Here is a 144,179-nt window from a genome sequence, read left to right on the forward strand (position 1 = left end):
TTAGTTTTAAGTAAAACTTCACTTGCCAGTGAAACTCTAAAAAGTTTATATTGGTGAACGATTGACTACGTATATGTTTTTTTAAAATATGATTTTAGTGTGAAATTAATTTTTGAAACTTTACTACTTCTGTCATTTACAAACATAGACTAAAAGCACTTTGACATTTGAAAATTGTCAGATTGTCTTATCCTGTTTTTAAGATAGATAAACACTACTTAGTTCATGATTCGAAGCTATATTTACAGCATTTACAGCATTGCACAGAAGGCTTTCTCTTCCTCAAACCAAAAAAGTTTTAAGTTTTAATAGATTTCAGAGTCTGAGGATATAAAGAGTATTGTGACAAATTGCTTTACTGTTCCCAGATCTTTACCCTTTCATGTCCCCAAGCCTTCTGCTACATCATCGTAGCAGAAGCATCTCCAACTACAGGGAGAAAGTATTTTGTGTCCTTGGTGATACTGGGCTTGACCACCTCACTTACGTAAGCCAATGGGATAAGGACAGAAGTAATTATTTCAGGCCTACACTTTGAACACATTGAAAGTTTCTGCTGATCCCCCCTGCATGACTTCCGCCACAGCTAACAAACTGGGCCAGGAAGCCAGGAAAGATGAGTCCTATGGAGTGGATCTGGAATTACCTGAAGCTTAGAATCAAACCCAGCTAAACATAACCCGTGTCTATCCATCGTAGCTGATCCACAGTTTAATGAGGTGAGAATAAATAATGACACTGAGTTAAGAAATGGTTCATTAAACAGCACTACTGCATCAATAACTTGCTGATACAAATATTTATTAACAATTACTATTATGTAATAATCAAGTCCAAAACTCTTACATCTACTGATTTCTGATTTTTTATTTTTTTATTTTACTCTTTCTACTCAATGTTAAATTTGAATACAGAATTTTCTGTTATTTTTTGGTAGCATGGACCAAATGCATTATATATCTCTCTTGTGAAGAATTGTAGCAGACTCACTGTCATTTAACAGTTCTCAAAACCTTGCTTGAGAGAAAATATTTATGGACATTTGGCTGTATGGTACGCCACTCATGTGTTGTTCTAGGTCTTCTAAAGCACATCCAAAGAGAAGTATATCAGTATCAAATGATAATATCCATCCAAAGACTTTGTATTACTCATTGTCAAGCAGGTAAAATTTCCAAAATATAATTAATTGACTGCTTCTATTGGGCATATATATAAAATACTGAACCTATGATAACTTCAGAATATGCATACTTTTAAAAAATAGAATATTTGTGAAAAATAATCATACCGGACCATAAAATAATACATAACAAACTAAAAAAAACTATTATCATACAGGTTATATTTATTCAACAAAATAGTATTATTTGGAATAAGTAACAAGAAAAGAAGCAGGAAAGCCCCATATAATTATTGACTTCCTTAATTCCAAATATATTAAGGGAGGAGGAATCCATTAAATGAAAATTAGCAAGTATTTAGTAACTACAATAAACAACAGTACACATCAAAACTTTGATGGTGCAGATGAACAATACTTAAATGGGGGCATTTTTGATGGCTTATATTCAAAAAGAAGAAATACTTAGCCTAACAAACTAAACATCTATCTCAAGAATATAAAAAACGAACAGCAAAATAAAACTGAAAAAAGTTATTGGGTAAGTAATAAAGATAGGAGAAATTAATAAAATGGAAAATATACTACAGAGAGCTACAGAGAGTGAATTTGTTCAAAAAGATCAATAAAATGATAAAATTCTGGAAAGTTTGAAAAAAAGCAAAGTTGCAACTGGTCAATAAAGTAAAAAGCACTTGGCTTTGGATGCCACGGATGCTAAAATGAAGTTTTATTGTGAATAACATTATGTCACTATATTTGAAAACTTGGAGAAATGGTCAAATTCATAGAAAAATATAACATACAGAATTTATTCCAGAAGAAATGCAATACCTGAACAAAATACATTGAAAAGGTACTTTTAAATCTCTCCCAAAAGAAATATCCAGGTTCAGATGGTCTTATCAATGAGTTGTAACCAAAATGAAAGAAATAAACTTCCAAGCTTACAAACTACCACAGGTTATATAAAAAGAAGTACACCTCAGCTTATTGTATAAGACTCGTAATTTAACCATCACAAAGACAGGAAGGAAAATAATAATTATTGGACAATCTCACTTGGAAATATAGATGCAAAGAGTCTAAACAAATCTAGGAAATCAAATGTAACACCCTTTAAATATGTGGAGTTTATACCAGGCATGCAGGGTCAACTTTAATATCAGAAAATCAGGAAGTATAATTCATAATCTTAATAAATCAGACAAAAATCAATGATATCAAAAGTGCATAAAAGCAATGGATAAAGATTAAAATTTATTCTTAGAAGTTTAGGAGTTTAAGGGGATGTTACTAACTTTGATGAAGATTAGCCATAAAATTTTTCCTTAATTAGGAAATGTTGAAACCATTTCTTTTCAGGTGAAGAGCAAGGAGCGAGTGGCCCACTAAGGTAGATAACTTCTGTTCAATAGTATTTAATGCACTTGTTATAACTAGAATTGTAGTTATATATAATATTTTCTTAAGATTAACAAAATTCTCTATATTTATGATCACTGATATTTTCTCTCATTTGTATTTTTATCTGCTTCTCTCATTGTTTTTGTCTTTCTCACTTTGATCCCTTCTTTATCATATTTCTTAGAATTTTGTCTGTTTTATTAGAATTCTTAAGAACTAACTTTTAAATTTATTAAGTTGTTTACTTATTTATTATATAGGTTTTCTGTATTATATTTCTTAATATTCCCTTGCATTTATTTTTATGTTTACAAATTTAAAACATTTTTAAAAAATTTTAACATTTGTCAAATTGGGTTTTGATAAGCATAATTATATGTAAAAGCAATAGAAGTCCTAGGGAAAAAATATATATAATTAGATACCACTTTTATGAAGTCCATAAACATTTAAAAATACATTGTTTAGACAAAGATATCTGTAAATTACAAATATTGGGTTTTTTTAAGATTTTATTTATTTATTCATGAGAGACACAGAGAGAGAGAGAGAGAGAGAGAGAGGCAGAGACACAAGCAGGCTCCATGCAGGGAGCCCGACGTGGGACTCGACACTGGGACTCCAGGATCACGCCCTGAACCAAAGGCAGACGCTCAACTGCTGAGCCACCCAGGCATCCCAACAAATACTGTTTTTAAAGATTAAAGAATTATACAAAATTCAAAACAGTATTGCAATCATCTCACTTTTCAGATTTTTTTTTTACTTTAGTCAAACATGTAATCAGTTTTATATATAAATTGCATATATTATCAAAATTAAGTATATGAAGTTAACTATATCTATTCAAATTTTAAAACTCGACTATCAGGCATTTATATTCTTAATTTATTCTCAATTTAACATACAAAAATTGTGTTGGAATAGTCTGTGAACATTATTTTTGTGTTTATTCCCATGTATCAGTGTTTACCTTACATTCTTTAAAAAAATATTTTATTTACCTATTTATTTGAGAGAGAGAGTGAGGGGAGGGGCAATGGGGAGAGGGAGAAAATCCCAAGCAGGCTCTAATTATAGCTATTTATTGGCAGTTAAATTTTAAAATATGTTTCTAAAGAAATTTGAAAAAAAAATTGGTTGATCTCAAGTGGATTTTCTTGGAGTGTGATTTTCAGTCACAAAGAGGATAAGGCAGGTAAGAGAGGAAGCAATCCGAGGAATAAAGATATGAGCTACTTACAGAGATCTCAGCAAGTCACACCAGCTTCTCTTAGAATATCAGATGCAACACTCCATCTTTTGTGTTTAACAAAATGAAACGATTTCATTAAGATGGCTAATATAAGCCACATAGGACACAGGCTGCAAAGTTTTTGGTTGCTTTATACTGTTCTGATCTATTCCCATTATGCACCAACCTATTAATTTATGGATAGGAGAGCAGGCTTACAGAGAGTTCAGGTCCAAGGTTGATCTCTTCAAAGGTCCTCATACATGACAAGAGGATGCAGTGCTGATTTCAAGTTACAACAGGCCAAGGCGATATGATTGAAACAAATGGCCTAAAGAAGTTTTCCAACTAAAATCTATCAAGTGATATTGAACACTTTCAGAATACAGTGCCTTTTTGGGTGCTGTCATTTTCATCGTATAGGGACAAAAATAAATTATAGCATTTTTTTTCAATCCCTGACTCTCTGTTCTGTACAAGCAGAAAGGTTTTCCAGCCTCTGAATATGGTAACTGTCACCTCTTGAAGCCAATTCCATTGATTGTTGATTCTGGATTCTTCTGTTTTCAAAGCTGATTTTTCTCTGAAAATTAGAGAATGAAAGCCAAGGGCAACAGGGGAGAAAAGAATGTGAAATTGGAGTGTGTAGATGTCAGGATTCTCAAAGGCCGTGGCCAACTGTATGTATGTAGGTAAAGTTTTGCCTGTTCTAAAAATCTTTCAGCAAGACTGACAGTGTTTGGAGATACACATGATTTAATAACTCTCGGATCCTGAGTCTATCGAAAGAAGTAAAATAGAAATCTTCCACTGTGATATTTATGCTTTCGGTGACCTAACTTTATGACAAAATTAAAGTCATAAAAATATATATAAAGTTAAATATAATTGGAACACCTGGGTGGAAAAATGTTTATAAATGGCATTACTGCCTTAACTCTAACAACATGAGCAGAACTACTATAATCATGTTCAGTGGTAATATGGAACCATATGTGGTGAAATAAAATACAGGACAAATATACAAATACATCTGCTGCTACAGATTTTCAGCCTTTTAACACTCGGAGATGTCTGTTTGGGGTCTGACTCTGACTATATCCTACTGTTTTATGTATTTTTCTGTAATTTTGTGAGATTAACAGGGCCAACTTACAGATATCTGCTAAATGTTAATTCTTTTCTCAACTTTTAGAGTGTTGGGACTGAAGCGCTCTTTTTTCTGAATGAGCAACCCTCAAAAGCAAACTATTTTGGCACTGTCTTAGGCACTTAGTTAATTGTTTTAAAGTCCTTTATTTCTCAGCCTTATGTCTGAGCTTCTTTATGGAAAATCCCATGTTTCTTTACATGTCTTACATTTTCTTTCTTCTTTCTTTCTTTCTTTCTTTCTTTCTTTCTTTCTTTCTTTCTTTCTTTCTTCTTTCTTTCTTTCTTTCTTTCTTTCTTTCTTTCTTTCTTTCTTCTTTCTGAATTTTAGATGATATAGCAACTCTAGATATAGATTCCTCCACTCTAGAGCTTATTATCATATAGTGACTTCACTGGACTAGTTCAGTGAACCCTATTTCCCCTGCAGCTTCTAATGTCATTTCTTTTTTTTTTTTCCTAATGTCATTCCTTAAAGAGCACCACCTTGGGTGCGTGAACAGATTTGTTGGCCAACAGGGATGAGGGATGGCTGCCATTTTGCCAGGCTCTTTTTGACTGTAGCTTTTTTTTTTTTTTTCTTTTTTTTAATTTTCCCATTAACTTTCTGGTCTTCTGTTTTAGGGAATCTATATGGTAACATCTACTAACTGGTGTCTTCTCTCTCTATTGTATTTGACAGTGCCCTGGGTTATCAGTTGCTCCATAGTCGAATGCAATTAGAGTTGACCCTTTTTGCAAATGCAGAGAACAGCCAGTTGCCAAACATTCCTCTGACTGGAGGGGCAGTTTTCTTACTCGTCTCTTTCCCTGATTCTCTCTCTTAAGTGTCTAGATGATCTACCATTATTTCTATTGTGATAATATGGAGCTACCAATCTCGCTTCATTACTCAATGGCAAAAAATGTGTCTTGTTTTCAACACAACATTTAATAAGCTTCTCCATGCTCTTTCCCAGTCAGACTTCATGCTGGGCAAGCTATGGACTTAACCTGTTTCTACAGTCTGCTTCTTTCTCTAGCCTGAGCCTCTGAGCCACTGCACTGAAGCTAGGGGCAGGGACAGCAGCCACCTCTCCCTGTGTAATACTATTTCTCTACAGTTTGAGGGATAGGAATGGTAGCATTGTTCTCCAGTTGGCCCTCCTAGCATAAAATTTGTGACCTATGAACAACCTGGGATGGGGCATTTGGGCCCAAATATTCTCAACTAGATGTACTTGGTTAGAGGTAGACATTCTCTGAATGGGGCTGGATGTTTCTGGTCCTTTCCCTCTCATCCATGCCCATCTAGAATAAAGCATGAGAGATGTCAGTGGCCTGTCTCTCTTGGGGTAACACCATAGTAATAGCCTGAAGGTTGGGGGGGAAGTCTTGTTTTCTTGACCACATGCATCCAGAATAGAGGTGCTATCCCATTTAGTTGGAGTAGAGAGGTGGGAATGGGAAAATTATTGTTCAAATGCCACAGATGCTAACTGTTCTTAATGAAAGTAGATTTTCTTGAGTAAATCTTTATCCATTTACTGTGTGCCCTTAAGATGGTGTTAAATGTTTCAAAATTTAAATTATTTCATTTGTAAAATACAAGTTTTCAAAAATAATTTTTACTATTTGTTTTGCTAGGGAAAAGATCCGTTGAGCATCTTACACTGTCATTCTGGATATCCACAACTTTTTCGTGACTAATTCTTTTCCATTTTGTGGCCATGATTCCATTTATATATGAGACACAGGACCAGTAGAGCAAACCTAAGGGTGATATGTGATGAGAAGAATGGTGGTAGTAGTAATCTCAAACCAGCTAAAATCTGTATTCTCAGAGTCCCTAATTGCCTCAGTCAAGCTTCCTGGAGAATCCAACATTTTAGCTTTGACTTAAGGTTCCCTACTGCTGGTCCCTAGGTAGGCACTCTTCTGACCAAAGAGGAAAATATTGCAGGCCAGCATTTCCTACCCAGACCTCTCTAAACCATAAACTGACTCAAACTCTCCAGGTCTCACGGATCTGCCAGAGATACAAAGATTTCTATCTCAGAAGGGTATGCGGTAGAAGGATGGGAATTGGGAAATGAGAGGTAGTATGAACACATTCAAGCTGCCATAATGCAGAACCTCTTTGAAGAGTCTGTCCCTTTTGGGCAAATGAATATTACCATCATTTATATAATTACAAATAAAATTAATATACAGACAAAAATCCAAAGGGAGTATAAAGAAGAGGAAATGTTCAGAAAATACCTGGCTCTAGATTTCTAAAGTGAATTTAGGATCAAATTTTTAACAGTAACTTTCCTATTTGCTTAATAGAAATTTACTATCTATTGTAGGTGATGAACTTCATACTCATTTACCCAGTGCACCTTCATTTTGAAACACAATTAGAGAAATGTGGATATAATTTAATCCCATGCTTAAAATAAGCCACATATGCAATAACGTACCAACCACAAGTTTATGAGCAAGATCCATCAATTTGCTAGACAATATGAAATCATTATATTAATATGATATTCATTTTCTAAAGTTGATACAATTCACCTATTTTCCTTCTTGTGACCAGTAATGTTATCATATTTCTCAATCTATAAGTACATCAATTTGTTATTCAAATAATTCTACTGCTATTGCCTGTCCTCTGAATGATTTATCTAAACAATATAATTCATTAAAAAAAATACATATATTTAAACTTTTTTTCAGTTGTTATCAATACATACAATAAGATGTTTTTTTGGTTTTTATTTTGTTCCAATTCCCTGATCAAATCATCTTTTTGCATAATACATTTCTTTCGATCTTCAGTTTAACATCAATTTTAATGCTTAATAACAAACAAAGCAAATAATTCTCTCTAGCTCTACTATAAATTTCATGTTATTTTGTGATTATTTCTGTGCTGCTGTGAAAATAAACAAAATATTCAGCAAAAATTAAAGTTTAAACAGTAAACTATATGAAACAATAATGAAAAAGCAATTTTGGAATAAAACTAAGTTATTTCAACATATTAATCTAAATAATTTATTTAAAATTTGAAAACCAGCAATAGCAAATTTCTTCAAATAAGACATTCTGGGATCCAGAATTATATTGCTGTTATAAATACATAGGAAACATCAAAGTAAATAAATTATCTAATTTGTTACCTATGTTTATGTGAGACAACTTTTTGTTACCCATGTTTATGTTTTAATTTTGATTAGGGTTGCCAAACATTTGAAATATTCACTAAAATATTAAGACTCATAAAATATATTTTTAAAGAAAACTGTTAGGTTGGTAAAAAAAAAATACTTGAAATATTTAAGTCATATATGGCTCCTTAATATTTACACATAAATATAAAGCCGAAAAGTAGATTGACTAGTAAAATCTCCAGGTTTTAAACACATGATCGTAGACACTAAACAAAAAATAAATTAAACTTCTGAATGTTACTAATTTGCATCATTGTCATACTTTTATGATAATGACTCAATCTCCTCGTTCTATCTCCGATGGCAGCTGTTGTTTGAGAGACTATTCCTACAGCTTCCTAAGTACCTGTGCTTTCCTGGCTCTAGAAGCTACTGCAGGTAGGGCTTAGAACAGGCCAGAATAGTTGGTGAGTTCACATCCTCAGAAATAACTTTCAAAAACTGAGGACACACCAGCTTCCTTGCTCCTTGGTGGGACAAATTTGAAGTGTGTTCTGCAAATAGAGTTTTAGGATTTTCCTATAAAGATTAAACTCAGTTGGACACCCTGATCATGAATGCCAACTCCTCTGACTTTCCCTCCCTTCCTGGACTCCACCTCCATTTCAGCTCTTTGGAATAATATCCATAATACACTCCTTATCTCTTATCTGAATTCTCATTAGGGTGCTTTGTGATGAGGTATAAGTGAAAAGAAAAGCATTGGCATGTACAGGGTCTAACACCTGAAAGACATGAAGGCCAATAGAGTTAAAATAATTGGAGATTCAGTTCTCTTTTTTAACTACTTTTTTTTTTAAGACAATATTCAATGGTCAGCTTCAGCCAGCATTTAAGTCAAAAGAGATCCATGGCAGCAATTAAAGATACATTATTTCCTGCTGCTGGTGTACAGATCGTACTGGAAATAAAATTGAAAATTTAATTGTAAGAGTGATAAAAATTACATAGAAAACACTCACCACCTAACAATCACTTATGCTAGAATCAAGGCCTGAATAGTGAGGTAATGAAGGACTGATGTCCTGAGGACTGGGATGGGGACATTTGAATGAATTCACTTGAATAGCTAAAACTCCCCCCAATTCCCGTAATACTTCCCGGCTGTCAGTAGCAACCCCTTCCCTTGCCAGTGGAGACTACCTCCCTGACACCACCACCACCACCACTACCACCACTACCAGCGGCTGGTTATTAAGGAAAGACAGCACCTGATATGAATGCCTCAAAAGATGATATTCGTCTGCATCAAGTGTGTCTTTTCTTTCTCAAATTTTATTTCCAGACCAGTTACTACGGTCAGTATTCAGCGTGGCCTAAATCAAGATCGCGGTACAAGGAGAAATAGATTTTTAACTCAAAAGAGCTGCTGAACCTGCAAATATCTATCAGCAGGAACCAAGAGCATATATAGGCATGTCTACTGAGGGTGCTGAACCAACACAGGCCAAATATAACATTAACATTTGGCAGGACACTTGAAGCTGATCCTAGTATGACGTTGCAATGGCTCATTTTAGTTCACAGAAGATGATACAACCGTAGCTAATAAGGTGGAGTTGGAACTGCCTTGTCAGAGTATTAAGAATGAGGCCAGAGAGCTCAAGAAGTGGGGATACCAAAGTGGGTTAACTATGTAAGACCAGGGAATCAACTGGGTCATAGTGTTCCTGGGTAACCCCAAAAACACTCTCTTCACTGAAGTGATATTGTATACTCTAGGTGAGTGGAATGTTGGTGTTTTTGAGATTCTCAGTAGGGCTATCTTCCAGAGTCTGCATACAACATGCTTCTGTGAACTGGCTCCTTTCTTTCCGTGGGGTAAGAGGGTTCTGGGGTATCAGAGGCCAAAGAGTGATACTTAGCAATCAGAAGCCAGACAGCAAGACCAGAAATGGCAAAGGGTTTTAAGACCTGAAGGGAACTTTGGCAATGGCTGATGTATGGTTGTTTTCCAGAGGCAAATTATATGGGCAGCCAATGAGGATATTTTCTGGCTTATAAAGATTTTGCTTATTTATTTGACAAAGTGAGAACAAGAAGGGGCAGTGGCAGGTAGAGAGAGAGGGAAAAGCAGGCTTCCCACCCAGCAGAGACCCCAACGCAGTGCTTGATCCCAGGACTCTGGGATCACGACCTGAGCCAAAGGCAGATGCACAACCAACTGAGCCACCCAGGTGCCCTATATTGTCACTTATCAAACCAGAATGTTTAACAGTGAGCTGAACAATGATATCAAGTGTTATAATGGAAAATCATTATTCCTCTCCATATTTTCATATCTAAACCTATCAACTGAAGTGGAAACCAGATGTCCCTGAACGGGGATCCAAAAATGCCAAGGGTAGGCTTAGCAAGAGAAACTCCAAGAAAATCTGAGCAATTTTTTAAATTGGACAAATTTTGGATATAATGGCAGTTGGGATGCCATAAAAAATACTCTGGACCACTTTATACCAAAGTAAAAAGGGAAGAAAATAATTTTGAATGTTAAAAGAACAAAGAGAAAGTCAGTGTATGACTGTGGAAGGCCTGGAATAAGATGAATAAGGTAGGGTTGAAATTATGCGGACCTCTTTACAGCAAGACAAAAAGGCTGGCTGATACTTAAACATGATCAGAAGGTCATCAGCAAATAAACAAATGACCTGAATTACATATCAAAATATTACTCAGGGTGCTGGAAATATTTTATGCTTTTGTAACAGGAAAGATCTTTTTAAGAGTTTTTTTTTTTTTTTTTAAAGCAATAATAATCTCTAAGTGAAGACAATAAAATACTGTCTTACTTTCTTTAGCTTCCATTATTTCACAATGCAGAGAAACTTAAAAACATATGATAGGAATCAGGGAACTCTAGGAAACTACCCAACCAACAAGAATTACTTATCCTTCTTATCAATGCATAAAAGCTGTGGTGAATGAAGTTCTACCTTTTTTTTTTCCCCAAAACTCTACTAACAAAGGTTTTAATTTTGTATTTGGGTGCAGCATTGCGGGAAGATATTTTAGCTGTATCTGTCAAAATAAAACCAAACTTTTCACTTATCAATTCCATCTTAATAAATACTCTCTAGAATTTTATTTCAGTTTTGGGTGTACTAGTTGGGATTCAAAAAGAAAAGCATAATTGCCGTAAGTGATAAAGAATGTAGGAATTATTATAGGAATTAGATTTTATAAAATTACGGGAGCTGAAAGACAGTGTGTGGAGCTGTTAGCTCTGAGTCCAGTATCAATCCTGATGTACTACAGATTGGTCTGAGCAACAGTCAGGAGAGCTGGCTAGAAGAAGAGCAAAGATTCATAATGTCGCCTGAAACATACTAAGACACACCGGGATCATCCATGAGGACAGCTGAAATCAGTTGGAATACAGAGTGAAAAACCAGAATCTGTGTCTATTGCCAACGTAACATGTAGTGATTAACCTCGAGAAGCAGCTGGCATCCTTTGCCACAGAGCTGCGAGCACACTTAGCTCAGGTTTGTAGAAGTTGAAGTAAGATGTCTGGTGGTAGCTGGTTGATCTAGATCAGCAAAAATATAAACAAGAGGTTAGGCATCTGACACTTGGCTCCTTGCTTCATTTTTACCTTCCAAGTCTTGCACAAGGAAAGGGGTTCTGCAAACACAGTTCCAGATTAGCTAAGTAGACTCAGAACAAACCAGTACAATGATCCTTTGCTTTTTTTTTTTTTTTTGGCGGGGGTTGGGAAGTGGAAGGTAGAAGAGAAGGAAATGGCTGATCCTTTTCCAATTCCCCTGACTACACTGTGATGTCTTCCACTTGAGATAGAGCCTCTATCCAAGCGAAGCCAATCAGATGTTCCCTACAGTCAGAGGAAATGACTCTTCAACACCGGGGGGAAAAGGGGGCTGTTGGGGATTTACTAGCCTTATCAAAGTTTTCTTTCGATATAGTCTTGTTCTAGTTCCTGCTCTGGAACTGCATTAATTGCTGCTTTTCCTCCAAGCAGCTGATTGACTTCATGAGTCTTCAATATACTTCTAATAAATTCCCTTCTACGTATGGGAAGCACAGTAGGTTCTACTGAGTGAAAATAAAAATCCTTGACAAATACAAGCCCACATGTGCACAATTAATATATATATATTAATTGCAGTATGGTTTATGATTAATAGTAGACAATATATATGCCTAACAATAGAATGGTAAAATAAATATACTACCATAAATTAGGAATATATTTTATTTATCTATTGGTACATTAGAGCAAACACAATGTCTATGTAAAACACAAAAACAAGAAAACAAGCATCTATTTCTCCCTAACATGTCTGAGTTTGCTCATATCAGATCTCTGTTTCAGACTGAGGACCTAGGGATTATAAGGGATTCACTTCAACTGTGGGTCTACTCCACGTGTCACACTGAGATCAAGTAGAAGAGGCAGTGGGTCCCTGAGGTATGCTCTTGACATCACAATGGCAATGACATATTGGAGTAAGCCCCACCACAAAAATGCTCTGCTTTTATCATATGTACTACTATCCCATCGGCCACAGCAAGTCACACAATCAAGACCACAGTCAAGAGACTGGAGAGTATGTTATAATCACCGTGAGGCCAGAGCAAGGATGGGGACCCAAAATTCTATTTGAGGAGAGTTAAGATTTGAGATCAATAATTCAGTCTACCACAGATTACAATGAAGTTTTTAAAATTATGAAGTATGTCTACACATCCTATCACAGAAAGATCTCAAAGGTGGGTAAAGTTGAAAAAACAAGGTTCAGAAATACACGAATAATATTTTATGGAAAATATGTATATATTTCCTTTCAGATCCAAATACAAATAAAAAAGGTATATGCAAAAAATGTGCATAGTTATATAAGGATGTCTATTGACCGTGATTATTATTACGTCTGCCAAGCGCACAGTTGCTTTGAGTGGGAGTTTCACTACATAGTTTGGTATTAATTTGTATAATTTTATAAAACACTCTAAAATTTTTAAAACAGAGAGTCTCAAACTCTGTCCTTCGAATAGACTCTGTCTACTATATTCTTATGCAGGTCACAGTGTCAATCAAGTGAAAATTGAGAGGAAATTATTACTCTGAAATCCTCAGGCTATCTGTATCAAAAATCACATTTATTAATTTATGGCTCCCATATTATTCCTAGGCCCAAGAATAAACAAGTTCAGTCATCTTAGTCACAGAGCCTTCTCATATATGCCCTGTTTTTCTTCTTTCATAACATTTTTCATCTTACTTTTCTTATTCTTAATCCACCTCCTTATTGTCATTCATCTGGATTTCAAAGAAAATAATCTTTAACCTAACAGTTCATCTGCCTCTGCTCAGGCAGAGGCAGATGATTAATTAGTCAATTAATCAGTCATATCATGACTGAAGAAAAAAACAATACTATAAACTTTCATTGCTTCTATGTTATGCCTTTTTAAAACCAAGTATAATGGCTTGATATTCAAGTTTATTTAAAATTTGGCAAGTCCATCTCTTTTCTGCAAATGTGAGAATTACATCTCTTTTTGTAAAAATTGTTAAATATAAATATGTATCTCCCTCTGCTCTCCTGCTTCTTAGCATAGCCTTCTTTTTAATCAGGTATTTTGTTTTTGTTTTTCCTTATTGATGCATAAATATATCGTGTACCTTGCTTTAGGTTAGGGTCCTTTCCACAAATTCCCTCTTTTTCCCCTTCGTGTAATCTAAATTATCTTTTAAAGTCGAAATTAAACTTTATTTTTTTCCAAGAGACTGTCTTGAACTCCAATGGCATAGTATCCAATGGAGTGCAATATGAGATTTGCCTGCAATAATATGCTAGTCTTCTCTTTTTAAATCATTTATAAACTCACTGTAGGTAAGAATCACGTTTCAACTCCACCTGTATTCCTTATGACTGAACAATGCTGATTACTTAGTATATGCTGGATAAAATGTCATGGATCATCATTAGTCAGGCTAATTATTTACTTTCTATCAAACAAGAATTCAAGTTGTGATTTGCCCCTTCGGTGTCTTCTTGGGACTCATTCCCATAGTTATACTAATGCAGTGGACTGAACAGCTGTGAATCATTCTCTTACCATAAATCAACATTGTTGCCATTAACTCAATATATGTTAAGCTAAACAGAACTTCCAATTAAGAAAAGGAAGAATAAGTTGTTTTATATTCCTGACAAAAGAAAAATTCCCTAGATTTCTAATAGCACAATAACTTCTAAAGAAAAAAAAATAGTGTAAAATAAATCTAAACAATTTGTAAAATTTGTGCAGGTTCTAATCACATGATTTTTCTTTAACTTTGAGAATTCTTCAATGAAGGAAATAAACTCAGGAATATTCCCAGATTTATTGTATTTGTGTGATCTAAATGTCAACATATTTGGTTGTATTCTTAAGTGAAACAATTCATTAATATTTTCTTCTTTAGAAATGTTAAATGAATTAGGTAACCCAGGGTTATATTCACATATGCCTGTTTCTGAAGATTTTTCACCCACTTTTCTTGCTTGCAGAGCATTCTTTTTGGAAACAACTCATTTAAATCCCTAACCCTTTTCTACCTGAGTCTCTTTTCCTTTCATTTATTCTGCATTGTTTTTTTTTTTTTCATTTATTTAAATTCACTTTGCCAATATATAGTATAACACCCAGGGCTCATCCCATTGTTGTTATTAGTATTGAAGCTATCCTTTGTAGGATTCTTTTGTATCTCTTACTTCATTTGAATCAATTCACATTTTCTTCCCAGACATTTATCTGTCGTTGTAGTTAAATTCCTTGACAGTGAACTAGTCTATTTTCTGTTTAGTTTGTGGGATTTTTCCAGCAAATTTCAGTACTATTTATAGAAAAACAAGGTATTTGCAAATACCTTCTATTTTTCACAGGAATATAATCTTAATATTGCTTCTAGAGGTAACTGCAAACGTGATCCAGTTTTTACCTATGTTTTTCACACCATTTCACGTGTCATGAAATAATGGGACAGTTTATTAAACATATCTACTTCTCCTAGTGATAACATTACTGAGAATGCCCCCCAAATAAATAAAACTGTACGAACTAAACGTTTAGCAACAATGATGAAGGGAAGATCAATCATGCACCTAAAAATATATGCCTAGTTAGGAACTCTTATATATCCTTTTAGTGCAATATTCTGACAAAAAGGCAATACTATTTGATCTAAATTCTGGGCTACCTTGGAAATGAAATGAGTTTTATTCATAATGATATTATTCTACTACATAAACAACTGTTTTAAACAGGTGAGAAGCAATCTGACCGCTTCAAGCCATCTCACGGTGTGTGGGCCCACTGGTGCAGCCTCACTTAACCAGCCTGGGTCAAGTCCTCAATTCTGTCGTCTGGAAAGACAAGTTCATTTATTCATCAAGAGTTATCTAGACACTACGAAACAAAATTATGCTAACAAAACTCAAAAGAAACTGCTTTCTCCAGTCCTTTCTTCTGTCATTCTATCCCCCATTCCTCCTGTTCCAGTCAGGTTAATTTTCTCATTGCTTTACAAATGTATAAGCTCTATGAGTCTATGACTTTTCTCATGCTGTATATTTGTCTAAAATATTCTTCTCCATTCTTTCTGCTGAACAAACCCTTACTCATACTTCCAAACACCTGCCTAAATGTGAACCACACTGTGAAACACTTTTACTTCTTCAAAAAGATATATTATCTCTACTCTTGATTCTTTCCCAATATGGTGTTCATTACTTATCATGTTGGACCATAATACAGACGTGCTTCTGACACGTGGCCTGGATGTGTTAACTTATAAACAGAGTCTAATTACACTTACATTTAACAATGAGAACAATAATTTTCAGGGACTTGCATTCTTTCCTCTACCATAGCACACTACTTTTCCCAGTATCAAGATTCTGATATATCAAATTTTCACCAACATGGTTGGGCGTCATGATCTACTGGGACTTTTATAGATACAGCTAAGACCCATAAAGTTCTAGAGAGTACTAAAATGATCAGTAGTCACTTATAGAGATACTTGCCATATATTATTTGTAAAGCAATAAATTTGCTATTGGCCCATCGTCCCCAGTACACAGCATAATCTACTATAGTGCTCTTCAGTTGAAATTTCCACAATGACAGAAATTTTCTGTCATTGTTATGGTAGCTACTAACTACATATGGCTATTGGATATGTGATATGTGGCTAGTGCAATGTAACTGAATTTTCAACTTATTTAATTTTAAATAATTTTAATCAAAATTGAAAGAGCCATATGTGAATCATAGTTACCAAGGTAGAAAGTAGAGCCTGTAGATTCAACCTTGGTGTAGCTAATAATATAATGTCTCAAAAATATAAGATGTTTCATAAAAGAAAACATTTACAATAGATGTGTAAGAACAGGAATTCAAGTAAAAAACTAAGCCATAATGTTTAGAAAAGGAATAGGAGTGCAAATCATTTAGCAAATATTGTCAATTAATCACCATAATGGGTAAAATACATTAAAAACAAAATTTGTACACGCACACACATATACATTAATACCAACAGGATTTTTTACTTGAGGAGTTCATAATCTAAAAGAGAAGCATTTTTTAGAAACAAATACTGATTTTGAGGTTTTCCATATGTTTATACATACTATCCCCAATTTACTCTTAGAGCACTTATTTAATTTCTGCCCTAAAAATTTTTCCAGAGGTAACTGCAAATGTGATTCTAAATTTTTCTGCCTAAATTTTTCTAAAAGGAGATTCTTTGCTTTAAGGGACCACTAAATTACATTATTTGGAAAATAAAACTCAGATCATTCACTAGTATACTGATAAATTATTACAATGAAGAAGTCTGAACGCACAAATGCTAAGAGAAGAATGGTTGTTCTCTTGCTAGTGTTACTACATCTAAAGATTTTAGACTATATCAGCTATTTAAGATACCAGAGGATCACATAGAATAATAACTTAATGGTTTTCTGACAATTAATCTAAACATTTAGATTTTTTAGAAATTTTCTCTGGAATGTAAACATATAAATATATTTGAGCAATTGGGTATTTTCTAAAATATGTAACAAAATACATTTTGTTAATATTTTAATTTATGCATAACAGAATCATGCATAACATTTTTAATGAATACTAGTTTTTGACTTAAAAACCCAGAGCAAATACTTTTCTATATAATTACACATTTATAAGCTTCCTTTGATGAAAGTGTATTCATTTGGTATTTGGATCTTTTTTTTCTAATTCTATTTTATAGTCTGCTAGATAAATCCTCTTATTCATTTGTTTCAATGGAGCTTGAATAAAGGTCATTTAAACTGGCTCACCTTTCTTATCCTCCTGTGCTTTCCTATAATCTCTACATCCATTGTAAAAGGATCATAGCTTCCTTCTCAATATACCTTTTCAGTATGAGAAGAAATATTAACATTTCATTAAATAAACCTGAGCCTATTAGACTTTAAATCCACACTTGTGTGGTTGTGTGTGTGTGTGTGTGTGCATGTTGAATTATTGAGTTCTTTTGTAAACTCCAAGCAATCTTACTGAACTTGCTGGCTATCAATTATTTTGCAATTCTGATATGCAATGAATACAGCACATAAAGTTTAAAGTTTAGTATTTATGATGGGAAATTCTTCCAAAAGCAATGTTTTTAATATCATAAACTGAGATCTTCAAGTCAGGTCCCCAACCCCTGTTGAGTTCCCTGACTTCTTTCTTTACAATGATAATTCTCGGTAATATTATTTTTCCCAAAATATAAAATTGAGTTGTTAACAATTAAATATAATGTCACCAAGGCACAATAAATAACGAGACCCTTTTCCCCACTTTAGCACAAGAAAGCAATATGATGCCTTTTACTTGTGATATTTATAATGAAATTCTTACTTGCTATCGTAAGACCAGTATATGCTCTCACTTGTTGTTATGAGAAACCAATACAGGTGCAAACTAATTAGTTCAGATAATTTATTGATCATGCATAGTGTGTGCAAAACTGCAATATATTCTAATGAGAAATTTAGGCAGGACCAGAACAAGTCACCCCTTCTCCTCATACTCAATTTCTAGGAGTGGCCTACAAATTCTACGCTGCTTTTATCACAAGAAAAATTTGCCTTTTAGCTGAATTGTATAAAATTTCCTATAAAGTTAGAACTTTACTCAATCAAAACTATCAGTGTCAATTCACTTTATTGTTATCTCCCAGTTTTTGAATGCTATCTAGTTTCAATTCTCCTAAACACAAAACCTTGTTCAAATGTTTTATTATTAGCTATACTAATAATCAGATATCATTAAAAAAACCACTGTCACCTGACCAATAATCATCTCACTCCTCATCTTTGCTAACAGAAGCTTGGTTTATTCACTCTCTTCTGAATAGACTTGTCCCTCAGGGGTGAAAAATATCCCCAGAGAATGAATTATGAATGGTTTAAGCTAACATAGTTGGTTTTATAACTCTTATCAAGTTCAGACATATGGAATCGTTCTAGTTAATGACATACATAGAAAAGACTCAGACTGTTTCCTCTTTAACTGTCTTTGCTAATTGCTCTATGAATGTGGGATCCTGGGAGCTACGGAAGGCATCTTTTGATTCTGAGTAACTAAAACTAACATGCTGAGAATGGCAGAACAGAAAGATGGAGAAAAATAAACTTGTCATTTATGATTTTGTGAAGTTTATGAATCATGTAAAATAGTATATTGTCTTTGTTTAAGGTAATTGGCTTTAGCTTTATGCAGCCAACAGTATTCTGATTTATATAAATATTCATTTGTTGTACACTGTAGGTATACCCTGGATATCCTGTCGAGTAACTCATCCATCTTCTCACCTAGAATGTTGACCATTTGAACCAAGTACCTTTGACTTTGCTTTGTATTCCAGAAATGATGTTTTTACTAGAAACATGGCTACCTGGAGGGCACCTGGGTGACTCAGTTAAGCACCGGACTCTTTTGATTGCAGCTCAGGTCATGATCTCAAGATCATGAGATAGACCCTCATGTTGGGCTTTGTGCTCAGCATGGAGTCAGCTTGAAATTCTCTCTCCCTCCCCCTTTGGCTCTCCTCACCCCCTTGCTCTCTTAAAAGAGATGAAAGAAAAAGAAGAAAGAAAAGAAAGAAAAGAAAGAAAAAGAAAAGAAAGGAAAGGAAAGGAAAGGAAAGGAAAGGAAAGGAAAGGAATAAAGAAAAGAAAAGAGAGAATGCCTACTAGAGTGTTAAAATACTGACCACGGAACTGTCTATATTTAAAGACATTTTAAAGTATTTCCAGATAGAATAAGACTTATAGCTCTAATGCTAGCACTGTCTTGAATATCTATAACAATGTACAACCACCTTTAAATTCAGATAAGTTTCTCTTTATCCATATCCTATATACTCTAATATTATGTACATTTTACTCCAATCTTAACACAAATGGCTACTCTTCATCCCACATGTTGGTTGTTATAGACCTAATATATTATAATGAAAGATCTAAAATAAAACCCGCTTTTAAACCTCAAGTTATACACAAGTTATACAGTTTTAGGAAACAAAGTCAGTGAGTCTAAACTGATTTATTAGGTATATTTGAAAGTACAAAGAAATTCTCAGGCAGAAAACATTTAAAAGCTAAAAACTTCCCAATGTGTGCGACAACTCGTATGGTGATTCTCCTTGATGACTTGTGGTAAAAACTTTTTCTGTTGTATTTATCATACAGGTGTGAGCTCACAACTGGAAATTCCAATTCAGAAGATTTAGCTTTGGTATCTGGATTCTAAAAATGCTACTTAGGTAATTGTGATGAAAATTTCATTTGAATACTACCCAATAAACCCTTATAAACATTGAGAGATACGCTATAAGCCAGCAGTACTGAATATCAAAAACAACTATTCAGAATAAACAGAACGGAGAATGATGATATTCTCTGAATAGGTTACTAAAACTGAATTCAGAGAAGCTGGTTATGTTGTTTTCTTACTTATTTGTTATGTTTCCTTTATCAATAATATATGCATTTCCATTTTGTTGGATATAATACATCTGTCTCATTATTCTTTGTTCTTGGAAAAGAAATGATTGAAAATATCCATAATAAAATCTATAGTGTCCCAGAACCATATATATATATATATATATATATGCATATATTGTTTTTATAGCCTGCTCTATTGGCTGCAGGTTTGTTTTGTTTTATTTTGTTTTGTTTTTGGTGAAAGGTAACAAATAGAGGACAAGATGTAATTTATATTTTGGGTTTAAATAAAATGAAGTGTCTAGGTTAGATTCACATCTTTAGAAAAGGAAACATTATCTTGGAAACAGACCTTACAGAGAGGGTCTAGCCAACATCCTGTCTCAGAACAGTCTATGCTGCAGAGTGGACAAGTAGTCCCATGCTGTTTCCAGATTGCTGATAATGCTTGCCAAAAGGATAGAGATATTTAATTGTTTTTAAAATATGCCAAAATCTTCTTTAACTAATTAGTTAATTCTAAAAATATTTCCTCAAAATATTTAAGAAAACAAAAAAAAACAGAAAATAAATTCAATGCTGAAGCTTATAATTGCAGTGATAAAAGCAGTGAAAGAGAAACACAAAGCGCTATGAGCATGTATTATAAAAAAGTTAATCCAATTGAAGGGAGGTAGTGTCTGGGAGTGTTTTATCAGAAGGTGATATTTCAGCTGAGATTTGAAGGATGAACAAGAGATGAGAAGATAAGGATGAGGGTGAGGAGTGGGAAGAGCTTTGCAAAGGCAAGAGAAAATACAAAGGCTCTGAGGTAGCGTGAAACATAGATCTGAGAACATGAAAAACTGAGGAATAAACAAAAACATAAGGGATGAAGCAATGGGGATGAATTTCAAAGAGTAAATTTTGAAACCTGTTTATTCCAACAGTTTTTGGAACTCATATTGACTGAGAGAAGCATTTGGACAGGAAGAGGAGGAGATTTGAGGAGACCAGATTGTTAGCTACTAAGGTAGCATGAACTATGGTATTAGCAATAGAGAGAACATGCAACTTAAAATCAACAAGAGTTTATTTAGATGGGATGTGAAGTGCAGGAGAAGGTCTCTTCCTTCCATAATTAGACAAATGTGTATGCCTTTCACTGAAATAGGGAACATAGGAAAAGGACATATTTGAAAGAAAACTTTTTTGGACACATTTGCTTTTGAGAGTCTTTTGAAACATCCAAGTGGAAATGTCAGGCCAACTTTTGGATATATATGTTTAAAATTCAGAAAAGACAAAGATCCAGCTAGGACTGGCGTATCAACAGGAAGTGAGGAAATGGCATGGATGAAATTGATAGAGCACCTGGGAGGGGTCAAGGATCAAGGCTGGATGCAAGATTTAAACTTATTAAAAGAAAGTTTGGCAAAAAAATATTACTTGAGGAGACTCACATATTCTATATGCGGAATTCAAATTGATTACTGTTTGGTTAAACTAGACAAAATTACCAACCGATTGTTGAAATATTTATTCATAAATAAAGGTGGATATGGTATTAAATACCAGTATTTCCTTACTGCATTGGTGAGAACTATGAGCAGGAAGTGGCCTACAAACTGCTTTCATTATTTTTGTCAGATCCACGCATACTTTTCCCAAATTGAACATACCTAAACTGCTTCTTTGCCCTGTATCTGTTCATGTCTGTCAATGTCAGATAGGTAACCTCATTTTACTGGAGATAATACGTTGATGGAAGAAAAATATCATTCTATAGGTCTTCAAATGTTCTAAATTCATTTTTTAATTGAATGATACTATTCAATTTACTGATTGATACTGAATAGTATCAATTTACTGATACTATTTAGCTATTTCTATTTCAATGTGAAAATTCATAAATTTATGAAATACTGTAAATTCTGCAGGTGTGACTCTCCACCTATGTCTTCTAACTTGAAAGTGACTATAAGTATCACTCTGAAAATATCTTGCACCCAGCGCCTTTGGAAGCTTCGCTGATTTCAGGTGGGTACAAGGTTATTGTTTAGATTAAACCCTGAAAAAGACTTCCTCATTATTCAGAAACTTATCTCTCTATAAAACTATCATAATGTTATTTGCCTAAAACCAATAAAATGCTATATGTTAATTATTTTTCAATTAAAAAAGGGACAAAACATTCTGATTGCTTCCTTTCTCATGCACCAATGACCTTCAAGTTCAGAAACTGGGATGCAATCTCCTATTTGCTATTCCACAGGCTGTGAGAATTTTTTTATGTGAGTAGAATAATATGTGGCCAATAGTAAGGATACGATAACTGTTCGAGAAAGAAATGAACAAACTCTTCTCACACATTTTAGAGTTAGCTGTTACATCACTGCCACCACTGTTAGGTGTAGGTAAAATACAAAACTGCTCCATGCCGTGAGAGCAGGATTTTTCTGTATTCATGTCAATTAGCATACTTTTTAGATAACATTCATCCTGGTGTATGTGCAAGACGAATCATAAATCTTTGGGTCTGATTTTGGTTACTGTGATTCCTGAGAGGCTGTGGGAAATTTTATCACAAAGAAAAACCACTCCTACCCACTGCCTCTTGACAAACTCATGGATATTTGTCTATCACCTCCAGTAGTCTAGATGTTAAATTTTCTTTTCATTCTAGCACAGTGGAACCACTCTTTAAAATTGCCATGAATATTGAATTAGCTAATACTGGATCATTGCTCCTAGGAGAAACACAGAGTTAGGTTTTGGAAGCCTCTGATCACAATATTTTGCTAATCAATCAATATATAACCTTATTTTTGGTGTGTTTCTTATTACATGTGTATTGTTGATTCACTAACATTGAAATCATGGCCATCAACACATTTAGGCATAATGCATGTCTACATTAAGCTGACCTAACACATGAACCTTCTCTGTGGGCACATCACAGTCTTCCTATACTTCGGGACACCAGTCAGCACGCCAGAGTATGCTTGGAGGACACCTCAAGCAATGAATCATCAACAGAAAGCACAAAAATGCTAAGACATCACACCACCACAAGGACACTCATTTATAGTGTAGGAGCTAACCCAAGAAGTCAGTGTCTCCCCGTGCCTTGCCTGACCTCAGCTTGAAATGTGCACATCAACTCAACTTTTGCCTTGCTCTGCACGTGTCCACACATATCCGCAAATGACCTCAAAAGCATTATGGATATTGACTTTGGGGTTACAAATAAACTTCAGTACGCAAGCTAATTCACATATACAGAATCCACAAGTGATGGGATCCACTATATTTTGGTGGGTCACAAAAGGTGTATCTTCTCAAAAATATTAATCAGTGGCCATGTTATTGAAAGACAGGAACATGGTAACTAATGATTCATTGGTCACATAATAATGAAAAGAAAACATTTATTAAATATGGAAGAGTAAAACTCCCAGTAAAACTTAATTATATGTTGATTTTGATAGCTTTATATCAAATTGAGTAAAAATCAATTGCAACCTTAAGGATTTCCTGAAATAGCAAATATAAGGTAAATAAAACTGCTGATTCCCTCCTGGTAGGCTTTCTACCAACTAAATGACTTCAGACTTCTGCCTTTGTACCTGACATTAATTTCCAGTATTTTAATATTAAATTATAATGTTTCTAATATTTTAGAAGATTTGTCTGCTATGTTCCTAGACATAGGTATTATGTATTTTATATTAACCCTTTTGCATATATTTAAATATTAGGCACAATATTGTATCTAGAAGGATGCTGACAGGTCAACTAACCCTACTCTACACATCACATGAGAGAAAACTGAGTCCAAGAAAAGTTAAGTGATGAACATTTCCACACAGAACTTTAAAAATTCATGACTAAATATGTGGTCAGCTTGACAATAAAACATTTTATCTTACATGGACGTTTTTTAAATTTTGTCTATAGAATATACTAAATTATCCTTGGTTTAAAAGCAAAACTCAAATAATTCAGAAGCCAAAAGCAACTCTAAGCCTATCATTCAGCTTTTGAAAGTACACTATGATTCAAATAATTCCCATGGTATTCTCTCTTGTTTCCAGGTTCTTCACCTGACATTTCTGGGTTTTTTCCTTTTCAATACACATTTCTCTCAGTCGTGTATTTTTAATGCAGAGCTTTCGCTTTGAAAAAGCACAAACTGGAACAAAGCAAGTTCATACTCCCTAAAAGATTGGATGTGAAAAATAATCATGGGTGACTGCTTGGTTTACCTTGAAAATATACTGAGAATAGAGTTCTACTTTCTGTTCATTATTAGTTGCAAGGTGACTCTGAAATAAATACAGGTCTCTTACTTTCTCATACGGTCTGGTGGTGTTGCAAAGAAGTTTTTTGACCTTCTGATGCATAATAGTAAGTTGCAGACACACAGGAGTTATAAAAAATGTTTGCTAAATGATTGTTAAATGGCTGAATGGTGGCATTGATTTAAATAAGACCTTGAAGTACTTTTATAGGCACATCTGGTTTTCCTTCTCCATCAGCTTTTTTAATTCAAATTAATCACTTGAGCCACAACCTGCCCAAATTAGCAGAACGTCTAGTTTCCCATTCTTGAGACTTAAAACTTAAAAAAACAGTGCTGAAGTTTTAATCAGCCCAAAGCCAATTTTGTTCCCAAACACCAGGAAGAAAGAGATCTGCTTCAGAACCTTAATAATCCTAATACATACACCCATGGTTAGTTGTTCTTGCATCTTGTACTGCCACATGGGTCACATTTAATACCAGTGCTACTCCTTTTGATATGTATCTATTCTTCAATAAACCTTTTACTAAGCCATATTCCCTGGGAAACATAGTAGTGAGTGAGGAATGTGATCCTGCTCCCTCGATTGGCTGAATCTTCTCTGGTGGGCACTAAAGTAGGAACATTCCAGGGCAGTTTCACATCTCACCCTTGCTCCCGGATACAGCCTCACGACGGGATGTCTCAGCCAGCCACGAGGAAGACCAGCGTTAGCCACAGTCTGGGACAAACCCAGCTCACCTGTGCCGCCTGTCGGACCTTGATATGAAGCTGAAGACACCAGCCAGATTCCCCTTTCTGTCAGGATGAGTTCCCCAACAGAGAACTGGGTGTCTTTCCAGCCAGTCAAATTAAGTTGGGATCATCTCCATCAGAGAGATCATAAAAACACTGAGCTTCAAAAGGTAATGAGACAGAGTCTATCTCCTTTCCTTCTAAGGAAGTTTCTTTGCGTCAATACAAAAATAACTAAAAAGACCATCACAAATCATAAAAGGTCCATCACGAAGGATTCCTAGGGCAACAGGATTGATCATCCTTAGATTTACACAACAAATGGGAGCATTCAAAATTGCTCTTCTCTGATCTGTCCTTTGGATGACTCCTTGTGTCCAGCTGACAGAAAAAAAAAAAAAAAAAAGTAGAAAACTTTTAAGTGACAATCTCTTGAAGCCCTGCTTATCTCAGCACCCTTCATATATATTATGACACAGGTACTCAGTTGTTCCAAGTCTGATTTTTCCTCATAACATTCTCTCTTGTTCTCCTCCTCTATCTTCACTCTAGACCAAGTCTTCATCAGTCTGTATTAGCATTTTTTGCCGGAGTGCCTGGGTGGCTATTGGTTAAGTGATTGACTCTTGATTTAGGCTCAGGTCATGATCTCAGGGTCCTGAGATCAAGCCCAACATCAGGCTCTGTGCTCAGCCAGGGATTCTGCTTGAGAATTCTCATTCCGTCTCCCTCTCTCTCTGCCCCTTCCCCACTACCCCCTCTCTCTCAAATAAATAAACTTAAAAAAAAATTGTTGCTAATATTTATGTTACCTTTCATTGATAACAAAGCATTTTTGTATATCTTACCTCACCATAATCTTCTCCACCAAATTGAGAGAATAGAAACAATGACACTAAAAATGCTTCTACTTCTACAGAAAATCTGCAACCTACCTCCATCTGCAGCCACATTTTCCAACCTCCTTCTGTGTAAAATTTATAAAACCAAGCTCTAATAAAGCTTGCCTAAAAACTGAGAGGCATAAATTCTGTATTAACTATAACCTAGAATGGAAGGTGACACATGATTATTCTGATGGTAATGAAAAACGCAGGATTTTAATTAAAAAATAAATAATATTTGAACATTTATAATATGTCAGACATTGCTATATTATTGTCTCATTTGATACAAGTAACCGTAGGAGGTATATGTCATTATATCTATATACAAATCAGAAAACACATATTTGAAAGTCAAGCCTAAAATTAGGCCTTCCCTGAGGTTAGAGAGATTTTCCTGTTGCCCTTGACGGAGTCAGCACCTATGAGTTCTACAGCAGCAAGAAAATGGATTTTGCCAATAAGCATGTGAGCTATTAAGAAGACCCTGAGACTGGAATGAGTCCCCAGGCCTATAGACCCCTTGAGATTTGAACAGGGGACCCAAATAGTTTGTGCCTGAACTCCTGACCCACACAAAGTGTGATATGATAAATATGTTTTATTTTAAACTGTTAGATTCGTAGCCATTTGTTTTGCGGCAATAGAATTAATACATCTGCCAATGTTCACACATCTGGTGGGTGTGGAAATCAGAATTTGAAGCCAGGGCTGCCCAATCCAGATCCCCAAAACCAACTAAATGAATAAGTGCTGTCACTTACGTTTGGTAAAAGAATGAAGAGAGAGAGAAAGATGACAGATAAATGATAAGTACATATGCCATTGGATAGATAGAGAAGATAAACATTGTTATCTAACCTAGAAATACAAGACTTCTAAGCCTCTAATACATTTAAAACAAAAACAAACTAAAGTCACCAAAGTCGGAGATGTAAAAGCCACAAAGGCTATTTTTATCACTGACATAAGTTCTAAAGGGGTCATTTATACTCTAGAATATGAAAAAAAAAAAAAAAAAAAAGAATGCAAAATTGCCGGTAATGGATAATGCCTGTGAGGACATTATATAATAAATGTTAAAAATGAAGTAGAAGTGAGAATCTCTTTCAAGTCATGCTTTGAAACCCTAAGCTAATTTTTCTCTAAACAAACCTGACTTGCTTGACATTTTAGTTTTGAGAAGTTTTATTTTTCCTAGGCAACTCGGATTTATTGTTTCTCTTTCCCTGAAAAGCCATTAATTCTTGGCTGGTGGCCCTGTTGCAGTGCTTATTGGATGTGAGCACGGAATTCGGAATTAGCCAACATAGGTTCACGTAATGCTAACACTCGCTGGCATATGAACTTAGAGTATCCTTTAGCTACCGAATTCTCACTTTCTCTTAGTAAAATGGAAATAATAACAATCCCTACCTGTCCATGTTGCTATCATTATCAAATGCCACGGTGTCTTTAAATTGCTTAGGATATGTCTATGGCACTGAATGCTCATAAAGAAGTTTCTTCTGGGTATTATTTTTATCATCGGTAGCTAATTAATGTTCAGACCCGAGGACTGAGAGCCATCGGCATGTGCGAGAACAGTTACAACAAAAACAGCTGAAGTCATAATGACTTCAGTATCAGAAATTATCATACTTCTCAGGTAGATTTAAAGATCTCAAGAGCAGATTCATGTTTAACAAACATCTGCTATGTGCTAGGAACAGTGGCAGACATTCATATCTTGTGAGTCATTTTCTTAATCTGCACCTAAACTCTCAAAAGCGTGCATTAATGCTTCATTTTCGCATGGGCAAACACCTATAGATAAAGAGCCCTCGATGATCTAGGACAAAGTACAAAACTACGTTTTTGTTTGTTTGTTTCTGCTGTTTACACATAGTGAACAGCAAAGCTCTCAACTAAAATTAAGATTTCTTTTCAGTATCACTCCTAAAGCAGTGTTTCTCAAACTGGTAGCACAAGCAAAGCAATTGAAGCTATTGCCAGGTTGCTGTGAAAAATGTGTTGGATCACTTCTCCGCTGGCAAAGCTGAGCAAGATCTGCTAGGCACTCAAAGGTAGCTCTAGAACTTGCTCTATCAGGGCTAGGCTCCCAGGCCTTCAGGCTGGTCCCACACTAGTGTGTTTGGACAATATGCAAATCAGCCAAAAAAGATGACATAGACAGATGGTATGAAGGAAAGGCAACCTGACATACAGAATTACACAAATGAGTGGCATATAACACCCTCATCCATCAAGCAAGAATGAAAAATTGAAATTCAGGTGCATGTCCAAATTTATATTATCTACATGTCCATAAATGCAAAGACAGACAATGAATGGTTTGAGACTAAAGAAATAACTGGAACCAGTGAACAATAATTGAATGAGTAAGTGGGAAAGTATTTTGGAACCTATTTGAATGAATCTGTATCATCACAGGAAGATTGAGAATGACAAATGAAAAATGTCTATACCTGAGTATACCATGCACCATACCTTAGTATATATTGGTGTGACTCATGCAACATGGCCTAAACCACATATCCAGGCAAAACTCCGTGCTAGTCTATTCAAGACATATAAAAACAGTTATAGTCATTTCAAAATGCCTAATATGACCCTCACTCAGAAGTCACTATTTGGAACTGTGTTCCCTCTGCTGAGGTTTAGGGGCTAGAAACCTCTTACCTCCCATAGACAATGTTCGTTCTTTCTGTACATCTTGAATGTAGTAACCTAAATTCTTCATCCTTTGGATGAGTAAACCTTATTTGATTTATTCGAATACCACCTATGTCTGCTCTTTCTATCCATATATTCATGCCACTGACATTTGTCAAGAGAATCTTTGTTCAGACATATCATTCTTAAACTGGTTAATATTCTAATATCTTACATTAATCTACAAGGGAGAATTACTGAATACTTTTAAACACAGAGATATTATATTTAATATACAGATATATACATATAATTAAACAGATACACACACAAATTTATTTTTCATTGAGTATCTTTTTTTTAAGATTTTATTTATTTATTTGACAGAGAGAGAGCGAGACAGTGCAAGCAGAGGGATCCCAACTCGGGGCTTGACTCCAGGACCCTGGGAACATGACCTAAGCTGAAGGCAGATGCTTAACTGACTGAGCCACCCAGGTACCCCTTCCACTGAGTACCTTAAAAGCTTCAGTTTTGGAGAATAAATGTATATAATGTTGGCTTAAGCTAATGATGTTCCAACTCTAGCTTTGGAATTCCATTCAGCTCAGTTTCAATTACAATTTTTTTTTTTTTCAAAATGCTAAGATTTTATTTGGAAAGCTTCTTTGTTATACAGAAAGTAAAAAAGCTGTTAGAGTCTTGGTGTAACCAGTAGCCACAGATGGTTGACTCCCCAGTCACAGCTCTCCACGCTACGGCAAGTCTTACGTGAAAACCTAACAACACTTAACAATTCTGTTGGAGTGAAGTCTTCAAGCTTGATGGTGAATTTCCCAGAGGAACTAAATGGAGGAAGATGCAATGTCATAGGAACGATTTTTTTTTTTTTTTTTTTTTTAGGTGGATAGGTGTCCTGGGGTTTGTATCACAGCTACATTTTTTTTCAAAACAGCTACCAAATCCATATGAGCAGTCCAACCAAAACTGAACAGTTCCTTTTTCTACAGGTTATTCAGGGGCTTACTCATGTCCTCCTTCATCGTCTGTTTCTCTATTCCTCTTTTCATCCTTCTAATTTCTTCCCCCTTTTATCTGCCTCTTCATCTTCATTGACTCCACCTTCATCAATTTCTTCATGTTCAAGTTCTTCTTCCTCCTCACTGACTTCACCTTCATCCTCTTCCCCTTCTCCATCTCCATCTTTGTCCTTTTCATCATCAAATCCTTTCTCCTCCCCATCCTTATCATCATCATCTCCCTCTTCATCCTTCACTTCTTCATCCACACATCCATCCGGGCATCCAAGTCAGGAGCTTCCCGATCGTCTCGGTCAGAACCATCCACGTAGGTCCACTGGGACACGAGTTTGAAGACACTCTCTCAGTAGTCGTTCAGGTTCGTTATTTCCCAGTTAAACAGAGGCAGGCTTTCCAGATATTCCAACTTTTTCAAAGGCTCCAAGTGGATATTGATCTCCCAGTTTATTTCCACTTCAGTTGAGAAGGGTGAGATTTGAAAGTATTTCTGCCAGCATGTCCAGATCTCCAAAGATTCTATTGTCACTAAGCTCAAGTTTTTTTCAATTTAGATAGCTTGGGGAGATGTGAACCTGAAATCAAGCCTATATTTATCAAACTAAGGAATCCTAAATTCAGACAGTCAGCTGCTAAGCCCTATTTTCCCATCATATGATATACAGTTGTCCAGGACAAGTTCTCAGACAGCCACCAGGGCCCAGTCCCTCAGCTCCAATGGATCTTCCTCTTCGTGTCCATGTTTCTTCCTTCCATCTCTTTTCAAACTTAACTTTTCATGGTGGGGGTAGAGCGACGAGAGGCTTCCTGGCCTGCAGAGCAATGGCCCTTGGGAGGGGTCCACTGGCAGCAGAGGCCAGCTACACAGTCACAGGCGGTGTGCAGGCAGGTGAGGGAAGCCCCAAGAGGCCCAGTTCACTTTTCTATTTGGGTTTTCTACCATATAAAATTGTGGGAATTACATTGTGATTATCTAAAAAGAAATGGCATATTTAATTTTTTCAAATGCTAGCATTTAATAAAATAGGATATATGTGTTTGGTTTCTGAAATGCACTTCTTGTCCAACGAAAGATGAATGGATAAAGAAGATGTGGTTTATGTATACAATGGAATATTACTCAGCTATTAGAAATGACAAATACCCACCATTTGCTTCAACGTGGATGGAACTGGAGGGTATTATGCTGAGTGAAGTAAGTCAGTCGGAGAAGGACAAACATTATATGTTCTCATTCATTTGGGGAATATAAATAATAGTGAAAGGGAAAATAAGGGAAGGGAGAAGAAATGGGTGGGAAATATCAGAAAGGGAGACAGAACGTAAAGACTGCTAACTCTGGGAAACGAACTAGGGGTGGTAGAAGGGGAGGAGGGCGGGGGGTGGGAGTGAATGGGTGACGGGCACTGGGTGTTATTCTGTATGTTAGTAAATTGAACACCAATAAAAAAAAAAATCTTCTTATTAAGAAGAAAAAAAAATGAAATGCACTTCTTAAAAAAGTATATAAAAGCCTTATTTCCACTGGGAATTTTAAGTATTTCTTTGGATCCTTATTGATTATTTTCTGTTAAATAAATGGATTTGTAATCATAAGGAGCTGAGCATTATTGTTTAACAAAATTAGGGAGTATTTTAATGTTATAATGAATAGACAGATATCATCTGTAGTGTAAAGCAGAAAAATTTAAAATAGCTAACATGCAAAACCTTGTAGAATTTCAATCCTCGATACAGCAAAAACCTAATTGATTTTCTAACATAATAAATGTTTTTAATCTTTAGAAAAGAAGTGGTGGCAAATCCTTAAACATTATATATAAAAATAAAAAAGCAATGTAAGTATGATAAGACCATTAACAATAAAAGAAAAATATATGTTCGGCTTTACGGTTAGGTTTTATGAAATTTGAAATCGTTTTTGAATTAGACCAGATTTAGTACTATGCTAAATGGATCATTTCAATACAGTTGTAATGAACATTACCATGTACTGTATAGTAAGGAAATAGAGCTTAGCTTGCCAAACTATCATTCTTGGAAGCTCTGCCAATGCAAAAATAGCCTCCTTCCGTGGTATAATATTTAAGGGGATTTTAAGAGGTTTTAAAATTCTTTAGAGAATTATTAGAAGTTACTTGATAAAAGAAGCAATCAGTTGTGAGTTTGAAATAGCATCACATTGCTTGTTTCCCATCTAAAAATCCTTCTGCTTTTGATGGCTGTTCGTCGCTTTGCTCGGCCATTCAGTATTATAAAGGAACTATTTTGTGACCATCTGCCACTTATCTCTTTGGCCCCAAACTCCTCTTCTCAGATCACTATTGATTCTCCAAATGGACCCACCATAAACTAAATGTAGCAATTATTACATTTAGTTTAGAAACAGCCTTTGCCACTGTAAGTTGTATCTAGATTACTAAAGAATCACTCAAAAACAACCAAGAAAATGAAGGCATTTCCTGGAGGCAAAGATTTTTTAATTGCTACAATTAACTTTAAGTCTATATTATCATCATTAGTCCATATTTTCTATTTTTTAAAATAAATTAGCCACACAAATTTCCACATTTAAGTCTTAAGCAAATGCTAACACAGCTGGTCCTCCCAAATGCATTCATGGTATAATTTTTTGAACTATGTGCCATTTCTATTCAAAATTGAAATATCCTTCAGGAAAAAGAAGCATTTAACATAAAAAGGTATTTGAATTAAAATCTTTTCTCTGGAAAGGCAAAACTGTTTGGACAATAAAATTATCACTGGTTGCCAGGGGCTGAGGGTCATGGAGAAGAGATGACTAGATGGAGTGCAATGGATTTTTAGTGAAGTGAAATGATTCTGTATGGTAACATAATGGTAGATACATGACTTTACATACATTTGGCAAAATCTCTAGATACGTACAACACAAAGAGTGAATTCTAATATAAACAATGGGCTTTAGTTGGTAGTAATATGTCAATAATAGTTCATCAACTGTAACAAAGGTACCACATTAACGCAAGATGTTAACGACAGAGGAAATTGGATGGTGTGGCAAGATATGGCAGGGTGAGGAGAGGCAATAAATGGTAATTCTCCATACTTTCTATTCCATTTTGTCTAAAACTAATAGTGATCTAAGAAATAAAATCTATTTGTTTAAAAACAAAATGAAACAAAATCCTCCCTCTCCCTTGCCTCTTTTTCCTTCATTGTGATTTTGTGTATCTGTCCTTAAGTTAATGTAGAAATATGTGGAGAAGAAAATGTTGAAAGTCTGCTATGAAATGAAATGGCCCAAATCTCATGAGAAACTCAAGTAGAATTTCTGTCAACATAGATTGTTAACAGACATCATGTTGGCCTGTCCATTTAATTTCATTGTGGTTCGTGAAGCAGGGGTGATGAGCAGAGATCCCCATTTATAACTCCCTGATGGAAACCAATCAATTGATGATCAGACAGGTGTTTAAAAACCATCTTGTACTGACTGAAACAGTTGATGTCTACAGAGTACTAGTCCTCCAACATGTTCCCAGGCCGTGTATGACCAGGGACCCATAATGGATTTGAGGGGGGGGCAGGTTGAGGGCAGGAGTGTTGTTGTTGTTGAGTTCTTTCATATGTTGAATCTATGTATTTCAGATTTCAATATATATTATGGTGTTTGGCCCTGTCTTTTGGGGTTATTAGAAAGAAAAGGATAAGTGTTCATCAATGGATAAACAGATAAAGAAGACACGGTACACACACACACACACTACACACTTACACACATGCACAGTGGAATACTATTCAGACACAAAAAAGAATTAACTCTTGCATTGTAACAACATAGATAGACCTTGAGGATATATTTTTTAAGATTTTATTTATTCATTAATGAGAGACACAGAGAGAGGGAGGTAGAGACACAGGCAGAGGGAGAAGCAGGCTCCATGCAGGGGGCCTGACGTGGGACTCAATCCCGGGTCTCCAGGGTCACGCCCTGGGCCCAAGGCAGGAGCTAAACCGCTGAGCCACCGGGGTGCCCAGCCTTGAGGATATTATGCTAAATGAAGTGTGTCAGACAGAAAGACAAATACCATATGACCTCACTGGTATGTGGAAGCTAAAACAAACAGACAAACAAAACAAGTTCATAAATACAGAAAATAGATTGCTGGTTTCCAGAGGCAAGGTGGGGGTGGGCAAAATGATTTAAGGGTGTCAGGAGGTAAAAACTTCTAGTTATAAAATAAATCATGGAAATGTAATATACAACTTGGAGATTATAGTTAACGCTATGTATTGTATATTTGAAACTTGCTAAGAGGGAAAAGTCCTTGTCACAAGAAAAAGAAAATGAAAGGAGAAGTGATACAAAAAGTAGAAGATAGGGAGGAATCAAGTGGAAAAGATGGCAGGGGTCTTCCTCATTCTGGTTAGGCTATGTTGTTACTGATTGAATCTGTAGGAGTCCTCATTTATTATTCTAGAAAATGTGTTGATCCAAACATCACTAGTTTTTGTCACTGCAGATTGAAACCTAAGTTTGTAAAATTCAGTTGATATCAGGGCATCTTAGTGCCACAGTGGTTGAGCATTTGCCTTTGGCTGAGGCCGGGATCCCGGGGTCCCGGGATCGAGTCCTGCATCGGGCTCCCCACAGGGAGCCTGCTTCTCCCTCTGCCATGTCTCTGCCTTCTCTCTGTGTTTTTCATGAATAAATGAATAAAATCTTTCAAAAAAAATTCAGTTGACATCATATAATGAAAACAATACATATTTAATAAGATAATTAAATAGTATGTTTACCGAGCACCCTCTTCTACTCTTAAATACTCATATATTTGAAGGGAGTTGTTAACAATGTAATTCACTGTGGGAATTTTAGTGATGGGAGCAAGAGTAGGAGGTAAATAAGAAAAAAAAGGTTAAGAGAAAATCAAGCCATATTCACTGACACTTCTAGGTTAACATGTGCTAAGCTGACATTTGAAAGAGACTTACTTAAAACACATTCATGAGGGACGCTACTGAACATTAGGAATCCCAGAAATGTGTCCCGTGTGTTGTTAACTCAAACCTAAATTCCCCATATTTAGAATAACTACTTTAACTCAAGGGTCACACTAGTATCTCACTTTCCCAATCTTCCTATTTTCTCTGATAAAGAATGTCTCAGTTCATCAAGTGAAAGAGAATAATTTAATGTTTCCTTAACCACTCAATTTTTTGAATGAAAAAAAAAAATACTTTCAGTTTAACTAGGGACATGATGTGCAAGTGGGAATGAACAAATCCATTATCTCTAACCCAAGGACATTAAAAAAAAATCCTGCTATAGAAAGAGTCTCCCACATATTCATCATTCTCAGGGTGAACTGTGAAACTTGTTAAAGAACAGATATGAAAAGCATTGCCAATATGTCAACCACCTTAATACCATCCAAACTTCCTGCAATTGCTGCATTTTCTTCTGTAAGAAATGTCAAGATTTCATCAAAAAGTCTTTTAATTTGGATAGTCTCCATACAGTTGTCTGGCTATTTTCACTCTCTGGTTTGCAACTTCTCTTATACCAGTTGTCATTTCTGTAACCTTTCCAACAGCAACTGTGCAGTCTTGGGACCATGATGCAGAATATCTCACTCAACAATCCTCCCACAAACCATCTGTTTCTAGAGACATCAACAACTGTTGGCATTGGGAGATTCTATGCAAAATGGGGAAGAAATTGTTCAAAACGATACCGTGAAACTTTCTCAGAGATCTCAAAACCATAGCATAAAAGGCAAATAATTGACATACAAAAAAAAAAAAAAAAAAAAAAAAACAGTATTATTTGAGTAAAAGACTCCAAGTCTGGAAAAATAAAATAAAACAAATAAAACCCAAAAGACCGAAAGTCCCTCACTCTTCCATCACATTTACACAAAGTTGCACATCAATTTTAATTACAATAATAAATCTCTATAAAATTATGCAATATGCAAACAAAACATCTACCCCAAAATGTGAAAACATTCACAAGACATTCACTCCACCAAACATGGCCATATATATATATATATATATATATATATACTCTTTCAGTATAAAATAATCAGCATCAATCTTTGTGCAAAATCATAAATGGAACTTTATTATCTTCCTGCATCTTGATTTGAAATCCCATTGTCCTTGAGATATAAATGCTCACCAATAATCATTTTTAACTCACTTTAATAGGGCAACTGAATTGTTTTAGACAGATTATTTTTTTAAGACTTATTTATTTATTTTAAATAAAGACAGTATGGAAGCAGGGGGAGAGGCAGAAAGAGAGGGAGAGAAGCCGACACCTCGATGAGTATGGAACCCGTTGGGTGGATCCCAGAATCAGAGATCATGATCTGAGCCAAAACCAAGAGTCAGACGCTCCAACAACTGAGCTATCCATGTGGCCCTACACAGATTCCGCAAGAAATAAGTGCCCCCAAAACACTAATTAGAATTATAGTTGGCAATGTGATTTCCTATACCTTTATTATGATTTCCAAAATAACCTTGTGAAATACAAAGAACAAATATTATCACCAATTTACAGAAAAGTATTTGGTGAGTCCTTCAAAGTCACATACCTCAGAAGTAATAGAGATGGAAGGCAGAAAGCATTTTTACAATTCAAAAACAGGGATCCCTGGGTAAGTCAGTGGTTGAGTATCTGCCTTTGGCCCAGGGTGTGATCAAAAATAAATAAATAAATAAACAAACAAACAATTCCAAACGGTTCAAATTCTATTCAAACATTATTGTTTGGGTTGAGTTTTTAAAATAAAATATGCTCTCTTCCTTAATTTTCTAATATTACTTACCATCATATCATTGGGGTACATAGACGATAACTGGTTTGAATATAATATATAATATTTTAAAAAAGATTTTTAAATGTCTAACACAAATGCCCAGATCTTAAAAAACTGAGGGGTCTTATGGGTTAGGAACCACATCTGATTAATCTTACATAGAATTGAATAGCAAAATTATATTATAAAGTTTAAGTCTTACTTTAAAGACTGCTCCTAAAGATCCAAGTTGCCACATAATACAACTTAATCCTGGAAAGGAACTCACAGACAAAATACCTTTCAGATTCACTTCCTTCTTTTTTAATGGATTCTTTTGTTACTTTTTGTTAGCTCCCAGCCTGTTAAATTTCATGTCATTAATGCCTAATAGTTAATGTTTTGGTCTATTTAAGGCCTAAAGCTTAAATGATTTGAGTTTAATGATTAGCAAGTCTGTAATAGTGCTGTGCCTCTCTTTGGATCTCAGGTCTGTGAACCAGAGTCAGAGCATGTTTTATCTCGTATGTATTATTCATCACTCTCATACTCAGAGGGAATTTCCACAGACATGAAAGCACTTTAATTTTTCTTTTTCTAAGGACACATTCATGTCCAATTGGACCAATTACCACAGCCAGTTAACTCTCAATTATGTGGGCAAAACAAACTGTATCACTTAAAAAGGTGTGATTGTCACTACGAGTGATCTTTTTGTAAACGGGCAACTGTGTCAAAGCTATACAGACTTTCCGTCAAAGGGCTGAGTAATTATAAATCTCCCAGATGTTAGCAAACTTCCCCAAAGTGATGTCAAACACGGGCATTCCCTTCCAGTATTTTAGATCATTGGTTCTCGGAGGCAGTTTTGCCTCTCCGTGTAATACTCAGCAATGTCTGAAGCCATGTTTGGATATCACATTGGAAAGAATAGTTATTTGTGTCAAAAATGTCAATAGTGTCAAGGCTGAGACACCCTGACCCTACACGGGATCATACGTGCAATGGCTACTCCAAATAAAATCTGGCTACTCATTACCCTCATCAGCTTGTTTTAAATTGTAAGAACTGAATGAACTAGTTTAAGTTATTATCTCTTACTGTAATATCTGATTATTGTTTTTAAATTCTATTTTCCTATTACATATGGTTCTAAACCCTATCTCGAGTTTCTCTTCTGTAGCTTTCAGTGCATAATGAATTAGAGAAATGGAAATTATTTCTTTTTTTACATTGGGAGAGGAGATTCCTAAAGGTCTCGTTTTAGATCTGGGCTGTGAGAATTTCAGCAAATTGCTCCTCCACTGCTCTCCACCTGAGTTGGAGAGAGAGAGAATAGATACATGATACAATGATGGATGGATAGATAAACAGATAAACAGGAAGACAGATAGACAGAAAGAGTAGATAAGAGCTTAAACCCTAGAGCCAGGCTCCCTAGGTATACATCTTGGCTTCACTACTTACTGGTTGTATGTGTACTTTGACAAATAATATACTAGGAGCCTAAGCTTTTAAATCTATAAAATTGGCAAAATATTATATTACTTTATTAAGATTGTCCAGAGGATGAAACACACAAAGCCCTTAGAACAGTTCCTTATGTATAATGTGTTCAAAAAATATCAGCCTCCATGTATTTATTTAAATGTTTCACCCTCAATAATATTGCTTTAAACTTAATAAATAAATTTATTACTTAAAATGATTTTACTTTTTCTGAAACACTAGAATCTTCTGAAAATTACACGATTGCTTTCAATAGCTTCAAATGATAAACAGATACATATTCAACCATGAACCTCTATAAAATTAATCTAATTCTCAATGTATTTTTGATCATAATTGGAAATGAAGAGTAAAAATGAAATTAGTGTATCACCAGAGAATGAATAGATTTACCAATCCTGCTTTTTCATTTATATTGATTAAAGTACTTTTTGATCACCATTTCAAATGTAGAGTGAAGATGTTTGCATCATCGGAAAATAACTGGATTGACCAATGCTGCTTTTTCATTTATATCTATTAGTACTTTCATGCTTCTGATCCAAATTACCCAGGCTTCAGTAATTTATTTTTCCAGGCTTATAAAGTGCTTTGGGTGTTTTTGATTGAAGTTACTCATTTTTTCATCACTATCATTGATCAAAGTCTTCCTACACTTTTCTTTTTCTCCACAGTAACTTAAATATGTATCCTTATCTTCAACTTTCTGCTTTAATCTTTATCTTAAAATGTCTTATCTCACCATGTTTGCACTGGTTTGTTCCAAATGACTCTTACCTGAGGATTGCCCTCTGTTATGTACTCCCAAGGGATCAAATTCAGTAGGTACAGGGAAATGAGAGAGAGAGAGAGAGAGAGAGAGAGAGAGAGAGAATGAGAGAGAGAGAGAGAGATGATAGATAATAGGTGATTAGATAAACTTTTATATGTTTATAAGTATATAGCTATAAATATATGATATTTATATATCTATATAGCTGTATTTTAAATATATAGCTACAGATGATGACAGAAGTGGTTGGGTAAATCTGTAGGTTTGTCTTATATAGATTTTGATGTTTACCACAAAGGACATGATGATCCACAGTGTAGGTTTATACAAAGGAAGATCTAGAGTTTTTCTCCATTTAAATGAGATAGTCTCCAAATTATGTTGGTCAATAGTTTAACTGTGAAATCCTCAATTATCTGAAAACTGCCTTCTAATACCTTCAGCCTCAAAAAAAAAAAAAAAAAAAAAAAAAAATGCCTTCCGATACCCTCAGTCTTGAAATGGAAGATTGAGGACAAAGGAGTTCTTGGTGACCCAGAGAAGGCATCTGGAAGAGTGAGAAATAGTAGCTCTATCCTATGTGAATTGACAATCATACAGTTAGTTTTGCTGGGATGCATTATGTCAGGTTTTTAACAAACTATCTGTAAGGAAATAGAAGTGTATTTCTCAAATGTACAGATTTGCACGTAAATAACCAGACACAAGACAGATAATATAGCCAATAAGCAAGGAGATATAAGGCATATTGTTTTTTTTTATATATATATATATCAATACCAAAACAATGTTTTTTGGAAAGCTTTCTAAAACAGAACTTTCTATACCACATGCTGAGTAAATAAGGAAGTTTCACAAACCTTTCTTGAAATACCAGATATAATATTTTATGAAATAAGGTTGAGCTTGACAATGTTTTATAACATACCTAATTCTGAAGTAATATAATCTTATAATAATATGGGATATAAATTGAGAGCTGAAAAATGTGTACAACACTGTGCTTCATTAATGAGAACATTTATTTTTTTCCTGGCTACTTTCACTTCTGACACATGCCCCATACTTTCAATCAATGACTACTCCTAGGATGCTGGATTAAATCTACATGGTTTAACTACATGTCTAAAAAAGATCAGCCTGGTGCCTCTGGAAAAAGTGTCATTGGAGCTTGAAATGAAAAGTTGATTTTTTTCTTCATTTTCCTGTCCTGCCATTTCCATATAATCAGCTCAAGTGAACACAGCACAGGAAACACAGATCAAGGTATTGCTTCTTTCTCCAATGTTAACACATTAGTTGGTCTTAGGTAAGTTAATCACTTACCAAGGTGTTTGTTCTTTTCCTTTCTAAATTGTATATTATTTGGAAAGTAACACTATTCTTTCTCAGGCCTAAGTTTGAGGATTTGTAAATTAATGATTTTTTAAAGTACCTTGAGGGGTTTTCTTTGTTATCTTTTTAGGAGAGTAAGTAAACCACACAATTATAAAACAGAATTCAGTGTGACTTAGCCCATGTTTGATTCATGAAGTTTTGCAATGGAGCATTTAATGCATTTCAGTAATGCTTTGATTTACATATTCTTTTTACATAGGAGAGACACTCAAATTCACGGCAGCTTCCTTAAGGTTCATCTTGGTCAAAAATTCCTAGATGATGCAGCAGAGGCTCATAAAATATCTCTGGGAATTCCAGAAAGATGCATCAAAGCTTTGGAAATCTTTTAGGGTATTATAACTCTCATTATTTTTTAGTCACTTATAGGGTCAAACAAAACTTGCAGATGAGAAGAACCTTGTACTTTAAGGCATACACAAAATTTTGACTCTGCAATAAGCAAACCAAGGACTGCTTATGCTTTTTATCCAGCATTTTCAGCAGCAACAACCTTAACAAATGTTCAGTGATTCATACAGTTAATTATTTCTGCTAAATTTTTGATCAATAATATAAATTCTATAAGAAATATTGTTTAAAAATCCAATTAAATTAATAGCGAAGTATTCCAAAACTTAGGAACATGGATCAATGTTCATGTGATATATCCTAGCTACGCATGGTTGTAGGAAATTATGATTTTTGTGAAGCCAACATAGACCAAAGTGATAATTATATCAAGCATCTTAACACTAACCTTGCTGGGAAATTATTATTGACCTTAAGAAGGTTCTGGTTTGGGGACACCTGGTGGTTCAGTTAGATAAGCATTGGACTCTTGATTTTGGCTCAGGTTATTAGCTCAAGGTAGTGGGATCAAGCCCTACCTTGGGCTCTGCACTCAGCATGGAGCCTGCTTGTCCCCCTCCCTGTGCTCCCCTCTTCTGCACTTGCTCTCACTCTCTCTCTCAAACAAATAATAAAAATAAATAAGATCTTTAAAAAGAAGTTTCCATTTCCCCCTCCCTTTGGTGATTGAGCTCTAATATGATTTTGGTACCTTATGAAATACTCTTAAATATTGTAATATTTAACATATACAAAAATATAAATTTTACATACAGAATGAATTTTACTTACATAGAAAGTGTACTTTTTTAACTTAGCATGGAAAACTATTATATTACAGGTATTTAAGACCATTAAGTTTACCTTCATATGAGGACAATTGATTCTACCATGGATAGCTCTTATATGTCATCAAGGTGCCAGAAATCTCCTTTTTCATATCTGACTAAATGCTCCATCTTGCCCATTCCTGTCTATTTTTCTCCACCTACTTTTTTCTTCATCTCACTCTATATAGTTTCCATCTCTACTTTTCCAAATTATGTTTAGGGGATCCTTAAAAAAATGACACATCTCTTCTCTGCCCATTTCAGAATCTATAGAGAAATAAATGTCAAAGTGGGATTTCCAGGTAAATATCTCGATAATTTAGAGAAAATTTTTGTAAATTATCTTTTTTTCACAAAATCAAGCAACAATAAAATCTGGGCAAAATATAAATTAACAGGCATATTTCTGTCAGAAGCCATCAGGGAGATACCAAGGAAGCCAGGACTTGAGGAGCCAGTATTCTGAAGAGAAAGAAGTTTGTTGAAGTGAGCCTAATGCTACTTTTCCATCACAGGATAATTCTTAAGTGACAAGGGGTGAGAGGCTAAGAAGGTGGAGCAGAGAATGGCAGCTGAAGTAGGGGCACTTTGAGTTCAACAGTAGGCAGCCTCAATCTCAAGAGTTATGAGTCTGAATCACAGAGCATATCATGTATTCCCTTATATATAAATAGTAATGGCCCTATAAAACTTTAGTTGAGTTTTAGATCTTCCCCTTTATGCTAGAGCTTCTAAGGCCATCCATGAACCAGTTCTTCTGACTTCCACATTCTGATCCAGATTCATCTGGACACTCCCAAGCGAAACCTCAAAGTAGTTATAAAATTGAATAAGTGACAAAACCTTAAGCTTATTTCTCTTAGTTTTCTAACTCATGGCACATAAGAGACAGATGTTTTGCCACACTTTTCTCCACTGGATTCAAGTTACAATAAACGGAAAGTAAAAAAAAAAAAAAAAAAAAAATCTGTTCAGGTATTTTTAGTTTTTATTAATAAATTTAATCTGAGAGAATTTACTTTTATGTAAATAGAAACCTCTTTCTCATATGTAGATTCTATGAGAAATGTCCTTAAATGATAAAAGTTTTTCCCATATCTTCCAAATGATCTCCTTCAAATTTTATCACTACTAACTGCAGAATTCAGGTCAGTTTAGTATTTATTTAGAGTGACTAATTTGTCAACTAGTGCAGATACTGTCAGTCAAAACTATGGAAAAATAGGAAAACTACATTCCAGCATCAGAAACTGTTTACTAAAAAGTCTAGGCTTATTATAGGCACATTCTTATATGCTATGGCTTCAGCACATTTTCTTGTATGAACAATTTAATAATAAATGCAAGTTTTGTAATGGAAGCTTTCACTTAGAGTTATTATTTTTCAAGTTTAATCATGCAAATAATACAATTATCTTCTATTTTGTGTGCAAGTTCTATATATCATGGAGTTCTTAAATTCTAGCTTATATACTACTATGGGAGCAAATGAAACAAAGAAATCGAATATTAAAACTTATATTTACATTTATTTTCACCATAATATAAATAAGAAAATTTAGATTTGCTAATATTTAATATATAAATAAATATCAGAGCTCTTAGTCAAATATCATATGCCAAATGGAGTAAAACCAAAATATTTGAAAAAGTCATAACTACTAAAGGATTCATACTTCCAGAGACTGTAAGTACATTTGGAGTCAATTAAAGTTTGAAAAAGACCAAGATTTTAGAATAAATCCAGGTGTAATTTTCAAAAATTTGAGGTTTTTTTTTCCCTCACTTGATCAGCCTTTTAAAAGATTAGGTTCATAGTTTGGGTATACATATATAAATATCTGCATTACAATTTCCGTTTCTGGAAATGGGATGAAACCAGAGAAATCTGTGGAGCGTCTGATTAGTGCTTAACACAATTAATTGGATGGCTAGTAGATTGGAATTTAGTCATTTCAGGAATTAAATCCTGTGGGGCACAGCTGCCAAAAGTGTCCTATTTTTCACAGATTAGACAATGTTTAATTAATAGATTAAAGGTAAGCCAAGCAAATCATAAGCAGTACTCAGATTTATATTTTGACTAGTCAGATATAATGTATAGCAGAAACCTATTATGCTTATTTAACAGAGAATCACTCAATTTCGAGCTAAAAAGCATTTGCTGGTTTTGGTCATAAATCATTCTATTTGAGTCACCATCAGTTTGGTTTTATATCCAATATTTATTTAGCTCATTATGTAATACTATTCATGATACAAAATACAGGCCATTATTTTGTACAGAAGTATTTTGCTGTGGGATTTGTGGAATATTTATTGAAAAATATTTTCTAAATGAAAATTATAGAGGATATATTTATGGATACTTGACAACAAACACGTACAACGTTATGCCCCTTTTCGGTCTTAGCTAATAGATGATTCCTTTCTAACAGGCAAGTTCTATAGCTCCATATGCTTACATCCTATTTCTTGGAGAATACTGAGAAGTTCTGAAGATGAAAATTACATTGTGGAAGGAACCGTGTATATGCATGCCCAGTCAAATGACTGGGAGATGTGTCACTGTCAAATCTTGACACTAGTCAAAATTTGCTATGCCTACAACGGAGTCAGCTCCATTATGAATGCTAAGGACAGTGACCAAGCACAGACTGTAAAAAAACAAAAAAACAAAAAAACAAAAAAACAAAAAAAAAGCCTTAAATGGGATGTTTACTGTTTAAAACCCACAACCTCAAAACCACAGCTAATACTCCTCATCTTCCTTCTCTACCACCCCTTCTAGATTTCCCTCACCTTCAGCCAACCCTTCCACAGGTCTGCATCTCTTTCTGGGAGGTGTCATCAAAACTCTATCAGTGAGGTGTGAGTCCTCATTTGCCTTGCCCTTACTAGGATACAGCAGATGTAATTGCCTGTGTATATTTATTATCACATACGGAAGCACCAAGAGCTTCCTGTATGAGTCTTTTGAGTTTCAGACATATTCCTCCTGGATCCCTTTAGGTCACAAGAACCCTCACTTCTCATGATAATTACAATTTTCCCCATCCCATTATAGTCACTCCTTTTTTGCTTGCTTGTATATTAGTATGAGGAAACCAGAATTACAAGGTGAAAATTGGAGCTCTAAGCTCACCAGAATTTTACTGAGGTCCTAATGGAATTATACTCCCTTGAAGGCCAGCATTTTAATCCTTTAAAGACCAAAATTCTGGAGAAAAGAAGTACAAAAATTATAGCTCCCAAGTGAGTCACTTGGCTAAACAAGAAGTTCCACGCCTCTTTCCACCTCTGATTTCTTAGACTCATTTAATCTGTCAGAAACTTAGCATGTACAACAGTTATTGGTTCAAAATATGTAAGATATCTTAAAAAATAGGACACCAATCTTGCAAAGTATCATTCTCAAAATAGTTTCTGAAGTGTGTTTTTAAAAAAGACATTTCCATTCTTTCAGGACAGCAGCTAGTCAGTGACATCACATATGATAGAACCCAAGGATCCCATAATCATAGGTTCATTTTCAAGCTCTCTTTTCTTTAAAAGCATCCCTTGGTCCAGTATAATTCTAGCAGGAACCTATGTAAGTAAATAAAAAACTCTGAAAGTCTTAGCATAGTGATGCCAAAAAAGCCCTTAGGGCAGAGATAACAAACCCACAGAATACAATTCAAATCTCAGGGGTGATAAATCACTGTTCCCTCCATATAAGAGGAATTTAGGCAGTCGACCTATCACTGAGTGGGACCATATCAAAAACTCAACATCAGTCAAGCAATGGCAGGAGACAAGCCAGTCTCAGCAAAAGGAACCCCATGTTTTTGGTCTTATGCCTAGACTCTACTTACCTCTGTCACCATGTCTACTCCATTCATGGGCCCATTGTACAAGTACTAAGGTGGCTGAGGACAAAGCCTATCAGATCTACATGAGTCATCTTGTTCACCTAGTCATAAAGTGTCTCTGTTGATTGAGGTTTTAATGAGACAAGAAGAAGAAGAAGAAGAAGAAGAAGAAGAAGAAGAAGAAGAAGAAGGAGAAGGAGAAGGAGAAGGAGAAGGAGAAGGAGAAGGAGAAGGAGAAGGAGAAGGAGAAGGAGAAGGAGGAGAAGGAGAAGGAGAAGGAGAAGGAGAAGGAGAAGGAGAAGGAGAAGGAGAAGAAGAAGAAGAAGAAGAAGAAGAAGAAAATCTGCACATGTGCCCACTCCTATCCATCCATCAATACATTTCTTCCTTCTCCAGAGCTCTTAGTCTCTGATCTTTCTTGCTCCTTCCAGACTTCTGTCCAACAAACCAATTTATCACTTCTCAAAATTTTGAGTATACCCTATCTCTAAGAACTTCTCTCATGATATTAAGGTGATATAAACATGTGTACTACTCACAGTTTAGACTGTTGAGAAATTCTACAACTACCCTTATGGCTACACATGCATGTAGCTATGGTTCGTTGGCAGTCCATTTTCAGCTTGCATCAATGTATTGAGCTGAACCATCTGTGAACCAGATACTAGTCTTCTTGTCAGCTCTGAAACAATATCTGCAGTTATTCCCCAGCTGTTGGGTTGGACAGCTTAGTCAAAATGGGTTTATAACCATTAGAAATCACTGCACAGTTTATTTGGCTGTATTTTGTTTGTGTCTGTTTGAGTACCCTCTCCCTCACCCCATAGGGTTCAGATGAGCGATGGAGGAAGTGACAGCTAACTATGCAATTCCTGCTGTGTTGCATTAGAACTGGCATTATATAGCAGAAATCAACTACTGTACAATTCTTGGGTTTAACCATCTGTATTTAGTTCAATGGAGTTTTAATTTAAATGAAGCTTTGCTAGTTTTAAGTGCTAAGCATTTTTGCATTAAAGTATTCATATAATATTTTGAAAAAAAAATCTAAGCTTTGGGAAAAGCTTTCCTACCCACAAAACAGTTACCTGTTCATAAAACTTGATTGTATCTCTGGACTAATTGCAATTGGGTTCTGAATAATTAATTTCCATGGCATGTTGGCTCAGTGCTGCTCTTGCTCAACTTTGTGACTTAGTAGATCTAATAAGACCCATCACTTGATGATTAGGACTGCTCATGTAGCCTTACTGTCCCATGGTTAGTCACTCAGTCTCTAGTAGAGCCCAATGCAAGTTTAGAAGCTACTTTTTGAAAGTTAGTTTTTTTTTTTTTTCAATTTAAATTCTATTAGCCAACATACAGCACATGATTATTTTCACTGTTGACAGTGATTCTCTGCTGCAGAAGACATTGCCTTCCTCCAGAACATGAAAGGTCTATTATGTCTATGGGGGGTCTAAATAGTCTATGTACCTTTTACTGAAAGATTCCAAGAGACCCCAAAGAATTGTATCTACTGGGTCATATAGTCTGAGCAGGAAAGAAACAGGAAAGATACAAAAACTTGATATGCAGACCTGTCCACTGCAGCTGCATGTGAGCTCAGAAGATTGAATGGATATGGAATGAGTCATCAACAACCAGCATTTATCTATGTATGCATTGTGCTAGCATTTGTCTATGTGTGCACTGATTTATCATGCAAATGTTTTTTTTACTCCTACATAAAATACAATCAAATAAAATATAAGTTGAATGAAATGTAGAAAATAAGGTAATATAGCAGAAAGAAAAGGCCAGGAATGAAATTTTGTGTATAAAATCATGTAAAGTTTGCTGCACGGAAAAAAACACACAGCATCTTTTAATGCCAGAAATGAGGCAATCAGTAAAACAAACAAACAGAAACACCAAGAGAAAGAACAACAACAAAAAATATTGGAAGTGTATCAAAGGGATTCAGGAGTCCTGCAACAGCATAAATAAAGTGGAATTGGAGTATAAAATGAAGTATAAAATAATAAATATCTAATATTAATATTGATATCCAATACATTTCCATATTAACAAAATTACTAAACAGAATATGCATAAGAAAAAAATTAAATATCCTGTGTAGATAATTCCAACTAATTTATGTAGATATTTAAGAATGGAAAGAAAAATTCTCCACATATTAGGTGTAAACTGGCATGGTGACCTCCTTCCAAACTGTATAGTACAATACTTTGTTATAGGAAGTAGCAAGGAGGAGAGTAACTGTACAGTGGGGAAACTGAAAAACCACTACCTCATCCAGGTGATCAAGGTCAACATCAACAGTGACGAGCAATGTTGACTGTATGTACCCTTGATATGATGTAATGAGAATAGCAATTTACCTGAGTGTTCTTCTTCCCAAAACCTTTAATTATAACCAAATAATAAGAAAAAACATTAGATAAATGCCAGCTGAAGAATGTTCTAAACCATCTCACCAGTACTCAAAACTGTTCAGGTCATCAAAAAACCAGCAGAGTCTAAGAAGATGTCCCAGCCACAAAAAGCCTAAGAAGACATGACAATTAAATGCATTGTATTATCCTGAATGGACTCTTGGAATAGAAAAAGGATATTAGATAAAAACTAAGGAAATCTGAATTGAGAACAGATTTTAGTTAATAATGTATCAATACTAGTTCATTAATTGTGACAAATGTACCATCCTAATGTAAGCTGTCAATAATAGGGAAAGCAAGGAATGAAGTCTATGTAAATTCATTGTACTAGTTTCACAATTCTCTAAATCCAAATTATTCTAAAATAGGAGTGCATTAAAAATTAAGCATATTAGTACAAAGATTAAAAGGCACAATACTAGAATATATTATATAAGGTAATTAAAAATCCATTAAAGATAAGCTACTATTTCAGAATAATGAGGGATAAAACAAGATATTAAGAATGAATAAAGAAATAATTGACCTATGTAAAATATGAAGCAAAACTTGAAAATCAAAAGCTACAGGATAAAAATGAGAACATAAAAAAAGCTCTGGAGAAACAAAGATCTGTGTGGGAAGCTGAGAAAGGAGCTAAAGCTTAATGAGGTAAAGTCTACACTTAAGGAGAAACAGAAAACAGATGAAGGAGAGGCTGAGATGAATGGAGAGGGGAACAACATCTACGTAGAAACAAGCCACATTTTCCAGCGACATCAAATGTATATAAGAAGATCGCTGTGCATCACGGTCCTGGATAGGAAATCCATCCTGGCTAAGACCCTTAGCACAAAGGACTGTTTTTATACTTTTTCTCTCTGCCTCTTCCTTATGCTCAAGTCTTTAGAAATGAGCTAAGCTTTCCAAAGTCCTTTGCTTTTATATTTCAGATAAAGTCGAAGGGTAACAAGTGGTTGTGAGCAACTAAAGAAGCTATGCATTTGCTTGTGCCGTTAAAGTAACTTTTAAAAAAGAAAGGAAATAAAAAGAACTTTGAAAGGTGAAAATAAATGTTTAGATCTGGGGAGCAACTGGGTGGCTCAGTCAGTTAAACACCAGACTCTTGGTTTCAGCTCAGGTTGTGATCTCAGGATCATGAGATGGAGCCTGGCACTTAGCCCCAAGCTCAGCTCAGAGTCTGCTTGACACTTTCTCTCTCTCTCTCTCTCTTTCCCTCTACCTCCATCCCATTCTCTCTCTCTCTCTCTTTCTAAAATAAATAAAATCCTTTTTCAAAAAGTTTAGATTTGGCATTTCTTGAAAACAAGATTGTATGAAAAGTTAGGTGACTGTAATTTTCAATTACAGATGCTATATACATACCATCTTGGAGATAATTAATTAGATACATCAAAGGTATATATATCTTTAGCTGAAATAATTATTATAACTGAATATGTATCAATCATACACATTTATGCATGGTCTTATTAAAATTAAAAATATTCAGAGAGATATGTTCATCATTTTGAATAATCTGATTTAACTTTCAGAAATGTTTTTCTTTTGTCTTTACATTTCTCCTATACTATCTTCAACATGTTTTAATAAACTTATAGGAAGACACGTTTTTATAAAATAAGTACATCTTTTTCTGAGCTTACCATGAATACAATCCCTTTTCTCAGAAAATGCTTTCAAGTCAAAATACCCCCTGAGAGGCAGAGCTCTAAAAAAAAGGCAAATGGGAATCAGGGTATCTGCTATATATCTAAATACCTTAATAATTCATTAACTTACATCTGCCTGGGTGGCTCAGTTGGTTAAGTGTCTGACTCTTGATTTCATCTGGGGTTGTGATCTCAGGGTCATGAATCTGCCCCAAGTCACTCCATACTGGGTGTGGAGCCTGCTTAGGATTCTCTCTATCCCTCTCCCTCTGCCCTTCGTCTCTTCATACATGTGCGCTCTCTCTCTCTCTCTCTCTTTTTCTCTCTCTCTCTCTCTCCCCTTCTCTCTCAAAAAAACATTTAAAATCCATTAACATAATTTTTTCATCCTTTTCATTATGTAATACAGCAGTTGTTTAGAGAACTAAATATTTTATGTAAATATGAAAATAATATTTTAAATAAATGTTTGAAATATTTGTTACAAAGGAGTTGTTTTACAGTGATTAACTGAATTTTTTAAAAGGAAATTATTCATCTGCATATTTCAAAAAGCATATTAATATTGTCATTGGATTAAATCAAATCGTTTTCACATATTCCACTTTTTATTAATATTGACTACTTTTTGCATTTGAAGTAGAACTTATGACTGAGAATGTGTGAGAAATAAATTAAGATTTGGAAAGAAGTATGTTAGACATTATTTTTACATATGAGAAATTTCCTTGTTATAGTTACATTAAAAATTTTACGATAGTTGACTATCAGAAATAATACGCAAAAACTTGTCTTGAAGGGAAGGTTTTTTGTTATTGAACATACTTAACTGTGGTTTTTTTACAAACATCTTACAATTTCTTTTACTATCACATACCTAGTGAATTTTTTTTCACTTTTAACTAGATTCTATTTTAATCTGATGGCAGACTAAAGACTGTGTTAAGGCACAAAGTTAAATTATTTTGGAGCTGTAAGAAAGACTCCAGTGTTAATATAATAAATTTCTCCTTGTACAGAAGAGAGTAAGTCCAAATCAACAAAGATAGCTATTAGCTAATCAGAATCAGGTATCTACGAGTAATTTAATTACATCAAAGGAGATAATGTATGTATATGTCACATGATGGATGAATATTCTAGTTCATAAGGTGTACATTCCACTGGAATTTTTAAATAACCACAAAGAAATTCTATTTGTAATGTATATTAGAACATATAATTATTGAAGAGACTGTCTTTCTTCCAATGGATAGTCTTTCCTACTTTATCGAATATTAGTTGACCATAAAGTTCAGGGTCCACTTCTGGGTTCTCTCTTCTGTTCCATTGATCTATGTGTCTGTTTTTGTGCCAGTACCACACTGTCTTGATGACCACAGCTTTGTAGTACAACCTGAAATCTGGCATTGTGATGCCCCTAGATATGGTTTTCTTTTTTAAAATTCCCCTGGCTTTTTTTTTTTTTTTTTTTTTGGGGGGGGGGGTGTCTATCCATTGGAAGAAAGACAGTCTCTTCAATAAATGGTGCTGGGAAAATTGGACATCCACATGCAGAAGAATGAAACTAGACGACTCGCTTTCACCATACACAAATATGAACTCAAAATGGATGAAAGATCTAAATGTGAGACAAGATTCCATCAAAATCCTACAGGAGAACACAGGCAACACCCTTTTTGAACTTGGCCACAGTAACATCTTGCAAGATACATCCACGAAGGCAAAAGAAACAAAAGCAAAAATGAACTATTGGGACTTCATCAAGATAAGAAGCTTTTGCACAGCAAAGGATATAGTCAACAAAACTAAAAGACAACCTACAGAATGGGAAAAGATATTTGCAAATGATGTATCAGATAAAGGGCTAGTTTCCAAGATCTATAAAGAACTTCTTAAACTCAACAGCAAAGAAACAAACAATCCAATCATGAAATGGGCAAAAGACATGAACAGAAATCTCACAGAGGAAGACATAGACATGGCCAACAGGCACATGAGACAATGCTCTGCATCACTTGCCATCAGGGAAATACAAATCAAAACCACAATGAGATCCCACCTCACACCAGTGAGAATGGGGAAAATTAACAAGGCAGGAAACCACAAATGTTGGAGAGGATGCGGAGAAAAGGGAACCTTCTTACACTGTTGGTGGGAATGTGACCTGGTGCAGCCACTCTGGAAAACTGTGTGGAGGTTCCTCAAAGAGTTAAAAATAGACCTGCCCTACGACCCAGCAGTTGCACTGCTGGGGATTTACCCCAAAGATTCAGATGCAATGAAACGCCGGGACACCTGCACCCCGATGTTTATAGCAGCAATGTCCACAATAGCCAAACTGTGGAAGGAGCCTGGGTGTCCATCGAAAGATGAATGGATAAAGAAGATGTGGTTTATGTATACAATGGAATATTCCTCAGCCATTAGAAACGACAAATACCCACCATTTGCTTCAACGTGGATGGAACTGGAGGGTATTATGCTGAGTGAAGTAAGTCATTCGGAAAAGGACAAACATTATATGTTCTCATTCATTTGGGGAATATAAATAATAGTGAAAGGGAATAACGGGGAAAGGAGAAAAAATAAGTGGGAAATATCAGAAAGGAAGACAGAACATAAAGACTCCTAACTCTGGGAAACGAACTAGGAGTGGTGGAAGGGGAGGAGGGCGGGGGGTGGGGGTGAATGGGTGACAGACACTGAGGGGGGCACTTGATGGGATGAGCACTGGGTGTTATTCTGTATGTTGGAAATTGAACACCAATAAAAAATAAATTTATTTAAGAAAGAAAGAAAGAAAGAAAGAAAGAAAGAAAGAAAGAAAGAAAGAAGAAAGAAAGAAAGAAAGAAAGAAAGAAAGAAAGAAAGAAAGAAAGAAAGAAAGAAAGAAAGAAAGAAAATATAATTATGTTGCTTGATGGTTTTCTAATACATCACATAAAAAGGAAAGACTATCGCCTGCTTATCTCAATATTTGGCAGCATATCCTAGGTCCCTCAAGCAAAAAAGAGTAACAATTTTCCTGACCACATTCTTTTATACAAAGATTTACAACATTAAGCACATACATATACAGACATGTGCAAGTACATACGATGTATATAAACTACATTAATATTTTAAAGTATAGTTTTTATATAAATAGATATGAAAGATGCATAGAAATAGCAAATGGAAATATATGGATGAAAATAGTTAAATGTTGAATGAAACAAAAGGTGTGGTTTTAAGCTCCTTTTCCTTTTTTCCCCTTAAACTCATCTATATTTTCTAATTTTTCTAGGATAAACTGCTTGCCCAGTGAAACTTTCTAACAATAAAAATTATTTTACAATGAAGCTGTATTTCTAAGCATAAATATTTCTTCATGAAAGCAAAGCCAAGTCGTATATTTTTCAAAAACAAAGTGGGGTAATGACTAATGATATATTTTAAATATATGTTTCAGCATAATAGAAAAAATAGTAAAGGATCATTTATAAATATCTAGGCTTCAATTCTTAGTGTGTTTAGTTTGTCAAACTCTAAAAGTAAAGTATCAAAGCATAATTCATTCCAAAGTGCTTTTTAAAAGATTTTTTTTATTTGAGAGAGAGAGAGAGTATGAGCAAGGGGGGAGAATTAGAGGGAGAAGCAGACTCCCCACTGAGTAGGAAGGGCAATGTAAGGGTAGATCCCAGGACCCCGAGAACATGACCTGAGCTGAAGGCAGATACTCAACCAACTGAGCCACCCAGGCACCCCCCCAAAAAGCTTTTTAAAAATTGCGACATATTTTTTAATATATATATATATATATATATATATTTAATTCCAGTGTAGATAACATGCAGTATAATATTACTTTTAAGTGTACAATATAATGATTCAGCACTTCCACACAACACCCGGTGCTCATCACAACAGGTTGCTCATCACCCATCACCTGCTTCACCCATCCCTCCACCCACCACCTCTGTTTTTTAATGTTTTTCTATAATTTTTTTACCAGCAGTTAGATACTTGAAAATTGGAGTGGATTAAAATAAACAAAAAACTATTTCCCAAATGAAAACAACTTATCACATGTTATAATTTCTGTTTATTTAGAACCTTTCCACCTCCAGATGCTTTTTAAGATCAGTTCATAAAATTCCTTGAACAAGAAAACATTTCATCATGTGGAAATAAATAGTAAGTTACATTTTTCTTATTTGGATTCTGTACTTTTTTAGTTTTATTCCAAAAGAATCATTGCCTACCAAGAAAGTGACCCGAATTGGGATTTAGAGGAAAAATAAACACAATTAGAGAAAATAAGAAACAATATCAACAACACTAAAAACTGTAACAAAAAGACAGTGGACAAATAAAGGAGTGAAAAAAAAATAAAGAGGACTTCATATGAGTGTTAAAAGTAAGTAAAATAGTACCTACTCACAGGACATGGAAGGCATAAATTCTATGATAATGATACAGGAGAGCTTGGTTCTTGTCTCACGGAGTCGAAGAATGAACCTCGAGGACACAGGAGAGTGAGTAAAGTGATAGAAGTTTATTAAGGAAAGATACAGAGAAAGCTCTCAGGAGTGAGAGGGGTCCCAACACGACATGCTGCCACTGAGGCCTTGTAGGGTTGGCCTTGTAGGGTTGGCCTTCTACTGGAAGGCAACCAGGGAACCTACATCCTTTTAACATTATCTACTGATACCACCATTGAGTAAGGCTTAGTGATAACACCTTTAATGGCTTACTTCCCTTTTTAGAGTCTGGTGATTTTTTGTTGGCTACAAGTAGCTGTTATCACAAGACACCCTCCCCGCCCACACCTAGGGCAGGGTGGTCTGGCTTGTTCCCTCATCTCTGGTTTCCTTACCCCTCAGCGTTTTTGGGGATTTTTGTGAGCCTGCTTCCGTGGCCCCCTACCTAGCCCTGCCTAGCCCCATTTATCCCTAACTCAATAAGTCACGTAAAAATGGCTATTTACCACTTTTATGCCTCAAATGCCTGTTCCAGTAAGCTTCTCGTTTGTCATGGTGTCAAAATTAAAAGAAAAAAATTCAATCATAATTTTTGGTTTTATTCCACTTGACTTTCCTTTAGTTATTGAGCCGGTCTGAGCCATATTTTCCTTAAGCCACATTTCCTTTATATTCCTTTATATATATATATATATATACAGAGAGAGAGAGAGAGAGTCCATTCTGAAGGCTTGTCATAAGAATCACTTTAGCTTATTACCGGAGCCCACTGAGAGCAAGTAATCCGTCCTATTTGCCTGTCTGTTCCTAGTACCTACCCTGGAGCTTGTGCATGGTACATAATTGATAAATACCCATCCCTTTCTATATAAATAAAGTCTTTCTAAGCAGATCCTTGATTTTTAGGCATATCGAAGTGAAAATATTTTAGACTCATATAGGCAGGAGTTTGAATTCCAGCTATCCACTTTCAAGTTACATAACATTAAGCGCATAATTTGATCCTCATTTTCATCATTTATCGGATGAAAATTTAAAAAGAAGAAACAGCAAAACAGAGACAAAAGATCTTTCTACTTTACAGCATTATCGGAAATATGAATAATGTTGATTGTAAGGCCGGCTTTCCTTTTTCACTTGATCAAGTCAGATTTTGCTGTGCAGACTTTCGAATCTGATTACTATTCTCACCAGTTTCCAGAGGAAAAGCAGCCCATTCCCTCCCCTGGCCGGCCACAGAAGGTGCTTTGCTTAAAATAAGTGAATAGAGCTAACACAATTCATACCACTCTATGTCCTCTCCTGGCTTATGAAACAAGCTGTAGACTCAAAGTCAGAAAAAGCAAAGCCTGTTGTTTAAGGAAAAGTAAAACAGCAACAAAACTGTCCATTTCCTCCTACGGGAGCTATATTATGGGCTGTAGCTGTACTCTCCAACTAAAATTAGTCTTGGTATAGCTCTTTGCACCTCAACAAAAATGGCTTTTTCCTTCTTCTCTCTAAATTCCTTGATGTGGAACGGGACTTTGTAAGTTGAATTTCTTGTCTCTGGTTTCTCCATTGCTTATGACAAATCTGCATCAGTCTTTCAAACAACCTTGCCAAAATGTACTGGAAAACAGGGACTCATTGAGAGTTACTTGGCAATTTTAGTTTAATCAAATCCAAGTCTCCTAACACTTCCCTTCTCATTGGAGCAAGTCTATCCTGCTAGGAACAAATAGAACCCGGTGTTCAGCCTTGTGAGTGACACACATTTAGTAACCTTGCAATGGGTGACTGGCTAGTTGTGAGGGACCAAATGATATATTTATAAGCAGACTTTCTTTTCCTTTTAATTTCATAGTTTTTCTGCTTTCGCATATTTGATCGGAAAGGGAAGACACATGCCTCTCCTAATATCCCCGCCTGGGAAATAAAGTAGAATGGGGAGGAGGAATGCTGAGTGGTTCTGCAATCCAGTGAAGAGAGAAAACAAAGACAATGTGATAAAGAAAAAGAGGCCTTGTGCTGACTGAATGCCCTAACCTGAGGGCTTTGCAATTGCTTAGTCCATTATCTACATCCCCAGGATCAAATGTGAGATATTTAGAGATATTTATCAAAGAAAGGAGGAAATAAAGCCACAAAACAAGGTGAATTAATGCAGGGAAACCATTATGTTAAATGCATTCTCAGTATAGGAGAGCAAATTCAAATAAATGGGTAAAATACATGTATATATAAGAAAATATGATTTTATAAAATTTCAGAATAAGCGTGTTAGCAAAAGCATGTTGGCCGGCAGGATGTTTCCACTCTTATCATCATGACCACATTATGGCCGTAAAGTGAAACAAAAATAGGACTTATTATTAACATGTCCTTCTAGCAATGAATTCTATGGTATCATCTTTTTTAGTGGCAATCTTTCTTATTCTCTAGATGAGATGAATATTCATGCTTGTCTCCTGTGTTCCAGATAAAAGGAAATGATAGCACATTCCCTACTAAGTGAAAAAGTTAGCTCTGCACTTAACTGGCTTTCAACTGCAAACTACACAGAAAATATTGATGCAGATAACATAACAGGCTTTCATAAGAAACACGCAGATTTCATAGGTAAGAAAGAAATTAAGATTAATGATGCAATAATGGCTGCTTTAGTGTGTAGAAGATAGTTCCCTGTGGGCATTGTCTTTCTCATTTTTATACTTTATATATGGCCTTATTTTGAGAATAACTCTTACTTACCATAGAATCATTTTCGACACGAGCTGTTATTGTCATCTACAGATCACTGGTAGCCTATCACCATGTGTTTCTTTTTTACACAAATAAATGAACCTAACATGTGTATGATTCCACTTTATTCTCTGGTTTAGTCTTAAATCAAGAGAAGTAAATGCAAATGTACTCAAAGAAAAAAAATACTAGATATATAGGCTTTTAAAATTCTACTCGACCTCAGGTTTAAAATGGAGGAACAGTCAATTCTACAATTCTAGATAAGACTATGGAAAAACAATCATTTAAGAAACAATGGTTTTCCTAGCATTCAGCTATATAATTATGGCCTGGTCATTCTTAGACGCATTGTTGACGTTGTTTTGCTTTTAAAAAATTGAAACAAGGCAGGTGAAATGTCCTAAATGGTTGTGTGCTGGAGGTAGGAAAGAGATTGGAGGAGAGAGTGATTCTCAACAAAAATGTCAAAACTGAGAATATTTGCAAGGTGGAGATTTTGCCCAACTATGAATCAATTTCACTTCTTTATGCCGTTTGGGTTTACTAAATGAATGGATTCTCAAAAATTCATGGCAATGGTATCATGTTTTTGTAAACTGGCTAAAATTACAGATGTGTATATAAATCCGATACTGGTTTCACGATTTTTTTTTTTTCCTTAAAGCTTGAGATGTCTGCAGTACATTTGAATGAATCATTTCAAAACTAACTAGCATTTTATATATATATATATATATATATATATAAGTATCTTGAGTACAGGATTCAAAGTGATGACTCTTCTTACTTTAAAATACTAAAGAAGAGAGTCCTTAAATTTATGAGTGGTAGGATGATACTGCTTTTCTTAGGATAGTGCACTAAAAAAGTGAACATGCATTTCTATTGCTTTATTATTGTGCAGTGGCAGTATGTTTGGAAAGCAAGAAGAGACCACAAATGGCCACCATTTCCTTCCTCAGCCCCCTAAATATTTATTTACCTATAATTATATAATGTGTGTGTGTGTGTGTGTGTGTGTGTGTGTATAAAATTATCTTGTTGATTTACACCATACCATGCCTTCCACTCTCTTTTACAGGTATAGAGGGTAATGGATGTTCATGTGCAGATAGTCTTCCTTTCTTTCCACTTTGGGAAAATCCTCTAACCCTTGTGTGTGTGCACGTGCACGTATGTATGTGTGTCTCTCTGTGTGTGTCTATGCATTTGTATTTTGTTAGATTATGTTTAGAAATTAGAGAAACGATCAAGTACATGTCTTCTACAAAAATATTGCCATTCATGTTATTTTCTCTCAGTTCATAATCCAAATCGATTACTAAAGTTTGAGAACAATCTAATCACTGCTGTACATCTAAACTGTTACTCCACCATTTCTCCCTTTACTCCCCAGAGTAACTTTTCCCCTTCCAAGGCTAATGTCTCTCCTCAACATTTCATGAAAACCTCTGCATATTTCTTCTTTTGTACATTTTCTACTCTGATTACTACCTAATTCACTTGGTCTTTCTTTCCTTGGAGATCTCAAACAAGTCTAACTTTTTTAACCATTCTATTGATAAGTCCAGGATTAATCCCTGATTTCCCATTAGTCATTTATTTGACATGTTACTCATACTGTTTTGCATTTTTCTCTTTCTTTTTGTGAACATGTCTTGTTTCCATCAAATCTGTTCACATATGTGTTAGGGGTGGACAACATTCTTCAACAAGTAAACTATGGGGCAGCGCGGGTGGCTCAGCGCTGCCTTCAGCCCAGGGCCTGATCCTAGAGATCTGGGATCAAGTCCCACATCAGGCTCCCTGCATGGAGCTTGCTTCTCCCTCTCCCTGTGTCTCTGCCTCTCTCTCTGTGTCTCTCATGAATAAATAAATAAAATCCTTTAACCACCCCACCCCCCCCCAAAAAAACAAACAAACAGTAAACTACTGAGCCAAAAGATGCTCGGATTTAAGCCTGGCTCTACTGCTTATTAGTTGAGATAGATAGCAATTAAATTATCTTAGCTTCAGTTTTCCCATGGGAAAAATGCAAATGATGAAACCCACCTCAGGACATTATGATGAGAATAAAATAACTCATGTAAATAGCATGGTCCATCTGTGGCTCTGGAACAGTGAGATTTGGCTCTAGTGATTTGGCTCTAGTGATTTGGCTCTTCCCTATAGGTCAACAATTGGTTGGAGTTACCATATTTAAACGGGTACATCTCTTGGTTTGCTACCTCCCTTACCTCATTCCTTTCTTCTCTTTTCTGCTCCTGCCTGGTCCTTGTAGGTATTTCAATTTATAATCCTTGGACCACACCCTCTCTTCTCTTACTGTTTACCTCTCCAAAGATTACCCTCTCCCAAACACCAGCACATCACATACACTCTAGTATATATTGGAGTTTCCTCATTAACCTGTAGATAAATCCAAGCAAAACTGTAACTTTTAAAATGTTTTGCTATTTTATTAAATGAAGTTTTAAGGTGGATAATTTGTGTTTCAAATTGCAGCAACTTAAACATTGTTTTGAGTCTTGATGACAAGACTTTATCTTTTGATAAAGATAAGTAAATTATCAAATCAGGAAGGTTTTACTGAATACTATGATGCTGTAACCTACTAGAGATGACTCTGTGAGGCAGATTATCCTGCTGGGCTGTTAAAATAAATCGGTTTAAGAAAACAAAGCTATCAAAACTTCTTTTCACATTTAAATTCATGAAGAAGGAATTTAAAACTATCACTGGTTGTTAAGAGAAACTTCAATTGGGTAACTTGCCTCAGTGAACCCAAAAGTCCAAATCATTTCCTCTGGAAAGAATTACTTTAACCTAGTAAATATGGTATTCTTATACTAAAAAGTTGAGTATTAGAAGTATAACTGTGATCCCATTTTTGCTCCAAGAAATAGATTTACTTGGGACGTCTGGGTGGCTCAGTGGGTTAAGCAGCCGGCTCTTGGTTTTCGTTCAGGTCCATCTTGCGGTTGTGGGGTCAAGCCCCACATGGGGCTCTGTATTCAGTGTGAATCTGCTTCAGATTCCTTCTCCCTCTCCCTAGGCCCCTCCCACATACACTCTCTCTCTAAAATGAATAGATAAAATCTTTAAAAATAAAAAAAGAGAAAGATTTCCTTATTTGATTTTGATTTTCAAGCATATTTAAAAGGACCAGAATATTTAAAACTAACCATAAAATCATTTCAGGACAATTAAAGTTCTATCCACCTGGATACAGCTGAACATATTTTTCTTTAGAAAAGCAGAAGAGTGGAGTGCCTGGGTAGCTCACTTGGTTAAGTGTCTGCCTTTGGGTTTGGACATGATCCTGGGGGCCTAAGATCAAGCCCTGCATCAGGCTCCCTGCTCAGCAGAGACTCTGCTTCTCCCTCTGCCTGCTGAGAAATTGTCTGGGTTTGAAATCTGGATCCTCTATTTACAAACTGTGTAGTTACTTAACCTCTCTGTGTTTTACTCCTCATATCTGTAAAAGAAGGATAAAAATAGTACCAAACTCCTTGGACATAGGATTTGAAGTATAATACATGCAAAACACTGATAAGTAATAAATAATTGTTAACTGGCACTATTTTTCTTCAAAAGGATTTAATAAATTTAGACTGAGACCAAATGCTATCGTAGTTATAGATGTTGTCCATAAAATCTCTGTGCAGTTTGAATTTTTAATAACTTTATTTCTGTGTAGTATGGAGCAATGAACAAAATGCAACAGAGGAGGAATCTACTCAAAATGTAAATAAAATTGTTAATGATTTATCTGTTCTAACTATGTTTATTTTCCAGAGAACACACTTACTTTATGATAAATAGCTATATTAAAATGTATCCAAAATTGTAATGAATAGTTTGAAGTCTAAATATCTGCAATTAAACATTGAGTAAAAGTTTCTATTCATCCAAATGCAGAAGGCTGGCAATGGCTTCAATTCAGGTTATAGAGCTGGGGAGGAGAAAAGTAAATAAATTTGCATTATGCAAGTTATTCCCTCCTCTTACAGAAATAAATTGAGGAATCTGTGGGCATACTTACTATATAACAAAGATACTACATAATATAATCAATATCAATGTGTTTGCAATAAAACAGTTCTTTATAAGAATTTGAATACGAGTTTTTGATAAACTTCTTAACAATTATTTTATTTACTATTTCATGTAAGGTTATATTACAATTTATATATGTTGCATGATTTCAAGACCCTGAAGGTATAGGTAAAGGGTAGATAATTTATTTTGTTGATATGATTCTTCCTTGTACTCTATTATATGTTGGTATTATATGAGTATTTAACTGTCACGATAGCAACTATATTTATAGATAATCAAAGCCTGGACATTATTAATAAAATAAAGATATTCACAAGGACACTCTTTTAGCAAACCAAACTACTGCTCATTGGTTATTTCCTCACTAAAGATTGCCACAAATAAATTCCAACTAGCCATTAATGATCTAGCAGGATAGGGGAGACCAAAAAACTACATTGTATTTTACAGAAAAAGATAGGACAATTATTCATGATCAAGTAGGATTTTCTAGGGAATGAACTCATCTCACCAGTACATAAAAGCAATCCATTCAACTATAACACAATAAATTGCCTAAACCCCATTAAAATCTTGGAACTTGTTATCCTCTCCAGAAAATGACAGACACACTTCAGAGAAAATTGGAAACTGAAAATAAGTAATCAGGGATTTTTTTTTTTCTCAAAATATGGGTTAATTATTTCATCTGGTCAAAAAGGTGTGTGTATTTTTGTGTGATGCATGTGTGTGTGAGTGTGTGTGTGTGTGTGTGTATACAATAAGCCAGACACAATTCTAGATGTTGGAAATACAACAAGGAATTGGATACAATTCCCAGGCTCAAGGCACATACACTGGATGAGGCAAGTAAATCAAGCTGAGATTGGTGTGATAATTGCTGGATGACTGATTTAGGAAAGGTCACTGTGGAGTGCCATGGAAGGGAAACAAATTGGCCTCAGGGTTTCAGAAAATAGGCCTTGGAGTCAGGTAAACGTTGAAGAGAGCCATATATATATATATATATATATATATATATATATATATATATAATTTTTATATTATTATGTATATCATTAGACATATAATTGACTTAGAGTGCATAGATAGAAGGTTTCCCACCAGGTTTCTGGTGAGGACAAGGATAATAGTGACGGAAATAAGAAACACCAGTGTTAGACGTGTGTACGAAAGTTCTATCTGCCGTAACCAAAGAGTAATAAAGCTAGATCGGCATTAAGTGAACAAAGAGGCTTTCCACAGTGATGATACCCCTTTCTGTATGTCATATAGTACCTGCTTTGGGCCTCTGTTTATGCTGTCAAATAACACATATCTTTAAGGTAGGCGTTCTCCAACCCTAAGAAATGCAGATTCTCCAAGATAGAAAGTATACTTCTAAGAACATGGCGGAGCACTGCAAAGAGCTCTGAAACATTTGTCCAAAAACTTCAATTCTAATCAGGATTCTAATATGATTAATTGGATGAGTTATAGCAAGTTAGGTAATTGCTATGTGGCTCATTTGACTCATCTAAAAGCATAAGAATTGAGTTTGATGGTACTTAGTACCTCAACCAAGTCTAACATTCTTTGATAACATATACATTTTTGATGAACTCATGAAAGTAGGCATCTTTCCTATTGGAAAAGTTCCTAAGTTATTGCTCATCTATTAAGCTGTTTTTCATTCTTTATATTCAATTTGGACCAACACATGCCTGATAGAATTCAAAGGAACAGGACTGAACCATATGTGAATTTTAATATCACCTTCTTCTACAGCTCTTTCATTTGTGTTCAATGAGTTTTGCTTAGAGTTATTATGGGGAAATTATGAAATATAGATTAATGGTTGCATTTTTATGCTTTTGATGTGTTGTTTAATGAGGTATGTGCCGTTTTATATCTTACATCAAAGAGACATCTGTTAGAAACCTTCTTATCATACACATCAAGTGACTTTTGCACTAATAAGCATAATCATCTGAATAATGGAATACGGTATCTCTTTTTTTTTTACACCGATGAACTTACCTTATATATTTAGTTTCCATTTTGAAACTTTGGAATTAAAATTTCACTTATTATTGGACATAGCTTTCCTGCAATAAACTTAAATGCTATGTAAGATTAGAGGAACAATCAAAAGATACAAACATATAGTAGTCCTCAAGGCCACAGAATATAGTCAGGGAATTGCCATAATGGTGTGGCCTGCATCATTAGTGGTTTCTGCAGAAGTTATCGATCACTTTGGATTTTTCCTGTGCATTTCCAGTCACAGAAAAATCATTAATTTGATGAAATAGTCATCATATTCTAAAGTTAAAACGAGACATCAGTTCAAGTTAAATAATAGTTCAAACAAAATCACCATATTGATGATAAGATTCCTTGCACCACCTGCTCTCACAGCATCTTTCCACCAAGGCCTGCATGGTTTAAAATCAAATTGCCCTTTCAGTGAAATATGAAGTGTGTCAATATTTTCTGCATTGCTAAAGTAAATCAGCAAGATGTAAGATGTTTTTGTAAGACATAATACCATAGAATAAACTATAAAATCAAAGAAATCAGACCACTACTATGCAATCTACCATCCTGGGGTTATGTTTTTCTGGTTTTGTTTTTGTTTTTTGTTTTTTTTTTCTGTGTGTGTGTTTTTTTTTTTTTTTTTTTTTTTTTTTTGCATGTAAACATAAAGATTTTACACAAGCCCATAAGAAACAGACAAGGGCTCTGGTGGGCAAATTCCTGATATCCCTTAGTAAGCAAGATGGAATGTAGTTACTAACCAATTAATTATAATATATTAAGGCTGAAATACCAAGTATTCAATAATTTCTCAGGGCAGATGAATAAACTATTACTAGCATGGCAATTACAGACAGCTCCCAACTTAATGATTTTTTGAGTCTATGATGGTGTGAAGGCAGTACGCATTCAGTGGAAATCATACTTGGAATTTTCATCTTTTCCTGCACTCGTGAGATGCAGTATGACATTCTTGTTAAATTGCATAATGGTGGCCACACAATCACAAAGGCAAACAACTAACATACTTAAAACTATTCTGTACCCATATACCTATTTTGTTTTCACTTTCAATACAGTATTCAAGAAATCACATGAGATACTTGGCACTTTTGAGGCACTTGTGCGGCTCAGTCAATTAAGCATCCAACTCCTGGTTTCAGCTCAGTCATGAGATCTAGCCCCAAGTTGGGATCCAAGCTCAGCTCAGAGTCCGCTTGAGATTATCCTTCTCTCCCTTTCTCCTGCCCCACCCTCTCTTCCTCTCTCTCATTAAATAAATAAAATATTTTTTTAAAAAAAAAGGATATTTAACACTTTTTACACTTTCTGAAAACTTATGCTAGATGATTTTGTCCAACTCTGTAGGCTACTGCAAGTGTTCTGAGCACATTTAAGGTGGGTTTGGCTAAGCCATGACATTCAGTAGGTTTAGGTGTATTAAATGCATTTTTGACTTACTGTATTTTCACTTTATGATGGGTTTATCATGATGTAACTCCATAGTAAGTCCAGGAAGATCTGGATTGCATTATGGCTGTCGTTCCCATATGTAAAATTCCAAGTAAAAGTATTTAGTGAGTTTTTCACCTAAAAGAGAGTAAAACATAAAACTTGTTTTAGTATTGAAATAAACAGCTCTATTTAAACAATGAAAAACACAAACACTGTCCTTTAAAAAGCTTAATTTTATATATATTACAAAATTGATGCATTAATAGCTGTTTTAAAACTAGACTATACAACAAATTAATGGAAATATTATATTGGATAGAAGAAGCTTTCCCAGAAAATGAAATCAGAGCTATTAAGGTGCTATTAAGAACAAACAACAGGGCAGCTCTGGTGGCTGAACGGTTTAGCGCCAGCTTCAGCCCAGGGCCTGATCCTAGAGACCAGGGATCGAGTCCCACGTTGGGTTCCCTGCATGGAGCCTGCTTCTCCCTCTGCCTGTGTCTCTGCCTCTCTCTCTCTCTCTCTCTGTCTGTCTGTCTTTCATGATTAAATAAATAAAAATTAAAAAAAAAAAGAAAAAACAACAACAACAACTACACATACAACAGCAGTGCTCCATCAAACTTAGGATCAAGTTTCAAGTTTCTGGCCTTCTCTTAGGTTATTTTCTGAGCTCACTCAAACCAAGCCTTCTGGGCTTCATTTTCCTTGTCTTTAAAATGAAAGAAATTCAGTTTAAGGAACCTAAGGTCACAATAAAATAATACATATTTCATTCTTTAACAATATATTTCAGTTTATTCACAATTTTAATTTTTAAAATATTATTTTTTTAAGAATTAATCATTTATTTTATTTTTGCAGGAAAGAGAGAATGCACCCACTCCAGGGTGGGGAAGGGCAGAGGGAGAGGAAGAGAGAGTCCCAAGAAGACTCCCCAGGGAGGGCAGAGCCTGACACAGGGCTTGATCCTATGACCCCAAGATCATGACCTGAGCCAAAACCAAGAGTTAGACACTTAACTGACTGTGCTACCCTGGCACCCCTATTCACAGCAACTTTAAAGATATAGCTTCAAAGCTATTGTTGTAATAGAGAATAGCTCCTGTTTTTCTCCATTTTTAAAATCCTGCAAAGCCTGCTCTGGATCAGTCACTCTTCTAGATAAAAACTACCTAATGTGGGGCAGCCCAGGTGGCTCAGCAGTTTAGCGCTGCCTTCAGCCCAAGGTGTGGTCCTGGAGACCCAGGATCGAATCCCACGTCGGGCTCCTGGCATGGAGCCTGCTTCTCCCTCTGCCTGTGTCTCTGCCTCTCTCTCTCTCTCTCTCTCTCTCTCTCTCATGAATAAGTAAATTAAATCTTAAAAAAAAAAAACCTACATAATGTAAATATCATATTGTTTTAAATTCTAACTAAGCAAATATATCCCTCACCATTAATCCATATGTGTTGATTAGTTATGAGACAGTTCTATCAACTGTCTGTAGCATGCTACATTACTGTAACTGTGTTGATCTTTTTCTGTATCTCAGCATTTCAGATAAATTACTAAGTCTCAGTTGACATTTGAATTAAAATTTCTCTGTCTCATTCCTACAATTTTTGGAAAAGGCTTTGAGAATCCAGGGCATAACCATTTAATCTTACTTCTGTTTGACCTTGGTTACCTCAGCTCAGAACAATATACAACATGTCATCCATCTCAATTCCTAAACTTTATGCCCTTTATCTCATTTCGTATGTAATAAATTGCCTTTTATATGTATAGCTCTGAAAAATGACTTGAGAAGAAGAGAAAGATTAGGTTTTAAGACTAAGAATGGGGGCAAAAAATCCACTTTTAAGCAAAAAGTAAATGTCCTCCTAAATGTAAGGGAGTATGCTGAAGATGCTTTTGCTAAAGCAGAAGGTAGAAAGACTATGAGGAAAAATTTTCAGAACTTTTTTAAATGGAAAATTATAATTGAAAGAGCTCACTGGGTATCAGATAATATCTGTGGGTTGTTTCATTAAGGAAGATGATTTCCCAAATATGTGTGTATATATGTATATATGACTGTGTGTATATATATTCTCATATTTTACAGCAATTCTGTTTTCGATGTTGAGTAAAACACTCATTTTTAAAATTATCTGTGACCTTGCAATCCTCATAAAGTATTCTTAAAAATAATCAAATGAATCAGAAGTTTCCAGATTTAATTATAAAAAATTCATGGGCAGAGTGACAACTTTTAAAGTGTATTACAAGTATGCAATCAAAACAACTGATAACAGGAAAGTTTATAGGAAAAAGAACTGAGTTCATCAATAAAAAAAAAATATAAGGAGGAAAAGGTAACCAACAGGTTAAAAGAGAATTAAAGGAGAAATCAGCTAAATTTGATATGTGAATTTTATTTGGATTGTGATTCATATAAACCAACTACAATTCTCCTCCCCCATAAAGAAAATTCATTGAAAATTCACCGAATATTTAAAATACGGAGGAATTATTGTTTCTTTAGGGAAAAAATATGATAAGCCTGATATGTTTCACTGGTCACTAATTCAAGATGTGTCACCTAAGTATTAGTATATTGTCTAATAAGTAGTTACACAGCAAACTTTTGTTGAATGTTATTTTATTTTATTCATTAATATTTAAATATGTAGAGTAAAAGTAAATAGTGCAAAGTCATAAATTGCAAGTACATAAAAATCTTAAAAATCATATGCTGTCTGAGAGTCATTACAAAGAGTTCAGGACACATTAATTTATTTAAATTTGTATGCTACATCAAAATAGTTTAATTTCTCTCTCAGACCTTGTTCTTTATGGTGAAGGTCAAAGGTTTAAATTTACATGCTCATATCTCTTTTTGAATTCCAACATAGTCCTAATTGAAATTTGACATATATGCCTATTAGTTGAAATTATTCCTTTTCCATGCTTCATTAACAATGCACTTTACTATACTACAACGATAATGCTCATAATAAAAGTCTCCTATGCAATGTGGATTACATTGAAACATGATTGATTATCTCGAATGTAACATGGAATTCATATTATAAAATTTCATATGGTGAAATTGAGTCTGTGACTAGAATTTAAATATAAACTGAAAGAAGCAACAACAGTTATCATTGCATGAAAATGAACAAAATTTTGAGAAACAATTCTTTTTCTTTCTTTCTTTTTTTTTTTTTTTTTTACTTGGCTATATACCAGTTAGAGATAGATATGACATTCAGGACTTTAGTCAAGACATTTTATTTTTCAGTATTATTTAGGGAGTGATATCACCAAGATGGCAACCCAGGTCATTCCTGACTTTGCTTCCCCTCAAAGAAGAGCAATGGATGTCTATTCAAAACAAGACACCACTAAATCCTAGAATACGGGGCTGAGTCTGAAGTAACCCCTTCATCTAAGAGACATGACAGACTGTATTAGAAGGGTAAGAGAATTTAGCCACACAGTGACCACATTCCCTCCCCCAGGCCAGCACCCCACCACCCAGACAGGTTTCCTGAGCCTTAGCTCCTCCCCTGGGAAAAGAAAACACAGAGGAGAACCAGCCTCCCCCTGCACTGTGGGTCACTTTACTTAGGTGGCCCTTACTCCGACTATGCACCATGGGGACTGTCAGGGAATCTTCATATCCTCCCATTGGGAATCTGCCTGGCAGGTGAGGGGGAAGAGGCAGGTGTTCCGAAAACCAGTACTGGGATTCTGGTAGATCGTTTATAGCTTTAGGGCTCAGGTAGTTCTACCAGCAGCTTCACCCATCAGCAGAAACAAGTTGTGGAATATCCTGACCAGGGAACTCAGCAGAATGCAAATCTGCCTCATTTGGATCCTCAAATAGAGAGTTTTGTCAGCCCAAGAGTCTGGTTTGTCCATATTCAGGCAAGGTGCTGAGTCACAGTACCACTCATTGTGGAAAGTATCCCCTAGCCCCACTTGAACAGAAGAGCTTGTGACAACTCCTCAAGTATGCAGTTCAGTGACCCTTGAGCCAAGAGGCGGACAAGCAGAACTGATATGTCCCAAAGCAAAGCCGGTACTTCACATGGAGACTCCTGTACTCTGCACAGGCAGGGGGATTAATTCACAGCCAAGGCTGAGGGGAGCTCCTAGCCCTTCCCAGCAAGAGAGACTTTGGAAAACTAAGAGTAGCCTGGAGTGTCTTCTCCCTTTGATTCCTAGGCAAGGGAGCTGAGACATAGACCCACCCGCTGTGGTGAAAGTCTTCTGGCCCTATCTGATGAGAAAACCTGTGACAATTCCTAGAAGCTGAGCAGCTCAGTGGCACCTGAGCCCAGAGTCAGGGAAACAGAGCTGATCACCCTCAGGGCAAAGCCAGTGGCCCTGCTCAGCCAAAAAACTGGAAGGTGCAGGTTGGCTTGAGTTAGACAACAACCTAAGAACTTTACCAGATTTAGAGCTGCTTCTCCCACTGTGCCCACGCAGGAAATCTCATTTATATTCCTGCTCATCACAGAATACAGCCTTCAGCTTATCTGGCCAGAGAAGCTAACAAGAGCACACAGGACACTGCACAGTCAATTCAATAGCCCAACATATAGTCACACTTGAATAGAGACCGCAGACCTGGCTTCCCTTGTCTGTAGAGCAAAACCAGGGGCCTCCTGACCAGGGGATTCTGTGCATACTCAGGCCTGATTCAGGCTCCCAAATATCCAGGTTGTACAGGCCCTGAGCCCTGGCTTGTTATCCTGCCAGGGCAAGGAAGCTAATTCACAGCCCTGTCTATTACTGAACAACCATCTAGTAAACCAGACCAAATAATTCAAGAAATTGCAGAGCCCATCCTACAGCCTCACTTGGGTAGGGATCCAAGCCAGTAGTCCTTGCCAACTGTTTTTAACCAGTGACAAACCCTCACCTCGTTCCTATCTGCAGAGCTAAAACAAGTGCCTCACCCCAAAATAAATCATAATAGGAAGCTCCATTTGTGCAGACATTACCAGCAGACACATCGAGAAGCCCAAACTGAGTTGACTGGTGAAAAACTGTCTCTACAATAGCAAACCTGTAAAATCTGGAAGAGGAACCAAATTACTCAAAAGCACAGATACCAATGTAAGGAATCAAGGATCACCAAAAATCAGGAAAGTATTATACCATCAAAATAAACTAATAGAGATCTAATAGAAGACCCTAAAGAAATGAAAACTATGAGCTCTCAGGCAAATAATTTAAAATAATCCTCTTAAGGAAATTTAGTGAACTATAAGAAAACACAGACAACTAACAAAATTAGGAGAACAATGCACAAACAAAACAAATAGTTTGATAAGGAAATAACAAGAATTAAAAAAAAAAAATCCTAGAGTTGAAAAATGGAAATTACTACTCTTCTGAATAGTCAGTAGAGGCTAGAGGCTAAGAGGAACTTAAAGGTGAAAAAAAGGTTTCTGAGAGAATTGGAAAGGAAAACACAACAGATCAGGTTTTATGGGATCCAAGTAAAGCAAGTCTAAGAGCGAAGTTCATAGCAATAAACATTTACATCAATAAGCAAAAAATATTCCAAATAATCTAACTCTATGCCTGAGGGAACTAGAAAAAAGAAGTCCAAACTGAGTCCAAAGTTAGTAGAAGAAAGGAAATAATAAAGTTTAGAACAGAAATAATTAACATAGAAATCAGAAAAACAAGAGAATAGAGTAACTAAATAGGAATTGTTTTTGTTTTTTTTTTAATATAAACAAAATTGAGAAACCGTTAGCTACACCAACCAAGGGAAAAAGAGAAAGGACATCAATCAACAACACTATAAATAAAAAAAGGAGACATAACTGACAACGAAGAAATTCAAAGGATAATGAGGTTACTATGAACAACTACATGCAAACGAACTGGATATTCTAAAAGAATGAAAAAAATTCTTAGAAATGTGTAACTTGCCAAGACTGAATCAGGAAGAAATAGAAAATCTGAATAGAAAAATAACTAGTGATTAAAACCTCTCAAACAACAACAACAACAACAACAACAACTACAAAAAACCAAAATGAACAAAAAAATCCCACCAAAACAAGATGACTTCCCTGGTGATTATTACCAAGCATTTAAAGAATGAATACCGGGATCCCTGGGTGGCGCAGCGGTTTAGCGTCTGCCTTTGGCCCAGGGCGCGATCCTGGAGACCCAGGATCGAATCCCACATCAGGCTCCTGGTGCCTGGAGCCTGCTTCTCCCTCTGCCTATGTCTCTGCCTCTCTCTCTCTCTCTCTCTCTGTGACTACCATAAATAAATAAAACATTTAAAAAAAAATAAAAAAAAAATAAAAAAATAAAGAATGAATACCAATCTTTCACGAAGTCTTCTAAAAACTTGAAGAGGAAGAAATATTCCCAAACTCATTTTATGATACCAGCATCATCCTGATACCAAAACCAAATAAAGATACTAGAAAAGAAAACTATAGACCAATATCCCTGATAAATATGAATGTAAAAATTCTCAACAAAATACTAGCAAACCAAATTTACCAGCACATTAAAGGGATCATTCACCATAATCAAATGGGATTAATCCCTGGGATATAAGAATGGTTCAACATATGGAAATCAATCAGTGATATATATACATATATATATGATAATTAATATACTTAATAATAATATATATTAATAGAAAAAGGAAAACAATCATATGATCACCTCAACAGATTCAGGAAGAAGCATTCAACAAAATTTGACATCCATTCATGATAAAAACTGAGCAAATTAGGCATGGAAGAAACATATCTAAAGATAATAAAGGCCATACATGTCACAAGCCCAGAATTAACATCATACTCAGTTATGAAAGGATGACAGTATTTTTCTTTGTGTTCAGGAACAAGACAAGGGTACTCACTCTCTTACCACTGCTATTCACCATAATACTGGAAGTCCTAGCTAGAGCAATCAAGCAAGAAAAAAGAAATAAAAGGTATCAGAATTGGAAAGGAAAAAGTAAAAATTTATCTTTTGTATACAACATGATTTTATATATAGAAAATCAAACAGGGCAGCCGGGGTGGCTCAGCAGTTTAGCACCACCTGAAGCCCAAGGCATGACCCTGGAGACCTGGGATCGAGTCCCATGTCAGGCTCCCTGATGGAGCCTGCTTCTCCTTCTGCCTGTGTCTCTGCCTTTCTCTGTGTGTGTGTGTCTCATGAATAAATAAATAAAGTCTTTAAAAAAGAATGACTCAAAAAGCTGTTAGATCTAATCAGTGAGTTTAGTAAAGTTGTAAGGTACAACATTAATAGACAAAAGTTAGTAGCATTTCTATACACTAACAACAAATTTTCTGAAAAAGAGGATTTTCTTTTTCACTTACAACATCAAAAATAATACTTAGAAATAAGTTTAACTAAGGGCATGAAGAATATCTACTCTGAATACTATAAGACATTGATAAAAGAAATTGAAGACACACCAATAAACGGAAAGACATCTCATATTTGGAATTGTAAGAATTAATATAGTTAAAATAGCAATACTGTAGAAGCCATCTGATATTGTATTGCTCATTCATCAAATTTTAATACTATATAGCAGTACTATAAAAGCCATAGAGGGATCCCTGGGTGGCGCAGCGGTTTGACGCCTGCCTTTGGCCCAGGGCACGATCCTGGAGACCCGGGATCGAATCCCACGTCGGGCTCCCGGTGCATGGAGCCTGCTTCTCCCTCTGCCTGTGTCTCTGCCTCTCTCTCTCTCTCTCTCCCTCTCTCTGTGTGTGACTATCATAAATAAATAAAAATTAAAAAAAAAAAAAAGCCATAGAGATTGAATGCAGCCTCATCAAGATTCCAATGGCATATTTTATAGGGGATAGAAAAAAAGAAAACACTCCTAAAACATATGTAAAACCACAAAAGACATCAAATAGCCAAATAAATCCTAAGAAAGAACACAACATAAGGTACCACACTTCCGGATTTCAAGCTGTATTATATAAAGTTATGATCATCAAAATAGTATGGTACTGTCATAAAAAACAGACATAGTTGGGCAGCTCAGCGGTTTAGTGCCACCTTCGGCCCAGGGCCTGATCGTGGGGTCCCGGGATCGAGTCCCACGTCGGGCTTCCTGCATGGAGCCTGCTTCTCCCTCTGCCTGTGTCTCTACCTCTGTGTGTGTGTGTGTGTGTGTGTGTGTGTGTGTGTGTGTGTGTCTCATGAATGAATAAATAAAATCTTAAAAAAAAAAAAAAAAGACATAGAACAGTGGAACAGAACCAAGAGCCTAGAAAGAAACCTAAGCATTTACAGTCAACTAATATTTGACAAGGGAGCCAAACTACTCAATGAAGAAAAGATGAGCTCTTCAGTACATAGCACTGGGATAATTCAATTTTCACATGTAAAATAATGAAAATGAAATTATTTCACATGTAAAATAATAATGAATACTTATTGTACTTACAAAAAAAAAATGGACAAAGACTTAAATGTAAGACCTGAAACCATGACACTCCAAAACAAAATTATAAAAATAAGCTCCTTCGCATAGGTCTTTGTAATGACTTTTTTAATATGACACTTGAAGCACAAGCAACAAAATAAAAAAATAAATAAATAAATAAAACTGCATCAGCGCTAAAAGCTTCTGCACAGAAAGAGAAACCAACAACAAAGTGAAAAGACAACCTATAAATTAGGAAAAAATACTTGTAAACTATGTACCTGACAAGGGGTTAATAACCAAAATATATAATGAATTCATACAAGTCAATAGTAAAAAAGAAAAAAAAGCAAATAACCCAATTAAAAGCTGAGCAAAGACCCTGAACAGACACTTCACCAAAGAAGATATACAAAAGGCCAAGAAGTACACGAAGAGATGCTGAACATCTCTGTCATTAGGGAAATACAAGTTAAGATCACAATTGAGTTATCATCTCATGCCTGCTAGAATGGCCATTATCAAAAAGACAAACGATAACAATGCGGATTCATGGACGCAGAGAAAAGGAACCCTTGCGCATTGTTGGCAGACTTATAAATTGGTTATAAAGGATCTTCAAAAAGTTAAAAAAAAGAACTAGTATTCTATTGATCCAGCACTGATCCAGCAATTCCTTTTCTGTGAATATGTCCAGAAGTAATTGAAGACACTAAATCAAAAAGATACGTGTTCCTTCATGTTCATAGCAGCATTATGTACAATAGTCAAGACATAGAAACAACCTAAGTGCCCATCAATAGACGAAGAAAGAAATTGTGGAGAGCGTGTATGTGTCCGTGCACACGTGTGCACATAGAATGGAATATTATTCAGTCATAAAAATGAGGAATCCTTGACATTTGCAACAACTTGGATAGTGCTTGAAGTATTATGCCAAGTGAAATAAATCAGACAAATAAAGACAAACCCTATAATACTGTATGATCTCATTTACATGTGAAACCAAAAAAAAAAAAAAAAAAAGAAAGAAACAAAACAAAAAACAAAGAAAAGCAAACAACTCACAGAAAAAATGATCAGACATCTGCTTACCAGAGGCCAAGGCTGGGGAGGAAGGGATTGGAGGTAGCTGGTCAAAAGGTACAAACTTCCACTCATCAGACAAATAGTGCTAGAGGTGTAATGTATGGCATGAGGACTACAGCTAACACTGCTGAATAACATACAGAAAAGCCTTTAGGAGTGTAAGTCCTAAGAGATCACATAATAAGAATTTTCCCCCTTTATTCTTTTCTTCCTTCTTTTTTTTTAATAAAATAATTTTTATTGGTGTTCAATTTACCAACATACAGAATAACACCCAGTGCTCATCCCGTCAAGTGTCCCCCTCAGTGCCCGTCACCCAGTCACCCCCACCCCCTGCCCACCTCCCCTTCCACCACCCCCAGTTCGTTTTCCAGAGTTAGGAGTCTTTATGTTCTGTCTCCCTTTCTGATATTTCCCACACATTTCTTCTCCCTTCCCCTATATTCCCTTTCACTATTATTTATATTCCCCAAATGAATGAGAACATACACTGTTTGTCCTTCTCCGACTGACTTACTTCACTCAGCATAATACCCTCCAGTTCCATCCACGTGGAAGCAAATGGTGGGTATTTGTCGTTTCTAATGGCTGAGGAATATTCCATTGTATACATAGACCACATCTTCTTTATCCATTCACCTTTCAATGGACACCGAGGCTCCTTCCACAGTTTGGCTATTGTGGACATTCCTGCTAGAAACATCGGGGTGCAGGTGTCCCAGCGTTTCATTGCATCTGAATCTTTGGGGTAAATCCCCAACAGTGCAATTGCTGAGTCGTCGGGCAGGTCTATTTTTAACTCTTTGAGGAACCTCCACACAGTTTTCCAGAGTGGCTGCACCAGTTCACATTCCCACCAATAGTGTAAGAGGGTTCCCTTTTCTCCGCATCCTCTCCAACATTTGTGGTTTCCTGCCTTGTTAATTTGCCCCATTCTCACTGGTGTGAGGTGGTATCTCATTGTGGTTTTGATTTGTATTTCCCTGATGGCAAGTGATGCGGAGCATTTTCTCATGTGCGTGTTGGCCATGTCCATGTCTTCCTCTGTGAGATTTCTCTTCATGTCTTTTGCCCATTTCATGATTGGATTGTTTGTTTCTTTGCTGTTGAGTTAAGAAGTTCTTTATAGATCTTGGAAACTAGCCCTTTATCTGATACGTCATTTGCAAATATCTTCTCCCATTCTGTAGCTTGTCTTTGAGTTTTGTTGACTGTATCCTTTGCTGTGCAAAAGCTTTTTATCTTGATGAAGTCCCAATAGATCATTTTTGCTTTTGTTTCTTTTGTCTTCGTGGATGTATCTTGCAAGAAGTTACTGTGGCCAAGTTCAAAAAGGGTGTTGCCTGTGTTCTCCTCTAGGATTTTGATGGAATCTTGTCTCACATTTAGATCTTTCATCCATTTTGAGTTTATTTTTGTGTCTGGTGCAAGAGAGTGGTCTAGTTTCATTCTTCTGCATGTGGATGTCCAATGTTCCCAGCACCATCTATTGAAGAGACTGTCTTTCTTCCAATGGATAGTCTTTCCTCCTTTATCGAATATTAGTTGACCATAAAGTTCAGGGTTCACTTCTGGGTTCTCTATTCTGTTCCACTGATCTATGCGTCTGTTTTTGTGCCAGGACCACACTGTCTTGATGACCACAGCTTTGTAGTACAACCTGAAATCTGGCATTGTGATGCCCCCAGATATGGTTTTCTTTTTTAAAATTCCCCTGGCTATTCGGGGTCTTTTCTGATTCCACACAAATCTTAAAATAATTTGTTCTAACTCTCTGAAGAAAGTCCATGGTATTTTGATAGGGATTGCATTAAACGTGTACATTGCCCTGGGTAACATTGACATTTTCACAATATTAATTCTGCCAATCCATGAGCATGGAATATTTTTCCATCTCTTTGTGTCTTCCTCAATTTCTTTCAGAAGTGTTCTATAGTTTTGAGGGTATAGATCCTTTACCTCTTTGGTGAGGTTTATTCCTAGGTATCTTATGTTTTTGGGTGCAATTGTAAATGGGATTGACTCCTTAATTTCTCTTTCTTCAGTCTCATTGTTAGTGTATAGAAATGCCATTGATTTCTGGGTATTGATTTTGTATCCTGCCACGCTACCAAATTGCTGTATGAGTTCTAGCAATCTTGGGGTGGAGGCTTTTGGGTTTTCTACGTTCAGTATCATGTCATCGGCGAAGAGGGAGAGTTTGACTTCTTTGCCAATTTGAATGCCTTTAATGTCTTTTTGTTGTCTGATTGCTGAGGCTAGGACTTCCAGTACTATGTTGAATAGCAGGGGTGAGAGTGGACATCCCTGTCTTGTTCCTGATCTTAGGGGAAAGGCTCCCAGTGCTTCCCCATTGAGAATGATATTTGCTGTGGGCTTTTCATAGATGGCTTTTAAGATGTCGAGGAATGTTCCCTCTATCCCTACACTCTGAAGAGTTTTGATCAGGAATGGATGCTGTATTTTGTCAAATGCTTTCTCTGCATCCAATGAGAGGATCATATGGTTCTTGGTTTTTCTCTTGCTGATATGATGAATCACATTGATTGTTTTACGAGTGTTGAACCAGCCTTGTGTCCCAGGGATAAATCCTACTTGGTCATGGTGAATAATTTTCTTAATGTACTGTTGGATCCTATTGGCCAGTATCTTGTTGAGAATTTTTGCATCCATGTTCATCAGGGATATTGGTCTGTAATTCTCCTTTTTGGTGGGGTCATTGTCTGGTTTTGGAATTAAGGTGATGCTGGCCTCATAGAACGAATTTGGAAGTACTCCATCTCTTTCTATCTTTCCAAACAGCTTTAGAAGAATAGGTATGGTTTCTTCTTTAAACGTTTGATAGAATTCCCCTGGGAAGCCATCTGGCCCTGGACTCTTGTGTCTTGGGAGGTTTTTGATGACTGCTTCAATTTCCTCCCTGGTTATTGGCCTGTTAAGGTTTTCTATTTCTTCCTGTTCCAGTTTTGGTAGTTTGTGGCTTTCCAGGAATGCGTCCATTTCTCCTAGATTGCCTAATTTATTGGCGTAGAGCTGTTCATAATATGTTTTTAAAATCATTTGTATTTCCTTGGTGTTGGTAGTGATCTCTCCTTTCTCATTCATGATTTTATTAATTTGAGTCTTCTCTCTCTTCTTTTTAATAAGGCTGGCTAATGGTTTATCTATCTTATTAATTCTTTCAAAGAACCAACTCCTGGTTCTGTTGATCTGTTCCACAGTTCTTCTGGTCTCGATTTCGTTGAGTTCTGCTCAAATTTTAATTAACTCTCTTCTTCTGCTGTGCGTGGGGTCAATCTGCTGTTTTTTCTCTAGCTCCTTTATGTGTAAGGTTAGCTTTTGTATTTGAGTTCTTTCCAGTTTTTGAATGGATGCTTGTATTGCGATGTATTCCCCCTTAGGACTGCTTTTGCTGCATCCCAAAGATTTTGAACGGTTGTATCTTCATTCTCATTAGTTTCCATGAATCTTTTTAATTCTTCCTTAATTTCCTGGTTGACCCTTTCATCTTTTAGCAGGATGGTCCTTAACCTCCACGTGTTTGAGGTCCTTCCAAACTTCTTGTTGTGATTTATTTCTAATTTCAAGGCATTATGGTCTGAGAATATGCAGGGGATGATCCCAATCTTTCGGTATCGGTTCAGACCTGATTTGTGACCCAGTATGTGGTCTATTCTGGAGAAAGTTCCATGTGCACTTGAGAAGTATGTGTATTCGGTTGAGTTTGGATGTAAAGTTCTGTAGATATCTGTGAAATCCATCTGGTCCAGTGTATCATTTAAAGCTCTCGTTTCTTTGGAGATGTTGTGCTTAGAGACCTATCGAGGGTAGAAAGAGCTAGATTGAAGTCACCAGGTATAAGTGTATTATTATCTAAGTATTTCTTCACTTTGGTTATTAATTGATTGATATATTTGGCAGCTCCCACATTCGGGGCATATATATTGAGGATTGTTAAGTCCTCTTGTTGGATAGATCCTTTAAGTATGATATAGTGTCCCTCTTCATCTCTCACTACAGTCTTTGGGGTAAATTTTAGTTTATCTGATATAAGGATGGCTACCCCTGCTTTCTTTTGAGGACCATTCGAATGGTAAATGGTTCTCCAACCTTTTATTTTCAGGCTGTAGATGTCCTTCTGTCTAAAATGAGTCTCTTGTAGACAGCAAATGGATGGGTCCTGCTTTTTTATCCAGTCTGACACCCTGCGCCTTTTGATGGGGTCATTAAGCCTGTTCACGTTCAGAGTTACTATTGAAAGGTATGAGTTTAGTGTCATCATGGTATCTATTCAGTCCTTGTTTTTGTGGATTGTTCCACAGAACTTCTTCTTAAAGGGGAATTTTAAGAGTCCCCCTTAAAATTTCTTACAGAGCTGGTTTGGAGGTCACATATTCTTTCAGTTCCTGCCTGTCTTGGAAGCTCTTTATCTCTCCTTCCATTTTGAATGAGAGCCTTGGTGGATAAAGTATTCTTGGTTGCATGTTCTTCTCATTTAGGACCCTGAATATATCCTGCCAGCCCTTTCTGGCCTGCCAGGTCTCTGTGGAGAGGTCTGCTGTTACCCTAATGCTCCTCCCCATAAAGGTCAGGGATTTCTTGTCTCTTGCTGCTTTACTGATCTTCTCTTTATCTTTGGAATTTGAAAGCTTCACTATTAGATGTCGAGGTGTTGAACGGTTTTTATTGATTTTAGGGGGGGATCTCTCTATTTCCTGGATCTGAATGCCTGTTTCCCTTCCCAGATTAGGAAAGTTTTCAGCTATGATTTGTTCAAATACATTTTCTGGCCCTCTGGCCCTTTCGGCACTCTCGGGAACACCAATTAAATGTAGGTTTTTCTTCCTCAGGCTGTCGTTTATTTCCCTTTATGTATCTTCATGGTGTTTTAATTGTTTGTCTCTTTTTTCCTCAGTTTCCCTCTTTGCCATCAACTTGTCTTCTATGTTACTCACTCATTCTTCACCTCGTTAACCCTCGTCGTTAGGACTTCTAGTTTGGATTGCATCTCATTCAATTGATTTTTAATTTCTGCCTGATTGGGTCTAAATTCTGCAGTCATGAAGTCTCTTGAGTCCTTTATGCTTTTTTCTAGAGCCACCAGTACCTTTATAATAGTGCTTCTGAATTGGCTTTCAGACATTGAATTGTATTCCAGATTTTGTAACTCTGGGAGAGAGGACTGTTTCTGATTCTTTCTTTTGAGGTGAGGTTTTCCTTCTAGTCATTTTGCTCAGTGCAGAGGGGCCAAAAACAAGTTGTATTGGGAAAAGGAGAAAAAGAGAGAGAAGGAAAGAAAAGAGAAAAAGAAAAAAGAAAAAAGGACAAAAGAGAAGAAAAAGAGAAAGAAAAAGAAAGAAAGGTGAAAAAAAGAGTGGGGGAAGCAAACAGAAATCAAAAAGAAAAAAAAAAAGAAAACACGGGGGAGTATCTTCTGACTCTGTATACTTTAAGTCCCTTGACTTCCCCTGGAACTTGTCTGCCTAGCGGGTCCTCTGGGGTTCTCTGTTGTGCTGATTCTCAGGTGTGAGCACTTGGGGGAGCTGCTCTGCCCCTGCCTGGTGCAGGGCTCAGTGGGGATTGTTCACCCCGTGAGGCCCCAGGAGGAACAGCCCCAGTGGCGGCCGCAGCTCTGCAGCCCTGGAGTCAGCCCCCGCAGTAGCTCCGGAGCTCTCCGTCCGCTGGGCCTGGAGGCTCCGGGCGGGGCCGCTGATCTGCTCAGCTGGGGCAGGAGCGTCCTTGCTGTCCTGGGCCCTCCCGGCCTCTGCCTGTCCTGGGGGAGGGGGGCGGATCCAGGGCTGTGTCCCCGCGCACTGTGCTCCGGTCTGCGCTGTTGGATTCACGCTCCCGCCCCCGAGCCCCCCGAGCTGCTCCCGCCCCGCAGCCCCCTCCGCGGAGCCGCCCCCGAGCCCCCCGAGCTGCTCCGGGTCCCCCGTGCGCGCTGCAGCCCTTAGGGAGCTCGGCGCACTCTCCCGGGGCGCAGGTGTCTGTTAGTGTCCCCGGGAGCCCGAGGGCATCCCCGCCCTCCTGGGTCCTGCTCCACCTCCCTGCGAGCCCCTTTCCGCCGGGTAAGGTTGGTGCAGCTCCTGCTTCTCGGGGACGGGGCTCTCCTGTCCTGGGGACACTCGCCCCTCCTCAGCCCGGCTCCTCGCGGGCTCCTCCCCCTTGGAGGCCTTTTGATACTTTACTTCTTCTCCCCGTCTTCCTACCTTGATAGAAGCGCGAACTCTTCTCACTGTAGCCTTCCAGCTGGTGTCTCTTTAAATCTCAGGCTGAATTCGTAGATTTTCAGGATGATTGGAAGGTTATCTAGGTAATGTGGTGGGGACAGGTGACTTGGGGACCCTACTCTTCCTCCATCTTGCCCCTCCCCCCTTCCTTCTTTTCTTTTTATTTTATTTGTATGAGAAGATGCATGTTAGCTGACCAATTGTGGTAATCAGACATTTCACAGTATACGTAAATCAAACCGTCTTGCTGTATGCCTTAAATTTAAATATTGATGCACTTTAATTACCTCTCAAAAAAACTGAGAAAAGATTACTTATTATTACAAATTAAAAACAGTTTCTGTTTGTAATTTTTTTCTAGAGTACCCATTCCTATATTATTAAAAACTTTCTATTAAGTCCAAAGTATTGTATTTTGAAAATACATAGCTATTTACAAAGTCTAATTCTTCAAAGTACATTTAACAAAACAACTCTAGGATAAATATCTGCTGATTTCTTTTCCAAGGTAGAGTTCCTTTCTTTTCATCCAGTTACCCTGGTTTTTCTTTGGGAGATTTGACCTTTCACTTCACTGTAACAGTTCTGAAGTCCTCAATGGCTTAAGCCAATAAGCGAATGACCTGGTCACAATGGTTAGTTTAAAAACAAGCATGAAAGATTTGTTTCCTAATACATTCTGGGGAAGTTTCTTTACTCTTCTTAAAAAAACAAATCAAAAACAACAACAAAAAAAACCTCACTTCTAAGAACTGTTCTCTTTTCTTCTAGCTAGTGTGATATAACAATATGAGTGACCCCCATAAGTGGTAAAGGCACTTTTCTACCCAAGGATGAATTGATGTGGGAGGAAGCAAAGTTGAAAGAATTGTTAAAAATAAAAAAGGCACCTAACTTTGACTAAATATGTATGAAGACTTTTTTACCTACCTATATTATTTCTATTCCATATACATACAGAAAGCATTGTAATTTTTTAGTTAATTGTTTGAGAGTTCAGATTTTTTACAACAGCTTTAACTAGGCCATGGTTTAATTGTAGACTGTGAGATGATAGTCTTGGGACTTCCAACCAACTGCCCTATTGGTAAAGAATACAAATCTCTGGAGAAAGATCCAGAAATGTACATTTTCACAGGCACATAGCTAATTCTGATGTCACGCACCAGATAATTACTTTTTAACTTTCTCTATGCCTCAGAATCACCTGAGAACTTCCAAAAAAAATGCAGATGTTTACTCCACCTTCTACCCCCTAAACCACTCAAAGATTCCATTTCAGTGATAGGGTTCGGGTAAAAGTTTAGAGTTTCATAAGCTTATTAATGGGCAGTCAACACAGAGCACCATTGCCCCAAGGCAGGGCTTCTCAAACTTTAATGTGCAAACAAGTCATCCAGACACCCTGAGACCTGCAGATACTAATTCAGTAAGTCAGTGGGAGGATCTCAGATCCTGCATTCTTAACAGGCTTCCAGGTGGAGTCCAGGCTAGTGCTTCACAGATTACACACCGAGTAGCAATGAACTGTTCATTTTTCATGGTGAATCAGGCTTGACATGGCCAGATATGTCACAAATGAAGTAGATAAGACACTGGCACCAGGAACTATCCATTGTACTAGGGCAGGCATTAGGAGCACAGATCCTATTAGACGCTCTGGGAAAAGTCCTGTCTACCAGCCAAAGATGAAATTGAAGTTTATAATTTATATATGAGTTATGATGTAGTAATATATTCATCACTAGGGGTCAAGAAAAAAGCAAATGCACTGTAGTGAAAGGGAATAATAACATTAATCTTATGAAGCTTGCAGTAGTAGGAAATGCATAATATTTGAATTTCTTTTATTAGGCATATACAATGGAACTTGAACAATTTAACAGGTTTTTTGTATCACTTATTTTTTAAATATAGGAAAGTCCATTTTAACGTTATGCATTTAAAAGACAAACTAGGTGTTAGAGGAATTAACATTTAGCTTTTGGAAAACATTGAGTTAGTAGCAGGGAGCCTGTTATCCTTGCTGTTACTCTGAACATTTCAATTTCAGAAAGTTGCATGACTTTCGAATCTCCTCCATGTAAGACATTCTACTTGACATAAGGATTTATTTCTGGCTTTCCATCAGTTTCTAATTAATAGCACCACTGTGTGTTACATGATGTGAGAATTGAAAATCTCTAAACAGTACCACAGGAACACCACATTGCACTTCTACTTGAAAAAACACCTGATCAGTTACCCAGCTGTTTCCTCCAGATGTTGTCTGTAAACTCAAAGGTCATTGTTTCACTAAAACTAAGATTAATTTGACTTTATGTTACTCACTATTAAAAAAACCACAATTATTAAAATCAAGTTTTTAAACAGCTACAAGTATACATAATCAAAACATGCAGAACCTACAGAGTATATATAAAGTGTTTTCTGTCTACTTTATAAATCTAAATGCAAAAAATATATAGTTTGTATGATTTATAAATAAAGTGTGGAGAGATGTTTTTTCCTGTTTTTAAGAAAAAGCATATGTTCGCTCTGAATGAACTCTCATGAAGTAAAAAAAAAAAAAAAAATCATTATTTGTGCAGAATAATGACAATTTAGTTTAAGATGAAAAACCAGCAAATGGTGAATGCATTTGAAATCGGAAATAAAATATAGTATCAGTAGACTCCCTTTCAAATGCTTATCTGGAAAATACAATAATAAGACTCAACCTAAAGGACAGAGAGTGTTTGTGTATGTGCATGTGTGTGCTTTACTTTATAGACTGTTTGGTAACATGATTTTACAACATTGCATAAGATCCTGCAGTAACAGGATACTATTAGAGTCTTATTAAAATGTATCCTTCATAAAGGCTGTTACAGCATTTAATTAAAAGTATAGCATTTTATAATAAAATCAAAAATGCAAATGTCAATCCTGCAGTAACTCTGATTTTGATTAGCTAAAAGGAAATCAAATATCCCTGTAATGCTATAATTTTTGTGTTTTTTATAGATTCACAATCGAAAGATGAGATTTAAACTTGGATTATTCTATCACTTGGAATATAAATTCCTTTCATTAATTGCATGTGTCATCTATTGCTCACCAAGATAAAAGTCTCATGGAAAACTATAGCACAATAATATTTATTAATTGAGTATTTATCAGGGTGCCTGGCTGGTGCAGTTGGTCAAACATCCAACTCTTGTTTTCAGCTCACATTGTGACCTCAAGGTCCTGAGATGGAACCCCCCATTGGGCTCTGCACTCAGTGCGCAGAGTCTGCCTGAGAATCTCTCTCTCCCTCTCACTCTGCCCCTCTCACTGCATGTGCTTGTGTGCACACACTCTCTCTCTCTATCAAATAAGTGCTTTTTGAAAAATGAGTATTTATCAAGTCCCATTGTAAATATGGTCTTGGGTGTGTACTATTTTCCAAACTGTCGCCCTCTAATATTAATGATGTGACATGTATGCATCAATATTTATTTCTATAATGCATATCCCTGATGACCAAAACATAATTTGGTTTATAAATAAATATTTCCTTGTTTTCAACAATTATTGTACATTAAATTAGTAGTCCTTTGTTTAAAAGGAAAAAAAAAACTTTGAACTATAAGTGAAGTTTTGAATATACCAATTTCATAACCAGATTGAAATGACCACATCGATAACACAAAGCAGTAGATAGGAAATTGATAAATACAACTGTTGGTTTAGATAGATGATAGATAGATGATAGATAGATGATAGATGATAGATGATAGATAGATAGATAGATAGATGATAGATAGATGATAGAGACCAACTGAAGGTATTTTGGTCTCAGCTTGAGAACAACACTTATAGCAATAGCAGTAGTATCTAGTGTTTGCTATGTACCAGGTACAATAGTAAGTGTTATATACTTGTTATTTAACTCTGAATCTTATGAAATAGGTGACTTTGTTATTCTTACTTTACATTTAAGGGAGCTGAGGGTTGAAAAGGACTAATAACTTGTCAAATGTCAGATCACTAATAAGCAGTATTACCAGGACTCAAACTTAGATGAGACTCCAAAGCCTATCATAACCAAGCTACACTTAGCAGCCAGAAAGTAGTACACTTTAAGACAAAGTAGATACACTTAAATGCATACAATTATTTTGAGATCATTCTCCAGTCAAAAGACATCTTTAGGATATATAATTGTTGTCAAGAGTAGCTCAATAAAGCTGACTTGATATAGACAATAAAATAGTTGGTGAATTGTTACAGCATGCAGTTTATAATGACTTTTATCTGATCCAAATGAAAATAAATTATAACAATTAAGACGTTCAACGTCACTAATCATCAGGGACATGCACATCAAAATCACGGTAAGTTATCACCTCACACCAGTCAGGATGGCTACTATCAAAAAGACAAGGAATAACAAGTGTTGGCAAGGATGGGGAGAAAAGAAAACCTTTGTGTACGGTTGCTGGGAATGTAAATCAATGCTGCTATTGTGGAAAACAGTATGGAGTTTCCTCAAAAAATTAAAAACAGAATTATCATATGATCTACTAATTCTATTAGTGGATATTTACTCAAAGAAAAGGAAAACAGTAATTAGAAAACATATCTGCACCCCTATGTTCACTGCAGCATTATTTACAATAGCTGAGATACGGAAGTAACTTAAGGGTCCATCAATAGATGAACGGATAAAGAAAATGTGAAACAGAGAAAGACAAATACTATATTATTTCACTTATTGTGTAATTAAAAAAAACACACACACAAAGCAACAGAACGTAAGTAGACCCATAAATATAGAAAACAGAGTGGTGGGTGCCTGAGGACAGGGAGATTGGAGAATGGACGAAATAGGTAAAGGAGATTAAAAGGCACAAACTTCTTATTATAAAATAAATAAGTCACAGAGATGGAAAGTACAGGACAATGAATATAGTTAATAATAATGTAATATTCTGTGCTGACAGATGGTAACTATACTTATCGTGCTGAGCATTGCCCAGCATAGAGAACTGTTGAATCACTATGTTGTGCACCTAACACATATTAATGCATATAACTATATTCAAATAATAAACTTTAAAAAATAAATAACACATATCCACTTTCTAACACAAAGAAAAACATCTCAAACAGAAATAGAATAAGAAACCCACAGAGTGAAGCCGCGACTTACGGAGTAAGACTGTGACAGAAGGATTCAGAGCCCAAAAGCAAGCAGCATAGAGCTTATGCGTATGTGAAAAATGAAACTAATTACACCTCATGATTGAAATGAAGACCTAGAACCAACTTTTCTTGTTTTGTTTTTAAGATTTTATTTATTCATGAGAGACACAGAGAGAGAGGCGGAGACACAGGCATAGGGAAGAGAAGAGGCTCTATGCAGGGAGTTCAATACAGGACTCCATCCAGGGACTCCGGGGTCACGTCCTGAGCCATTGGCAGACACTCAACCACTGAGCCACCCGGGTGTCCCTAGACCCAACTTTTCTATGTGAAGCCAGTAACTAGAATCCTGCTCACCTGCTCATCAATGAATACAGAAGAACTAGCAACTACTGACAGGGTTTTCATGGTGTAGGACATTAACTGGGAACTAGAAAGTGGATTGTTGCTTATGCGGGTTGATGGGATTATAGTACAACAGCATCTCGGAGTGAAAGTCTGAGCTAACCTAATACTGTCTCTGGAATCTGAAAGTCTCTGTATGAGACAGTCATGGACTCACAAAACAGAAAAAGGAGATGAGAGAAAATAAAAGCTCCCTAAAGAGACAATAAGCTCTCAAAACCCGATCAAAGTGTATCAAGAAACGAATAACTAAAAGTTTTTCAATAAACCTGAAAGATGGAGGATTTTATGGTACAGAAAACGAAATAACACAGGAATCTGTAAGTGCCTTAAAATTATAATTTTAAATTCTCAAATATGTAGAGTAGAAAGCGCATCTATAAAATAAAATCCCAAATCTATAACGCAGATAAGGGATCGTGGCACATGAGAATCAAATATAGGTAAATATGACAAGGAGCCAAGTGAACATCCAAAAAATAAAAACTGCAATCATTAAAATAAGCACTTGAAACACCAAACAGATGGAGATAAACAGTAGATTGTATGAAAGCAAAGGATAAAAATTTAAATATTAGAGCATACCTGCAGTTTTGATGTGAAATGGAGGTTTATATTCACTTTGTAAAAGTGCTCTAAAGGGGTCTGAAAAAAAAAATGAAAATAAATAAATAAATAAAGGGGTCTGAGATATACTGGTGTGGTAATAAATAACGACCAGCCAAATAAGAACAAGCAAAGAATATTTATCAAGACTTGCTATAGATGTCAGCCACTACCATTTGCATTTTGGAGGAGCCTCAAAGGGAGGCAGAGAAGTGGGAAAGGTTTAGAGTGGGCAAGAAGAAGCCTCCAGGCCTGCGCTCATCGAAAGCTGGGGTACAGAGAAGCTGTAGGCACGCTATAGAAATGGGGCATTTTATGTGATTGGTTAAGGGTACATCTTTGGCTCATTCTAGTTGGTCGGGAGTTAGAAGCAGGTACAAAAATTAAGGAAGCTGCCAGTTATTAATTAGGTCCTGGCTATTTGAGGCCAAGTGTGACAGGGGCCATTGTTTGCATTGTAGGTTGACGTAGAGATAGCAGCAGGACTTCCTCCAAGTCTGACTTTAGGGAGACTGGCTTCTTGGGCTGGTGACCACAGAGAAGAGATTGGCTTCCTGGATGGATTGTGGGTCAGAGTTCTATTTCTATAGATGGTCTGACCATTGTCCCATCTCTCAGTAAATCCTTCTACTCTGTCTATTCAGTCTCTTGCTAGACTCGTCTTGCTGCAGGATTTGCAAAAGTCTTTTAATTTTCACAAGATACGAATGTTGAGGTCTTAAGACACTGAACTATGTAGGCTGCCAATTATGAATGCTCACACTATATATCATCAACATCATAGGTGAAAAAAAATGGATAGTTCAGAATTTTTTTTTAACTTTTTTTTTTTTTTTTTTTTGCAAAAGATCTCTGATTATAGCACTCGTCTCTCCTTTCACACTTTCTCCTGTGCAGAATCAGCCACTAGCTACCAGCTCCTGTGCAGGCATCAGTTCAGTGACAGGGTAATTAGTGAGAACCATTTTTTTTATATGAGAAAATATTTGTAAATTAATACTTTAAAAGTAGTCATATACGTCACTCGTGCGCAGCCAAGCCTAAAACAGTCCCGTTTGCTCTCTGGAGCTTATGATAATCCTTCTGGCATGAAAATCCACCTGGAATATCTGTGACAATAAATGCCCAACAAGAGAAGGCACCCTCACGCTCAAGGCCTCCGAACAACACCGCCTGCGAAGGTGGGTAGCCCCGTGAGCTTCCTGTCTCAGTCAAAATGAAAGACTATTTCCCCATTTATTTCCCAGTGAGTGGAAGATGTGCAGCAGAAATCCACCTGCTCCCCAGGATCAGAAGCTCCTAACTCCAACCCTGATTTTCTCCAGCCTCTATCCCAGGATTCCAGCTTCTAAGGGCCTGACAAACTCTAGGTGCCCTTAGGAACACATTTGGCTGCTTGTCCTTAAAACATCCATAATTCTAGCAGGAGAACTTTTAAATTTATTCCCAGAGCACTTGCCCTTCATTCTTCTCCTCGGGATGACTGCCCTGTCTTCAGCTTATCACAGAAACTGAGGGCACGAGCAGGAGGCCCTGAGCTACCCGGGCAGCTGGAGGTCCCTCCACGGTTACAACACCAACATCCAGCCTAGAACAGGGGAGGCCGTTGTAGTTAATTCAACAGAAATGTAAAGTTTTCATTTGGAGCCCAATGGAAAAGTGACTTGAGGTGGGAGCCTGCTGGTGGAAGGACGGTGGAGTCACAGAGACACATGTGCTCAAAGTCCCCCCACAGCTGGCAGTGATGCGGATGATGCTTCTCACACCTTGTGTGCTTTTCAGTTCAGTTTGGGAGGACTCAAAAGAAAACTGCCCAACGTTGGGGGTATTTTTGGCCCCCTCTTGCAGCCCTCAGTGAGTTTCTTCAAATGAGCTAAGATTCTATTGAAGCTACTTTATCAGAAAGGAAACAGGGGGACACCTGGGTGGCTCAGAGGTTGAGCGTCTGCCTTTGGCTCAGGGCATGATCCTGGGGTCCTGGGATCGAGGCCTGCATGGAGTCTGCGTCTCCCTCTGCCTGTGTCTCTGCTTCTCTCTGGATCTCTCATGAATAAATAAATAACATTAAAAAAATAAAGAAAGGAAACAGAAAGCCAGAGATGCTGTCCATGACAAATAAGTGAAGACCACGAGAGTTAATCGGGCACCCTGGCAACCTGCAAATGCCCAAATCTCAAATCTGCATTACAGTTCTAGAACAGAAATGGACACTGACCGAGAAGGAGCTAGAGGAAAAGTAGAAGCTGATTCCTCTGATTCTTTCTAAGAATTTCATTGCGTATCCTTTCTGACAGGGATAGTCATTCCTGCTGTTTGGAATTGTTAGGAAGGGAGGTTGCGTGCAAGTGGACAAATTCTCCATGCTCATCATACTAGGCTGTTGCTTCCCTTTGGTTTTCAATGCACAAGTCTAGAAAAATGCTATTAACTAGTGTTTTAAGGAGATAGGAAGAGATAGATTCTTCAATATTCAAATCTGAATTTAGATTCATGACCTAACTTTATTTCAAAAAAAAAAAAAAATTTTTTTTTCACTCCTAACAGTCATTTAGGACGAAATAAACAGCAAACCAACTAAGGTATAAAAAACATCAGCTTTTTCTTTTGTCTTTTCTAGAGCCTACTTGCTATATCTTTTACCATGATTTTATTTTTAAACTTTCAATACTCTTATATTTTAGATATGTATCATTTTATTTTAAATTTTACCTGAATATACCTGTCCAAACACCAGTGATTTTGTCCTTTTACATATTAATTCAAATTCATCATGTTTTTCTTTTCTTTTTTTTTTTTTTTTAGTATTCTTATTTATTTTCTTAAATATTGGATAACTCATTTTTTTAAAGACCACTTTATTCCTTTCACTGGTTTTCATGACATGCTTCATCATGTTTTTCCTTTTTTTTAATATTCTTATTTCCTTAAATATTGGATAACTCAATTTTTTAAAAACCCCTTTATTCCTTTCACTGGTTTTCATGACATGTACTGCATTTTTAACATAAATACTTCTCAAAAAAATTGATTCACCAATATTTAAAATTAATTTTCTCTTTTCAAGGAATATAAGCAAGGAACTTCAAAACAATTTTATTCCTGTCCTCCCCTTCCCATCTTACTTGTGTGGTTTTGAATTTTAATGCCTCTTGCAGTACAGTAATGCTCCTCCCATCCCCAAAGATGTTCACATCCTAATTCCCAGAACCTGTGAATGTGTTACCTTATGTGGCAAAAGGGATTTTGCAGATGTGATTAAACATCTTGAGATGGGAAGATTATCCTGGATTACTGGAGTGAGCCCAAAGTATCAGAGGAGTGCTTATATGTGAAAGAGGGAGGCAGGAGAGTGAGAGAAGGAGATGCTGATTGAAGAATAGATCAAAATGATAAGATTGCCACAAGGAAGGCAGGAACCAAAAAATGCGGGCAGCCTCTAGAAGGAGGAAATGGGAAGGAAACATTCTTATCTGGAGGCTCCAGAAGGAATGCCGCCCTCCTGACACCTGGATTTTAGCCCAATGATGTCCCTTTTGGATTTCTGAACTTCAGAACTCTAAGATAATAAATTCGTGTTGCCTTAAAGCCACTAAATTTGTAGTAATTTATTACAACAACAGTCATAAACTAACAAACCAACATTTATTCTATAACAATCCCCATTCCCATCCTGGCTCCCACTATGCTCCCCTTGCTCAACTTAAATGTAGGGTCCAGGTTTACTGGTGGATCCTTCACCACTGCTTCTTGTACTACGTGAGAGCTGTAGGGGCCAATGCCATTTGTCATAAGGAATATCTTCATGTAGTTCTTTGGGTGAAGGTCCTTGTGTGGTATGTTCCAGGTATCTTTTCGTGAAACTGTAATTATCATAATTTAATCCTCAAAGGAGTGATTATCTGAGTAGAGAATTCTATGTTCTCAGCGCTCTATCAAGATATCATTCCGTTGCCTTCCTGCCTATAATGTGGCTTTGGGGAGACAATTAGTCATGTGGCTTGTAGTTTTGTTCCCCTATAAAATGCTTCCTTCTCTGTTTTTAAATAATTAGCTAATTGAACTATTTCCTTTTATAGTTAATTAGCTACTGAGAAAACTACAAGTCATTCCCTAACAATTTAAACAAACAACAGCTTACTCTTAAGTAGTTCTCTTATACTTATTTTTTAAACTCTACTAACAGCCTATGTTTCAGGTTCAAATTTTTTTGTTTGTTTGCTTTCATTTTTTTCCTCATCTTTCTTTGATTCTTTATTTTTAAGCTATAGCATATATTTCTATGTTGTTTCTCTCCAATGCCCTTCTAACCTTACTTACTGTAGTTCCTCTAGTGTGGTGAAATTTATTTTATTTTCTATTTGCTTCTATAAGTACATTTTAAGAGTCACAATGCACAACGTATTCTATTTATAATATTAACTTGAATCTTTTTGAGTTTCTTCTTGATCATTCTGGCTAATGGCTAACAAATTCCTTAATCTTCTCAAAAAAACTACCTTGCATTTTTACTAATTTCCTCCATCATTTTTCTGTATTCTATTTCACTTATTTTCACGTTGATCGTTAATATTTTTTCTTCTTTTTACTCTGGGTTTAATTTGCTCTTCTTTTTCTATTTTCTCAAGGTGGATGCTGAAAAAACTGATTTAAGACTTTTCATCTCTTTTTGCTACAGGTGTTAGTGCTGTAAATTTACCACTAATTACTGCTTAGGGTTTATATATACATATTCCCCACCGTCTTTATCTAACTTTGTGAACATATGAAATATAGATAATATGGTGTAAAATGACCTTGGCTGGTAAGTTTAATACCTGTGTCGGTTCTGAGTCAGTTTCATTTGACTAATTTTTCTTTTCATTGTGGGTTGCATTTTCTGGCTTCTTTGCATGACTGCCAATTTTTTACTGAACATCAGACATTTTGAATTTTACTCTCTTGGGTACAGCATATTTGTTTCCCTCTAAACTCAAGTATTTGTTCTGGGATATAGTTGGAAACGATGTGAATTGGGGGAGGGGAGATCTTATTTTTAAAATTTGTTCGATAGGACACCTGGGTGGCTCAGTGGTTGAGCATCTGCCTTTGGCTCGAGTCGTGATCCCAGGATCCTGAGATCAAGTCCCGCATTGGGCTCCCTGTGAGGGAGCCTGCTTCTCCCTCTGCCTATGTCTCTGCCTCTCTCTCTCTCTCTCTCTGTCTCTCATGAATAAGTAAATAAAATATTTTTAAAAAATAAAATAAAATTTGTTAGGTAAAACTGGAACGTATTTATTCTAAAACTCATTTTTCTCCAAGAGTTAGATAAAATGCTTCTGTGTACTCTATACGATGCTCTGTTTCCAGTCTGCTTATGGAAACCAACTATAATCATCCTTTGTAAGAACCAGGAATTTAACCTCTAAACTTGTTGGGTTGACCTTTCCCCATCCTTGAGTGGTTCCTCATATTATGCATATGCTGATAAGTACTGAACCCAGTTATCTAGAGTGACCTTTTGCCCATCCCCAGAATTACAGCCTTGGGTATCACTCTCCTTTCTAGTACTCTGTGCTGTGAACTGTAGCTGCTTTAGTTTCCCTAGACACCCTCAATCAGAGTCCACTAGTTTTCATGTGGGTTTTCCCTTCTTGTGCCACTGACTCAAAATTCACTCAAGGCCATAAGCTGCAGAACCATAGGAATCATGTCATTAGTTTTGTTATCACTGCTGCTGAGCATTTGTTTTAGGTAGGAGGTTAAATTCAGTCCCTATTATTTCATCTTAGGTGGAAGGAGAAGGTCTACTTTTAATAAATCTTAAAAACTTTTATTGAGTTTTCTGTCCAGATGTAAAATATTCTTTGTCTGTCCTTTTATCTATAATGCATAAATATAGTTATACAGACACACACACACACACACACACACACACACACACACACTACTCTATTCCTTTCTTGCATTTTAAATATGTCCTTGGTATTGTAAAGTTTGCCATTCTAAGTGACTGAGAAAAGTATACAAGGGAAATCTATTATTTAATAACTGCAATTATACTTTATTCTCTGTACAAATAATACCCACTATAAGTTACTGACAAAAGTGCAGAGTTAATAGCAGGAGAAAAAAATAAAAATTCAACAAACTTTTTTTCATAATACAATGACATTAATTCACAAGACTATATTAACCTGGCACTCTGATGGTTAAATAAAGTTGTTGGCATAAATAAAAATTATCTTTCTTATTTAATTTATTATTATTATTATTTTAATTCAATTTAATTTAATACACAATGCAGGCTCAGAGCCCTACAGGACTTCATATCTCCTCCTTTTCTCACAGAATTCAAATTGCAGCATGATCAATTCTTTGGACCATGAGTTTGGTTTTCAAAAATGACTGTAAACTCCAATGGAAAGATTAAATTTTAAGTCTTTGCCAGTTAACACTGAACAGTGATATAAAGCCTTGCAACAATAAAACACCAGTTACCAAAGGGTCAAGGAGTTGGTTTTAAGTAAACCAAAAGCACTAGAGAGTACAAAACAGTGGTGAGTTGCATTCCTTTCACAGTAACATAAAATCAGCCTAGCTGCTCTCTTAATTCACTGCTCTACTATAGAACTATTTTAGCTTTTGTCACACAAGCTTGATTGTAAGGTTCAAGCTTGGTTCTAAGGTTCAAGGCTATTTTAGCCTCTATACCTCTGTACAAAGGACATTTATCATCAAATTTTACTAGAAGAAGAAGAAAATGATCTGCTAATTTCCTGCCACCTGCCTTTAAGAGGGCTCAGCTATCATTGAGATCATTTGCTTTAGATAGGTTTTGTCTAACATGTAGTATCTCACCAACTGTGATGCATTTGGTACTCCCACCCAAATATCTCTTCTGTGGATAATAACACTGAAAGTCCTTATCTAACTCAACATAGTCAGAAATTAAAGTCAACTTCAATTAAATGAGAAAAAAAATTATAATTACAAACACAATGTAATTCGAAGCATAAATTTAGAGCAGAAAGGACTGCCTGGGTTAGCTTTCCAACTCTCCAATAGAGCATACAATTTCTGGACACATTTTCTCAGACAATAAAAATGAGAATCCTATTCTTTCTTGCAGCACATGGTCAAGTAAGATCTCGACTAAACTTATATTTCCATTACTTATTTCCTCCACTTTAATATTGTTCTTATGTTTGTACTGCTGAGATATTATATATTTTATCAAAAGAGAAATATTATGAGGTACCTTTACAATGTCCTTTCTTTCCCTTTCTTTTTTTTTTTTAAGTTAGCATGTCCCATTTTATCTTCTGCATGACATATTATCCCTCTTCAGAATCTCTGAGAAATTACCTTCATATAATGGGTGAAATGGAGAAACCATCAATGCATACAAAATACTACAGCTATCATTTAAAAATTCAAAAGAACCTCAATATTTCCTTTAATTTAAGGAGCAAGTGAATTGATATCTTAACACTTTAAAGCTGAACTATAATTAATATTAATTGAAATAAAAGAGTGTTGGAGAGTGGATTAAAAAGTGGGGTGTGTTGTAAAGGAAGGAAAAGAAAAGCTGTGATAAGCTGTTTCCTTCCCCTGTTCCCACACCCCAGGCAGCGCTACCACTACAGTCGAAACTTCCCAGACATGGATCTCAAAATATAACCAGTAACCAGAGGTCTAGTGCCACGTTTCTGCTCCTTTTTTAGTCACTTCCACTTCACTCCATGCTCATTAAGAGTGCAAACATGTAGCAAGTGTCTTTTCATGAATATAAATATAAAAATGCATTTAGTGTGTGTGATTTCCTAAATTATCAATTATAAACAATAATGAAAGCATGTAAGCTAGATATATAGATATACATATTATGTAGTCAATGTGGCATTCTTGTGTAGCAAAGAAGTTATACTGTATACATTATTATGACATATAACTCCTAGTTATGGTTAACAGAAAGACAAGACATAAATAAGCAATATCCTTCACAAATCTTTGAAGAAATCCTCAACAGTAAGGTGCTAAATTATTCATTTTACAAGAAAAGTTTCCTGTAAACAACTATTTATTACATACTCCTTTCTAAAAATAAAAAGTTTACAAAGTTGGAAAATTCAAACAGCAATCTAAAAATACCATTATTGCTTTAAGGTGCACTGAATATTAACTGAAGAGATTTGCATGATTTCTATCCTATATCTACTCTCTGCCTAAAAAAATGTTGTCTGCTAGATAGCATTATCTATTTACATAATTCCAAATGCCATATGTATAATACTAATTTCATCCATATCATACCATGAGCTCTGAGATCATTAATGAGTCTGATGTACACCTGATTCACATATCCCTCTGGATATTACTTGGATTTGAAATTAGCTTGGCCATTTAAAATTCTTTCAAATTATAGTTTGTTGATTAAAAGTGGCAAATACAGGCTCTGGAGTTACACTGTCTAGTTTCAAAGACCATCTATCACCTTTCTGTGACCTTGACCAAGCTTTGTCATCTCTTTGATTCAATGTCCTCATCAGTAAAATAGTAGTAGTAATAATAATACCTTTATCATTAATTCCTGTGTGATTAATTGTAATATTCATAAAGTTCTTAGAACTATGACTGCTTGTTAGCTCTTTATTTTACATATTAATAGCATATTCCCAATATAAACATCACAGTCATCCATCTCCTGTATCTCTACAACCAATCAATCAATCAATCACTAAACCTTGTCAATTCTGCCTCTATCACTTTTCTCCAATATATTCTATTCTTAAAAATAATTTCTTTGGGCATGACTGAGTTCAGTTTCTTATGATCTCTTCTCCAGAAATCTACAACTCGCTAACAGATCTCCCAGTTTTATAACAGCTATATCATTAATACTTTCAACAGATTTATCTTCTGAAGTCATGAATAATAGTAAATCACTCTACTTCAGTGGTTCCACGGTGGCTCCCCAGTGTTACCCTCAATGTCTCCGTAATCTTACTCTTAATTCATTGATATTTAAATTTTCAGTGCTTTTCTTCAGCCTCCCAAAACTTTTTGCACATTTTCTTCTTGTATGTTTTCTTCAGAATAACCTTTCTAGAGGCAGCCCTGATGGCTCAGCGATTTAGTGCTGCCTTCAGCCTGGGGTGTGATCCTGGAGACCTGGGATCGAGTCCCACATCAGGCTCCCGTCATGGAGCCTGCTTCTCCCTCTCCTTTGCCTGTGTCTCTGCCTCTGTTTCTCTCTGTGTCTCTCATGAAAAAAAAAATCTTAAAAAAAAAAAGAATAACCTTTCTAGAGAAATTAAGGAGTCAATCCCATTTACAATTGCACCCAAAAACATAAGATACCTAGAAATAAACCTAACCAAAGAGGTAAAGGATCTATACCCTAAAAACTACAGAACACTTCTAAAAGAAATGGAAGAAGACACAAAGAGATGGAAAAATATTCCATGCTCATGGATTGGAAGAATTAATATTGTGAAAATGTCAATAATACCCAGGGCAATGTACATGTTGAATGAAATTCCTATCAAAATACCATGGACTTTCTTCACAGAGTTGAAACAAATCATCTTAAGATTTGTGTGGAATCAGAAAAGACCCCAAATAGCCAGGGGAATATTAAAAAAAAGAAAACCAGAGCTGGGGGGCATCACAATGCCGGATTTCAGATTGTACTACAAAGCTGTGATCATCAAGACAGTGTGGTACTGGCACAAAAACAGACACATAGATCAATGGAACAGAATAGAGAATCCAAAAATAGGCCCTCAACTCTATGGTCAACTGATATTCGACAAAGCAGGAAAGAATGTCCACTGGAAAAAGGACAGTCTCTTCAATAAATGGTGCTGGGAAAATTGGACAGCCACATGCAGAAGTATGAAGCTAGACCATTCTCTGACACCATACACAAAGATAAACTCAAAATGGATGACAGAACTAAATGTGAGACAAGAATCCATTAAAATCCTAGAGGAGAACACAGGTAACATCTTTTGTGAACTTGGCCACAGTAACTTCTTGCAAGATACATCCATGAAGGCAAGGGAAACAAAAGCAAAATTGAACTATTGGGACTTCATCAAGATAAAAAGCTTCTACACAGCAAAGGATACAGTCAACAAAACTCAAAGACAACCTACAGAATGGGAGAATATATTTGCAAATGACCTATCAGATAAAGGGCTAGTTTCCAAGATCTATAAAGAACTTCTTAAACTCAACAGCAAAGAAACAAACAATCCAATCATGAAATGGGCAAAAGACATGAAGAGAAATGTCACAGAGAAAGACCTAGACATGGCCAACAAGCACATGAGGAAATGCTCCGCATCACTGGCCATCAGGGAAATACAAATCAAAGCCACAATGAGATCCTACCTCACACCAGTGAGAGTGGGGAAAATTAACAAGACAGGAATCCACAAATGTTGGAGAGGATGCGGAGAAAAGGGAACCCTCTTACACTGTTGGTGGGAATGTGAACTGGTGCAGCCACTCTGGAAAACTGTGTGGAGATTCCTCAAAGAGTTAAAAATAGACCTGCCCTACGACCCAGCAGTTGCACTGTTGGGGATTTACCCCAAAGATTCAGATGCAATGAAACGCCGGGACACCTGCACCCCGATGTTTATAGCAGCAATGTCCACAATAGCCAAACTGTGGAAGGAGCCTGGGTGTCCATCGAAAGGTGATGGATAAAGCAGATGTGGTTTATGTATACAATGGAATATTCCTCAGCCATTAGAAACGATAAATACCCACCATTTGCTTCAACGTGGATGGAACTGGAGGGTATTATGCTGAGTGAAGTAAGTCAATCGGAGAAGGACTAACATTATATGATCTCATTCATTGGGGAATATAAAAAATAGTGAAAAGCAATAAAGGGGAAAGGAGAGAAAATGAGTGGGAAATATCAGAGAGGGAGACAGAACATGAGAGACTCCTAACTGTAGGAAACAAACAAGGGGTTGTGGAAGGGGAGGTGGGCAGGGGGTTGGGGTGACTGGGTGACGGGCCCTGAGGGGGGCAGTTGACAGATGACACTGGGTGATATGCTATATCTTGGCAAATTGAACTTCAATTAAAAAAAAAAAGAAAAGAAAAAATAAAAGAAAATAAAATGATGTTGGAAACTAAAAAAACAAACAAAAAAGAATAACCGTTCTAACTTTTGATACTTGTAAATTTTTTTTAAGGTCCAGCATGCTACTAACTCAGTAGACTTTCCTCCTGCCCATAGTACACAATAAGCATGGCTTCATTCTAAGTCACACAACTATGTTACTTACTATTGTGCTATTTTTGTTCTGAATTGATTGCAATTAGCTTGTTCTGGATAGTCTAAACTACTTTGAAAGCAATGTCTTCATCTTCTTCATCTTTGCTTCTGCACAGTGTTTTGTACATGATGACTATGAAACTTTCCCTATCTCTAGCTCTGATTTTTTCAATCTGTATAAAGAGGCCAGGGTATATATTGAAATGATACTTTAAGAGTTATACAAAGGTATATTTTATTTTCTGAGTGTTTGAATAATAAAGCATCTTCTTATTAATGTTGGGATACAACTTTCACTCTTCAAATTCATTCTTTATACATTTCATTTTTACCTGATGATTAGCATTACTTAGAGGTTGGAGTCCAGCTTAATATTTTTACTTCTTGGGCAAGATTTTTTTTTTTTAATTTTTGATTTGTTTTATGTTTTAGTTTTGAAATTCCATCCAAAAAAACTCCTACACCTCTTGCACTCATTTAATAATCAAACAAAGATAAAATTTGAACAGCTGTGAATCTCTTTTCTTTAATTTCCTTGCATCCCAGAGAAGCCCTTTTACTTTTGTACTTGTCTGTTTCTTTGCTGCAGAAAGTTTTCTTTAAGTACTCTTAATTTAAAGTTTTTGTCCAAATCATGACTGTTTCTTTCTCATGAATACTTGTAATTCTAAGGTTTAATCTTCTTCTAAGGTTTAATCTCCACATTCCTCAGATAACATATATCATGCTCATTACTTGCTCCCTTTGGTCAGCATTCTGGGAATGTTATTCAAGCTTTCTCCACCACACTGATTCAATTTTGATCTATGTCACTTTTGCTTTTAACCTTTCCTGCAGAGATTTCAATTTTACTGATGGGGTTCAGGACGTGCTACCCCAAAATATAGCACGTTGGTATACTGAATATATTAAGCTGAAAGAGTTTGAGAAAATGACAGAAACAGAAAGGTCACTCCGATTTCCTTCCCCTTCGGCCTTTTCCTCTGGAACAGGCCATAAAATCCTCATTTGAAAGGTGCCCTCCCTATACTCACAGGAAAAAACATCTCCATCTCTGAAAACAAAGGGACACAAGGAAGAATCTTAACATGAAGGGCTTGCTAAGTTTCCTCTACTTTACTACAATTACCTCATACTCCTCTACAATTGTCCACTTTTCATCAAACCTAGCATGAAAATACACAACTGTTTCTTTGGGTCTTCATTTCCTTTTTTTTTTTTTTTTAAGATTTATTTATTTATTTATGATAGACATAGAGAGAGAGAGAGAGAGAGAGGCAGGAGGAAGGAGAAGCAGGCTCCATGCCGGGAGCCCGACACAGGACTCGATTCTGGGACTCCAGAATCATGTCCTGGCCCAAAGGCAGGCGCTAAATCGCTGAGCCACCCAGGGATCCCCTGGGTCTTCATTTCCGAATAGAATCTCCTATGTCATGTAAATCCTATATTAAATAAATGTGTATGCTTTTCCCCTCTTGATCTGTCTTTGCCAGTTTTTTTCAGAACCAGCCAAGAACCCTAAGAGGGTTGAGGAAAATGTTCTCCTCCCCTATACTTCAGGTATCACTAAAGGTTCTTTGCAACTCTTTCTTATCTCAGGCCATCCTTCTTAAAAATCTCAGTTTCTTGTCTGTACTACTTGTTCTCCTTTTCTTATTCTGTCATCTTGGCTGTCTATGTGACATACACACACATTTTCTGATATTCTATTTGCTAGGATGGCCATACATCTCGGTTTGCCCAGTATAGACCTAGATTCTGGATGCTGTCCTATGTAATTATCAACAGTGCCCCTTTTCATTCTCACAGGTGTCCCACTTGATATGATAAATTATATACTTGTCCCAGGAACGTCAAGCATGTCTTCTAAAAGTTTCTTTTCATCTTTTTGACTAAATGTCAAGAGCTTTCCTTTTTTCTGAATATTAATTCAAGTATTTCCTTTGTAACTGTTCTTTTCTCTTGTTCTTCAATATTATTTGAAAGATCTATTTGTCCTAATGTTTACTCAGCCATAAGCAAAAAAAAAAAAAGATCTTCTGTGTTCAGTGTGTATTTGACCTTAGCTCTATTTACAGAATTTATTACCTCTTTGTTATTTTAATTATTTCTGTACTTGTTTTGCTATATTCAAACTGTTACAATGATTGTCCTAAGCTACAAAAGTACAAGTGCATACTCTAAAGTCTCTTTTAAAAATACCTTCTACCTTTGAATAAGTGTGAATATAAATTCTTTCTAGAAAATACCCAGAACAAAATGATTTCTGTTCCAATGGGAGAGATTCCATAAACTCATCTCTTTCAGGTGGTAGATATATATTATATATATTAGATATATATAATATATATCACACATGTGCATGCACATGTTCCCATATTTAGAATCAGATTCTCCTTGCTGGTTATTTCTGTGGGTCATAAATATGAATTGTCTTCAGCTGGATCTCCTGATTTAGCCATACATTTTAGGGAATTAAGAAAATCATCAAAAGAGTGAAAATATCACTGGGAAAGAGAGAGAGAGATAACCTCAATGATTTTCCAATGTCTGTTAGCCCTCAAACACTCTTTATGATTATCTGCTCTAATGCAATAAAATGCTCAATAATTTTTAAATCTCTCTGAGACTTCTTTTCAATAGCAAAGTGGGAGCATTTCAAGACAACAAAGAGAAATAAAATGTACTTGAGGTTGACATATGAATACGAATCTTACTCAACAAAGGAAAATTCCCTTTATGTTATTATATTCCTAAGATTTTTCCTCCCGAATCATATCATAGCTATTCAATATTTCTAAGCTGATTGTACACATCTATTGATGGACCTTTAAGCATTCATGTCTCTTTTCTCTTGTTTATATCCTATGAAATGGAATAGCAAACAATCTCCAAGAAAACATTCAAATTTACTTAAAAATTTGGCATCATCAGAAACTTTGACTATGCTTTATATTGGTATGAATGAGACCTCTTATTGTAACACCTATTCACTATTTTGAAAGCACAGTAATAGAGTAATAGAGCATACAAAGTAAGAGAGTAATAGAGCACAGAGCACCAGAGAAATTTCTTATTGAGACATAGTTTTAAAATGTAAAGTGAAAGATTTTTGTTTTCTCCCTTGAAGAAGTTCTATAATAAAATTTCACTGAAAGTGTTTGAGTCCTTGAAGAAGCCCAATAAATATGAAACCTCTCTCCCTCCTGAGTTCTCAACAACTGAGGAGATGAAAGAGTTAATATGGCAACCAATCCATTACATTTATTGCTATAGAAGATGAAGAAATGTGGCTCTATGTGTTTTGGCTGAGTGGGCCTGATAATACTAGTGATGGGTGAAAAAGTTTCCCCAATGATATCCATACTGTCATTCCCAGAACCTCTGAATAAGTTACAGTATGTGACAAAAGGGACACTGTAGGTATGCTTAAGGCCATATATCTTCATATAGAGAGGTTATTCTGAATTTTCCATGTGGGCCCAACTAAATCCCGTGAGTTCATAAAAGCAGAGAACTTTTTCCAGCTAGAATGAGAGATGAGGCAAGATAAACAATTTGGAAAATTTGAAGCCTGAGAGGAACCTAAGCCACTGATTGGAGCCCACATGGAATACATAAGGAGAGATACAGGCAACCTCTCTGAACAAAGACTGTCTCTGAATGACAGTGAGGAAACTGATCTCAGTCCCACAGGAACTAGATTCTGCAAACAACCTCAATGAGTTTAGAAGAGGATTCTTCCCAGAGCTGCCACGTAAGAGCCCACTGGCCCACTACCTTCATATTGGCTTTGGGAAATAAGGAGCAGAGAAACCAGCCAAGCCAAACCAGACAACCCTCCAATCAACAGAAACTGGAAAAACAAACAAACAAACAAAAAAACTATTGGTTTAAAATTGTAGTAATTTGTTATAGCAGCAATAGAAAACTAATATATTAGAGAATGACATTAATGAGCAGATTTATTCACCCACATCCAGAAAATTCTAAAGGAGGGCAAGATCCTAAGGAGTGCACAAGCCCATTGAAGAGGGAGCACATATTCAGGCAGCTGCAAAGAAATAAGAGAACAGGCAAAGAAAGCATAGGAAGTCTTGTTCTTCTCTGCATATTTACCTATCAATAAATGATTATTCTTTCAAGGGGAGAAAAAAAAAAAAAAAAACAGAGACCTGGGATAATGTTGACTAATATCCTTTCCTAGGAAGGTAATATCAAGAATGGGGAAGAAGCTTTCCCCATTGAAATACAATTTAATTTCGATTTATATGTATATTTTGAGGTTAAAAATGTTAATGATTGATCAACTTTTAAAATATACATAGATTATATATCTGAAAAGGACTTTATTATTGATTACAAGTGAAAATGTCATTTTTTATTTAAGCTGGACTTTCTTCTTATTTATGCTGTATGTTTTATTAAAAATACAATATTTAAAAAGAACAAGATTTAAAAACTAAGAGAAATTGTATCATTACACATGTAATGAAAATATTATTTTCCCCAGAGATTGCCAAATTGAATTTTCAGAACTATATATTTATTGAAATATTATAGAAATATATTTAAAATTTACCACATACATTACCATTCAAAATTCCAAATTTTATGTCAACTCTAAATGAATCTATATTGCTCATATCAAAGTTACAAATGGATCTAATTAATTTTACAATTAACCTATTATAACATGAAGAAAACTATGTGACCTTCATTAAATTTGTTCATTATTTAGTTTCAGATTATAGAAGAACTCCTTTTAGCTAATAAAGCCTTCAGTCCCAAAAGTTGACGGTATAAAATAGTAATTAATTAGCACATGGAAATGAAATGCATTGACATAATAGTGCAACTCATAACTTATGCTTAATCTATAGGATTCTATTCCATGTGTAATATATAGGCCAGTATTTTATTATTATTTTCAAATAGACATGACAAATACTATAATTAAACATTAAACAATGTGCCCTAAGCATGCTTTTTTTCAGGAAAAATAGTTTTTTTTTCAGAAAAATATATTCATGTTTCTTGTGTGTTTTATCCCTTTTAATAGTGATGCATGAGATAAGAGGAAACCCAGATGTATTAGCCATGTATCAGTTCACTTACAAATTTATATAAAATATTAACAATTCTTTTTTTACAGATGCCCTTACTAATGCCATACAAGAAAAATATGAGAGAATGATGTATTTTACTATTAAAATAAGAACAAATTTCTATCACTATCACTGATCACTTATTAAAAAAATATTGCATGTAAGAACACTGGTCTAGGTCTCTGCTATCCAATATAGTACAGAACTCCATGTGTCTATTTAAATTCAAATTAATAAAAATTAAATAATATTTAAAAGTCAGTTTGTCATTCATATTAGCCACGTTTCAAGGACTCAATGGTTACATGTGGTTAGTAGCTGTCATACTTGACAGCACAGGTATAGAATATTTTCATCACTGCTAAAACTTTTATTAATACTAGCCTGACTGCTGAAGACTCAAAATGTGTAAGACAAGAGTACTTGCACTCAAAGATCTTGAAATAGAGTTTCAAATAAATACTATAGATAATAAATGCTGATCTTAGATGTCATTTTGAACCAAAATAACAGGGTGGAAGTGTGGTGGGCAGTTAGATTGTTGTGTGAGGCCTGGGTCCCGCAGGAAGGGGTGGGGAAGGAGTGCAGATGTTGGGAGGGAGATGTCAGAGACCTGCAATTAGGCATATCCTGCCCAGATGGCCAAGGAGAATTCTAATATAGAGCCCACAGGATGCACTTTAGTGTTGTGGTTTGCCAAAACTCCCCCCGACAGCCTTTCTTCAGGGATGCTAGGTAATAAGACAAAAGAGCTTCACACAGGCTTGCCAAGACCTCCCTTCATGGTCAGCTATGGGGAAGGTCAGAGGCCAGACGGAGCTCCTCAAGAAACCAGATCAAACCAAATAGACACAAATTAGGAAGAAAAGACCCTGCTTTTTCCCCAAGTAATGAATATTTCACCTCCTAGTCAACAAAAACCCTGGGATCAATTCCGTTCTGAACACTTGAGCCTCTCTCAAGCTGCCCACTCACCTCTCTTGTCAGAGTACTCAATAATCTTTCTGGTCTCTTGCCTGAACTCTTTGCTGTGAGAGGAGACTAAGAACCAATGCTGTACTTTCCAGGCTGTAACAGAATCATCTGCAATATGTGGGATTAAAGAGTCATAAAATTTTATTTTCATTATATAAATCTGTGGAAGACCTTTCCTGTCTTCCTTTTTTGACCTTCGGTCACTCTCCTATCTTTGACAGTTAATGTAATCTCTTCAATCATTTTAGGATTGAAAGAGGAGAAAAGAGTAAGAGAGAAATGGAGAAAGAACGAGGGCTGAGAAAGAACAAGGGCTGAGAAAGAACTTCATGCAAATTCAGCTTCCATGCTTGCCTCTATAGATGTTCCACAAGACAGTGAATGCAGCGCTGATATTAATTACCTGCTGAAATAGGGAAAGGGAAAAATACAAGGACAACCACAAATACATACCTCAGTAAATATTTTTTCCACAATGAAAAACAAAAGATGCTTCTTTGTTGTACTTACTATCTTCCTTGTTTTTCAAGGCCTTCCTAAAATGAAGAACTTTCTTTACAAAAAATGACAATAGCAGCATTTATATCATTCTTCATAATCTCCTCATTGAAATAGTGGAAAAGTACCATAGGAACATCAACTATGAATTAATGTAAATGCAAATCACCATAAATGGCACAGGCTTGCAAGCGCAAGGTCTCCCAACTGTTTACTCTTAATACTAAGGGTGGAGGGAAAAAAGCATTTGCAATCATATCTCTAGTGTCTGGTCTAGTTTCTAACATGATTAAAAGATTTCATGCATTGTGTCCTAAAGAGAAGGCAATCAGAAAATAATTTTATATGCTGTATATGCATGAATGTCACCATATTAATATTACTAAAGGCACAAACTCCAATTATTTTTTTTCCTTTTCCAACTCCTCATGCATTTAGTATTTCTTCCCTAATAAAAGAGACTGAAACAATTTTTAAAGAAAACAAAGTAACATAATGACTTCTGAAATTATCTTTTAGTATAAAAATTATCCTAATTTATACATTTAACAGATAAAATTTACATGATCATTTGAGAAGAAAATGTTAAGAATCTATTTGGAGCTGGTAAAATGATATGCAAAAGAAGAAATATATTTGTATCATTGTGATGGAATCCATAATGAAGAATAGTAAGCAATTTAATGATGTATAAGGATCTGAAATGTGAATGTCTTTAAATCCATGCAGAAAATAGATAAATGCTTTGAATGACGAGTAAGGGATAAAAAATCAAATCCTGATAGATTTAACCAAATAATAAATGAAAGCAATCACAATAACTTCAATGATGAAAAATTACAGAATAGATTTTCAACAAAAATAAAAACCGATGGCAATAACGATCTATTTTTATATGCTTATACATTTGTGTTTTTCTTAGCCACTTAGAGGAATAAGTAATTATATTTTGTAGCATAATGGGCATAAAATAAGTTTTTGTGTGGTAAATTGACTTCAGAAAAGTAAAAACAAAAATGTATTGTTCTTTGAATGTAGAATGCGAAATTTATTTCCAAGATAAAGAGCAAATATCATAACTATTTTATAGCTCCCGTAAGATTTTTGTGAAGGACTAATTTCACTAAACAGTTGAACAGGACAGAAGAAAGACACAGTAGGTAAAGATGACCTTGCCTATCCTTAAATAACTGACATCTAAGATGATTTTTTGGATTGTACTGTTCATTGGAGTTACAAAGAACAAATAGACGTGATGATTTCCAAAGCCAATTGTGGGTTATTGTAAGAACAAATGAATGCGTTCCAGAAGAGGAGCAGCCCAGCTTGAGTGAAGTAAATGGTTTTTCAACACACAGAACAAGTGGTCTTGTCCTGCCTTTACAACAGCAGCAGCAAGTACAATCTGTTCTTTATTCAACTACCCATTATAATGACAATTCAGATATCTTTTCCTTTATCAGTTTTTTTGGTTGCCATCACAAACTCCAACTTGGGTTTGTTTTCTGTTTTTTTTTTTTTTTTTTTTTGCAAATTTCACAAAAGAATATACCTAACTGGTCGGTAAGTCATCACCCAGTAAAGAATTATCTATTTCTTAATCTGTGCACATCACTGGCCACCAGCTAAGCCATAGACTTCCTTTTGATGGGTCATTGATTGAAGCTAAACAACTATATTAGGGTAATGGATTCAATTTATGGCTTATGAATAAAGACAGCTCGGAGATGATGATTTTCTCAAAAGAAGGCTGTACAGATGGCACTAAAAAACTGAGTTTCTGAAGACATAAAAATCAGGGCTGAGCCCATATTCAGCATGAAAATTCTTCGGTATGAAAATAAGAAAAAATAATTTATTATGAGTCTCAATTTCTTCATACGTTAAATGGAGATTCACCAAAATATTTCCTGAATGTCTACCATGGGTTAGATACTGTTCTGGTCTCTTGGTAAATATCTTTTGAACACAGGTAACAAATACACCCCTCATGGAGTTTACATTCTGATGTGAGAAATAAAGTAAATATGGGTTAAATAATAAAGAATAAAGTATATTTAAAATGATTAAATGTAATGGAGGAAGAAAGATACGTGTTAGGGAAAGACTAGGATAAGAAGGATTGAGGGTGCTTGGTGGGGGTGTTGCAAATACTAATGGGATGACCATGTCATCAAGCCAGTTGAATAAAGACTTGAAGAAAGTGAAGGACTTAACTCTATCAGCAAGGTGGAGCAGGAAGGTCTGCACTGAAGGCAAGCAACAGAGTTTGACATAATGGCCCAGAAGATGCCAATTTTTCCAGAATATTTTTATTTTTAAAAATATCAGTTATTTCAAAAGTAATTTTCCTTTTGGGAGGATGCTTCTACTGTGCTGGTGCTCTAAGCTCAAAACAATCTAACTACTACTTTTTTCCCCAGATACCCTTAGACTAAACAGTTGCCATTCATTCATACATTCTTTTCTCTCTACTATAAGCAATCCTTGCCCAGCAAAGGTAAAGTATCAAAAATAGTGCCTTCTTGACTAGGCTCCATGTCAAATGCTTTCTGCTTTCTATTTCATTAAGTCTTTTTTTTTTTTTTTTGAGATTTTATTCATTTATTCATGAGACACACACAGACAGAGAAAGAGAGAGGCAGAGACACAGGCAGAGGGAGAAGCAGAGGGAGAAGCAGGCTCCATACAGGGATCCTGACACGGGACTTGATCCCGTGTCTCCAGGATCATGCCCTGGGCCGAAGGCAGGTGCCAAACCTCTAAGCCTCCCAGGGATCCCCGAATGAAGTCTTTCTTGATTTTCAAACTACATATCACTTTTTTTGTTGTTAACCCACCATTTAATCATTAATTCCACATACAACATTAGGGAAACACCTGCTATGTAACTAAGTATATGCTGTTTATTGAAGAGACAAACATGAGTAAAAAGAGTACTTAACCTATTAGTACTATTAAATAAATTAAATATTTTTAAAAAATATTTTTAAAAAAGTCGTAAGGGAAAAAAGAGAGCGGGAGGCAGACCAAGAAACAGCCTCTTAACTATAGAGAACAAACTGGTGGTTACCAGGAGGGAAGTGGACGGGGTTGGGGTAGGTTAAACAGGTGCTGGGGATTAAGGAGGGCACAGTTGTGATGAACATTGTATGGAAGTGTTGAATCACTAAATTGTACACCTGGAACTAACATTACATTGTATGTTAACTAACTGGAATTTAAATAAAAACTTTAAAAGTATGCTTCCTTTTGCTCCAACGATTTCAATGCTATAGATTTTCCCTACACACATGAACTATCCATGTTCACTGCAGCAATAATACGTGTCTCTCTCCTAGAAAAGTTAGCAATATGTAAGCTTAATTAAAATTACTGTTTAATTAGTGTAATACTCTCTAATGTAAATATGTCATTTCCACATGTTAATATAAAATGTAATTTTATCTTAAATAACAATTCACCTAATAGTCTGTACAGATTCTTCGTACCATTTTTGCCAACAAAGTCTGTTTTCCGCATGTTTATGTGTGTGTGTGTGTGTACAGGTATTGTTAAATATTTGTTCATTATAGAATACACACCAAACTGTCTATTTGTGGTTAGCTCTGGGGAGTGGGATTCCCAGGGATGATGGAAATATACTTTCATTTAATATCATAACATTTTTCACCGTGAATTATTTTATTTACATTCATCATTATGTAACGAATCCTGCTCTGCAAAAGTATAAACAATATAAAACAGTACAGAAAGGATAAGCTGTTTGACTTTAGCATTTAGGAGATCTATTTTAAGTTGTCCTAGCTTATCATTCAGTAAAATACATATGCAAAACAATATTCCCAGGTCAAAAAAGAGTCAACCTACTAAATTTTAGAATTGTCATGTCATATAATAAAGTATTTTTAATTGAAAAATTCTCTACTTCCGTGTGAAATTCTAGAATATCTACTCTTCTCCCTTCACAGTTTCCTTTTTCTATCTTTATAAAGTCCAAGCCAGGTAGAAATGTTCGAAGGAAAGACTAAGCCTTGATGTCATTTCAGAGTTGACGATCAACCATCAGAGCATCAGATTTCACAGGGGCTAGAATTCCCTACAGCATTTGGCTCAAGCTAAAGGGCCTTTTCTATTTCTGATAATATCAAAATGCACACTACTCGCCTACTTTAAACCAGACTTATCTATGTGAACTTACACCTTGGCAGCCAGCTCTAGACATTTCTCCACTCACCAATGGCTAAAATTCAAACTGCCAAGGAGAATCTCTCATTGTACTCTGACACACAACATGTTGACTTTTCTGCTTCACTAGTAAATGAAAATGAAATTACCCAGAGGGTTTCCCAGTCCGAATGCCATTCTGTCATTCTTGACACTAGAAATTCTGTCTTCTTGCTGCAAAGTATGGTAGGGATATTCTGTGTGAATTCCTAGGAGCCTGCAAGATGGTTCAAAATGGGAACCAGAAAATCCTCACCTTGTTTAAGGATTAAAATCATTTAGAAGATGAGGAACTTTAAATAATTCTATATTTTCAAATTTCAAATATGTGCAAATGAAAAAAATCATGACATTGCAGTTATCAGGTAATTATTCCGTGTAATTTAAGGGGAAAAAAAATGTTGAGGTCGGTCAAAATCCCAGCTGATAATTCCTTTTCTTCTTAGAAATTGGTTAGATCTCTTGACAAAGCACCAAAACAGTTCAGATTTCTTCCATCTCATACAAGTAGACAATGTATGAACACTATGTATTTATATCTTAAAATCATTTACTTAATATCCAGTTAAGATATTAGAAAGTATTATCTACAAGAGTAAGACGTATAAGCGTACCACTAAATAGTGACTATAATTCATAAAGTTCTGTGAGTCATTTTAAGTGCTCTATGCGTTACCTCAGGCTCTCCTAATTTAATCCTCAAAGCATCTCTATATGTGTAGCAGGAGCTATTTTGAACTTGTGGTACAGAGAGTTTCAATGATTTGCCCCAAATCATGCAGCTTAGATACTGGAAGCAGAACCTTAACCCAAGGGGTCTGATTCCAGAACCCAACTCTTCATGTCAAAGTGCCCCAAATATGCAAAGTGCTGTCATTGGTGTTCTTGAGGTGAAGCCACCGGTACAAAGGAACTTAAGAGCTCCAATGGACTGTCCATGGAAGTGAGAACACCTGGAGGCGATATTGCAGAGGCCTGGTTTTTACTGAAGAGTTCTGCAAGGATCCTCAGATAACTGCTTGCGATCCAAGTGAGTTCTATCCTTACATCTAAGGAAGGATATTGTCTCCTCTAAGTTTGGGGCTTTATAATAACAATATAACATGGAATTACAGTACAATGGGTTTCTACCAACTTGCTAAGTGAAATAGCTAGTAAAATGTCAGGATTCCCCTTTTCCATGTTCTACATATTGAACAATCATTATAGTAACCAACTGCATAATGCACATTTTTTTTTTCAATTCACTAACAAAATACATCATGAAGAATAGCTACACAGCAGCTGGTAATTCTATATCCGAAATATGTGTAATATTCTTGGATCAAGTACTTAGGGAATTCTCATGGTCTGAAGCACAAAAACTTAGAATCAACCATTAGATTTTTAAACTACTTTAAAATGATCTACCTATAACCAACAGCTGATTCCCAAGGTGCCTGCCAATTTCAATGAAAACTTTCATCAACAGCCTGCCTTGCCTTGTAAGCCTATTGCTTTTATATTCAAATCTTCAGCAGAAAAAGTCATTTGAGAGCTCAGGGCTAAAATGGGTGTGTTTTGTAACTAAGCTGGGAGATTGATGGTCATCCTAGCCCCCAATCTTGCATTTGTTTCCTCTAAGAAGTCTCCTTATATCTCTAAATCACTCCAATTATCTTATATCTCGTATCTTCTCTCCCATTCTTTCCTATTTCTTGTTCCAGCTCTAACAACTAGCCTTCCTGCCTCTTTTCCTCTTTTTGCTTATTTCCAACCCCTTGCTTTCATTGTCACTGTCATAATGGTTTTCATTCTTACTGCTATAAATTCAAGTAGCACTCAAAAGTTCTTAAGTCATCTCCTCATTGCAAACTGAACAGTAGATTCCAAAAATCTTAAGCAATATATGATTTTATTGATCATTCTCTTCTTGAACAATTCCTTCATTGGCTTCCAGGAAACTACACAATTCTAATTATCCTTTATCTCTGATAATTGTCCTCAATTTCTCATGTTGTTTCCCTTTTCTTCAACTGCTCTGTAAACATTGCTGACATCTAAGTTTCCTTTATTTCTTAAGGAAATTAATTATTTCTTGCACTCCATGGTTTTAATTCATACCTGTATGTCAATGCCTGAGAAAGACTTTTATGGACTGTCTCCCCAGAAATCCAGACCATACCCCCCCTGCTTCCTATATATCTCACTTGGATCTCCTACCTTCATCTTAAATGCAGCATACCTGAAATTAAAATCCAACACCAAATCTCTATTACCTTCATCACTCATGCTCCCTTTCACAAGCCTGCTGCTTTGCCTGCGTTGCCCATTTCAGTTAATGACATTACTATTCACCCAGCCACTCAGGCTAGAAATTATAAAGTCAGGTTTGATTTTACATTCTCGATACCCTTCCTCACCAATTACACTTCCAATCAGTCTAAATATTTTTACTCTTGTACTCAGGAGAAAAAATGTTTGTCTTTCTATTGATATTTTACTCTCTCCAAATAAAGTGAAACAATGTCCTAATAATTACTACATTATTACTGCATTGTATTACTACCAAGAGAGGTAGTGCATTCCCAAATTATTAATACTCTGTATCTTGAATATTTTGATGATGCCTCCTCATCTATAAAACCAAGTCTAAAGTCTAGACGTTTTGAGGCACTGCATTCAAAATGATTAATAATCTGGTTCCATGTGCATTTAGTTTTATCTACTGTAATTCTCTCTCACATGTTTTTAACTGAAGCTTTTTTTACTTTGAGACAACTGTAGATTCACAAGCAGTTATAAGAAAAAATACAGAGATCATCTCTACTCTTTATCCAGATTTCCTCAATGGAAGTTTCTTGCAAACTATAGCACCACGTCACAAGCAGGGTATTAATATTGATATGTTCACCGCACAGGATGCTTCCATTGACACAAGGATCTCTCATGTTGCCTTTCTGTAGCCTCACACAGGTCGCTCACATCCCCATAATCTCCTTAACCCTAGCAGCCAACTATTCTGTTCTCCATTTCTATAGTGTTGTCATTTCAAGAATGTTGTATAAATGGAGTCATACAGTATAGAACCTTTTGGGATTTGCTTTGTGCATTTGGCATAATTCTTGGGAGATTCATTCAAGTCGCTGTATGTATATATAAACTACTCTCTTTTATTGTTGAGCAGTATCCTATGGTAGGGATGTACCACAGTTGGATTTGTTATTCACCCGCTGAGAAACATCTGGGTAGTTTCGAGATTTTTAGCTATTCCAAATAAAGCTGCTATAAACATTCATGTACAGATTTCTGCATGAACATGAGTCTTCATTTTTCTGAGATAAAAGCCTAGTGGTGCAATGGCAGGTTTGTATGTTAGTTGCAGTTCCAGAGTGGATGTACCGTCTTACATTCCCACTAGCAATGCATGGGTGATCTAGTTTCTCTGCAAGACAACCACCATTTGGTGTTGTCATTATTTTCTACGTTAACCATTCTACTTAAACCTTTCTACGTTAACCATTTAACCATGTGTAGTGATATCTCATTGTGTTTTTAATATTCCTTTCCCTAATGGCTAATGATGGACATCTTTTCATGTGCTTGTCATTTATATATCTTCTTCAGTGAAATCTCTATGACTTTTGCCCATGTTTAATTAGATTGTTTTTTTTTATTACTGAATTCTCAGATTTTTTTTTTCAGATTTAAAAAATATTTTCTAGATACTAGTTCTGTGTCATAATTAAGCTTTGTAAATATTTTCTCTCAGTCAGTTATTTGTCCTTACATGCTCTTAACAGAATCTCTCACAAAGTAAATTTTTAAAATTTTGATAATTTCATTTTTTTTCCTTTTGTGAATTTGCTTTGACTTTAAGCCTAAGAACTCTTTGCCTTGCCCCAGATCCAGATTTTTCCCTATATTATTTTTCTAAAACTTTTATGGTTTTGCATTTTACATTTAAGTCTGTGATTCATGTTAATTTATATAGGGTGTGAGACTTAGACTGAAGTTTATTTTTCTGTCTACTGACGTCCAATCTTTCCTCCACTGAATTGTCTTTCATCTTTGTCAAAAATCAGTAGAGTATATTTGTGTGAATCTAATTCTAGTTTTTCTATTGTTTCACTGATCTTCGTATCTAGAAGTCTTGAAGACAAGATTTCTTGGTTGTTAGTTTCTTCAGCTCTAAATAAGAGATATATGTGGCAAAACAAAAAATGAAAAACAAAACAAACAAACAAAAAAACTCAAGGAACTTACCATTATATCATTGCTTCAGGACTGATGTTCCCAGCCAGTTGGCCTTCTTCTCTACATCTTTGAAAGTTTTCTTAGATTCAATTAATATATAATGCCCAGGAGTTTTAGTTGTACTTAGTGGAAGGAATACTTTTTCATATGTTTTATACTTTATCTTTACTCAAACACTATAGTTCTCTTACACTTCCTGCTTCTGTCTGTTTCCATGAACATCAATCAATTTTCTTTTTCCAATTAAATTCATTTTATAGATTATATATATAACACTCAAATTAAGTCATGCAGTTAGGATTAGACACACTAGAAATTCAAACACAGAATTATAGGACTATTAACGGATTTTTCCGCCATTACAAGCTCACACCCCATGTTTGCAACAGAGATTCTAGGTCTTACATAATGCTTCGAATAAATTTCAGAGTACACACGTATGACTGAGACTTCCCCAGCTGAGAGCTTTGAGCCCTTAGGTAAGTCATTAGTCATTTAAATTCTCTGAATCTGTTTCCTCCTCTATAAAATAATAATAGGGATAATGATATATATTTTGCAGGTTTGTCTTATGAGTAGTAATAATAAACATAAATCACATATTATAATGCCTACCCCAGAGGCGTTATTCAGTAGAGGGTAGTTAGAGGTAGTTATTATGGAGATAGTTATAGAGGTAGTTATTCAGGTCTTTACACTCTGCTACTACCTGCATAGTGTAAAGAATAAAATGTATATATATAATGGGAAATATTAAAAATACAAGACACCTAAGCACTTAATAAGGAGCCTGTGCCATTTCTAGACACTCAAAATTGTTTCCCAGTTCTAAAATATTCAGCCAAGAGCATGAGCCTGAGCAGATTATTTATACATCTATTACTGATGCATTATGATTATTTATGTGTTCACTTCCCTCATTATGTTACACACTTATCACAGAATAGAATAATTCCTTGACTATCTGTGAATATCCCTCAGGATCTTACAGATGGAAGATGACTAATTAATAATTATCATGTTAAATTGAATTGATATTTTGACCATCTACTCTTCATCTTCACACTTTATAAAATTACAACCTGACACTACACTGACTAAGATATTGAATACATTTGAGATCAAGAGCAAGTGCTGAAAATATATACCCTGCCCTAGTCTAAAATCCCTGATTAAAACTCTGAGCACAAACTAATTTAATAGTACAATTAGTCCTGGAAGTGATTAACTATTTATAAACAACACTAATGTTGCCAGATCCCTTACAAATATTAATCTTTGGGATTTGGAAGCAAGATGTTTGAATTCTTGAAATTACTGAGAATTCCTGAAATTAAATATATATATTTCAGTGTTTGATTATTTGCTACAGGATCTAGCAATATGTATAATTCTTGTATCCTATAGCAAATAATGAAACACTGAAAAATACCAGAGAACACTATTGGCTATTATTTGAAAAATATAGCATTAGGACCTACTAATGAGTTCAACAGTGCTATGCAGAATCAATTATGTATTAAATTGCTAAATGTTTATTTTGCTTCCAAACGTATTTTTTGGAATAGCCTCATGTGATCTATGTGAAATATATTATGCTATGTAAATACACTAAAATGTACACATGAACTAATTAATATTTATTTTCTTTCCAAGATTGACTTAGCATTATCAGCTGATAGACCTCAGAACACACACTTATAACATGGCAAGAGCTACAAACAAGATTGACTGATGAGAATAGATCTTGACTAAATCTCACATTCTTGGAATTGTTGATTTTACCCTGTGACTGCATGTTGACATTCTCTGATCTTATTTTTAACTTGACTTCCATTAATTCCTTTTAACCAGTAACTTTTTAAAAAAAGATTTTATTTATTTACCAATGAGAGACACAGAAAGAGAGGCAGAGACAGAGGCAGAGGGAGAAGCAGGCTCCATGCAAGGAGCCCGATGTGGGACTCAATCCCCGGACCTGGTATTAGGCCCTGAGCCAAAGGCAGATGCTCAACTGCTGAGCCACCCAGGTGTCCCTAACCAGTAACATTTTTATGTTGATTGTTCAGATTTACACTCCACAAGAAGATTATAATACGTTCTCTTTTTTTCTGATTTCTTGACTGATTGAGATTTATAAAGGTATATACATTTTCCAAGTGATGCCAATAAAATATTTCCTAATAAAAACACTAAACAACTATCTGGGGACCACATTCAATATTTTTCCACTTATGCAAAATAATTTAGATATGCCATAAGTTTTCTTTCAAAAAGTGTTATAAATTACTATTTTGAAAAAATAGTAATTATTTTCATAAATGTGGACACCCTTATTGACATATCTCAAAATATGCATTCATTTAGGACCTAAAGATGAGTAGTAATTATTTTATTCATTCATTCATTCATTCATTCATTCATTCATTCATTCATTAAAAATATACTAGGGGCAAAAGCAAAATACACACACACACACACACACACACAATAGGGGCACATGGGTGGCTCAGTCAATTAAGCATTTGATTCTTGATTTTGATTCAGGTCATGATCTCAGGGTCATGGAATCAAGCCCTATGTCAGGCACTATACTCAGTGGAGAGTCTGCTTGTCCCTTTCCCTCTGCTCCTCCCCCCATGCTTGCTTTCTCTCTGTCTCAAATAAATAAATAAAATCTTGAAAAAATATATACCAGTTAATAATGAGATTTTGTAGATTTTTTTTCCGTGTCTTACTTTAAAGAAAAATAACTTGCACTCATACAATATTGGGTTATAAGAAAAGTATAAACTTTTGAAGTAGGATAGTTAACTATTGCCTCCTATAAATGGTCTTAAGTAAGTCACCTAACATTTGCTAGATTTCAATTTTTCTCAACTGTAAATGAGGCATTGGAATGAGTTTTAAACTATGTCCTGTTTTAAAATCATTTGAGTTAATAAATTCATTAGTGATTAAAAATAAATGATTAGGCATTTAAGTATTATAAAATACTTATGAAGTATTCACTTTTCGAATTTCTACTTCATGTCAACATACATATCTTTTAGGATATGAGACAAGCTACTTAAGGCAGAGTATATAAAACATATATGCTAAATTCCATATGGAATCCTTCAAGATTCATAATTTTAAAAAATATTTATTTATTTACTTATTTTAGAGAAAGTGTTTGCAGGGAATGAGGCAGAAGGAGAAGGGGTTAGAGAATCTTAAGCAGAGCAGACTTCCCTGCTGAGCACAGAGCCCGATGTGGAGCTCAAACTCATGACCCTAATATCAAGACCTGAGCCAAAATCAAGAGTCAGACGTTTAGCCTTCTGAGCTACCCAGGCACCCCTCAAGCTTAATACTTCTTTTTTTTTTTTTTTGAATTTTTATTTATTTATGATAGTCACAGAGAGAGAAAGAGAGAGAGGCAGAGACACAGGCAGAGGGAGAAGCAGGCTCCATGCACCGAGAGCCCGATGTGGGATTCGATCCCGGGTCTCCAGGATCACACCCTGGGCCAGAGGCAGGCGCTAACCTGCACCGCCACCCAGGGATCCCAAGCTTAATACTTCTAATAAAAAATTATGACAGCATCCAAGACACTAATTACAGAAAAAATAATGACTTATGGATCAGTAGGTAGAAGATCTGGGGGGTAAACCACTGATTCCTCAAAACTTATTGTCATACAATATCTGAAAATCCATATTCCTAATGAAAATAACAGGACTAACACAAGATAAAGCCCAATGAATATGTGCAAGAAACATGAACATAATCAATTAATGGTCTTATGAAATTATATGCCTAAATGTTAATGGGATGTTAAGTGAATACGCTGAGGAAAAACGGTTGCTCAGAAAAGACCTCACAGAGGAGGTGATATCCAATCAGTGCTTAAAGGCAGTAAAGGTCATGAATGTGTAGAGAAGTAGCTACTACAGGCAAAGAAATATACATGCATGGAAGCGTTAAACCCTGGCTGGAACAGAGTATCTCAGCAAGGTTTTGTCTGTTTGTTTTTTAATAAACCCAGTTAGAGTCTATACTGAGTGCAGATGATGACATTGAAATGCATCCAGATAGGTTAAATATAGGCTCCATAATCATCATTATCCTTCAATAACTTTTAAGAATGCAGAGCAAGTGGTATTAAAAGTCAAATTATGTGGATTGGAGATGAGATTTTAAAATATGAAAGTTCTTGAGAAAGAAATCAAATACAAAGTACCTACTAGGGATCCCTGGGTGGCACAGCGGTTTGGCGCCTGCCTTTGGCCCAGGGCGCGATCCTGGAGACCTGGGATCGAATCCCACAACGGGCTCCCGGTGCATGGAGCCTGCTTCTCCCTCTGCCTGTGTCTCTGCCTCTCTCTCTCTCTCTCTGTGACTATCATAAAAATAAATAATAATAAATTTAAAAAAAATTAAAAAAAAAAAAAACAAAGTACCTACTAAATATGACCAATAATTGGTAACTGCATCTATTCTCTAAAAGTAATTTTTGTGAAAAGTATAATTTGCTAAAAATAAGTTCTTAAATAAAACTAACTTTTTTTTTTCATATACAATTCATTCAAGCATCATATGGGAGAGATGGGGGGAAGCCAAACGCTTATTTTCCTCAAAATGATTGAAATGCCCAGGAGTAAATAGATATCAGAAAGAAATTCTATAAACATAGAGCAGCAGTAAGAGCAGATGCTACTATTGCATCAGAAATAAACATAAAATATTTCTTTTCTCTTTTCTAATCATGTCATGAAAAATAACAGGCATGTAAATATGCAACTTGCTGGTATACTTATTTTAAACTGGAATTTATTTAATTGCTTATAACTCAAGTTTTTCACTCTCCCAGCACAAATGGTAGGACTTTTATTACACCTCTTTGGCAATGAACTGGTTATGTATGAGAAATCACACCATCAAGCACTATTAACGATTTTTCTTTTTCTTTTCAATTTATCATTTTATTAGTAGCCTCAATTTAATGACGAGGAGCACCACTGATTTACTCTATAAGCTTTAATCAGAATGCAAGTATAAAAAATGCTTAATGTGCTAATTTTTATACCATTACCCAGAATGCTTTGTCAGCTCTCAACTACATCTTATTATGGTTAGCATCTATGTTATTGCTAAATAACAGAGTGTCTTTTAGTCTGTAAAGACCACTTTGGAAATTAAGAAACCAGAGGCACAAAGGACATTTTGAGGATTTAAACATCTTTATAGAAAAGAAAGTCTGTCTTGTTGGAAGCCTAGAGAGAGGAAATATGATCATGATTAAAAGGGAATTTTGCTTTCTTTCAGTAGTACCGAAAGCTATATAGTTCAAGAGAAGTTATGTGTAGTGTGAGGAATTAAGAAGAGAAGGTAAATATTTTACTTGAAATAATGTGGAAATTGTCTCCTATGAAATTCTCTCATCTTACCTTATACAATATAATAGCTTGACTGAGTTACGCTGACATAGTGTGTTTACATATTCATCCAGAATCACAGTTCAAGGAGAGCTCTGTAACTTTTAGAGGACACAGATGTGTGTTGCTTACTCTCATTTCATCAGTTCTCTATAGCTTTGGTACCTGAGTCTAGCCAGGTCGTGTGTTTTCATAAAAAACAAAACCAAGACAAACAAACAAACAAAAAATACAGAGACTTTTTTTACACTCATGCTGTTCTAAAACAAATAGTTACGATCACACAAATAAAGCAAATAATTATATGGTTTAATTTCTGTAGTCAAGAAATTTTAAAACTAGGCAGTTCAACACATACAAAGTATTATTTGAACTAATATGTCTCAAATGAGGAGGAAGTTATGAGATACCCCGGTGAAGGTGTTTTGTTTGGTTGGCTGGACTGGTGGTTTGGTTGTAGGAGAAAGAGGATCATTTACTAAGAATTTTAACTTTTTCAAGAAAAGGAATTAGGGAATTCTGAAAGAAACGACAGCTGCCCATTTTCCAGGGAAGACAAGTAACACTTGGGAGTGAGAGAAAGGGCTAATCAACTTGTTTTTGTTGACAATCTTAAAGGAGAACCTGTAAGACTTCTGGGAAGGAGAGGAGGTCGAAGAAAACACCAGGAGGTAGGAAAACTCTAAAGTCTACTCTCTGTACAGGTTGAAGTAAAGACTGTTCATGTAGGTGCTGAGGCAAAAGAGAGTGAGAGAGAAAGAGAGAGAAACAAGTCCAGAAATACATGCTAGAATGAATAATCTCAACCAAGATAAACTGCTATAGGATTTTCCCTGGAAGTCACAAGAGGAGACAGGAAATTTCGATGATCAGTCTTCCCAATCACTCAAAAAAGGATGGTAGGGGAATTAGAAGCCCTGACTTATGGGGACAGACTGGAGCACTGAGCACCTGAGCTGTATGGAGAGGAGACTACACATATTTGGTAAGGGCAGCGGAGCTTTGAAAGGGACTTGCATGTGAGGGAGAGCATTCAACCCAAGACTTGCATGACGAAGAGATTTTTCTTGATGTACAGGATTTAAATGGACAGAGTGACAGTTCACATCCTAGCAGAAGTGCCCTACAACTTTGACAGTCACAATCATTACAACCCCAATCACCAAACCTCCTGAGAGAATTGCATTATCAAATCATCTTAGGAGACTTTTTCCTCCTCTATGGGAACTTTAGGTATGTTAAACTTGGCAGAAAATGGATGTGGAAGTGATTCTCAGATTCCTACCATATATGTCTCTTAACTGTACCCAGTCTAACTTTCCAAGCAGTCAATTTCTTTTTTCTAATACAACAACCACAAGCAGGTGCTGATAAAATATATTTATTGTATTTTTCTAGTTTATGGGTTCACTGTACCATCTTTCACTAATTAATTCACATATTAACATAGACTCACCAAATCCTCAGCCCCCAATCCATAGCAGTCATGTGCACTGTGTGTTAGAATAACAGATGAAAGGGCATGATTACTTGTAATGCGTGGAGTGAGATTGCCCAAGAAGGAGTGGAGACAGGGCTTTAGAGATTATATTGAAGGGGGGCTAACAACACCAGAGGCTCTAATACTACTTCTTTCACTGTGTTTTGATAATGTGATCTCAGGTCTTAAGTGCAAATAGCTGAAAATCATGGGCCATGTTGATGCCTGTCATAAGCGTTCAACATGATGGCAAACCTCACTCTACTTCTTAAGTTAAAGAATCTTAGTATTAGTCCAGAGATATATCAAAATAACTTACTTTTATCATGTAAAAATAGGTCAAACATTTAGGTACACTCTCTGAAATTTTTGGTATGGTCATTGGTAAAATTAGAAGAGTAAGAAAATTTACTAAGAGCATCTAATCAGTATGTAAATATAAACATAATGTTGAATTTGCATAAAGTCAAAAATTGTCCAATTTTGCAAAAGTCCCCAAAACTGCCTTGTTGAAAATAGGATACAGAGAAAGAATACACATCAACGATCCTAGAAGTAGGAAGTTTACCAAAGAATTACTCAAATTGTTGCTATAACAAAGTTAGCAATGCTAAACTCAAGCAAAGAAGTAGACAATGTTACTATTGATGATTTCAACTGAATATGTTAAACGTGACTCTTTTTAAATGAATCATATTTAATTTTCACAGTGCAGTTCATGAAAATCACCTCTCCACAGTTCAAGTACATATTAATCAGAACTTCTTGTAGATCCTAAAGGAAATTTAGAATGTGTGCAAAATGCACACTGTCTGTAATAAGTGTGTAATAAAATAAAATAACTAGTATGGAACACTACAAAATTAAAACACAAAGCAACTTCTTTCTCAGTGCACTTCTTAAAGTATATATTTTAATCATTAACCAAATTTACCATATTTTATCTTTGCAACTGTCATGTGTTTAGAATATGTCAAAAACTGATTTGAGATCTGTGATATAAGGTGTTACCATAGTAGCTCAAAGTAGCAGCTAACATTTTTTACGTTGTTCCTATGCCATTACAATGCCACCTGGTTAAACATTTTACATGTGTTATGCATCGCACCCTCAGAGCAACTCCATGAGCCAGGTACAAAACTCATTATAAGAATAATTAAATGAGTTTTAAGAGATTAAGAAACTGTTTAAAAAGACTTAGCTGGAAAGTATCACAGCCTTGATTGAAATTTAGTCCTCTATGAACCTAAATCTCATTTTCTTTGACACTAAGAGTATAAACAGGCTTTTACTTCATTAGTTTAAAATAATAACCTAGAAAAAATTCCAATAATTTAAAAATAATAATATGCATTATGTATTTATATGTGTGCATATTAACTATTATACGTGTATATAGGTGTATACATGTGTTCTTTAATCTTTCTCTAGGTTATTTGGCATTAATGCAATTGTCTCAAGTAAATTTCCACTTACCTTTCAGGTCTTGGTGCCCCATATTCTGAACACAATTTCACAGTTCTTAAGAAATGGCTATTAAAAAAAAAAAGAAAAAGAAATGGCTATTTTGATCATAGTAGAAACTTAAAACTGAAGTCTGGGTTTATATACAGTGCGGTAACTACATGTCTCATCTTGTCAAAACAATATATGTTCCGTGGCAATATAAAAAAAAGCAACATATTTTAATCATGTCAGTATATTAAGGTCTCCTGTATGTCTGTATAATTCTTTTTTTTGAAATTTTTTTGTCTGTATAATTCTGATGTGCACAAGTGTTTAGATTCTCTAAAAGAAAAATAGGAATCTTGTCTCTTCTTACTTACAACTGAAAATAGTTCTACTTCAATTTCTTATACTGTGACTTTTGTATTAGAAATGTAGTGAAAGTTATGGAAATGATTGTCCTTCTTACATGAAAGGCAAGTTCCTCATCTATAAAATGGGTATCATCTCTGTCTTTCATAGACAATTTATGTGCATTCTTATTCCTTTACTTATATTTCTTTCTTTTTGGTCATTACAGGAATCCAACAAATTCACATCTATTAATTGCTCACTTTGCCACATATATACATATGTGCTCGTAGGAACTTCGAGAAGGAGCATTGAAATCTAAAGTTATTGTTGTAAGACTTAATTCAAGCTTTGCGGTACAGTCATCTGAGAAATACTGTGGAAATAAGTAAATTTGTCTGTCTAATCCTAGACTAGTAAGATACTGTAAGTGTAAACACAAAAGACTTTATGATAAAAAAGATAAAAATAAAAAATTCTATCCTTTTACTGAAGTATTTTAATACAATATAATTGTGACCCAAAAATGACATGACATTAAAACCACTAAGAAAATTACAAGCAAAGCACTAAGAAATTAGAGATCACTCAAATATAACTTTTGAAACCTGACTGGGTATTGCAAAATTGACATGCAAGTTACTATCAGTCAGACAGATTATTTCCAATGGTCTGGCTCTACCGTTCCCTCTATCCAGAATTTTCTGTGATTACAGGCTCTGCCTTCTGTTTGCCATTCCACAGTAAGTAATCAACACTTTGGAAAGTATTTTGAGTCACATAGCATAAACTCAGAGAAAAGTGAAGTTTGGATACCAGAATGAAGAGGAGCTAGACAGCACCATTAAGAAAATTGACATTGGATTCTTTTTCCATAATTCATGTTTGCAATCAATCAGTTCCAGCTCAGATTGAAGCAATGTACCTTCTTTATCTCCTTTCTCTCCAGACTAGGGAAGAGGAGAGTCTTTCACTAAGAATTTAGTCGAGTACTTGCAAATGGAAGTAGGAAACATTAGTCAGATCTTGGTATAGTCAAAGCAGGGGTGAGTAAGATCATATGGATTAACATAGACCCAAATCTTTTCCTAAGCAAAAGTCCAAAAAGCACAATTTGAAAGTAAGGTGATGCTCTGCCAAATAACGACATACTAACTCCATTGAAGAAAGAGAGTCTGGAAAGTTGTGGGGTAATTAGGAAAATAGTTCTCTCATTCTGAGGGAGATTAGATGATACTCTGTCTAGGAATTAATACCTGCCTTGTCCTGGAATATAGGGATGTATGTGTGTGTATGACTCTTATTTAAGTTATGAACTCAGAAAAGAGGAAATCACAGAGACATGTCTGTACCTATCTCTGATAAAATAACCAAGAGACACCAAGAACTTGAGAATAACCAAGAAAGAGCAAGAGAATAACCAGTAAAGAGCATGAACTTGAAAAATGCTTAGCCCTCTAATGGACTGCTCTGGGGACTACCTACAGAATTTCTAACCAAACCCCCAGACATGTTTTATTGGTTGGAGATGTCAAATTGGAGAAATACGTTTCTAGAGAAGTGGGGGTACCAACTACACAGGTAGGTGTTAGGTTTTCCTAACAGTTGGATCTAAACTGTGCATTCAAGTTTGGAGGAAGAAGATATTTTCAACAGAAATGCAAAAGTTGGAAACAGAGTCATAAATTTAGGAACTGGACATATACAGAGGAATCCTTTCAGAGGAACATTAAGGGAAAGATTTATCTTGTTAGCTATGTTTCTTTTGTACTGTGTGAAAAGTCCCATTTAGCATATAGTTCTAAATTTTACGTCCTATGTTCATTAATTACTACTCAACTCTGCTGTCCTTTTTAGAATAGAGATATAAAGATGAACAAAGAGATGAAAAAATTAAGAGGACCGTGGCATATTGAAACCTTCTCTGCTCTCTATTTAACAGAAAAATCATTGAAATGAGTGTATCCTGCCCAACACCTTCAGGTGCTAAACATCACCAAGGTCAGCATCAGTCACATAGGAGCTGGGGGACTTGGGAAAGTGCTTGATACTGAAGCAGACGCAGCCCAGGAAGAAAGGTAAAATATCTTCTCTTTCAAAATATACTGCAGGGCATGAGGAAGCCCGTAAACACCATTTAACTTCTCTGAACCTTATTTTTGCCATCTGTCAAAGGGGAATAAAATGAATATTTTGCTTTGTTCTTAAGCTTACAATAATGTGAAATAATATATGAAAAAAGTTCTATAAGTCAGGATGATTCCTATAATACAAGGCATAATTATGAAAAATAAATGCAAAAATAGTGATAGAGTTCTTTATTCATAAACCTAACAAAAGGCTCTAATATTAGATTTACTACTAGAACCACAGTGCCACCTAAAGACTACATACCAGAATGATGGAACAGCGGCTTACACTTTTTTTGGAGTATCTATATTGTGTCAACATATGTGGATATTTTATTGGCAATGTTCCATCACAGAGTACTCTGTAGTGGTTCCAGAATTAAATTCAGTTTAAAATGCAAACCTTTCATCAAAGAGTTCGGAAATGTTTCAGCCTAAAAGCAAAGCAAATATGACCAGGAAACAGAATAGACTTTATATGATAACTTTACATTATATTGCACTCTAAATGTAACAAGAATGACTTTTTTCAGGAAGTTTAGATAATTGGATTCTTATTAATTGAATGCATATATCCTATGCTAATAAAAACCTACAAGAATATATTTTTATGCATGCATAAGATCAAGGAAATAGAGGATACTGATTTCATGCATTGTTAATAAATGACTTTGTGTCTTTAGTTAATATTCATTAAGGATGAACTTTGTTCATATCCTCATAATGTAGGAGTGATAAGATCAGAAAACACAAAGATCAGCCTTACTGTAAATTAGGTGACATCATGACCGAAACACATATACTATGGTTAAAGACAAAAACCCAACTAAACTAGAAAAATACAATAAGGAAAACCATTCCTTGCAATTCTGCTTAAATTTCTCATATGTTATTCAAAACACATGCATATCTGTTATCTTAGAGATATAATTGATTTGCAGGTTTTACACTATTTATTTATTAAATAAATATTTACTGCAAAACTATTTTACAAGTTGGTCATGTGTCTGTTTGGAAAAAAAAATTATAGAAATTGGTAGAATCTGAGTCTCTGAGCATTAGCTTTCTTTATAAGTTGCCTATCCATAGCCAACCCCTTGACATTCTGAAAGGTGATAATCATATACAAAGGAAAAGTACAGTGCACACCGATTACTAAATAAGAAATTTGCCCCCAGACCATTACTTTACATAGAACTTAGGCTTCTCATCGGCTTGCCTAGACTAAATATATGTAACAGGAGACTCCTTTCTAGGGAGGCCTAGACATTTATTTTTTCTTGTATTGTTTAAGGATTAATTACAATTTTTGATAAGCACTTCTATTTACCTATGACCATTAGCCTAATAACATATATGCTGTCCTTGCTTTTGTAGGGTCAAATGATAGAAGACATGAGAGACTGGAAATAAAAATGTGTCACTGAAGTTGACCTAACAAAGATAGGATTACTACTGGAACCAATGGGAGATAAGTGATAGATACAAAGATACGAGACAGAACCAATAAGAAACGATAGAAAAATAGAGATAGATATATAAATACATAGAAAGTGATTTATTATAATGAGTAAGATATACAATTATAGGGGCTGAGGAGTTCTATCATCTGCTTTCTGAAATCTGGAGGCCCAGGAAAGCCAGTTATAGCCCAAATCTGAAGGTCTAAGAACCAGGGAACAAAAAGTTGTAAGGCCCAGTCCGAGTCTGAAGATCTAAGAACCAAGAGGAGGAATGCCCAAGTACCAGAGACTATGGATGTCTCACCTCAAGCAGAGAGCACATTCACCCTTCCTCCCCACTTTCATTCTATTCAGGCCTTCAATGGATTTGATGACGCCCACTGCACTGGTGAGGGAAATCTTCTAACTCATTCTGCTGATTCAAATCCTAACCTCTAGCACAATATATTTTCACAGAAACATCCAGATGTAATGTTTTACCAGCTATCTGAGCTTTCCTTAGCCCAAAGTGGCACATAAATCAACCATCATAGTACTTAAGATTAATCATTCAAAATCCTTCAAGCAAATGTCAATGTTCAAGATTTGACTTGAGATGGTGGTACCTTATAAATGCACAGATACCAAGATATGATAGATATCTTTAGAGTTATTCTTATATTAGAATATCCTAGAAGAATTTATAAAGCTGGAGATTCTAGAGTAGCTAATATAGTTGGGTCCTAGTTTATAAATATTGATAAAAAGATGCATTTGTATGTTATAAGAAAATTTTTACAAGATCAAGCTTAAAAAGTCTTAGTAGTTATATAAAAGTATATTGTACTTCAACATTCTAGAAATGTTAGCAAAATGGTAGGGCCATTATGAAAATTATGGCAAGCAAAGACATGTGAATAGAGCTAGACAAAAGTAGAAAAACATTAAAAATAGCAAAGTAAATAATAACTGAAAAATGAAGTCCATCTTAAGAGCTGACAATCTAAGGACAATGTATGGGCCAAACATGACATTGGGGGATTTTCAAGTACATTTCTCATCAACTCTGCTGCTGTCTGCTTTGCTTTAAAGAGTCCTCAGAATATCCATTATCCATTCTTAAATTGTTCTGAAGAATGGGTGTAGTCATTACCTATACTTCAGGTGACTCACACTTTGGCAGAATTATAAGCAAATTGGCATAAAGCTTCTGAAACGTTACTAAAAACTTTTGTAGATTAACCTACTCTAGCCTAATTGGCTCATTTTTTTAAAGAACAATAACAGAAATGAAAATCTAACGAGGCACAGTTTGGAGGTATTTTAATAAACATGTAGAAGAATATAGGGTTTTTATATAAAATGAAACCCTAGGAATTTTATAATCTTAAATTGGTTAACAGTCCTTTTATCTTAAAATATGATATTATCAGATTGTAAGGCAGCAGGAGTTTAAGAAAATGTTGTACCTATAAAATTAAATAGAGCCCAACAGCCTTAATTTGCACTCACTTTGAAAGTGTTTATTAATTTTTACTAAGATACCTTCATTAGCCTTTTGTGCTCAACTTTCCACTTCTTGTGTATATATTACTACTAGAGGTCCTAGCCTGGATGACAGCAAAATCTAATTAGAATGTATCACATTTGGTTGTCACTTTTTCTACCTGAAACTCAGTCATGCCTCCATGAACAGACATGAGCTTAACCCTAAGGAGTTTGAGAACTCACCACAGATGAGTCATAGAAGTGAGACTAAGTTTAGGGTGAAAAAATAATTATCAGATATGGCACTCTCAAATTTCTTGGCTTTAGAGATAACAAAATCTTGTGTAGCCAGAATGCTACACAATCAGAATAGGATATTCTGATTCCATTTATTTTCTGCTTAAATTAAGGCAAATTTATAAACTATTTTTATTATTTTTAAAAATTAAACAGCGTACACTGAGTCATCAATAAGAATGTTTGGTATAATGGAGGAGGAGGTGGTAATAGTAAAATATTCATTTTTTTTATTTTTGGAGGTACAGGACATATACATGTTGCATCTATCAAGACATGAATATAGAGACAGAAATAATGTACATAATATTATTCTATACAATATTAGGTATAAATAAACTGATTTAAAACAATGTATCAAAGTTGCATTAAGTACAAGAAGCTGCACCTACTCAGGTAACAAGAAGAAGATGAAGTGGCTGGCCATTGAGGATGGTCCTAGATGTGTATTTCAACACACATTAAAAGCTTTTTAAATGCAGTTAGGCTTATTTTTGGGTTCGGTGGAGAGTACACTAAATAAACCTGCTTCCTTGGTGGCTTAGGGTCCAAGAAATAAAGGATCATGAATGTTTTTAAAAGATGGATCCTTAGTAGAGAACCTGTAAACTGCCAATGAAAAATCTTCCAAAAACAAATACCCATGGAAACTCCTGACTTTTCAAATATGTAAAGTATACATAAGTATATTTTAGAGTGTACACTAGAGATTAGAATAAATAATTATCTATTTACCTCTCCCTGTCCTATCATGTTTTAGAAGGATATGTATTTCAAGTTTATAGATTTTAAAAAATCTTTAATTTCACAAATATCCATTTAAAACACCAGCTATTGTCTGTAATTTTAGCATCTGATGATATAGAATGTTTTAATTATCTATTTTCTTTGTTATTCCTTCATTATTGTTATTCCTTCATTATTATTCAATTTTATGTGTATGATGAGAACATTTAAGATCTAGTCTCTTAGTAACTTTGAAGTACATAATACAGTACCGTTGACTATAATCACAATGTTGTACATTAGATCTCCAAAGTTTATTCATATTCTAACTGAAAGTTTATGCATGTTGGCCATAATCTCCCCACTTCTCCACTCCCCTGACCTCTGCCAACCAGCATGTAACCCTATTTCTATGAATCCAGTTTTTTAAGATTCCATATATCAGGGATACCATGCAGTATTTATCTTTCTCTATCTGACATCTCACTTAGGGTTCATCCATGTTGTCACAAATGGAAGGATTTTCTTTTTTTTCTTGTTGCCAAACAATACTCCATTGTGTGTGTGTGTGTGTGTGTGTGTGTGTGTGTGCTTTACCCATTCATCTACTGACAGAACACTTAGGTTATTTCCATATTTTGGCTATTGTGACTAATGCTACAATAAACATGAGAAGCCATATTCTTTTTGATATAATTTCCTTTGGATATACCAGAAGTAGGATTGCTTGATCATATGGTGGTTCTCCTTTTAATGTTTTTGAGGACCATCCACAGTGGCTGCAACAATTTATATTCCACTAACAGTGGACAAGGGTTCCCTTTTCTCGGCATCCTCACTACACTTGTTATTTCTTGTCTTCTTGATAATAACATCCTAATTAGGGTGAGGTGCTATTTAATTATGGTTTTCATTTATATTTCTCTAATGGTTAAGTGATGTTGAGCATCTTTTCATGTACCAATTGGCTATTTGGAGGTATTTTTTTGGAAAAATGTCTATTCGATTCCCATTTCTTAATCAGATTGTATAATTCGTTATTAAGTTGTATGAATTATTTATATATCTTATATTAACCCCTTATCAGATAAGGGTTTGCAAATATTTTCTCTCATTCTGTAAGTTGCCTTATTATTTCATTAGCTGTTTCTCTTGCTGTGGATAAGCATTTTTTTATATAGTCCTACTTATTTATTTTTGCTTTTGTTGGTTGTGCTTTGATGTCACAGACAAAAATTGTTGCCAAGACTAATGTCAAGAAGTTTTTTTTCTTATTTTCTTCCTGTATTTCTTCTAGGAGTTCTGTGGTTTCAGATTTTCTAGTTAAATCCTTAATCTACTTCAGTGATGTAAGACAGATCTCCAATTTCATTTTTCTGCATGTGGTTAACCAGATTTTCCTAAAATCATTTATTAAAGAGACTGTTCTTTCTCCATTGAATATTCTTGGCTCTCTTATCAAACATTAATTGACCATATACAGTTTACTCATGGGCTCTCCATTCTGTTCTTATAGTCTATATTAATTATTCCAATCCATGAACATGGGATATCTTTACATTCATTTCTCTCTTCATCATTTTCTTTTATCAAATTCTTATTCATTTAATTACACAGATTTTTTTCCCTTCCTTGGTTAACTTTATCAATGTTTCATTGAGTGAGTTATTTTGACACATGTAAAGATAAAAAATACCACCAGACATAGCAATATTAATTGATTTTATGAATGATATGGGAGTTTATACTATTGCTCTGAGATATGGGAATTATGTGTCTCTTTAGGCAGGATGTTTGATCTGTAAAACTCCTACTTAAGATACAGATCTGTAAGGCACATGCTTGTCCTAAACTTCTAAAGTCATCTTGTGAATTCTGAAGCCCAAAGAGCTGTGATATAGATTTCACACTTGTGAACAGTGTACCCTATAACATCGGGTTACAAAATCTATTTGACTTGGCAATGTGTATGAATTACATTTACAGAAATAATTATTTATAATCTGTTTGCATGGTATATGGTGAGTTTGTACTAACAGCCATAAATCAGCAAGTTAAAAAAGGCCATCTGCTACTATATATATATATATATATATATATATATATATATGTATTTTTTTTGCTACTACATTTTTAATTGTGATACTCAGACATAGACTCCATTTTTATCATGATAATTGCTCAATTGGTTTTACATATCAAAATCCTAAAAGAAGTATATGAGTATTTGTTTTGTCTAATATGGTTCCCTTAGGAATTTAATTAAGTTACTGGTTGGTGTCTTATCTTATAGTCCCTATGTCTAAAAGTGTCAGCCCAAAGCCATAGCCCAAAATCAAGTATTTTAGAAATTAAGTCCAATAGAACAGATTTTATAAATTATTTCATAATAATAAAATATGTTTAGCTCAATAAAAAGTAAGTAACATTTTTTATTAAGATTTAGGGTTTTAGTCTACCTTTTTGGAGGTGTGGGGTTGAGTTGCTTAATTAATTGATTGATTCATTAGTGGTTCATGATGGTTTATAATGTGCCATACATTTTTTTTAATTTAAATTCAGTTAGCCAACATATATCATTAGCTTCAGATACAGAATTCAATAATTCATCAGTTGCATCTAACACCCAGTGCTCATCACATCATGTGCCCTCCTTAATGCCCATCACCCAATTACCCCATCCCCCTCAGCCAACTTTCCTCCAGCAACCGTCAGTTTGTCTCCTATAGTTAAGATTCTCACATGGTTTGTCTCTCTCTCTCTGATTACTTTCCATTCAGTTTGTGTCAACTATAAGAACACCGCATTTTAAAATAAATTTCATAGAATGGACAATTCCAGTTTTAAAATTAGTGTGAAGGTATCCAGATTTTTCCTATACTAATCTATCTGCTCATCATTCACCTTCCATATTCAGTATGAAAACTACCTGGACATTGATCGTTTATACAAGGAATTGTCCCTAAATAGAAGTAGATAACTAAGAACTAAAGCAAAATAGCAAAATGAAGAAGTAGAGAGACTTGACTCTCTCCTGGAAATGTGATGCTTGCCTAATGCAGGTCTGTCATTTTTGCTGTTCTTTTCTCTAAAAAGTCAAACAATATCTCCTCCTTTATGAAAACTTCTCATTCCACAGAAATTGCTACTTTCTATAATGCATCAAGGTCAGAAGGTGGATTGTAATCATTAATGTCATCCTGGAATATGAAATCAATACCAAAAGGAGTGGACTGACCCAAAGTATTAAATTGCAATTCCTTCAAAGTCAAATGACCAGGTTCTGAGATTAAGAGTAAAATTCACTTCAGTCTATCAAAACCATACATATTGATAAGAATTTTAGAGTATCATGGTGATGTCTAGCTAGGGAGCCTGGAAGCAGATTCTGCAGCTTTCAGAAGTTGGTGGAGTTTTCCAGTGTTTGCATAACCACTATAGGCAATAGTTTTTCAGATACTTCAGATACTTCAACAGATAAAATGCAAAGGGAAGTTATAATGTTGATGTGGAATACTCATACAAAATTGGAAACTGATCTAAAATCTAAATTAGTGAAAGTAATGCTTTAACGGCAAAACCAAACCCCAGAAGAGCAGAAAAAAATCTTTTCATCTTTATAAAAAGGAAATGAACTGATACAGCAACATGAACTAATACACAACCTACAGAGACTTTGTAAGCCCTCTGGACAATTCAGTTGGTGTCAACAACAAAAAATGAAAGAAACTTCTCTGCATCTAGAATATTTGTTATGAAACGAAGATCAGCTAGGGTAAGTAATGCTTTGTGTATTCCAAAATCCCATTTTAAAAACAATAAGTTTTAAATATTAAGTGCATGTGGTGTTATCTTTCATTTTTAAAATGATGTTTATTTGGCATTCATTTCATTTTGTCTTAATATTTCATTCTTTTGATGTTTTCTTTATTAAATGTCTAAATCAGTTGGAATACTTTTATATGTTAATTAAATACATACTCCTGTCACTGCATATTATTTCAGACTATTATTATATTAGTATATTAGTATATTATTTCAGGGTTTTTTATAAAGAACCTCTGATGAAACTTTTAGTATTGTCCTATTGAAAAAATAATTCACTATTTATTGTCATGCTTGCTCATTATTATTTAAACATACTGAGATAAAGAATAAATTATAATTTAAAAATATGCTAAAACTCCAGAGAATTCTGATTTCTCATTTCCAAATCCTGAAGATTGGTATGTGTCAGGAATTTGAAAACATTACCTGAAGGGAGTGGTGTTCTATGACCTAGAGGAGTTAACAGCGCAACACTCCCTTATTTGTTTTCTTTTAACATATTCCAATTTATGTGGGACCAAATATTTTCCAGTATTAATTAAAGCTACTCTCACAAAATAGACAACTAGCTTTAAAAAATTCCATGAAAATAAGCTATAGAATAAAGCCCAAAATAATAAAATCTATCTAAAGCAAACAATGAATAAGTGGTAGAGGGAGTGCAGTGTGGGAGCCATTTTTCAGCCACATTACTTTCTGGTTTGTGCATGTGTGATGGAGGGAATTAAATAAAAATTGAGAAAAAGACAGCTCAGTAGACTAACTAAAATATTGCTGATAAGAGTTAAGGTGAAATACAAACTTTAAAATAGAATCAATATACAGCTGAAAAATTTACCAATGCAGGAACTGACATTGCTGGATCCGGGAAGACTTTATTCTGGAATGGATACCCTAGCTCTGGGACAGAGAGCATGGGGTCCATTTTGTGTGGAGAGGCCAACTGCTAAAAAGAAAGGGTCAAGCTGGGCATAACCAGCTCATTTTTCTCAAATTGACTAATTAGATAAGTTATCCCATCTCTGATCCCTAGGGATGGAATAAAGGAAACAATGAAAAGAGACCAGAGTATGATAGAGAATTTCATGATTCTAAAGAGTCCCCTATAGCTCCCATTTTAACATCTCTGAGATCTATATGCCTTTAATAATCAATGTTTTAAGATTAAGTTAAGTTTTAAGATTACTGTTGGGCAAACAGCAAAAATAATAAAGTTGTTAATGTCTACTTGTGGTTAACCTGGCTGTTGTTTGAGGACTTAACTAGACAACTACAACTATTCAAGAATCGTTTGAGTAAAGAATATGAATCCCATTGTTCTCTGAAAACCTTTCGGTGACATCACTTGGGGAAATTGAGAAAATGCCAACGTTAACATCTCCTGATGAGCCAGAGTGGTAAGAAATCGCAGACATAACGTACCACTCCTAAGAAAAGTGGCATCAGTGATGTCCTTGATGGCTGCAAGAGCAATGCATAGTTGAACACATTTGGACATCAGGGATGCTGACTCAAAGTTTATTTAGAGGAGTTGGACGTTGCATGTTAAGAAATTTTGACATAACCTACCCAATTTGTTTCATTTATTCTTCCCTTTTTATGCACACACTATAGGTAGACATGATTAAAATCTATATCTAAATGCAGAAGAGCTCTTTCAGTAAGTATAAAATACAAATTCTAAGCTATAAAACATCTCCTAGTTTAATTGGCAGCACTTTCTTCTTAGTGTTATATATGGTGTAATCTTACAATCAATGTCATCTTAGAGTCAATCAAGTAAAAAGAGTGATAATATATAACTTTTATTGAACTCCTCATATATGCCAGGTATAGCACTTTAGATGTATTAATTTCATTTAATCATTACAAAAACTCTATAAAGCAGAACTTAATACTATTGCTATTTTATACTTTAGAAAACCAAGGTACACTGGGTATATAATAATTACTCAAAATTATACAGCTAATAATCATATGACTGAAGTTTCAAACCCAGCCTAACTATAAAGGCAGTTAAACCTAAACACTACACCACTTGCACCATTTAAGATATATTATTCACTTGGAAACAACCATCTTGTTTTGGATAAAATGAATAAGCTTAGCTCTGAAACCAAAATAGAAAATACTATTCCTTAGAAAATCTCATCACTGTCTTATTTTAAAGATTTGGCGTCCTGTCAATGATATATTTTTTAAAAGAGATTTTAAAGTTCTGTTGTGAAATACTTCAAAGTTATTGCTTAATAAGAAATATTGACCCAACTCATACCAGTCTTTTAACAACTACACTTTTATCTTTTATGTATGAATGTGGCGCTAGAAATAGTTATGTTATGAGATTAGTAGATATAAACAGCTAGTGATGGGAGGAAGTAACCAATACGGGATCCATTTTTTTTTTATGGGAAATTAGGTTTTTAGTTCTCTTTGGCTATAAAATGTAGTGTTTGCAGCCTCTAATTAAACTAGAAAGAACATAAGACATCACCATTTTCAATATTTATATATAAGCTGGTTCTGGACACTATTCCCAAACCCAACTTAATTCTGTATATACGTATGAGATATTATCTTCTATAGCCTGCAGAGAATTACAAAAGAATAAAAAAATTATATATAAATACTGTGGAGAGTACACAATATCAGAAAGAAAAAAGGTTGAGGTGCCTGGTCGACTCCATTGGCTAAGCATCTGCCTTCGGCCAGGTCATGATCCCAGAGCCCTAGTATCGATCACCTCATCCAGCCCATATCGAGCCCTCCCTTCTAGATATATGTAACATATAAATAAATCTTAAAAAAAAAAAAAAAGAAAGAAGAAAAGTCAAATTTATATCTACTAATCTCATTTATCAAAAATGACTCAAAATTTAGAAACATGTTTTTTTGGTCAATGTATTATCATGTATGATTCATAAAAAAAGATTGTTAATCCTGGAACATTAACATACTCTGCATGAATAGCTATTTCCTTTGTCAGAATTAATTGAAAATTCTGTTTTGGCCAATTTGCATCACTGTGCCATCATGTATCTAAAATGCTTTAGTGGTTCTGCAAGGCTGTTCCAAGAACTCTCTGGATGGGAGTAAATGCAAACATTTGCCTTTACAAAACATATTACCTAGGTTTTTTCAGCTTTTGAGATATTAATGTGGCTAAATTTGAGCAGAGCAGTGGATGCTGGGTAGAGCACTGCTATCAGTGCACATGGAATTTTAAGTGCATCATGCCTAAACATAATGACGATGGAAACAGTGAGGGTTACATGTTTGTGACCCTGGTTAGTTTTCCTTACTAAATAGGTTTTTTGCCTTAGTAACCTCACATTTTATGTCAGCACATTGGTGGAAAAATTATATGAGCACCCCGACCAACTGGCTTGTAGAAGAATGGATGGTTTTGTACATCTCTTAGGTGTGAGTAAAGCTACTTTGGAGAAGAACCATCCTTTGAATCGGTGTCATTAAAACAGGAGTTTTAATAAATATGAAAAGGGAATAAATGGAATGATTTTATCAGACTTGGAGTATTTTTAGATATAATGAGGTTTAATTCAGTTTACCTTTAAAAATGTAATTTATAAGCCACATAGTATTTTCCAGAGACTGTACTAAACGATGTATTGAAGTAAGAAAAGACACACTCCTTGTCCTCAAGAAAGTAATAATAAAATGTGGAAAACAGACAAATGTAGGCACTCAGGGTATAGCCCAAGTACAAGACACACATTGGCATTTTCACTGATGAAATGCCTTCTTTCCTGATATAATTTTGGAGAATATAAGATATCAGAAGTAATTTAACGACTCAAATAACTTTTGATGCAAATGTATTTCTTTATACTTGAGATAACTAAGCATGTGAACCTGAGTGTACTATAAGAGTGGCGGATAATTTTATGAGCAGCCAAATCCTGTACAGCCACATATTAGAGCAAGTATCTAGACTCACCATTAAATAAAAGTTTGATCCTAGTTTTATAAAATATTCACTATAAAATGTCAACTGTAAAAATAGGCAAACATCACTCAACATCAATTTCTTTTTCAGAATTAAGAATTTTCCCTCAAAATCCACAGTTTGATTTTTTAATTTTTTTTCCATTGGGAACACCACAATCTGCAAATTTACGCTGCATATACATACATATATCCATAAACATTTATATAGAAAGAGAGGGAAACACACACATACACACGCACACACAGAAAGGAGATTATGTTTTCATTTAAGGATCTTGAAAGCAACCAAGTTATTAAAATTATATGTATGTAATATAGACTCTCAGAGCTTCCTATTCTGGTTGAGATTTTTCTTTTCTCCTTGCTTCCAGGAACATATTGGAAAACAAAGATTAAACAGAATTCTCAAGTAAGTCATTTACTAACTGAGAATTTAATTGTGAGGTTGCCAACCATGGTTTGATTTTTCATCGTCTTGTTCCAGGGTTGTAAACCTTTCAATTCATTTATATTTATAAACAATTCCCACCCTATTATGTGCATGGATTATTAGGGATGTCTCCCAATAGAATTTTGTCGGCTTTCTGTACACAATTAATTAAAAGCTCTGATTCATTTTTTATCAAACTCTTACAGTGGGTTAGAATATCTGAAATCTAAACTAAAAGTCTCTTTTAGCCCAAATGACAACTCGTTCTTTAGTTTGGAAGGCTCTTTATTTCATGGGATTTGAAAAGGGAGATTAAAGCCATTGGAGAAACCACCTTGGGCAGAATGTGGTTTTGCTGATAACAGAATTATATTTCACAGCAAAGGAATCCAGACCCTGTATCCAGTTAACAAACCAACTGTGATAAAAACAAGTCAATGGAGAAAACTTTTAGCCTAAAACTATAATCTTACCTACAAAAGAATGTAGAAAGTATAATAGCTGACCTCTGACCATGCAATATTTGCAATTTACATTACATTTCTAAGAGAAACTCAAATAAGCACAGTTTCCATACCCTCTGCTGCAGAGTAAAATCCCTAATCCTGCAACTCTATCTAACCCACATTCTTCATAAAGTCACCTTTGAATCACCTAAGGAGATTTAAAACCCTATCAATGTCTTGGCTCTAGCACCCAGAGATTCTGTTTTAATTAGTTAGGATGGGAAGAGAGAACAGTTTGTTTGTAATATATTTATATGTCTATATCTCCAGGTAATTATCCGATGCCTAAACTGAGAATTTTATAAGTCCTAATCTGTTAATTCTGAGGAATTTAGAATCCTCACTTCATTTATCCCGTTGTTTTAAGGTAATGACCTTAAATTTTGAAGGATCAGTGTGAGTTTAGTGTGAAACAGTAGGTAACGGACCGAAAGTGCAGAAGAAAATTGGCAATGATAATAAGCGTATATTTTAAGTGGCACTTTACCAAATAAAGTACTTGAAATTTCAAGGATCTTTCATGCCCATTGTCTTATACACCTGTTGTTGTTTCTTCTAGACTCAGGTGCAAAGACTTGAGCTCATTATATTCCTCTACTCATGGCACATTTACATTTTAGGCCCATGCAACCTCCTTCTCATGTATTTCATCTCCGAGGCCTCTCCCATTCCCCACAACACGAGGGGCAGCCACTCTGCTAAATAATAATATTTAATAAATATTTATATTTATAAAATAAATTATTTATTTATATTATAAAATAATAATATTTTCTTACATGCAAAAATGTTTTAAAATAAGGTAGAGCAAGTTCTATCATTCTCAGTTTTACATATGAAGAAGGTACAAATCAAGTAGCTTTTTTTACATACGCTTTTTTATATGCGGAAGGTGGAGATGACAAAGTTTTAGAAACAAATTTCTCTGCAGAGTTTGTACAAAATTGACATTCTCACTGGAAATAAATGAGTGTCTCTTCTCATATACAGGTGCTAAAACTAGAAATTATCATTCATTCTTTATTCTTATGAATCTGATAGATGAAAAATTATTTCATAGTGTTGCTCTAATTGAGAACACTTGATTGCTAGTGAGGTGGAACATATTTTCATATCCTTCGTGGCCATTTGTATTCTTTCTGAGTTGTTTTATTTCTTTGCTATTTCCACTTATTTTTTTTTAAATTAAGGTATAGTTAACATACAACAAAGTGGACAGCATTTAAATTTTCAGCCAATGAATTTGAGCACTTGTAGACAGGTGTGTAACCACTAGGCAAAACAAGATATAGATAATTTATTTCCATCATACCAGTAAGTTTCGTGTCTCCAACTACAAGCACTTCTTCCCACAACTTGCTAATATCACTTTAATTATTTCTGTTGCTAGAATTCACGTATAAATGGAATCAAAGAGTACATACATATTGTATCTGGATTCTTCTAGTCAATACGTTTGAATTTGGCCCATATTGCATATCAGTAGTTTAATCTTTTTTGTTGCTTATTAGCATTCCATTTTATGAATATACAGCAACTTATTTTTATATATCCCTCTATTGATGACACTTTACCCACATTTTTTGGCTGCCAAAAATGTGACTTCTAAGCAAACTACTGGGTAAATTCTTTTGTGGACTTAGTTTTTAATTCCCTTGGCTAAATACCTAGGAGTGGAATTACTTGCTCATATGGTAGACATATGCTTCATTTTATTTAAAAAATGCAATATAGTTTTCCAAAGTGATTAAACCATTTTAAGTGTCTACCAGCAATGTCTGCGAGTGCCAGTTGTTCCATATCGCCACAAATATTTAATATTTTGAGGTTTTTTGTACATTAGCCATTCTAGTCAGTGTGAAATTATTGTAATTTTAATTTGCATTTCTCTGAGGATCTTTATGCATGATTACTATGTATTTTCTTTTTTTAAGAAAGTCTAGTTTTTTTTGTAAAGAAAACAATTTTATTGGTAAAGAAAAAAATGTTGAAGTTTTTGCCCATTTTTAAAAACTGGAATCTCTATCTTTTAAGTGCTGATTTGTAGGAGCTCCTGGTATATTCTTAATAAAAGTCCTTTGTCACACAACAGGCAAATAATTTTTCTCTGTTGTGACTTATATATTCATTTTCTTAATGATGTTTTGGGGTGAGCAGAAATTTTCAATTTTGTGAAGTCCAATTTATTTATTTATTCTTGTTAATGACTCTAGTATACTTGTTTAAGAACTTTTCCCTTACCCCAAAGGAGAAAAAATATTGTTTTAGGAATTCATCCAGAAGTTTCATAGTTCTGTGTTTACAGTTTCGTCTATGATTTAATTCAAATTATTTTTCTGTGTTGAATGAAAGAGATCAGTTTTGTTTTATTTTTCACTTCAAAATCCAATTGTTCTAGCAACAGGATTAATAGGGAAAAATATATGGTTTTTCATCTTTATTCTGTTAACACGGTATTTTACTTTGTTTGATTTCAACTCTTGATTCAAACTTGCATTCCTGTGATACACCTACCTTGGTCATGATGATTTACCTCTTTTCATGTATTGCTGAATTTGATTTGCTAATATTTGAGAATTTTTATATCTGTGTTCATGCAGAATTTTAATATATAAATTTCCTTTTGTTGTATTTTTCTGATTTTGGTATCAAATAAGTATTAACCCATAAAATGAGTTGGGAATTGTTCATTCCTCTGTTTTTTGTTTGTTTGTTTAAGATTTTATTTATTTGAGAAAGAGAGAGAACGAGAGGGTGAGGAGGAAGGAGAAGCAGACTTCCTGCTGAGCAGGGAGCCTGACGTGGGCTCCATCCCAGGGTGGATCCAACCCAAGATCATGACCTGTGCCAAAGGCAGACACTTAACTGAGGGAGCCACCTCCACTCCTCTATTGTCTTAGAGAATTTGTGAAACATTGATATTACATCTTTATTAAGTGTTTGGCACAATTCATTGATGAAGCCATCCGGAGCTGGAGATCTCTGTGAAAAAGGTTACGGCTGTGAGTTATCTTACTTTAACAATAAGGAGCCCCTTGAGTTTTCCTGTTTCTTCTATGTCAACATTAGTAATGCATGTCTGGACAGGGTTTTGTACATATATAAATTGCCAAACATGCTGGTATGGAGATTTTTTCAACATTCCTGTGTTATCTTTAGATTTCTATAGGCGATCTCCATGTATCTTCTCTTTTGAATTACTCATGTCGATAATAATTTGCACTTTCCCAATTTTTTCCTTACTCATCTTTCTAGGATTTAGCAACTTAACAATTTTCAAACAACTGACTTTTGGTATTGTTGATTTTTCTCTCTTGTGTCTATTTTCTATTTTTTTTTTATTTTTTTATTTATTTATGATAGTCATACAGAGAGAGAGAGAGAGAGAGGCAGAGACACAGGCAGAGGGAGAAGCAGGCTCCATGCACCGGGAGCCTGACGTGGGATTCGATCCCAGGTCTCCAGGATCGCGCCCTGGGCCAAAGGCAGGCGCCAAACCGCTGCGCCACCCAGGGATCCCTATTTTCTATTTTCATGATTTGTACTCTTTTAAACATAACTTCCTCTTTTTTTTTTTTTTTTTTTTACTTAGGCTTTGATTTGTTTTTCTTCTTCTAGCTTCTTGAACTGACAATTGACATCATTAATTTCACATTTGTACTCTTTTCTAATACAAATATTTAAAATTATATAATTTCATCTATTGCTTTCATTGCATCTCACAAATTTTAATGTTATGTTTCAGTTATTACTATTCAGTTTACAATAATTTCAAGTCTCTCTTTTAATATTTTTTGAACTTTGAGTTATTTAGAAGTTTATGTTTGTTCAAATATCTCAGGATATTTAGGTATCTTATTAGTATTGATTTCTAAACTAATAATGACAGAGTAAGAGTATACTATGCATGATTTACCTTCTAAAGGTATTTATCAATACCTGTTTTATGGGCCAACATATAATTTATCCTGGTGAATGTATTTTGCAGCTTTTGTGGGAAATGTTTCATAAATATCAATTAGATCAAGTTGGCTGATGGTTTACACAATCTCTATTTTCTAACGTTTCATGCACTTATTTTATCAATATATGAGAGATTCATGTTACAAATTTCTAATTACATTTGGGGAATACTCTATTTCTACCTTTATTTCTGTCAGTTGTTTCAGTATTTTAAACTTTGTTTTTATTTACATTATGATTGTCTTATCCTATTTTTAATTTTTTTTACCATTATGAAATGTCATTTTTTTTTTGTCTTTAGTTACATACTTTGTCTGATACTACTATGACTCCACTGGCTGTTTGCATATTAAATCTTTTTTCAACATTTTACTTTTAACCTGCCTGTGTCTTTATACATTAGCTATATATGTTCTAACATAGAAGCTTAGGTCTTGATTTTTTAGTCAGTGTGACAGGCTCTGCCTTTTAATTGGAATGTTTAGTCCCTTTACATGTCATACTGATATGGTGAAGGCTCAGTCTCCTAATTTGCCCTATTTTCCTCATTTATCTAATTTGCTTATTGTCCTCAGTTCCTCCGAAAATGCTGTTTTGGATAAACTGATAATTATTTAATTTGAATTTTATCTCTCGTACTGGTGTTTTCAGTAGTTATTCTAGAACAGGATTTCTCAACATCAGCACTATTGACATTTTGGGTTGACTTATTCTTTTTTGTGAGGAGGCAGTTCTGTGCATTACGGGATGTTTAGAAATATACCTCATTTCTACTTATGATGCCAATATTACTCCATCCCAATTTTAATAATCAGATATGTCTTCAAGCATTGTCACATGTCCTAAGGGGGAATAATAGTACCGAGTTGAGAAGCATTGCTCTAAAGACTACAATATTCATTTTTACTTGATCATAGTCTATTATACTATTTCAAAACACTATAAGAGATTGATTATAGTCTAATTCTATTTCCCACCTCTGCTCTTTAAGGTTTTGTTTTATAATTTGATTTTCTATTCACAAGAAAACATTCCAATGTACTTTTTATGTTATTTATTATTCCTGCTTTAATTAGTCAAGACTTATTTAAAGTTAAACACATACACACACACACACACACACACACACACGATTTAACTACCAAATATACACCAGTCCTGGTGTCTTTTCCTTTGAATATCTTGTGTTCAGTTGATATGATAACATTTCCCTTCAACCTGAAGGAACTTTATTTTAGCGTTTCTTATAGTTTAGGCCTGCTAGGGATGAATTGTCTTAGCCGTAGTATCCCACCTAATTCTCTTAGCTCTATTTTCTCTTGGAATTCTTTATGTTATCTTCATTTTTAAAGGACATTTCTGAATATAAATTTCTAGGCTGGCAGTTCATCTTCCACACTTCAGCATTTAAAAATGCCATTCCATTGTTTTCTGCCTTCCATTTCTTTTGTGGTGAGAAGTTAGCCATTATTAGTAGCATCACTCCCATCTCTATAATGTGTTTTATTTCCATTGGCAGCTCTTATAATTTGCTCTTTATCCTTACATTTTTAGTAGTTTGACAATAAAATGCCTGAGTATGGCTAATTGTAGGTTTTGTTTGTTTGCTTGTTTGTTGCATTTATACTACTTTATTTTTGCTGAGGTTCTTTATTCTGTGAGTTGCCATTCCCTTTAATTGTGGAAAGATTTTAGCCACTATATTTTCAACCTCTATTCTTTCTCACTGTTTGTCCTTTTGAGGCTCCAACTACATTCTTAGATATTCTGGAGCATCCTAAAAATCTTGAATGCACTGTTTGTCTTTACTACTTTTTTTTTTTTTCTCTCTTTAAAATTCAGTTTGGGGCACTTGGGTGGCTCAGTGGTTGAGCATCTGCCTTTGGCTCAGGTCATGATTCTGGGATCCTGGGATTGAGTCTTGCATCCGGCTCCCCACAGGTAGCCTGCTTCTCTCTTTGCCTGTGTCTCTCATGAATAAATAAAATATATTTTTTAAAAAATTCAGTTTTGATTCTTTCTACTGACCTGCATTCAAGTTCACCAAGAGTTTCCTCTGATGCATCTAGTTTTTTTAGTCTACTTAAAAGAAACTTTTAGCTCTGAAATCATATTTTACATTTCTAGAAAATTACTGCAGTTTTCATGACTTGTGAAACTTCCCATTTCTTCATAAAACTTTCTGCTTGATACTTTACCATATTCATTTTAGTTAAAGTCCTTGTTTGGTGATTCCAAAATCCAACCCTCTCTGAGATTAATTACATTCATTATTTCCTCCTTTGACAATGAGCTATTGTTTCTTGATTTTTAATGTATCTGGTAGTCATTCATTGCATGCTAGGTATTTTGAAAAAAAAAAAAAAAAAACAGCAGGAACTGAAGTAAACAATATTTATCTCCACAAATAGGCAAGTTCATTTTACTCTCAGGCTGCTAGTATGGGAGCTCAGTCAATAGAATCTATGATTGAGTTCATTCTGGACATTGTTAAAATTCTAAATTGTTTCAATTTAAAAATACCTTCAAATGCTTTGAAGAAGGGTCAGCTCTTTTTTTTTTTTTTTTTTTTTTTCAGCAAGTCTTGAGATCTAAATATTAGTGAGTACCAGAGACATACCTCTCCTTTACAGCCCAGGTTCAGAGAATCAAAATTGCCTGCTCAGGTTTACACAGTTATTAATATATAAACCAACAACTCTGAACTTTCTTATTTTCAAAGAGAAAAAATATTTAAAGCTTCAAATGAATAAAGAAAATTACATAGCTTGGAGAAATACCTGAGGCTCTATTACAACTCATACATTAAGACAGGTGGCTTAGTTCTATGACCAGTGAAAAGAAAGCAAGAACAATGAACTGCAAAATGTAAGAAAATTCTGTGATATATGGCATTTAGAAACAGATAATTTAGATTATTAAAACTGGATGAAATCTAGTGAGCTATAAATTGTATTTTACTTTAAATGTCTATTTTTTGTCATAATATTTTCTGTTATACTCAAGTTATTGACTTCAGAGTTAGGCGGATATTGATCAGGAGGGAAAATATGTCATTATCATCCTTGTTTTAACTTTTTAACTTAAATTCCAGGTCGTTAACATACAGCATAATATTAGTTTTAGGTGTACAGTTCAATATTTCCATACGATACCTGGTACTCATCACAAGTGCCCTCCTTAATCCCCGTCACTCATTTAACCCATGCCCCCTTCAACCACTGGTAACTACTAGTTTGTTCTCTATAGTTAAGAGTCTGTTTCTGGGATCCCTGGGTGGCGCAGCGGTTTGGCGCCTGCATTTGGCCCAGGGCGCGATCCTGGAGACCCGGGATCGAGTCCCACATCGGGCTCCCTGCATGGAGCCTGCTTCTCCCTCTGCCTGTGTCTCTGCCCCTCTCTCTCTCTCTCTGTGACTATCATGAATAAATAAATAAAATATAAAAAAAAAAAGAGTCTGTTTCTTAGTTTGCCTCTCTCTCTCTCTTTCTCTCACTCTCTCTCATTTTCCCCCCTTTGCTATTGGTTTTGTTTCTTAAATTCTACCTATGACTGAAACCATACGGTATTTGTCTTTCTCTGGTTGACTTATTTTGCTTAGGACAGTACTCTCTAGTTCTATCCATGTGATTGCAAATGGCAAGATTTCATTATTTTGATTCCATTACAAATGCGGTACATACATACAAATCATACACATATATATCATTTTTTAGCTTAGTTGTTACACAAAATTATAATTAAAAGTGTGCTGTACTTTTGTTACACAGAAAATACCTAGTACCACCATTTGCCTAGCAAAAATTTATTCAAGTTCAGTTTTTTAAACTTCATTCCTATCAGACTCACCTGAAAATATTTCAGACAATTCTGAAGTCCAAGCTTTACTCCAGACTAGTTAAATTATAAATGAAGTAAGATCAGGCATTGGTAATTTTTTAAAGCTCAGATTATTCTATATTAACCAGGATTGGGACCGCTGTTTCAACGTAAGCAAGAGAATAGACTGAGAACAATGTCCTTGTAGAACCAAACTTATAAATTTACAACACCAATCACATTTTTGAATTATATACTTATTTGTTTAATTTGTTAGTGTTAATGTGAGGTGAGATTGGTTAGCTTAAGTTAACTTTCAAGTTGAAATGTATTTAGCAAACTGAGACAAACAAGAGCTTAACTGGTTCCCCATGGTAATGCATTTTACTAAAAATAATCTCAATCCAAGAAAGTAAACACTCTGGGTTCAATTCAAAGAACTAGAATAATCCCAGTTGAAGATACCTGAGGAATCAGGAAACTACAATTTTCCCTCATACCGCTATTTAATATTATATAATTGTTTAATTTCTCATCATTTTTATACTACATATAGTAATAGTTTAGATTCTCTGGTCAGCAGTATGATTAACTTATCTCCTTTAGTCACATAATTCTGAGT

The 144,179-nt window shown here is 35.2% G+C and overlaps 1 long non-coding RNA gene and 1 pseudogene across 6 annotated transcripts; one reads left to right on the plus strand and one right to left on the minus strand.

The window, feature by feature from the left end:
• The first annotated feature begins 12,592 nt into the window (after positions 1-12,592).
• LOC102156717 lies at positions 12,593-121,334 on the plus strand. Of its 6 annotated transcripts, none has more exons than XR_005384948.1 (9): positions 12,593-12,844; positions 19,855-19,928; positions 22,032-22,131; positions 29,059-29,169; positions 39,873-40,049; positions 53,384-53,467; positions 55,601-55,889; positions 56,216-56,355; positions 121,190-121,334. It is a non-coding gene; the product is annotated as an uncharacterized LOC102156717 (long non-coding RNA). The 6 variants fall into 6 exon arrangements; XR_005384946.1 differs by lacking the exon at positions 121,190-121,334 and adding an exon at positions 63,642-63,845; XR_005384949.1 differs by lacking the exons at positions 55,601-55,889; positions 121,190-121,334 and adding an exon at positions 63,642-63,845 and having other exon boundaries at positions 56,179-56,355.
• LOC100685186 lies at positions 29,695-30,449 on the minus strand (annotated as a pseudogene).
• Positions 121,335-144,179: the final 22,845 nt, after the last annotated feature.

The sequence above is a fragment of the Canis lupus genome, chromosome 37 (assembly GCF_011100685.1).
Source record: "Canis lupus familiaris isolate Mischka breed German Shepherd chromosome 37, alternate assembly UU_Cfam_GSD_1.0, whole genome shotgun sequence".
In the NCBI taxonomy this organism is placed as follows: Eukaryota; Metazoa; Chordata; class Mammalia; order Carnivora; family Canidae; genus Canis; species Canis lupus.